A 139,600-nucleotide genomic window follows, 5' to 3' on the forward strand; every position below is an offset into this window, starting at 1 on the left:
CGTCAAGCCCCCCCCCGCCGCCGCAGAAATAACCCGCCGGCGACTGGACGCTCCCCGGGAAGGTCGCCCTTGACTCGCTGGTGCTCGTCTCCGTCGAGCAGGTCGGCGAGCAGGAGGCCTCCGACTTAACGGACGGCCGCCTGGGGCCGGAGTCGTCGGACAGGTTCAGCCTGGCGCAGTCGCCGTAGAGGCTGCGAGCGGCGTTGTCATAGGCCTGCGCAGCCTCCAGGGAGGAGCTGAAGGTGCCGAGCCAGAGGCGGGCGCCCCGGTTGGGCTCGCGGATCTCCGCCACCCATTTGCCCCACGTCCGCTGCCGCACTCCGCGGTAGGTGCACGCCTGGTTCTCCGGCCCGCCTTTGCCCTTCATGCAGCCCTTCCTTGACCTCCTCAGAGGGCAGCATTTCTTCTGCTTCTTCTCTTCAGGCCCCATGCCGTCCCGTCGTCTCGCTGCAGCTAGGGAGAAGGTGGCGACGCAGCAAACCTCTGTCCTGTAAAAGGCACCGACAGGTGGCAAGCAGCACCAACAACTTACTCTGTAGAGGGAAAGCGAGCGGCGCCCATTATGACGAGGGAGGGGAGGAGGGAGAGCCAGCGACACGCGGCGGCTGCTGCCGGCGCCGGGTGGGATTCCGATGCTAAGTGTCGGCTAACGGGAAACGGGCTCTTCCCGGCTTTCGTGGGGAAGCCTTGGAGGTTGCTGATGCATGCGATGACTTCAGGTGGGTTTGGGAGCTGGCGGCCGCGGGGTGGACGGCCGTGGCGGAGAAGGGATCTGCTGCAGGAACGGTCGCAACGTCGGAAGGACCGCCTCACTCTTTAATAAAATATTAGTACATATTATCTTAAACCATACTTTTTTTAAACAAAAAAAAAAAGAATTTGTAACTCGATTCACCCAAAATGAATGGTTTAGATATGGAATCTACGCCATCCCAAAAAATTGAGATCCATGCTCTACGTGAAATAGTTTAAAAAAAAGAAAAAGAAATTTGATTGACTAAGGAATAAAAATTACAGACATTACTAGCCGATATCTGTTCTGATCAAAATTCTACTAAAATTTGAAGCCTCGGACAGAGTCTTACAAATACCCAAATGAAAACGATTAACTCCACCCAACATTAAGGACTCTTCATGTTCTAACATAGGACTTCACCTCTTCCTCAGGTATAAAAAGGAGGAGAAGAGCCTTATCTAAAGTCTCACAAAGCGATTCAAAGTCGTGCGCCCTCTTAAGAAGCTAGTTGACCTTAAGCTAAGAAGAGAGTGTTGGAAAACTAGTAGCGCCAATCACACGTGCCATCACTCACGTGATTAGCTTGTAGGGCATCTATGAGCACACCTATGACTAGCAATCTCTCACTTGACCTAAACTCAATCGCCTAAGTGTCTGATCCTCATCAAACCCTTGTGATGTTTAAAGACAATCTAAGACAATAGCTTGAACAATTGCTCCGTAGTTGTTACAATATAAGGGAATCAGTTTATCGCTGTCTGGCATCACTATGTCAAGAACGTACGTAATTTTTTTTGCTACGAGAACGATTCTCATGTTGCGGAGCCAATCTGTATAGTTTGGAATAGTGGGGTGGTTGACATTAACTATGCCACATAAATGATTTAAAAGTGATATTTTCTAAAAATAAAGATATAACAAAATAAATAACATGTAGATTTTGTTGAAAAGTAAACAATCAAGATATGAATTTCTATCTTAATCTGCTCCCACTATTTTCTCGTGAAACACATAACTCCCTCCGATATATGAATTGAAGACCCCCAACGGATCTCTAGTGGGGATCCGGATCCATTCGACGTCTTAGTGTAACATCGAGGGACTTGACTAATCACACTAATCCCGAAAAGGTATGCAACACTTGCCGATCACAACTCCTTGTGATTCCTATCCTATTCGACCTCTGAACCATCATAGCTTCGAGGGACTCGACTAATCATGATGTTATATTAAGTCATCGCCATCAATACAAGATGAGTCTAATTCGACGATATGCTCTTGAGGCACTCGACCAAGTATACAATGCCCTTAGGTTACCGATGACATATTTACGTCGTAGGCAAGATTTAGAATCGCAATATAGGTGAGCCTCGAGGGACTCGACCAACTCAACCTATGTCAGGAATCGATTTCTCCTATAACTACGGAAGGCCACGTGGGTCAATCTAATCGCCTCACGCTTACCGACGTAATATTATCATGAGAGAAAATTTTGGTTCAGTCTCCTAATATGACGTGTCACACACACACACACACACACACACACATATATATATATATATATATATATATATATATATATATATATATATATATATATATATATATATACACACGTAGCTATATAATCAATCACACATCGCATGAGCAAACACACTAGATGATCATGACCATAGCATAATATGATCAAGCCCGAAGCCCGAGCTAGTGGGCTCAATCACTTACATCACGATCTATGTGTGCATCAGCGCATTTCCATGCCCTATGATCGTCCATCTCGTCTTCGTCGGTTTCGCTGGAATCTTGTCGCATCACTATGCACCGTGATCATCCGTCTCGACCTTGTGGGTCTCGCTGTCACCTCCATGCTCCCATCGCACCTCTCGTGCAATTACAACATAATCACATGCATAGCCCAATAATAAACAAGAAATAAAATGGAGACTCATAAGCCCTAATAATAATGATAATCATAATACACACATGCATCACATTGTTGGGATCGTAAAGGCACTAAAAGGAAAGGGGGGGAGGTGAATTAGTACTTTCGAAAAATTTCGATAAAAATGTGATTACCAAGAAGTGCAAATAAGAATTGCTTAGTAAGTAGGTCAATATGCAATAGTAAATCAAGGTAAAAGAAAAAATATAAACTGATTTATAATAGTTCGATTATCTCAACCTATATCCACTTCCGATTCCTCTTCCTGTGAAGCCATCGGTTTTCATTAACGATCTTCTTTCAATGGGCGAAGATCAACTACCCTTGTTATAATTCTTTCCCACCGAAACGAGTGGGAAGGTGGAGGTGAAGCTGCTGGGTCAGGAGGCGATGATAAGGGTGCAATGCGACAGGAGGGCACACCTGGCGGCGAGGCTGATGGTGGCGCTGAGGGAGCTGGAGCTGGAGGTGTACTACGCCAACGCGATGGTGGTGAAGGGGATGATGATACAGTAGGCCACCGTGAAGATGGGGAGCCGGATCTATAACCAGGAGCAGCTCACTACCGCTATTTTGCCCGAGTCGCATAGCCTTCTCCACATCTTTACTTTCCGTAACTACTCGTCTACATTTTGGTGCAGCGTCTGCTCGGGTTGTACTCGAGAGTTTCCTAAGGTGTGTACATTGTGAACCGAATCAAGAAAAAACTTTTCATAAAATACATTAATACATTCTTAAATTACCTCTAGAGATGCTAAGAAATTTTTGTTGTTGATTCTCGAAGTGAACTGAATAAAAAAAGAACTTTTGAGTCTCTATCTTACCTTTCAAAATGAAAAAAAAAAAAGTGAAAGGCACATTTTGATTCTCCCTGTGTTTAATAACTTTAAATATCTTCTCCAATTAATAGATCTAAGATTGAGCTCCATCATATTCCTCCTCTTAGGCTCAAAGTAACCTCTAATAACATTAAGGATTCCATGTGTACCATATGAAGCATTGGCAAATGCTTTAGATCTAAATCATATTCTACTTCAGACAACCAAAACTTAAAACCGTCAAAATACACCTGAAAAACATCACCTTTTTATATAATAATGCAAAACAGAACAAAAATTGTTAGTCCATTAAATCCAACACAAACAAGAGTTGAAGATCTTAGTTTTACTAACAAGATATTTCACAGGAAATACATTCATCTGATACCGCAACTCGATAAATGTCAGAACAGATACTTGCACAACATACAGGCAGTGGCAGGTCTAACGAGGAAGACAACATCTTATTTGGCCAACAACACATAGTCCTCTCAGCAATTTAAATATGCTCACCAGCTCACCTACCTATCAATAACCAAACCCCATAATTTCACTAATGCAGTGTCTCGTTGTTACATAAGATCCATTATAACATTCATTAATCTTCAACCTCGCCTCACAATAAGAGTTTGGATCATCTATATTCAGGATGATCGGCTGATGAGTCGCAGGTTAAAGAAAAAAAAGGCCTAAACTCATAGTAACAGACATCAAAGCATTGCAGCATATAAATGAAACCCAATATAATAAAAAACATACATCTATTCTCGGTAATAAACTTGACAAGAAAATGACACAGCTGTATAATGCTTGAACGGCTTGAAAACTTCATCACATTTGACATGTAAGCCAAAAGCTTATGTACTAATAATGGTAGGGGGGAAATATCACCATCTTGCCTTACGTGACTTCTGAGTTCTGAAATAGACATCCATTTCGGTCAAACGGGCTTCTTTGACGACCCATACATTCACCGGGATTAGCAAATGATGATGCTACACCAGAAGTAACTCTGCAATGGCGATGCTGACATATTGTCACAGTTAATCAGACATATCTTCCTCCCCACTGAACTGATCTATATCTTCTGTTCTCTGAAATTTATGCTGCCTTTCAAGGTCATCATCCATTGAGGAACGTCCTCGCTTTATGTTCCTGACATCCAGTTTTTCCTATAGTACATTTTCAGAATTATTAGGATGATTTCAAAATATAATGTAACTGCACTAAGATAAAGATTTCTGAAATAACAAATGCACCATTAGTATCATGCAAGCATTAGTCCATAACAAACACATGTTACCTATATCGTCCCGTGCAGAACTGCAAAGATTTGAAACAACGAATTTCTACCAATAAGAGAATATCTCTATACAAGAAACAAAAGATGACAGTTTCAAGGTTTCTTAACAATATGTAATTGTTACTCTGCATAGAGAGAACATATGTTAGATTCAACAGACTTGAGTAAGAGCTATATTTAACATTCAAGAGGATTTAAATCTATATCCACCCATACACTTAATCATCTTGGGTTTAGTATGCACTCAGAATTCCTAAGAGGTTCAAAGAACTAAATCATTAAGTAAATATTCTAACATACAGACAATATTTAAACATCATATCTATATAATCATGAAATCGCATGCCCAAATATCAATTAAGACATTAAGTTCAATGAACTTACAGAAACAATAAATGTATCAAGTATCCAAAATCAAGAGGGTCGGTTTCCAAAATTTCAAAGAAGACTATATTTTAATGTATTCAGATTTCAGAATCACTTGGTAACAATCAAAGAACTAATAGAAAGAAAAGACCTTTGTGTACTCAGATCAGTAAAATGAAAACTTGATTTGCCTATCAGTAGGAACCTCATGTCTGCCTAGATATTTAAACTGTGATTGCTATAGATAATAGTATCCTATATAAAGTTAGATTTTCTCAATATTACCAAGAAAATTTCAGTGTTATTTTCCTTGCCAATATATAAAAGTTGTGTTCTCAAGTAAATCCGCCCATTTGGCCCAGGAATAGATGTTCTTTTATCTTTTTCTGGTCAGTGTGAAGATCAGTAAGAGCAGGAAGATGGGTAACTTGATAGTGAAAATGTTTTGGGATGCTCTTAATTTCCATTCAGGAGAGCTTGAAGAAGGCCAGGAATAAGAAGAATAGCCCACACTGGATACTAGGACAACAAAGGCCACTGCAATGCCTTTCTCCAATAGAGAGGCAGTGTGCAGGGTGCCTACAACAATATATTAGATTCAACTAAGCAGAATTATTCCAAAATGTAAAACAATTTATATATGTAGACCTTATCTATGAATACAAGAATGCAAATAGAGATGAAGCTATGCTTGTCAAGAAAACATAGATGGACATTTGCAAGTATATGCATAGGCACCTGGTTGCACATACTATTCTTAGCCACTAGTAAGGCATCGTAAGATAAATAACTGCTCTCAATATACATACATACATACATATGTATATATATATATATATATATATATATATATATATATATATATATATATATAAAATCTCAATATACATACATAAATAAACACATACTTCCACACACACACACACACACACATATGTTGCATGAACAGAATTTAAACACAACTGTAAAAGTAACACAGTTGATACCAAAGTATGCTTGTGGCTTATGAGAACATCTCATGCATCTTATATTACATTATGAACATGAGAAACCATAACAACATGTGTGAGCATGCGAACATCTATACACTTCATCTAATATGTGATGTATGAACGGATAAATCATATCCACTTCTTATTTTAACAGTAAATAAATATGTACTCTTAATACTAAACACATGGTGATATTATCTGAATGTTCCTATAATGCACCATGTTATGTTTATATGCTCCCTGAAGTTAAAGCCTTAAAGGTAACAACACTTGGATCACAACATACTCAAACAATATGCAGCAACAGGACTATTTAATGTTACCAACAAAAGCAAGGTGAACACCAGCTAACAAACAATCAAACAGTTTGATGGCTAGATATTTCATCTGTGTAAATTTATTACTAGAAAGCACAGCCATAACTTATGAAGCTATTGAATCTAGGAAATTGCAGTGTAGAACATAATTAAAAAACATGATCTATGGTGCATTGTAGCAGGAATTCAGAAGTGAAATTTTCTATACATTATTTCTAGATGCTTCCCCATATTCGTTTGGTTCTCCATATGTAGTAGTTGATTTCTTCCTCACAGTCACCCTTGATGGCACTGGAAACTGCTCGATGTCATCACCAGACCTTCCCTCTTTTGCCTTCTTCTTTTGTAAAACAAGCTTTGTAGGCAAGGGCTGCATAGTATGAAGTATTACACATCAAACGATTGTTACATCCTCTAACTCAAAATTGACTAAGATAACTATACCAAGTAGCGAGCATCTTTTTCTCCAAAAGTTACGAAGTATGTTGTTGGATCATCAGCATCATCACCTCTTACCTGCAACATACAGAAGGAATTTGTTTAGGAAAATATGATTTTATTTTTGCCCTTAAATGGTCATGAAACAAATTTTTCTATAATACAATCTTGGATCTGTAGCCTGTACAACAAATGAAGAGTATTAATCATAGGAGAGGAGCAAATTTGAAACATACATCCCAGTGATATTCTCTAACCCAGGAGTATGATGTATCTTCGTTTTCAGATTTTAAGTCCTTGTACAACTGCCAATGGTAATGAACAATGTCAGAGTGATGCTACAACTTATAAACAGTTTATTGAAGGAATATTTAATGTAATTCAACAATTTCTAGAAAACAAGTAAAACTAAATTATTGCAACATAACTGGTAAGCTATTCACCCTAACAATGCAGAGCGTCACATATGAACTGGCAAGGTAACAAACAATATTATATACCTCATCCGGTTGAGGAACCATGTACGCAAGAAACTTCTCAGGATTCATTGGATCTGAGCCATTGGCTATGAAGCTCTTCATTATAGCCTACAAAATAAAAAAAGACCAAAAATGTAGGCTAATGTAAAATTAAGATTGAAAAAAATTATATGCTGTAAGCCAGTTTAACAAATACGTTGTAATAATTGTCACCCACAAGTTAATACCAACGATTAATGATATTCATAGACGCTGATGTATAGAATAATCTGACACAAGATCACTTCACACGATTATTACTCTAGGACCACAGCATACAAAAAACAATAACAATTTTGTTTCAGATTGAGGTTAAAACATTTTATATTAGAGAACTTATAATGACTAAAGTTCAAGATGAAATAGAAGTTAAAAGGAGAAATTTGTTCTACAAAAGGGTTTCTTTCACATATTTGACATGATAAAATTATGAAGAATAGAATCCAGCATCCAAAACTAGCCAGCAATAGCACATACAATGTTACGATATCACCACTTGAAAAAGAAAGTTTCTAGACCAGGATCATATCAATAGTTGCATGTTCTAATTGTCAAAAGCTGAGGTTCATGGGTGGCACATTTGATCATGCCTGCTCATCCTGACTACAACATACTATGTCGTGTGAAGCAGGCACCACACAAGGAATCTTACCTGCTTATGCTGTCACAGCCCAGAAGAACCACAAGCGTCCCACCCAACTCTCAGCAAAGAAACAAAAAGAAAAAGAAAAAATTCTCAAGCCTTGTTCTTTGAAGTTAGGTATGGTCTTGACATATGTACAAGACAGCCCACACCAGAAGTTGGATAACTTGGGTGTATGACAAACACATGCCCATAAATTAACTTGGGTGTATAACAAATACTTTTTTACATACAAAACTGGTCAAACAATTGACAATCAGAAAATTCCCTTTTCAATACGGCCAAAATTTAAACTTCAAAAATCAACCAGAATATCACAAATAACTCAAGCTGCCAAATATTTTAATACGGCCATCAGCCAAAAACAAAGGCAGACTGAAATTCAATCAATCCAGCTGATTAACTAAAACATTTACTATACAACCATTCAACTTTCTAAATGCTCCATATATGGCCTTGGATCTTATTTCAGTCTTTGTGTGGTTCTTCAGTTGGTAGCCTAGCAGCTCTCATTCAACAGAGGGGAGATTTCAGCGTAAAACTGAAGACCAACTGATACAACCTACCAGGTTGTTTTTAATCAATAACCATGATTCTGTCAGTCTAAAACAAAATTTATAAGCTAAAAATAGATTCTCCAATTAATAAAAAGACTAATTTACTTTAAAAAAATATTGAGCTCACTCATACATCTAAAAACAACAAACAACCAGAGAATAGAAAGCATATTGATAGCATCTGAACTTGCATGCAAGTTCATACTAGAGAACATATGAAAAAAAATCACCTGAGACTCGAGTTCATCACGGATAGACCTGTCTAGCTTGTTATATTGTTCTGAATCAGCAGTTGGATCTCCATCAAAATTTACCATAACAAATTGGTCTTCGCACCTGGCATGGTGAGCGAGTCCACTCAGTTACGACTAATATTAATTTTTTTTGCAGACATCAATTAGATAAATAGAAATGATAACAAAATAGTCCAAAATTAGATTGATCAAAATGTCTAATCTAACATATTCTTCAAGAGAAGTTAAATTATAGATTACATGTGAATCGAATAAAAAAGCAAAACTAATTCCCAAGGTGAAAAAGGATTTTGATGATAGAAAAACAATCAACGCTATCCATTTGTCAAAAGAGTATAATAAATCTAATTTTGCATCAGTTAAGCAGACACCGTGCAACCCACATATTGTCCTGTGAAAAATCATGCTTCAGTTGCTCAAGTTTTAATTTGTAATCACTAATGAAGACCTTCAACATACTGGTGGAAGTCCAATATAAATTTTGGATTTTCTTCTTCCAAGAATATAACAAGGAACCCAATAACAGTTATCACTACTGAATATTCATGCATCTCATGCATGATCATGCTAATGAAAAAAAGTGTATAATACAATTAGCAGCTTAGATGAAGAGAGATTCATAAATATCTGTGGCCATTATGACTGGTAGTGAGACTGAAATAAGTAGCTGGCATAAATGAAAAGTACACACCGGTCAAAATCTGGTAACAAAGGCAAAATATCCACAGCTTCTAATTCAGGCTTCGTTTGATGGACAGGGGGCAGTTTGGCTGCCCTGAAAGATTCTTCGATGGTTTGTATTTGTCTATCCCTGACATAATAAAGAAGGGATCAAACAGAAACATAAGGCAGTGCTCCTGATCCCAGTAAAGGGCATCATAAAAAATATGTAAATTGACTTAACATTTAACATGTCAATATACCTATTGTTAAGATTCTCCAAGAAAAGATTTCGACCTTCTTTTGATTCTCGTATTTCTTTTGCTTGTTTCTCAGTAAGAGACTGCAATTCCAGATCAATTAGCATGTTTGTGTACTAAGCTACTGGCAGTAAAAATAAACCCTAAAATATCACACTGTAGTATGATCTGTACCATTTTTGCAGCTTCCATGCTGATGGGAGAAATGTATTGAGTCTTAACCAACCATGAAACACCTTTATCTGTAGGTCGCTCTTTCCTTCTTATACCTCCTTGCTTGATAGGAGTTACTACCTCGTCGTCAAGCAATAACTCTTCATCTTCAGGAGAAAGGGCAGTACGAACAGCGGAAGGACTAGAGAAGCATATAAACACGTTATCTGAGACACTAAAGACATTCATTATGGTATAGAAAAATCAAGTGCAAAGCTCTAAAATCTCACTTGTATACACTCATATCAAGTAGGTCAAGAGGTACCCCAAGATCTTGTTCAACATAGAGTTTAGGCTTGTGCATTTTCTCTAAGGATGTGATTGTATATTTGGTATATCTGCCAACAGAGAGACATAATTCTCATGTATTAAAATTTGAATAAAGTAAAAATCTCCACCAGCAAATTCCAAGGAGAAAAAACAGATAAAAATGATGGATAATGTTAGCAGTACAAATTTGGGTCATAAAACATCACATAAATAAATTGTTCAACAGTTGCAAAAAAAACAATTCTCCAACAATGAACTCAACATAACAATATTCACATAGCATATTCCATTTTTTAACCACCTGCTACTGTCGGTGACCACTGTTCATATTTCCACAAGAAAAGGGTACTCATGCATAATGCAACCAACAACTTAAGTTTCAAATTTAAGTACAAAACTAATCCCTGAATTTGAATATGCTTGATTAAAAGAAAAAAATTATGAGAGTCAAGCAAAAGCCATGAACTTCTTTTAAATTGTTAATCTTTTTTTATATCTATGTCTATATTAAGCCAAAATGAGAAATTTGAAAGAGAAAAATATGATACATACCGGTCTTTGTCCTTATGCATAGCTAATAACTTTGGTTGTGCGGTTGGATCTGGCAAGTCATTTCTAAACCTGGATTTAAAAAATGAATGAGTGACAAATAATGCAAGACATGACAAGGAAAGGAGGCCTATTTGCAATTGTTAAAGTCAAATTAGAAATTGACATCAAAGAAAAGATGGAGCATCTGCAGGCACGACACGGAAGTATACATCTGTCAAGGCTTCTTCCCAAATAATGAATAAATAATTTATAGAGCAAAGTCAACAGATGTTACTTAGTTTTAACTAGAATTGATGCTGAGGATGAATATATCACCTTATCAATAAGTATAGTTAATCCTGACCAAGGTTCTACATATAATGCCAATACCGATGGCAGATATTGGTGGTCAAACAGACTGGAAAATACCTATTGGCACATATTGGCTCGACCAGCATTTGAAACCTTAATCCGAACACAAATCAACTTCTGACTGAACTAAATCAGGCCCTTACATAGTATTATTAAGCATGTCATTAACAAAATGATTCACCACAGGCAAAAGAAGATCCAAAAGATACAAGATAACATAAAGTTGTGTGTCATAGTTGAGTGCCAAGTTTCAGTTGATGTCATCAAAGATGTCCAAACCAAACTTGGTATATACTCAAATGACCTAGTTCAAATGAAATTGATCCCAACTACCATGTAGGATATAAAATTGAGGCATAACTTGCAGTTATCATGGCTCAGCTTTTACTTTAAATAAAATTTATATAGACAAAAGGACATCTAAAATATCCCCAGGGGTTATTCCAGAATATACATGTCTGAACACGACTGTCTGCAATTCCAGCACCATGGCTGATTCAAGAAAACAGATCCAAAATTGTGTTGAGGGGTCAATCATCTGTTACAGCGCAAACTGAGAGGTAATGCATGTAACAGATAACTTGTGCTGATCCTAGCTATCATATTTTTCAGTATGCAATCAACATTCTCTAAACAAGCAAATGGATAAACCAGAAGAACAATGTTCCAGTTATTAGAAAGATAATCTGAAAGAATTAGATCAAAATCAAATTATACAAAGGAGCAACCACAGCAAGAGTACTATAGTTTGCAAATGGAAAATAATAGATTCTTGCTTGACAAATCTTTATCCATAATAGTACTTTCCATAACAAGTATGTGAGGAAAGAAAATCCTACTCACTTCATCTTGCAGATGAAAGTTGTAGGCTTCTTCAATCGGTTTTCGATCCTTTCCCCACTCAGGAATGGGGTTGTCCGGCGCTCTGCTATGCGTGACCCAGTGATGGAGCCATGTGGCCTTGCGCTGCCTGACACCATCATCTGGGTCTTTTGCAGCACAGTGGCTTGTGATTGCTTCAGCAAAAGCTGCCTCTTCTCCTCCTGCTTCTGCTTCTCATACTCTCTCCTTTTCCTCAACCTCCTCTCCTCCTCAGTCTCCACCCTCATCGAGGTCCCATTGGGGCCTCCAGGTTGGGCCGAAGCCCTTCCAGCGGGAGGTGCAGAAGGAGGCTTCTGCTGCTTGGGCGGGAGAGATAGCTTCTGCTGCCTCCCAGGGGGCAGGGCCTCTCTAGAGCCCTGATGACGTTGACCCACGTCTGGTGGCACCAACGGGGACTGGTTGGACGAAGGAGGGGGAGGGGGCGGGACTGACGGAGGGGGGATGGGGGGCGGCGGTGGGGGAGGGACGGAAGGGTTTGGCGGCGGGGAGGAAGGCGGAGGGGGCGGTGGGGGCGGCTGGGCCGGAAGGTTATAGTGAGGAGGGTACTGGGAAGAAGGATAAGACATCGACGGCTGCGGCTGCGGCTGCGGTGGGAGGTGGGGTGGAGGCGGGGGCGGTGGATAGGAGGCCGAAGGTGGCGGCGGTGGCGGTGCCTGATGAAGATGAGGGGCGTACGGATACTGCTGATGCGGCCCGGGCGGCAGCGGCTGCTGCTGGCCGGCGGGGGGGTTAAAGGGGCCAGCAAAACCGTGGCGGGAGGCCGAGCCGGGCGGAATCCGGCCATAACCAGACACGGCGGAGGCGGCGGCGGGGCCGGAGCCAGGGTAGTTACGGTGCTGGGGGTAGGGCTGGAACTGCGGGTTCATAGGCGGCGGGAGGGTAGGGGGAGGCGGAAGAGCGCTCTGGTTCGGCGGGGGAGGCTGCGCTGCAGCAGGCGGCGGGGGAGGGTGGAAGGGCCTGAAGGAGGCCATTCCCGGCGACCTAGATACTTCGATCGACGCAGACGATGGTTTCTTGAAGCCGAGAATTAGGTTAAAGATGAAGAGATGGGGGAAGGGAAGGGAAGGGAAGGAACGAAGAGGAGGAACGAACTACTAAAAAGGAGGTAGAGACGGCGGCGGCGGTGGTGATGGAGAAGATGGGGCGGAGGGTGACGATGGCTGGTAGCAGAAGCGGGTGGAAGTCCGCAAAGTCTGTGATGTAGGAATCGCCGGAGGTGAAGGAAGGAGGAAGATGTGACCTCGAAAGGAAATCGATGCGGTGTCGTCGGATGGAATTGGATCGGGTGGGTTGTATCGGGTCGGGCGCTCGAGTTTAACTTCCAATTTGTTGATTCGATAATTAATTAATTTATTATTATTATTCTTTCTGCTGGTGTTATTATTTGGTGAAAATATTAAGTCTGTTTTTGTTTTTGTTTTTGTTTTTGTTTTCATAGGAAGTGGGGCTGACTTTATTTTCAGAATTCTTTACAAGCAAATTATTTTTGTTTGTTTTTCAAATACTAGGAATGCCTACTTATCTATTTATTTTTCATTCTTTTTTTTTTTACCATTATTATAGTGTTTTTGAATAATACGAGAAAATAAATACTGGGTATAAAAAACATTACCATATTTTCCTGGTACTATGTTACAATGATGTTATCCTAATATTGTATAAAAACATTATAGCATAGTATAAAAATTTCTATACTGCATTGTAGTGTTTTCTTGACATTAGCATAGCGTAAATGGATCGATCCCTAAGAACGAAAATAAGATGGATGATTGACTAAAAATTTTCTTCTTTCTCGTCGATTAGACCAAAATGTTCTATTAGAATCACATTTGACTGGCTCATACCAATCCAACGTGAGCTTAGAAAGATTCGAAATATTATTATCCCTAATTTGAAATCGATTGGATTCAACGGCTTATCCGTGAGATTCCTTTCAGAATCTAAAATTTAAATCATACCCTAATTATATATTATCGTATGTAGTTAGCTACCTTTAGTATTTCGGTCCAAATTGTATTGACGTTCTTATAATTACGAAAGTAAAATATCTATGTTCATTTATCCTAGCGTTGTCGATTTTACCAACAAAAACATAAAGATAAAAGGTAAAAAGATAATTTTAATATTCTAATTGGTGGTGACTTATGATGACGCTACTAAGTATTACAAGTAGTTATTGTGGATGAGGAGAGCGACTGCGAGAGGTGAGAGTCACTCGATAACTATGTCGACGTCGATACAGATGTAGAGTGACACTACTCGACATCTGTATCGATGGCCCCTTCATCGCTCGGTAGCTACATCCACTCTGATACAAATGCAAAGAGGCAAAAGAGCCACTTGACAATTGTGTCAATGTCGATGCAAATACAAAGCAGCCCTCACCTCTCCCTACCGCTCTCCTCATCCACAAAGTCATCCGCGTCCCCTAGTGGTATCATTTTCTGCCACCACTAATTGAAACATTAAAATTATTTTTTTATCCTTTAATTTTATATTTCCGTTGATAGAATCGATGACGTTAGGATAAATAGACCTAGATGTTTCACTTTCATACCTACGAGATCCTAATATAACGTTTTAAAATGTATGGATTGGGATGCTAACGTAACTAACTATGTGTTAGTGTAAACAACTTTTTAGCCGTGACCTCGGGGCCGACGTGGCTTGGTTCGGGTCCGGATGACGGGTCGCCGATTCCTTCGGGAGGGGGTTTCTTGCCAACGCGCCCGGAGAGAAACGCCTCGCCTTCGTCCCTGCACACAGGTCGGGACGGGAGAGCTCGACCCGACCCCTCCGACGATCAAGTCAGGTGAATAATCATAGTGGGGTTGTTATCTATGTTGCTCCCTCCCCCTTTCGTTTAGAATGCAAGGGTATTTATATGGGAGTTTGGTGTTACCTGATGTGCCTGCCCGCAGGGGGTAGGATCGTACCTTCTGATGACGTTTGACATCGCTATCGGCGTAGCGTGCGGAGTCGAACCTGAGCGGTAGTTAATGGGCCTCAGTTGGCGTTACGACCCGTGTCAGTCATGCGGTGTCAAACTAACAGGGGAGCGGGGCGTCAGCGGGTGTCACGCAAGTCTTATCGTAATGATTACCCTCATCATTCTCCCCCCCCAAAGGAAGCTATGCGTTAGTTGCCGTAATGGGGGGGGGGGGGTCTGAGGCATGGCTTCAGCTTTAAAGAACTTTCTTCGTCGGCCGAAGGCCGGTACGTCGCCCTGGGCGTGAAACTCGTAGTGCTTGGCAATCGAGGAAGGTCGGGTGAGCCGTCACGGCGCTGGGTAGTGAATGGCCGAGGAACCTCAAAGAACGACTCGCAGGTCGGATTGGGTTCGGCCGTAGGGGCGGTAGCCCCCACGGGCGAGTAGGTTGTGTGGGCACGGTTTCGTACGTCATGAGGCCGAAGAGCACGACATAGGCGGCTGCTGTCGAGGAGCTGAACTCGGGCGAACGGGCCGCACAAGCGTGGTTTCAGACGTCATGAGGCCGAAGAGCACGACACAGGCGGCTCCTGCCGAGGAGCTAAACTCGGGTGAACAGGCCACGCAGGCGTGGTTTCGGGCATCATGAGGCCGAAGAGCACGACATAGATGGCTGCTGCCGAGGAGCTGCTTCGATTAGATCTGTTATGCTGTGTTGCGGGAGGTGCTGGTGGCCGAGTACCCTTCGGTCTGTTCGGAAGTCCAGGGGTTGAACCTTTTCGTGAATCGCCAGTTTTCGAGAAGACCGACGACTCAAGCTCGTTGGTGCCACGTGTAACGCGCCTGTCGGTCGCTCTATCAATCTGTATTTATGACGGAATGACGTTTGCGTCATCCCGATGCGATGTGCCTGAGAAGAGAAAGGGTCGCTGTTTTTGGCGAGATTTTGTCTATAAATAGTGCGCGGCTAGCCCCTCGAATGTATGCTTACTTGTTTCTATTCTACCGCTCCGTACTCCACCATTTTCGTTTGTGCCGATCGCTCTTCTTCTTTTCCCAAAGGTCGGTAAGGATGGTGTCTTCTTCCCCTACCTCTTCACCCTCTTCCCTGGCAAAAGACGAGCAAACGACAGTTGTGTCGAACCCCAACTCGTCTTCTGACGAGAAGGCGACCTGGGCCCTTGAGGCCCTGATGTGGCCGCACGACCTCGACTCCACTGTGAGCGAGTCGTCGCTCAGTCGTCTCCGGGACCTCTATGGCATCCCGGAGGAGTTCGCCCTCCATGCCCCCGAGCCCGGTCAACGGGCGTACGATCCGATTCCCAGGGGTTTCACCCTTACCCTTGATGCTTTTGAGGCCGGGTTACGCCTCCCCTTGCACCCCATCATAACTTCATGTATCTCATGGTGGCGTATCTCCCTGTCTCAGATGGCGCCCAACTCTTGGCGCTATCTGGTGGCGTTCCTGGGGGAGTGTTACTATGCTAACATCACCCCGACCCGATCCCTCTTCCTTTCTTGTTTCCAGCTTTCCAAAGGGTCGGGGGGCTACTATCTGTCCACCTGGGCGGGCTTCCGAGTGAGTGGGGCTCCTTCCAGCAATAAGGGATAGACAACACCTCCCCGGGTCTGGATGATGGGGAGCACCGAGAGCTCCGGAGGCTTAAAAAATCCTCCCAGCCTCAAGAGCCATCCGGAATATGTCCGAGCAATGGTTGGTCGAGGCGGGTCTTAGCTCGATGCCTCGAGGTATGCCCTGAGGGGTAGCTTTAGGGTTTACTTTAGGGATCGATTTGCTAGCTAACCAATGTTGGTGTTTTCGCATAGAGATGGTGGTTCTCCGAGACCTTCATGGGGGAAAGACCTCGACGGCCTCGTCCACGCGTTCGCCGACCGAGACGAGGGCTGGCTCGAGGGAAGCCCCAGTGGAAGTTGAGGTTGGTCGCCCTTGGAAGAAGGCAAAGACCTCCTCGGCAAAAGCCTCTGAGGGGTCATCGGCCCAGCCGGCGGGGGCTGTCGTTATACCGACCGGATGCGCCAGGAAAAGCCTCGGGCGGGGCGAAGCCGACACAAGTAGGGATGTGGCGGGGAAGGCCCCTCGAGAGCCCTCCGTCCACGAGCTTTGCCGCCTCCAAGCCCCGGGGGTGGACGAGCCCTACCAGGCGTGCGCGATGGGTGATCTTTCTCCGGGCGAGCCCTCCGACCCGCTGACGGCCCATTGGGAAGGCCTTTCCCGGGGCAGCCGGGTGTGGGCCGACGGGGATTCCGCGGTCGGGTTTGTCCGCGGAGGGCTTCATCCCGACATAGCTCAGGATCTGTATACTTTGCCCTCGGAGGTTCTTCTTGTCAGGTCAGCTAAGTCGCTGCTATGGGTGAGTGTCGTTCTGCTGGTTTAGTTGCATGTGTTTGGATAGCTCTTGTTCTGACCCGTTTGTCTGTAGGGCACTCACTATGCCGCGGCGCTGATGGACCGCGTTCGCGATGCGGGGCGAGTCGTCGACCTCTTGAGTGACCGAAATGCCGACCTCCGAAAGCAGGTGGAGGAGGTCCGAGCCATTGCGGCTCCTGAGGTGGTCGCGGCTGCCGAGTAGCACGCCTCGGATTTGGACGCAGAGGCGATGCGCCTCCGGTCCGAGCTCAAGGCGTCCGAGAAGAAGAATAAGGAGCTTCAGATGCATCTGAAGGTGTCGGTGGCCGAGGCTCGTTCAACAAGGGGGGAGTCGGTCGAGCTGATCCGTTGGCTGGAGGAGTTGCGTGCTGAAGCGCGGGGGGCTGCCAAGGCCCTATCCGTCGAGATTCGCCAGAGGCTGGAGAAGGACAAGAAATTGATCGAGGACTACAAAGCATCCTCGGGCTTTCAGCTTGGCCTTGTTCAGACCGGGCGGGTTTCATACGAGTATGGGTACCGGATTGCCGGACGAAGTCCCTTTTGACGACAGCCCCGATGCTCCAGAGGAATAAATGTAGACTCGTCTGTACATATTTTTCCCTGTTGTTGTTTGGGTGTGAAATGTAATGCGCTTCCTGAAAATGATATGACTGTTTTCATTCTCATCGTGCTCGTTTGTCTTGTGGTTTGCCTAACACGTTGTGTTTGTACTAACTTTTATTAACGTAACTCTCACTTTTGTTACGTCCCAACTCATCATATTACGGAAAAAACCTTTTGAGGTTTTGTGAGTTCCAAGTCTTCGGCAAAGCATGGCCTCGCATCGTCGCGAGTCGGTACGCTCCGACCCTAATGACTTTGATCACTCGATAAGGGCCTTCCCAATTGGGAGCTAACTTCCCACATGCTCAGGTCGGATCGCTAACCTCGGCCCCGCGTAAGACCAGGTCATCCAACTTAATTGGCCGAGGCCGCACCTTGCGGTTATAAATTCTAGCGACAACCCTTTTATAGGAGAGATCTTTCAGGTGCGCATTAGCGCGCCGCTCCTCAAGCAAATCGAGATTGGTTCGTAGTCCCTGGGTCGAAACTCGTTCGTCATAGCTTGCCGTCCTCAGGGTGGGGAAAACTATCTCGGGAGGTAAGACAACCTCGGTCCCAAATGAGAGGTTGTAGGGGGATTCTCTAGTCGTGGCCTTGGGGGTGGTCCGCAAGGACCACAGAATACTGGGGAGCTCATCCACCCAAGCTGACTGGGCCGCTGACACTCTCCTCTTGAGTCCATTTAGAATAGATTGGTTAGTGACTTCGGCTAACCCGTTTGTCTGGGGATGGGCCACAGAGCTGAACCTCAGCTGAATCCCGTAGCTCGCGCAGAACTCTTGGAACCGAGCACTGGTGAACTGGGATCCATTATCCGTGATGATGGCCTCTGCCAAGCCAAATCGAGTCACGATGTTTTTCCAACGAATTTCTCCACTTGCCGTTCCATGATCGTCGCTAGTGGCTAAGCTTCGGTCCATTTGGTGAAGTAATCCACGCCCACGACGATGTATCGTCGTTGCCCCGAGGCCGGTGGAAAAGGGCCGAGGAGATCCAATCCCCACTGAGCGAATGACCATGCGCAGTCGATGGGGGACAGGGGGACCATCGGCTGCCTGGGCATTTGGGTGTACCATTGGCAGGGCCTGCACCGCTGCACGTAGGTTCTAGCGTCTTGGGACATGGTGGGCTAGTAGTATCCTTGACGAAGGATTTTGTAGGCGAAGGTTCGAGCAGCAATATGCTCCCCGCAAATCCCCTCGTGGACCTCGACGAGGACTGCCTTCGCTTCGCCAGGCTCAAGGCATCGCAGTAGGGGCTGTGAGAAGGACCGTTTGTAGAGCCATCCATTCACCTCGGAATACCATGCTTGCGTCAGCGAATGCGGCGCGCCGCGGCTTCGTCGTCGGGAAGGACCCCGTTGCATTTGAAGAGCAGCATCTCCTGTACCCACGTGGTGCGCGCTTCGGCCGAAGCTACAGACGAAATTGAGATGGTGCGGAATGGGAGATCTTCGACCCCGGAGCGGTTTTCGTGGTCCAGTCCCGAAGCCATCTTCGCCAATTCCTTGGCTCATTCATTTTGGTTCCTCGACACCTTGGATAACGTGAAGTGGGAGAAGTTGGAGGCTAGGCTTTTTACCTCTACCAGGTACCTTGCCATGGTTGGTTCTCTGGCTTCGTACCCACCGCCAAGTTGCTCGGCGACGAGCTGCGAGTCAGTGAAGACGTGGATGACGTCCACCTGCATTTCAAGGGCCAGCTTGAGTCCTGCCAGGAGCGCCTCGTATTCGGCTTCATTGTTGGTGGCTCGGAACCCGAAGCGGAGGGAGCGTTCGAACGAGCGTCCGTCGGGAGCTGAGAGTACCAACCCCGCGCCGACGCTGTTGGAGGTAGCCGAGCCGTCCACGTGCAAGTCCCACGCCTCCTCTGTCTGCTTGGGGCTTCCATTCCCGCCATCGGCCAGTTCCGCGATGAAGTCGGCTACGGACTGGGTCTTGATGGCAGTCCTTGGAACGTAATATATGTCGAACTCTCCGAGTTCTACCGACCACTTGAGGAGTCGACCTGCGACATCAAACTTAGACAAAACCTGCCGGAGCGGCTGGTCAGTGATTACCTCAATCGTGTGAGCCTGGAAGTAAGGGCGTAATTTCCGGGATGCCAGCACGAGCGCCAAAGCGAGCTTTTCGAGTGGCGGATACCGCTCCTCGAGTCCGTTTAGGATGTGGCTGACGTAGTAGACTGGTAGTTGCTCCCCGGAAACTTCTTTGGTTAGGACGGAGCTGACCGCTTGCTGGGAGGCGGCCAAGTAAACGCTGAGCTTTTCCCCGAGAATGACCGAAGCAAGGCGGGGAAGGTTGGTCAGGTGCCACTTGACTTGTCCAAAAGCCTCTTCACACTGCACCGTCCACCGGAAGTCCTTGGGGTTTTTTAACGCCCGGAAGAAGGGGAGGCAACGATCACCGGACCGAGATAGAAATCGGGATAAGGCAGTAAGCCGTCCATTTAGTCGTTGTAGGTCCTTGATTGTTCGAGGGGCCTACATATTGATGATCGCCTGAACCTTTTCCGGATTCACGTCGATTCCTCTTTCATGCACGATGAATCCGAGGAACCTTCCCGAATTGACGCCGAACGCGCACTTTGCTGGGTTTAGCCGCAAGCCATACTTTCGGAGTGTAGAGAATGTTTTGGCCAAGTCGGTCAAGTGGTCTGCCGCCATGCAACTTTTGACGATCATGTCGTCGACATAGACTTCGACGTTCCGCCCGATTTGAGCGGCGAACATTTTGTTCACGGCCCTCTGGTAGGTGCGCCTGCGTTCTTGAGCCCAAACGGCATGACTTTGTAGAAATACACCCCAGATCGGTGATGAAAGTCGTGTGTTCTTGGTCTTCAGGCGCCATTCTGATCTAGTTGTAGCCGGAGAAGGCGTCCATGAACGACAGGCGGGCGTGCTCGGCTGTCGCATTGACCAGCTGATCGATTCTTGGGAGGGGATAGTAGTCTTTCGGGCATGCCCGATTGAGACTCATATAGTCAACGCACATCCTCCAGTTCCCATTAGATTTTTTTACCAGCACTACATTAGATAGGCATCGCGGGTACTTGATTTCCTCGATGAAGCCAATCGTTAACAGACGCTCCACCTCTTCACGGACGACAAGCTGCCTATCGGGGGCTTGTCGTCGTGGTTTTTGTTTTACCGGCCGGGCGTCAGGTGATATATTCAGGTGATGCTGGGCGGTCTCAAGGTCAACGCCGGTCATGTCGGATGGCGACCAGGCGAAGACATCGGCGTTCTCCTGTAAGAAACTGACGAGTTGCTCTTGCTCTTGCCCGGGGAGTTCCGACCCGACCCGGACCGTCCAATCCGGGCGATCCTCCATCAATGGCTCGTCGCAAGTGGGCGCCATCGGCTCCGGGTGTGGCGTCGATCACTTCTCTTCTCTCGGGTCTTCAAGAGGCTGGTCAGTCCTCGCCTTTTTGTGCAGCGAGACCGCCATCAAGTAGCATCGTCTGGACTCTCGGGGGCTTCCCCAAACTTCGCCTGTCCCGGCGGGGATAGGAAACTTCACCGTTTGATGATAGGTGGAGACTACATCTCTGATTTTGTTGAGGGTGGGGCGGCCGAGGATGGCGTTGTAGGCAGCAGGAAGATCTACCTCCAAGAAGGTGGACATCATCGTCTTTGTTCGGGGCGGTGCTCCCAAGGTGAGGGGCAAGGTGACAGTCCCCAATGGCGAGACAGAGTCACCGGTGAACCCCGTGAGCGCCGAGCAGATAGGCTTTAGGGATTCTTTTGTTAACCCCAACTTCTGGAAGGCATCCAGATAGAGCACGTCGGCCGAGCTCCCGGTGTCGATCATGATTCTCCTCACCTGGGCATTAGCGATTCGAGCCATTATCACAAGCGTATCGTCGTGCTCCGTTGGCTTGACGTCCTCGGGAGGGAATGCGACCTTGGGGTCGGGACCACGTTGGGGAGCGTCGATCCTGGCGGAACGGGTGTATGCCTTTCTCCCCGACATACTGGTTCCCCCAGCCGCCGGTCCTCCGGTGATGACATCGTTGTGGCGCTCCACGGGGCCCTTCGAGAGAGGCAAGGACTCCCCGTTACGTCGGATGTCACGATTGAGGTGTCCCCCGCGGACGAGCTCCTTGATCTGCCGCTTCAGTTCGCGGCAGTCTTCGGTGTTGTGCCCATTTTGCCTGTGAAAGCGGCAATGCTTGGACTAGTCGGCGAGCCCTTGCGGGTTTTTCATCAGAACGGGAGCCCTGAGTAACCCTCTCTCCTTTATCCTGAGAAATATCTCCGTTCGAGATGCACCTAAGGGGGGCAGAGGAGGCCTCGGAGCGGGTAGGTCGGATTGGTCCAGCCTGCGCCTAGTCGCGGCAGGCTGTTGCCCACGAGCCGATTCTGGTCTAACCCTCGTGTGCTTTTCCTGCTTTCCGGCCATCCAAGCCTCAACCGCGATGAACTAGTTTGCCCGCTAAAGCATCTTCGGTACCGCGGAGGGGGGTCTCTCAACGAGGGACCAGAAGAATCGGGAAGGTCGTAGTCCTGTCATAAACGCCTGCATCAATAGAGAGGGGTGAGCATCGGATAATCCCTGGATCTGCGTGGCAAAACGATTCACAAAGTGGGAGAGGGACTCGTCCTCCCTCTGGTGTAGTCCGAGAAGCAAGGCAACGGACGGTTTCGGTCGTGCGCTGGCTAGGAAGTTGAGCTCGAAGTCACTAGCGAGCTGGTTGAATGAGGCGACGGTCCCAGTCCTCAAGCCGTCGTACCACGTGCGGGCTGTTCCCCTTAGTGTTGTAGGGAACGCCCTGCACATCAGAGCGTCAGAAGTTCCATACAGTGCCATTTGGGTGTAGAAGGCGGCTACGTGGTCCGCTGGGTCGGTGGAGCCGTCGTACGTGTCGAGAGAGGGGAGACGAAAGTTTTGTGGGACCGTCTGATCCCGTATTTCGGGGACGAATGGGGATCCATGATGTATGTCCTCCCCGAGCTCCCCTCTCGACCTGCGGACCTCTTTCTGTACCTCGTCAAGTCGTTGACTGACGAGGAGCAACTGGGCTCGCAGGGAGTCTGTCGAGGCCGAAGGAAAGGCCTCGGGTTGGGTGTGGCCCCTCCGGTCCGTCGTGACTCGATTCGTGAGCGGGGACGACGGGACCCGAGGCGAAGTGGGAAGCTCCAGGGGCTGCGCCTGAGCCTGAGCAGGCGGCTCCTGCTGTCGCACAAGTTCGACGGCCGGGGGGTGCAGTGTTCCTGAGACAAGTGGAATAATGGACTGTATCATACCGATTAGAACTTGGACCTGATGGGTGAGGTCGAGAAAGGCTTCGGACGAGACGGGCGATGGTTCGGTGGAGGGGGCGTCGGGCGGTAACAAGCCCTGATCGTTGAAGATTCGCCAATAGCGCTCTGAAGTTGCGACGGGGTGTTCGCTACGGAGACCTGTCCGCGGGGGATGTTCCCCTGGGACCCCGACCGGATGCGCCCCCTTGACTGCGGTTTCGGCCGAGTCGGCCTGGCGATCCCTTGACATCGACCCTCCTTCTAGCGCCATGATGTTAGTATAAACAACTTTTTAGCCGTGACCTCGGGGTCGACGCGGCTTGGTTTGGGTCCGGATGACGGGTCGCCGATTCCTTCGAGAGGGGGTTCCTTGCCAACGCGCCCGGAGAGAAACGTCTCGCCTTCGTCCCTTCACAAAGGTCGGGACGGGAGAGCTCGACCCGACCCCTCAGACGATCAAGTCAGGCGAATAATCGTAGTGGGGTTGTTATTTATGTTGCTCCCTCCCCCTGTCGTTTAGAATCCAAGGGTATTTATAGGGGAGTTCGGTGTTACCTGATGTGCCTGCCCGTAGGGGGTAGGATCGTACCTTCCGATGACGTCTGACATCGCTATCGGCGTAGCGTGTGGAGTCGAACCTGAGCGGTAGTTAATGGGCCTCGGTTGACGTTACGACCCGTGTCAGTCACGCGGTATCAAACTAACAGGGGAGCAGGGCATCAGCGGATGTCACGCAAGTCTTATCGTAATTATTACCCTCGTCACTATGAAAAGTAAACTGTCCGCTGGGTTAGAGCAGTAGGAAATTCTTATTCTGAAGGTGGATTTAGAGCAGACGATGCTTTGTGTGCAGTCAGTCCTTGAGCTCAGGCTTTGTTCGGTCAAAGTCAAAAATCGAACTGGTATGAAGGATGCTGGATCTTTCCATACAAAACACCCGTCGGCACAGCTCATTCTCGAGATGATAACGATGATGATGATGATATATGATGGATGGACTATTGGCTTTTAATCGGGTGCCTGCTCGGAGGAGGCCGAAGCACTTTGCTGCTAAGCTACAAATTAACCATTCCGTTGCTTCTTAGCTTTAAAATTGAGGAATCCAAAAAGTAAAAGTGTGATTTGTATGCTTGCCGCGATACAAATAAGTAAAAGTGTGGATGAAGAAAGGAGAAGCAATTAGTACTAGTGTTTACGGGATAACAAGAATTACTAAATAAGAAACATGAGGAAGCAATCATTGGGAATTTAGTATTCTAGCTAGCTAGCTGGCTGGCTGGCTGGCTGGCTGGCTTCCAAAAGGCAACAAACACTGTCTCAGCCACCGGGTTGTTTTCCTTCTCAGTCCTTCAATTATTTACGATTTGCTTTTTAGTCTTGATTTGTATTAGCGATTATTTCATGCTTAATAGTTTGATTCCATTCTAGTCTTTTGAATTTTCGAAGCTTTTTTTCTATTATCTTATCCCTTTAGATAAAATAAGAACATCACCTATATTAAAAATATATATAGTTACCTAGGTCAAATATAGTCAAACCAAGATCGGGAGTGTACCACCGACTCACAGGTGTTAGATTATATGATTATATCTAATTATATTACATATATTATTAATATAATTAAATTTCAATTATGATTATCAATCAAAAAAATATCTAATTATAATACCTTAAGACTTTGTGTTGATACATGGATACACAAATAAAAAGATAAACAGATATATGATATTATTACTAGACAATGAGAGATTACAAACAATCTCTCATCTCTCTTTCATCCCTAATCTATGGCTTATAGCAATCTTATGAATGATAGGAAGAGATGAGAAAATGAGTCTAGTTTTCGTTACAGATCAACATCACTATAACTTTCAAATCCAATGACGATGTACATAAAATTTTTTTGAATGACATTAAAAAGTATACATTATAAATTTAAATATACCATTATTTGATTTTAAATTTTAATATTAAAATTATATATAATAGTAACATAAAGATGATTTTTATGCTCATAATTAGTATCAAAGATATGTTTGTAAAATCAAGTAATTTAGATCTATTTGTTAACACATTTTACTCAGCAAAAAAAATTATTTGATTTTTATTTACGATCATCATGCATGCATAATTAAAAAAATAAATAAAAAAATATTCATTGTATATATACAATTGAAAATATATTATATGCTCAAATTTATATCAGATCAAATATTAATTTTATAAGTAAAATAATAAATAAATATTAAAGTTACCCCGAAATTAAAATACTAAAAATTATTTAAAAATAATAAAATGTCTAAAAAAATAAATATAATATACTTATATATATATGAAATTAGGTCAACTTAAAATGATAATATTTTTCAAATGTTAATTTTATAAATTACCTAAATAACAAAAAAATCCACTTTACGATTAATATCTATATCATTATTGATTCATCCATCAAATATATAGTCTAAAATGTTTGAAAAAACATGTTCTTATGATTAAATTTATGAACAACCCATAAAAGATATGATAATATATATTTGAATAGATATTATAATTAATATATTAAAAAAAAAAGATTGATGCAAACATTTGTTTGAGAGTATCCCATCATCACATGGGTGATGTCTTCTCTTCAAACACTTCAAACTTGGAGGAGCATAGACCAATATTGAATGATTTGTTGGCTCTGTGCTCCAAAATTTTCTTACCATATTCTGAGATGTGTTATCGATTAATGGGCATCAGCACTCGGTAACTCCTCAAGCTGCCATGCCAAGTAGACAGCGAGTTTGAGATCAACTTCCTGCTGGGTAGGGACTCTTGAACTGCATGCAACTGATATCATGATCAATGGGCATAAGGACGTCACTAGAATTCAAGTCCAAGTCTGGTGTCTTGATCTGATCCGAGTGCTAAAAGGAAATAGAAATAGTCTCTCTAAGTTTGTGCTGTGTCTTCTTGTTTGCTCAAGCTGAACTATTCTATCTCTCGCATCTGTTGAAACCTTGTAACCAGTATCTACTAGAGAAGGTTGGCAATACCAACCTAGCAATCAGATTCTGCTGGGTAAATCCTAAGCTTCATCTTGTTGTTCAAAACCCTGCACATCAGCTTGTTTTTGCTACTGGCACTGATGAAGAGATGACTTCAAATGTCATGAGCTTACATATATTTCGAGTACTAGAAGAAAAGATCTTATGACACTATCATAAGATCACACACAAAGGCTCAATCTTGTACATACAGATGAACAGGCAGGACAATAATTTGCATGCACAAACAAAAATAATATACATCAGAAAAACTAAACTCCAAGGAATACTTTCTTGATATACCAAGGAAGAAATGTATAGAGCTACCTGACATTTACACAGCTGGATAGTTCATGCTCCTCCATATCCTGAGACACAGCAGCAAGATGACCACCAAGAAAACCAAAAAAATCATGTAAGCGACAACCGACTGGTTCCTTGGTGCCTTTCGATTTGAAGGGTATGTCGGTATATTGTCACTGTCATTTGTCGACGTTCTTCTCGACCTGAGCACAGATTTGGATTTTTGGTACTTACTCGATGTCTCATCTGCATTTGAAACAAAAAGAAGGCAAAGCCTGTGAATTGAACCAGAACACTACAAGAGGAGAGGATCAGTGTTGATCTTGTTTACCATGAATAGATAAGTCCTCAAGCTTGTCAAGAAAAGCAGGCAATCTACTCTCCTCACTTTCAGATATGCCATCATCCGCATGGTCTCCTGCCTGCAGACAGAAGTGTTTCGTTTATTTGTTATTATGGTATAAATAAGCGAACCTAGTCGTATAGATAATGACAAAAGAATCCTCACCTCTGTTCTTCCAACTTTATCCTCAAAATTGCTTCTGATACTTGATTCGCCATCAGAAATGGATCCAAATAGAAGCTCATTATGTCGAGTGAATTCACTTAATGTTTGAACCTCCTGCGTAGATAATTTATTTGCAGAATGCTGCACTTGCCGAGCCCTAATCTTAATTCCAGAATCCATAAGATCATCCGTATTTGTCACATTCTTCTCGGATATAGCTTCCTCCATGCTATAAAACAATTCCCGTTTTGCTTCTGCAGTTGATTCTTTGTCTCGATCATCATTTGTACTGCTCAATTCATCACTAGCACTACCAAATTGTACCTTCCTAATTGAACTTTGCAAACGAAGCCTTCTTCCTGCAGTACCCTGCTTCAATAATAAATTGTCTGAATTTGGTTGATACTGCTGTGCCTGACGACTCCTAATCTGGATTCCAGTCCCCTCAAGATCATCCCTACAATCAGATATAGGATTTTGGCTACCCAGTTCCTCCAAGCTGTTAAACAAATCTTGCAAGGATTCTGCACCATAGTCCACCGAATACACATCTGGCCCACTAATGTCATAAGGAAGCAGACTTGCATTTTCGTATAGAGTACTCAACTGCATCGTTGCGCCAGGAGAAACAACAGAACCATCTATCTGCAAGGAATCAGTCGGCAGAAGAGATGACCCACAGCACCATTCACAAGTTTCCAAATCTGCAGCATGCTGGATTAAAAAAAGAAATTGCAATTAGAAACTTTACTCATAATTTTTTTCTAGTCACTGCTCAATTTACAACGCAGGCATCCTTACCTGCAGTAAACTCGGTTCAGTCTCAATATCACTGCTTGATTCACCATCCATGTGTGATGCTGAGTCCCAGGGACTGTGTTCAGGTAAACTCTCAGCAAATGGTTCTTTTGGAATGATTGATGCACCAGAAGAACAATCATCTACACTGAGTATTGAATTTAAGATTGCATCCAGATCATCACCAACAGTACTATCAACCGGATATAATCCTATATGTAATTCCTCATTGATATCGCTAAGTAAAGGATAACTTGAGTGAGGCAGAATTTGGGAACTGATATTAGGGACACCATGACCTATCTGTGCAAACTCCTGGTCGCAAAATTTGGCGAAAGCAACTTGCGGCGGATCAGCCTGCAGTTTGTGTAGTAGACCTGAGTGTGGAGAAGGTAAGATCAACAAAAGTGAACATTACAAATTCTCATTTTAACCGCACCTTTTCTCTTGCTTTCGCCTCTTCATCAGGTGAATCCAAATTGAAACAATTCATCTCTGGTTTCACAGAGACTCTAGTTGAACCGTCAGTTTTACCAGTCAACCACATCTCAATATCGGCAGGTTGCTTTTGAACAGAATCAGGCATAGATTGTGGCTCTTCTTGCAAGTCCGACTCTGGAGAGTCATGATTCATCTGGGTTTCAGTTTCTTCCGTCATATCTGCATCATGCTGGGTATCGCCAGGGGAGAACCCATTTACCTCCATCTCTTCGCCATTGGTGCTTGAAATCCTCTCTTCTGGCTTTTTAAATAAGCGATAAAGAACATAACCACCCTAAAATAAACAGTAAAATATACACACAAAAAAAAACACACCATCAGTATAGCAAGATCAACAACAACCAAAATATTAAGAAAGCTTCACGCAAACAGACTATTAAAGTCCAAAGTAAAGCATAGGTCATGATGAAGAAGCGAAGAAAACACAATCATTTTTTTTTCACCAAACAATCAATTCTACTCCATTGCATGGCTACGAACCTATCATGGAAACTTAAGTAACAGTAGCACCTAGACTAAAAGATTGGGAGAATCCGAGAAGAAAGAATGACTGCAAAAGCAGAGCTGCAGACCTGATCGCCAGACTCGAACTCAAGCTCGGTAGTGCGGTACTCATGCATAATCCAGTTAGTCCGGACGCCCTTGGGAGCTCGCCCCCGATGAAAGACCAGCGTCTTCTTCATGCCGATGATTGTACTCTTCGCCGCGGAAGACTTGGAACGTATGACCCGGTCCTTCCCCGTGGCCTTCCAGTAGCCGGCCTCAGTCGCCCGGTTGGACCTGTGACCATTGGGATACTTTCGATCCTTGGGCGCAAAGAAGAACCACTCGGGATCGTCCGACCTAATTAGGGATTTTTCTGCGACCAAGATTAACTTTTTACGACAAAAGAAATTCCCATCAGAACCGAACAAAAACTAAGTGAAACGAGAAGCACCTGGAAGATCCCACGGCTCGCACTTGCAGACATCGATCTCGGGAATCACCTGCATCTCGGACTTGATCCGGCCAGTGATTTTGCGCTTGAGGTAGTGGTTGACGAGCTCCTCGTCCGTGGGGTGGAATCGGAACCCTAGGGGGAGCGAAGCCAGAGCAATTGCCGCCATCGCCCGCGATCTCCTCCAACTCCTGCTCCTCCGATGCTCTTAGCTAAAGATTACCACAGTTCCAAATGGAATTGAGAGCTTTATCGCGTCGAACGCAGCAACCTGGAAACAATACTATCCTTCAGCTGTGTAACCGACCGCTTAGGGTTTGGGGGAAAAGAAACGTGAACTTTACCGACCATTCACCGTGGGGTAAGCGAAGAGCGTAGCACTTTGGCCATGGCATTAGAGAACTCTGTAGGATGTACCTACGCATAAAATACCCCTGTACTGAGGCTGAAACCACCGGATGTGCCATCATGAGCTTTCGTGTAACTCTTCGTTCTTTGAAGATGATGCTGGGTATCCAGGTAAATTTGGTCAAACAGGAGGAGGACACTTTGGTCATACGACTATCCAGCCTAGGATCGACACGTGGTGACCAAAATGGTAGAAAACCACAAGGGCCGTCCCATATCGATCCAACGATAGACTTGCCGCGGTCGCACCACCACGTTACCGCGTCGTGGAGCAGTGGCCTTCGGCCAACGCGACTCGGGCGTTCCCCACGTCGGGCCTCGGACAACGTGTCCTCCCGTGGGTGGGTCAACACGTGCGTACGGTATCCCAGGCCGAGACGTCATGTGACAGGGAGAGCGACCGACGAGAGGAAGATAAAGGAGATAAAGGGAGAGACGCGTGGCTACGTGGGTGGAAAAATCACGTGAAATAAAGCAGTCACGTGAGACAAAGAAAACGTTTCGCAGGTCTCGAGGGTGGCTTTTAGACCAGTAGCCGCCCGGAATATTCCTTTAAGGACATTTAATAAGAATTATGAAAGATAATAAGGTATTTTAAAGCATTTTACATTAAAAAAAATAGTATTGGACTTTTTTTTTTCATCATCAATTTAACGAAAATATCCTTCATTGGTCGCTCGATCGTCTCCGCCCCTGCTCTCACCGTGACTAGCGTCACCCCATCCTCCGTCGTCGCCCCACCCTAACCCATTTTAGAGTTTACACGAAATGATAAAATCGTGCGAGTACGTCCATCGTCCAAAACGGATAATTCCTCATGAGTCTACGGGCCACACCAATGACCGATCGACCAAATGATCTCTTATCACCTAGTTATCAATTAATTTAATCATTAAAAAAATCTTATTATATATACTTTTAATACGAGTACTAGATGATTAATTAATTTAACCATACCTTATTATATATGTTTCTAATAAGAGTCTCTTGTCGGACAAATATTCAAATCAAAATTTTGATCTTCATCATCTAACATTTGTTGTAACTATATCAATTCTCACCAATTTGAACTTCATATTCCATTCTAAGTATATGTAAGAATTTACAAAAATACTATTAATCTCTTACACGTATATTATTTAAACTTCACAATCTTAAAAATAGGAATATGGCAGTTCAATGGGTATAAAACATAACCCTGGTGTTAGTCATTGATATAAACTATGATATAACTGACTCATCAAATATCGAGGGCTCGAATTACCATCATATATATATATTTTTAATCTAAGTATTAGTCTTTGTGATAATACAATAGATCCACTCATCAAGGGTTAATAGGTTCAAAATATCATGTGATAATTTTTTAAAAGTTTCAATTAACGAAGACTTTAACTACTAATAGAATGATTATGTGAATGAATTATGTTTTCACCCTTTATGTTTATATAAAAATAAAAAAAATAATACGTAGATTAATACATTTGAATGGAATTCTACTTTATATGAGAGATAAAAATAATAACTAATTTGTGTTAGATTATGTGATCTTATTTAATTAGGTATGATATATTATATATTTGATTTGATTCTGATTATAATTAAATAGAAGTTCAATTATGATAATATTTAGATAATCGAGAGGGACTCTCCTAATTTTTTAGTTTAAACTCTATGCTTTCACCTATAAATAGATCACCTTGTAGGTACTATAAATTGATCTAAATATTCTTATAGTCTCTGGTCTCTATTAAAAGCACTTACTTTTTATCTTGTAGGTTTATGTTATTACTATATGTTGTTTGGATTGGATTACAGAGCATATTCTTAGATCTGATAAAATTTTTCAAAATGACATCGAATGATACGTAATATATTATTATTATTTGATTTTGATTTTGGTATTAAAGTATTTTTATATAATAATAATAATAATAATAATAATAATAATAATAATATAATTATAGTTGGTATACCTATAATTTAAACATAAAAATAAGAAAATAAAAAAGAAGATAAGAAAAGGAGGAAACTAATTTAAAGTTTATTCTGATCAGAGAAAAAAGAAAAGTTGGTTACTCTTTCATACAATTTGATCGAGAAAACTGAAGTTGTATGTACTCTTTTGAATAGTTGAAATGTGATGAATAATTAGCTTATTAATTTTTATTAAGCCAAAGCCACTGGTCTTAATTTTGTTATAATCAAACAAGTAGATAGTTAGTTTAGACGTGAGACTTGACACTAAAATCTATTAACTTATTCTATTATAATCAACCAAGGTGTTATTCAAATAGGACGAGCTGCACATACATTCAAACCTGGTTAGATTGCATGATTAACAACGATCTTATTAGTTTAGAAGATGATTTAATTTCCTGTGTCGTGTTGTTATAGCAAATTCTTATTAGATTTGTCGAGTCATAGAGTCATGGTTTTTGTCTAATCCTATTGCAAGGTTGTTGGTGTGATTGAATTCCGTAAGAAATAATTATAACACATTAGATAAATAATTCAAGTTAATGTGAGGAAACAATAAGCTGGTAATAATACGAGATTCCAAGGGTCGAACAGGAGAAACCCAATTTAACAGATATATCAAGTGGACATGTTTTGGGCCCTCCAAACCACAACAAGACCGACTCGGCCCGTTTCGCTTCGCATATAGCCACAAATAGCGGCCGAGCGCCGCAGGCCCGTCGCCTCGCCTTAGCGATGGACGACCTCGGTTGGGGCTCCCGTTTCCCTTCCTACCCCGACGCGCGCGACCGCCGTCCCGACGCCGTCAAGCGCGAGATTCCGGACGATGCCGGCCCCCGCCTCTTCTGCGACGCGTGCGGCGGCGTCCAGTTTGACAGCGGCGACGACGGGTTCTACTACTGCCGCCTTTGCGGCTCCCAGAGCCAGGACGTCCTCGACACCGGCTACGCGGAGGAGGACGTCTTCGGCGACGCCCAAGGCTCAGGCGCGCTCTACCACATCCACCGCCACCGCGCCCAAAAGCACTCGCAGGACCCCGCCGCCCCCGCGATTTCCAAGGACGCCGTCCTTCGGTCCCTCTCCAAGTCCCTTGCCGCCGGCTCCGGCGGAGCCGTGAAGAAGGAACAGGAGAAGGCGCTGCCGTACGGATTCGATGATGAGCCGTCGGAGCCGAGGGATTTCGGGGCGGGCCCCTGCCTCGACGCCGAGACACTCGCGAGGGGGATCCGGCTTCGGTACGTGCAGGGGTTGCAGGTGATCCTGCAGCTCCAGTGTGAAGCTCTGGTAGAGAAGTTTGGCGTGAACCCCCTGATCTGCGGCCTCGCGGGCACCATCTGGTTGCGGTTTGTAGCGTCTTCCATGGTGTTTGATGAGGGTTGGGGACAGAAGGTGATTGCCGAGTCCGAGGCTACTGTCTCACAATCAAGGGATGACAATCTTGGTAAAGATCTCGTTCCATCTTTACGCTTCTATCTCCCTTGAATAGTTCTTATCCTATTTTTGTTTGGTTGGACACAACATATCCAACCATAAAGATCATATTTTGAACCACGGAAAGGCTATAACTTGGTATGTTGGTACCTTTAGAATTTTAGCAGCTTCCTTCTAGCCGGAAAGCATCTTGAAAATTTTGAAGTGGCATGAGATTGTCTGAATTAAAATCCTGAAAAAGCAACACCAGAATCCTACAGCTTGTGATCATGCATTTGGACCCTCACGCAAAGATTCACTGCTTATTCAGTGGCTATTATCTTACCTGAAAAAGTTGGGGTTCACTGTATTTTCTTTATGTGCAACAAAATATACATGATGTCTTCTTCGCAGCATGTCTAATGTTGGAAAATGTCCTTATGTCGTATACCTGAACAATTTTAATGATAGAGTTTGCATTAGCTGTTTGTCTGTTCTCTTTGAATAGGATGGTTATTTTCCTCTGTTTTTGTGACATCAATGTGAGAGGTCAAGGTCAAGGTCAATACCTATCTGTTGCCATCATCTATAAGCTAGAAACTAAACCTTCATCACAGCAAACAAATCCTGTGATCAGTTGGGTAGTCATGCTTTTGGGCCAATTATCAACAAGTTGCTTCCCCTCCTTTTCCATGTTCCAAGATCTTTAAGCTTTGCCAAAGCAGTTGTGATAGATTACCTTGCAGTGTGGATCTGCACCATTGTAACTGAGAATGCAGATAGATGAAGAACATGCATTGCCAACTTGTAGCATATTTAAACTCAACAGAACTTTCTGTTTTGTATGAATATACATCTTTGTGTAAAGCTTTTATGGACTGCTGCTTGTGAAAAATGTGGAAGGTGCATGTTGTGAGAGTAAACAGATCCATTCGGTGATTAAACATCCTTCCTATATAATTCCTCATTTGTGATTTTTTTTCCTTTGCTACACTGAACCATGTTGCAAAATTGTCCATATTACATCTAAAATATAGCTTCTTTCTGCTTTGGCCTATGAGAAAACTATGCCTGATGGTAGATATTTCACAATTTCCTCGTTGTGCTTTCTGAAAACACTTAAGCCATTCATGTAAGAACTATTCCTTTAGTGTTGCTTGATGCATTATGTCTTGGCTATTTATCAACTGTTCACATTCTCTACATCTTTGTCTCAACTTATTTGCAAATGTGTAGCTTTTTAACGTTTTTATAAATAAATTTCTCTTATGTTTAGTTGCAGAAGTGCAAACACCTGCTAAGCATATCAAAGCTAAATACATGACAGAGCCACGCAATGCAGTTGGACGGAGAGCTATTTATATATGGCTTCGTGCATTGAGAAAGACAATTCCTGTGTATTCCTCGCTTGCTATTTCCTTTTTGGCTTGCCATATTGCACGAGAAGCAATTCTGCCAACCGATATAGTTAAATGGGCATCAGAGGCAAAACTTCCTTACCTCACAGCATTTTTGGTACTTGATAAGTATCTTGGAAGTTCGTCAAGTTCTTGCCCATTAAGTTCGAGGCTTTTGTTTAGGCCTGTCCGAGTTATTGGATCTTGGCAATTAGAAGCAGTAGCTGGTTCTATCGCACAAAAAATTGGACTGAACCTTCCTTCTGTGAATTTTTATGCTATCGCATCTCGGTACCTGAAAGATCTCTCTCTTCCAACAGAAAAGATTCTTCCACAAGCATGCCGCCTTTATGAGTGGTCAATCCCTGCAGATCTATGGTTGTCTTGTAACACATCTAGGCTTCCAACTCGTGTTTGTGTTATGGCAATTCTGATTGTAACAGTAAGAATCCTGTACAACATACATGGCCAAGGGTTCTGGGAAATGACTTTGTTGGATGCAAGTGACACCCCAAGATGTCAAACTCGAAATCCTGATGTCTTCAGTTTGAGTCCTGCAGGGAAGCTTGGAGATGCAGCTGGTGGTGCTAAAGGATCTTGCTTCACTACAAATTCCTCAGCAGTGAAGAACATGTCAAGCATCAAGAGTGCTGATTTCAACACTAAGGAGCTGTTGGACATTCTTCAAGCTGCACATGATAAGATCAGCACCGCGCATGGTAAACTAAATTATAAACTATTTTAGTCTTGTCAATAGTCAATGATTATGCACATGATTGATATTTACGGAAAGGCTTCACAGGACTTCCTACAGTCTCTTTTTGGTTGAATTTCTTTTGAATTTCACGTGTCTAGATTTGATGATATGAACATTAAAATGTTTCATGATTTCTGTTTTTGAAACTAGGCAACCTAGACAATAGGACTGGCAGTTGGTCTGACTGGGGCAGGTTTTGGTCTTATAGCAAGGTTAATCTAAACCCATAAGATGTTGGACTTTTTGTGTCAGGTAAATTTAGGCTAATTGAGTGAGAATGTGCACCTTTTTGGAAATAAATGTGTTGGATGTTGTTGAGACTCTATAGGAAGGGAAACTATGCTGGACCAAACTCTGACCCTGCAAGCTGGTTATTCTTGTTAAGTGGATGAGGCCAGCATGCTTAGGTCAGGATTTACATGCTTATTTGGTTATCTGTATATCCCACAGGTTGTGTTACTCCTGATTGCTACTTTCTACACATACTTATGCCGTAGCATTTCATATTTGGAGGTAGATCCCATTATGCAGAGCCTAACCATGGAAAGTTTTGATAGGTTAGTTGTTAGTGTATGCATTGACTTTTTTGTTTCCTATTACAACAAATCTTTTGTTTATAGAAATAAATGAACAACTGGAGCAATAAAAAGTTCTTGAGGCTATTTATCACCCTTAAATTTTTTTCCTTGGAAATTTATGTAATTAGCTATACATTGATCTTTCTTATGTACATATCATCATTTAATTTATATATTTCATTTCCTTTACGCTGATCTTAGAGAAACTACTTGTGGGTGTTTTATTAATTAACAAATACTCATTTATTGGCAGATTATTCAAGAGACTTGAGGTCTTACCTCAAATACTGCCAGGATGTAGTTTTTGGTGGAATGACCACCTCATACGATGAGCAGACACTAATAGAAAGATTCTGGGAAACATACGACAAACAAGAGGTAATATATTGCTTCAGCTGCCCTTTTATTGCTCTGATCTCACACATCAGGCAACCTTATTATTTGAGTTTTGGCTTCAGATTGGTAATTGGTGATCCAGTTTTCAGCCTTCAAGATGCTTTTATAAAACTTAACAACCACAAGGACAACATCCCAACTAATTTTTTAACTAGAACGTTAGACATGAAACTGTTGAACGAGGATATTGGAACTTTCATTTTCATGTGTCATTAATGTTCCAATATAATTTGAAGCGGTTTTGGAGAAAACAAAAGTCCGATCACAACTTTTGTTTACGTTGGGTTTGAAACTAGAAAATGATATTATAGCTTAATGCTTGTACAAGCACTTTTTCTTTCTTGTTGAAGAGTACTATCATCTAGAAATTTGTTGCTAAGTATCCTAAGAGCTTGTTTAGATTCTTATAAGAAACTTCAATAAATGTATATTAATATGATTTGTCAATATCACTTGAAGACTTTGTTTATCTGCTTTAAGAAGCATTCTCAAAAACATATTGATTAGATTATAGGGTAGAGTCTCACCCAGGGTTTGTCATGGTATATCGCTTGGTATGAGTGGTAAATACTGGCCTGATAGGGGACTGATTCATGAACCACCCTATACCGAGTGATCCAGTTAAATTAATAAAATATTCAAAGAAGTGATGGGGCCCATGTCCAAATAACGTAAAAAAGGAAAAAGAAGAGATTAGGGCTCATGAATGTGAGCCCTCTTCTCGTATAAGGTGCCATCGCCTCGCCATTGTCGCTTCGCCTTTGCTGTCACCGCTACTTCGCCGTCGTGCAAGGTGCCACCACCTCATCGTCGTTGCTTCCCTATTGCTATCGCTTCACCATTGTGTAAGATGTCGTCGCCTCGCTGTTGTCGTTGCTTCCCAAGTACATTGTTGTTGCTCTTTTCTCCTCTTCTTTCTTCTTCTTTTTCCTCCACTTCTTCCTCTTCTTCCCTCTTCCTTCCTCCTTCCTATGTTCCTCTATTGCTCCTTCCACTTAATCTTTCTTTTTCTTCATCGTCGAGCCACCTGTACGCACCGGTGTACCATGTGTCAGTACATCGGTATAGACCGATATGTACCGTTCCAGTAGTTTGTCAAAACAAGTTCGGTACCCAAAAAGGCAAACCTTGGTCTCACCTAACTCTTGTGTTTTGGACTTATTTTTGAATGGTTGCAAGATCATCTCTAGAAGTTCCTCACTTTGTTGGAACTTTGTTGCTTTTTTGAAGATTAAACTCTGTCTATATAGGCTTAAAATTTTATTCAAATACGATATTATTTAGATTCAACAGACATTATAAAGCTATGCAAATGAATCTATTAAAATTGTATGCAAACATGATACTATTTAGATTCAATAGAAGTTATAAAACAAAAAAAAAGATTTGCATATTGTCTTTCTTGATTTATAGTAGGTCATAAAGTTCCTAGAGATTTATTATGATGAGCTTAGAAAAACAAGTTGTATCCATTAATCTCATGAAGGATATGTAAGATAATATAGTCACTAGTATTTGAGAGTATGTCTAGTGAATTTTCTATTAGTATAGGACTACATCAAGGATCCACATTAAGTTTTTACCTTTTCAAATTGATAGTGGACGAATTTACTAATTTATATGATAGAATTTTTTAGCATATATTATATGCTAAAATATTGTCTTAGTTATTAAGAGTTTAAATGGAATCATTTGTAAACTCGAATTATGAAGACAATTTTTAGAAATTAAGATTAAGATTGAATAGATGCAATTAGTGTTATCAAAGGCACTAGGCGCCAAAGGTTCGAAATGCCTATAATTCTAGGTGCTTGCTTGAGTGAAGTGAGGTGTTCACCAATATAAAAATTATAAAATAATATAATTAAGGGGAAAGACAATCATTAAGGTAAAAATAAGATAATCCATGAGTATCATATAATTTTATATTTAAAATATCACCACTAAAACATTGAATGACATTCATTTCATCATCTAAGAAGCATTAAAGTGCTAAATCATCCAAATCTAATAACAAAAATAATAAAACAAAAGAAGAATGAACACAGTTCAAAATTCAGAGTCCTAAAACTAGAGTGACAATTAATATTCTAATTAATACAATTTCTAAACTATTATTAACAAGAATTAACATTATTCTGCAAAGGAGGAGTAGGGTCTGAGAACAAGAGGAGGTTGGTGGAAAGTAGAAGGCAGGGGAGGGGGTTGTTGGCAATCAAATGCAGGGATAAGGGCTCTCAGCAGGGGAGGCATGGAGGTTGACAGTAGCAAGTGGTAGGGGCTAACAGCGATAGGGAGCGGATGGAGGAGGGGGTTGCCAAGAAAAAGAGAGAGGTAGTGACTGTCGAAAGAAAGAGAGAGGTGGAGATGACTGGCTAGAGAAAGAGAGAAGCAAAGGAGAGGAGTGGGAGGGAGCTGTAGAGAGGCATGGTAGAGAAGAGAGAGAAAGGGTGGGGGGCTGAATTGTAGGGAAGAGGGGGAGAGGGGTCGTTGCACCACCGGAGAGGAAGGAGAGAGAGCATAATGTGGAAGGGAAAGAGCTAAGAGGGAGAGGAGGTTTCGTAGTTGTGGTTCGTTGAGAAGGAAGGCACCACCATGCCTTTGATCATTCGGTCGCTAACCTCCTTGTATGCATGAGGATCATTTTGTCGTCGGTCACCTCCCATGCATCGGGGTCGGATGCCTAGGGTTTTCCAATGAGAGAAGGCTTAGAGGGTTGGGGGGTGGTTGGGTTAGGGCAAACTATTAGTTGGTTTGGTTTAACCCACTGAATCCAATCAATTGAAGTCAATCGAGTCTGATCCGAACTTGCTCGGTTTGATTCAACTTAGGTGCACACCCAAATCGCGCCACTTAATGACGCTCACATAAACCTTCTTTGAGGCACTCATGCCTCGCCTCGCCTTACTCGGGTGCCTAGGTGAGCGACATACAAGAGGTTGTAATTTTGGTAATAATAGGTATATACAAGAAGATATAGTTAAGGTAGATAAGCAAGAAGTTCTATTAAGTAAAAGTATTTGGTATACTAGATCAATTATTCAGTAAGATGAAAGCAGGATGGTTAAAATAGTGAAGAATGTCAGAAATCTTGTGTAATTGGTACTTTTGATATTAATAAAATATATAAGGTAGTTGTTAGATCATCAATGCTTTATGGCTTTGAGTGGGTCCAAGTATTAGTTAAGAAACAACATATATAAAAAGTTTATGTTGTTGAGATGAGAATGTTGATATGAATGTATTGAGTTCCTAGGAAAGATAGGTAAAAAAATGTTTTCATTTGTGAATAATCATGTGTTGCATCAATAGAGGATAAAATGATAAAAAATTACTTAAGATTGTATGAATAAGTGCCCAGGAGATATAATGATAGTTAGAAAATGTGAAATGATTATTATTAGTTGTATGATGAGAAGTAGAATAAGATTTAAAATTTTTTTAATAGAAACTATAAATAAAGATTTAAATACTCTTATTTTAAGATATGACTTTACAGATCTCAATGGCAACAAAAGCTCAATGCAGTTGGCCCCAAATAGTTAGGACTTTATGACTTTGTAGTTGTTGTATCATAGAAATTGGTGGTTGGTCTTGTGCCCTTGGATTATATCAGCAACTAATGACTTAAGTGCAACTTTTTCAAATCTTTTGTAACAAGTACTTGGTATTCTTAGGCCTTTCATCCCCTCTATCATTAGACCATCTTGAGTATGTTTTTGTGAATTCTACCCTTCTTTCTACTTTTAGTTTCAAACATATGAAAATATGTAACCTTATTTTGTTTAGGGATTTTCCATTTAAATTCTGAAAATCTAGTATTCCGCTTCTGCATTTTTATGTTTAGGTACCACAACAAACAGTTTGCCAGTGTTTTTATATTCATTTCCTGCTACTGATGAACTGGTAATGCAACATATGTTGCTTGAGCTCATCCGAGTAGTCATGCCTATACTGAACAAAATTTACTGCTATGTCTTCTGGTATATGTTGCTTAGAGTGCCAATGGGTGAACTGAATTCCTGGATAATCAGCAAGTGGGATTAAACCTGAGAAAGAACTGCTCAATATCATGAAAACACTGGATCTGACCGTTCCTTGATAATAGGGTTGTTTTAGAGTAACATGATGGCTTTCATTTATTAATCTGTCTATTTGTGGAAGGTGATCTCTGCCCATTTCATCGGGCTTCCATGTGTAGATTGATGATTGGACTTTCTTGTTTGGTACTTGTAAATTCTAAGCATTTTCATTTGCACTACATGCAGTATCTATTCAATGTAGAGGCCTAAATAGGAATTTTAATGTGATTTGATAAATCAGCCGTGCTGTCACGGACTTAGCTGGAATTGCCTAAGCCGTGAGGCACCTTTGCTGCAAAGACGCGAACTTAGTTTGAGTTGCCTAAGTCGCAAAGCGCCATTGCGCCAACTTCTCGGACTTAGCTGGGATTGCCTAAGTCATGACGTGCCCTTACGATATGCATCCACAAAGGGTCAGCCAATTTGCAATCTCACTCAGGTCCCGAAGGACCTGTAAAAGATAAAGTTGATTAGTTCGAAAACGAGCAGCGGACAAGTCCCGACGTCTCGCAGAAAGGGAAGCTTTACAAGCAATTTAGCGAGCACCTTGTGTGCATAAGAGATAAGAGGGAAGGAGGAAAACAAGGACTTTAGAAGGTAGAACGAATAGTTGCAAGTCCACAAACAACTACTCATCGGGTGCCGGGCGCGAAGGCAAGTTCCCATCAAGTTAACATGTGAACTTGTGAAGATTGTTCAACGCCCGATAATATACCGAAGCCCCATCCAGCCTTGTGCCACCCGGGGGTTCCAGGGTGCTAAGATGGCTGACGTTTCGCGTGCAGTTGCGGCTTGTAGAAAACAAGCCGTGGCACACGAAAACGGAGCCATTTTGGGGCAGTTCGGCCAGGCGTGACGAGCGATCGCACTGCAGCGCTGTAACCTATTCGAACATACATTTTTACAAGCAAAAACATACAAAACCAAGGCAAAACAGGCTATTATGTCTCTGTACAAGCATGCAAAAGCGACGAACGGTTCATTGAACGAAGTTGTTGCGGGTGCGCGACGACCGTTCGTGACAGTACACTTGCAAATTATTGTGTAGAAGGATACTCCTGATAGTAATAAAATTCTCTTTCGATCTATGCTACAAGGTTTAGATGTTCAGGTTTAAAGTTAGTCACATTCTTTTACTTCTAAAGTTATGAAAAGATATGAAAAATAAAAATTAAATTGTGCCACTCTTCCTCATTTCTATGAAATTTAACATGGAACACTTTCTCCTGGCATGAATAATTTGGAATTAAATTGAAACTTCATGCAGTCACAAACTAAAACAATTTGAGATTGTTTGCTTTGATCGCTTTGCATGATTGTTTTGTTTTCTTTAATTTCTGATTTTTTTATTATGACTAGTACAAGCAAAGGCAATCTTGTGAGTTTAGTCTACCTTTGTGTCAGGACGATATTCAACAAGAGGGTCTAAAAGATGAGCTTCTTGATTCAAAGGGTAAGAGACAGAGAGAAGTACCTGCTACCTCTTTCTTTGATTTCAAAAGAAGGGAACAGAGCAAAAGTAGCCAACACATAAACAGAGAGAGATCACCTGATGATTATGGTGGTACAACCAGCAGAGATGGTTTTGCAAACTCTGCTGATCCAAATGAGAAAGATCCTCTTTGTAATTCTTCTTTGACGCCTTCCAGAAATGCTGCAGTGGAAAGAATGAAATTGAGCATGGAGGAGAGTGGGTTTTATTACCTACCTCCTAGAGTTCAGAAGAGAACAGATGGTTATCTTCACTATAAGAGAAAGAGATTAGATGGAAAACTAATTTGTGTTGCACATGCTGATTATTACATAGTATTACGGGCTTGCGCAAAGGTTGCTCAGGTTGATATGCGGATGATGCATCTTGGGGTCCTGAAATTTGAGAGAAGACTTGCTTGGATTGAACAACGGATTGATAGCAGCTTGAACACGTTACCTCAGCTTTTGCATCAGATGCAAGACAACTAATAACTTCATCACAAGTTAAAGGAGTTTTCTACCGTGGTCTCTCTTTCATGATGGCGACAAGAAAGAGTAAAGTTCACACTTTGTTTTTGAAGTACTATTTTGTGCATATTATTTTTCTGGTATGCATATATTTTGTTAATTCATCTTGTCATTAGATTGGCATTATTTTTTGTAGTAGTATAGAGTTATCTGAAATGTTTTGTTTCTCAACGTTCCATGTAGATGAAGTTTGTTGCCTATTTGATGCCTGATGTTGTATTGACTGGATCCCTGTGTTACCATTACCACTTAAAAACAAACTCTTCGTATTCCTGCCTACAAACTTTCATTTTAATTGTGACTATCCTTTCTGAAGTTTCTTTAGTTTTAATTTGATGAATTAGAGAATACTCTAGGCGGACAATACCAGAAAGCAGCCTTCATCTGAGATGGTAGGTCACTCGTTTGGTTTCATTGCTTCATAATTCTTAGTGATCTGGGTACAAACTTCTTGAGTTATCTTGTCATTTCTGTTGCTTTTAATGGACAGTTTCCTGTCTGCAGCTTTGGAACACAGTAATTTCAAGTGCTCATGAGAGGTCATGAAACTGCGAGTTAGTCAACCGTGAAATGATGAGAGATTTACACAATTATTAAAGCGCACATTGTTTCAAGGTAAGAATTGAGTTGTTTCATGGTTTGTCATCTGGATTTATGTTGGTTGTTAACTTTAACTGCATCCTGACAAGTGTATGTCTTGATGTTCCAAAGGACAACGTCAATTGCTTTCATGCTCTCCAATTTTGTTTCCTCCACGGACTCTGGTTACTGTTTCCAGCACCATGGTAGATTTTCAACATATGCAGCAATGTTCCTCACATTATATATTCTTCATCCGCTGGCCTAGTTGTCCTTGCCCATAGCGCCAGGTTTCAGGTAAACGACACCAGCATCCAGGTGCCAGTTCAGACTTTATCTGCATTCAAAAGGAAGTAGCGGCCTTTTCTTGTTCAAGGTGAGACATTTTTAGCTGTGGATCAAAACTATAGAGGCAGGAACGTTTTATAATATTTCAATGCTAGCTTAATTTTGATATTTGATTTTCTATTTGAAGGGCTGCACAATCTGCAAATTCGAGTACAGTATAAGCATGAGATCATCTAAAACAACAGTACCATGGCTGTTCTTGCAGACCGTCAAATGATCATTCCGCCGCACGCCTGGTTGGAAACACTTTGTTATGGGCTTGAAAGCAAGATGCAAATCTCCTGTTGCTTAGCATCAGTTTGGAAGATACCTAGATTCGCTGGATGGACGCTGCTTAATTGAAATTGATTGATCAAGTATGTATAGCTTAGGTTTTCTCTCTTTCCAAATTGAAATTTTCTTCTTCTTCTAACACACTAGTTAACAAGGGAAAGGAGCAAATGGGAGCTTTAATTTTTAGCTAGACGCCACACAACAAACCACCACCATGGAAGGCAATGTAAGAGTTTCCTCTTCTTCTTCCGACGTCAATTCTCTCATTTTCTTTTTCTTCTAAGCATCCTTCCGATTTGTCACAACCTTAGCTGGTTTTGCCTAAGGCGTGCGGCACCCTCGCGCGTTCGTTCGCAAAGGTCAGCCTCCCCGAAGCCTCCCATTGTCTCTTAGGACCAACAAAAGAGAGAACGGGTTAAAGAGAACGCCTCAATCGGGATCCACAAGCAAACATGTTCGAAAAACACTTCATAGACAATGCAAATTACAAACAGACTTTACAAGCTCTGAATAGTTGCACAACAAAGGGTAAAATGGTCCATTACAGATCGAAAAGCTCTCACACGTGTCTACATGACACAACCTTTATTTACAAGCCTAAAGAGGCCACCAACCCAACTAACATGAGATTATTTTGCCTTCGGTCGCCCCTCTACCTACTGTACAAGGTATAAACGTACTAAAAGACAACAGACAGACATAAGCATTACATCCAACATCTTGTTTAGAAGTTTGTCCGTTACATTCTCCCCCACTTATCCCTTCGACGTCCTCGTCGAAGCCTTTGTGAACACTGCAACTCTTCGCCTTTGTTGAGTCTTCAATCTTCTGCTCCAGCTGCAATGCGCCTCCTGGCTCCCAACTGCTCTCCGCTGCTGTTTCTGAGTAGTCGAACATTTGATCCGTCATGCTGCTTCAACTCGCCAATGACTCTGACTCTGGTGTGGGGTTGGCTGAGTTGTATTGATCCTCGTTGATTCCTACGGATCCACCAAATGAAGGAAAAGATCATCCTTACTGCGCCAGTCTCTCAAAATTTCCACATGCTGCTTGAACTGGGTGGATGCTTGTTGGAGCTTTAACGAGCATCGCTTCGCAAACTTCTGAAGTTTTGGGTTCTTCCTCCACAAAATCTGCTCATCGACTCTTCTTTCAGTTAGTTGTCACATCCAAGTAGGTTCGCATCACTTCCGCTTTCGATTGGCATTTCATTGAGAAATGAGGCGGACAATCTACTCTCAGTAGCACTGATCACCGTTGGTGAGGATTTGACAACTATTGTCTTCCATTTTCTTCGAAGGGTCTTTGAACTTGTGCAGAGCTCCTCTACTGGATAGATAAGAGAACTAGGGTACTCGGTTTCGCCCATTCTCTTAAGAGTTGAGAAGGCAAAGGTTACTTGACTTCGCCCGCCTCCTCGAGGTTGTACTTCATGCATCGAGCTGGTTACTGGCCTTCGCCTGCTCTTTGCTCACACTTCTGAAGCACTTGAAGTGTTTGCACTCCTTGCGTTGAGTTAGCTACTGTGATTCACCTTCTCAATGCCATTGAACTTCTTGAATGCAGGGAGTTTTCACCCCAACTTGGAGTAATTCTCTGATAGATGAGGTCGCCTCTGGGATTGTACCGTCTTCTCCATCAACCCTGCCGCCTACTCCACTGAGTAGCAAAGGTACAACACCGCGTACTGCCTGCTTCGTTCCTTGGTCGTGCACTCTTGCATGACCCGAAGTCCTTCACTTACGGCTATCTTGATGAGAAACTTGTTGACACCGGTCTTACGAAGTTTCTTGGCCTCTGCCCTTCAGCCTTGTCTCGGTACTTGGAGAGTGCCTCTGCATGCTCCACCTCCTCGGCCCCTTTCACGACCAAGCGCTCTCCCTCCATGAGAGCAAGGGATCAATGACTTGCACGGAAGTCCCGCCTCTGCGGTACCATGGCGCTGCCATGCCCATGGCCCTACTATCCGTCGCCTCGCCTCTGTATCCCTTTTCTTCACAATCAGTAGAGATGTCTCCGTGGCACTCCTCTGAGTCCACCTCCATTCTAACTGATGCTTGATTTTGGGTAGCTAAGTCCCTCTGGACTCATCGTCGCTTCCTCGCCCCTTTCGACCCCCTGCTTCAACACCTCTGTGTTCTCCAAGCAGTCCGTTTGGTCGATGGAAAGACAGACTGCAACTCCCATGCATGGCCTCTGCCATCATGTTGTAGAGTTTGCACCGATTCTGTTCTCCTTAGCTTCCCTGGTAGCAACGTTCGCTTACTCGACCTTGTCCTCTGACTTGTCGGGCTCCCTTAAGCGAATATGAGCTCTGGAGAAGTCCAACTCTCCAGCTGCTTCGATCATACCTTTGCATGATCAAGTCCCTCCCATGGAACTCACTGGTACTTGCATTCGAACTTTTCCCTTGGTGGAACCCAGCCCCCATATGCTGATGACCAAGGTTTTCATCCGATGCAAAATTTGGTGCACGCCCGGAAGACCCGCCTCTGCGGTACCATGGCCTTCACTCCTTGAATCCATAGCCCTTTCTGTCGTCGTGTTGTTCACCAAAGCGGAGCTCCCAATAGCTCCCGATCATACCTCCATATGATCTCATCCCTCACGGGACCGATTGTGTGTATCGCATTGCCACGAACTGTTCCACCACGATTCGCTGCACCATGTCGCCTCCTGGTGACATCTCCATTACATTCTGATCCTTGTGGAATAAACTCGAATTGTGAACCCTCCATGTGTGGCCTCTGCCAATACATCGCAGGGTTTCCTCCACCTTCGAATTTGTTCGCTCCTTTGGCAATCGACCTTCATCCACCCACTCTTGGGTCACACCTAGATGAAGCACCGCTCTAGGACAGTCCGTCGCCTAGTAACTCTCGAAGTCCACCGACTTCACTGTAATCTGTGTACCATTGTCTGGATCCTGGGCCTCTGCCCCTACCAGCAAACTCTCCGCTGCGCACTGCTTTCTTCATGGCAACTTGAATGGCAACACTGTGGCATATTCTTCAAGAGCACCTGCCTCTGCGTCCTCTTGCCCCGTGCTAAGGCCTTCTGAACCCAACTTCGCCTCCGCAAATTGAGTCGCCTTAGTTCCTCCATCAAATGCTCCTCCGAGATAAGGTGCATGTGCCCAGAAGCTCCCTTCGTCTTTGGCACCATGCAAGATGAGTCCGCTCCGTCAGAATGAAGGACCCATGGAACAACATGATCCTACCCTTGCCTCTGCAAGAGTTCATGTCTTTGACCTCGGTCTAAGGAGAGCACTGTGCTTCTGCTCCATGTTCCAACTTCTCTGCTGGCTCCCTTCATGCGGCTTGGGTACAAGTTGCTCCGCTCCTCGTTTTTGCATTGAGTCGATGGTGGCCCTCATGCCCTCCATTCCACGGGTCGGCCCTCCCTTGAGTCCGATCTCCATATCGACTCTAAGTGTGCCTTCATTTAAGTTGCTTCAGGTTGCTCCCCCACTTGATCTCGCAATGCATCCACCAATGCATTCTCTCGAGCGAGATCATGCGACAACTCCTCGCCGCTTGCTCAGTCCATCGAGCTTCGTGAAGTTGTTGTTTGTGAGGTACTCCTCCTCAACATGTGAAGTCCGTCTCACATGATTCTCCCTCTGGAGTGCCGAGACTTATCCCTCCTAGATAACTGTCCCGTTGGAGCAACATCTCTCTTCGTTTCGGAGACCCCTATCCCCTTGGACTACTCCGATCTGCTGAACAAACTGTGCATTGTTCTGCCTCTTGCAAACGCACTTGCTAGATTGCGCCTCCACGTCAATACAGCCACCGCCGCACCCCTCAAGGCCTAGCAACATGCTAAACTCGTTGCACACTTCAGCCTCCTCCGGACGTATCCTTCACATGACGAAGAGAAAGTTTCAATGCTCCATGGCACCGTGTCTCGGTCGCCTTGGGATAGCCACGAACATTCCATCGTCCGCATACAAGCCCATGCATGAGTACCAAATTCATCGAGTTAGCAATTCCCTTCACCTCTGTGAGCTTTGCATAACTCTTTTGGTCGTTGAACAACTCATTCCACCTTGGATGGTCTCATTCTTGCCAAGCGCCTCGCTTGCCTAGAGCACCATCAAGTATAGTTGTCAACGTTGAGCCGTAGCTCAAACTCGGCCATCCCAACCTTTGTGCGCTCCGAATTCTTCCAAGCTTGCCTGTTCTCGTGGTGCCTCTTGCGCGAAGGGTTAGCCATTCCACTGAATGCCAATGTTAGATGCCCGCTCCTCTGAGCGACTCTTTTCCCTACATCTCCATGCCCGTTTTCCCTCAAACGGTCGCGCGTTGCTTACTGCCCTCAACACAGCCCCGCTAGGTCCCCCACGTTTGCATGTCAAGTGTTTCTATGAGTGCTTGTCCCGCTCTGATACCATAATGTCACGACCTTAGCTGGTTTTGCCTAAGGCGTGCGGCACCCTCGCGCGTCCGTCCGCAAAGGTCAGCCTCCCCGAAGCCTCCCATTGTCCCTTAGGACCAACAAAAGAGAGAACGGGTTAAAGAGAACGCCTCAATCGGGATCCACAAGCAAACATGTCCGAAAAACACTTCATAGACAATGCAAATTACAAACAGACTTTACAAGCTCTGAATAGTTGCACAACAAAGGGTAAAATGGTTCATTACAGACCGAAAAGCTCTCACACGTGTCTACATGACACAACCTTTATTTACAAGCCTAAAGAGACCACCAATCCAACTAACATGGGACTATTTTGCTTTCGGCCGCCCCTCTACCTACTGTACAAGGTATAAACGTGCCAAAAGACAACGGACAGACATAAGCATTACATCCAACATCTTGTTTAGAAGTTTGTCCGTTACAGATCGGTATCAGCGACGTTGCGAGTGGGAATGGCTGCTTGCAGCAGTGTGACTGCCACATCTAGGGCATTACGGGTGGTGCTTTTCCTGCTTTTGTTGCGTGGTGATGGTTTACTTCTACAATTATTTGTTCTAGAATCAGCTGTCACTACCATCGTACCCAAAAAAATTCAGTAGATGTTCCTGGTGTTGGCTAGAACTGAAAGGACTCCATTTGATGTGAAGGCAAGTTTGGTAGATTGAATTGTTGTGATTGTGGTCAACAAATGTTTTAGGTTGAGGACCGGAAAACTCATTTGACAAATTTTACACAAAATATTAATTTGATGTTGGACATGCCGACCAACAACTCTGTTGTGTAAAATATCATTGTTGATAACACAATACAAATTCCATTGATGATTTATAACTTGTTACTTGTAGTATTTCTTCTGATTCCTTGTATTTCCTTATTAAAGAAATGTTTTCTGGGAGTACTTGGTTATTCAATAAATACTCAAAAATTAATAAGCATAAAAGAAAACAGCAGAACTCTTTCTTTTCCGAGATGTAAAGATAGCTTAGTGCTCACCATGGAATCCTGAAACGGATTTCTTCTTTGATGCGACAATTATTTGAGAATCTTTCCATCTAGATCTTGTCGGAGAGGGTAAGCGTTCAAGATTCACGTGCTCTTTTTCAGGATTGCCCATGTGCAATTAGTGATGCTAAAAACGTTGTTTTATTATATTTTTATCAAATAAATATATATTCTAGTATTTTTATTTGATGTGCTTAATATTATTTTTTAGTTTTATTATTATAAAGATTATATTTTATTAACTTATAAAATATAAATATTACTTTCCTTTGAATTGACGATATTGAATTGATTTGTTAGTTCCGAAGTTAAGACAAAACAGGTAGAAAATCACATTATAATGTTGCGTCCAAAAGAAAGATTAATTTTTTTTAATCTCATCTCATTGTTGATGAAGAAGAAGAATTTATGTATTAAAAATTATGACTATTTTATCACTAAAAAATTATCTTCTCCTATTACCAAATTGATGGGCCAATCACCACATCTCTCATCCAAAATATGAGGTAGAGGAGCAACCATTACTTATGGTGAGGTGAGAAATTAGAGCCTGATGGGGGAATCACAAGGAGACATAGCTTGGCTGGTGGCCTTAGCATGATTGTTGCCAATCATGCTACAAAATTTCCACTCTCACATTTTATCACATACATGGCTCCAATCTAGCATTTTAATCATGTTAAGTTGAGGGCATCACATCACATCACATCACATCATGATGATGGACCACCAAACAGAGGAGATATAACTAATAAAAATTTCTTTTTCGATAAATACCTCATTTAATTTATTTTTTTAATCCAACCTATAAAAATTAATTAAAAAGATAAAATCTCTTATGAGATATCATATTCGATTTGGCTATTGACAGAGTGAATTAGATATTTAATTTCACAAAATATATTTTTTATTCACATCGTAGAATTGTTTAATATTATAACTAATGCGGAAGTCATTTTGTTTGTTTGTTTTTTTTTTTTTGCATGTTTTATCAGCTCCTCATTAGAAATCAATTTATCTATTACTTTTGTAAAAAAATATTTTAATTTTTTTCTATAGGCATTTATAGTTAGTGGTGAGAAATCAAAACATTGGAGGGGGAATGAATCATCCATACACATAGATTGATTGGTCTGTGGCTGTCCTTTTCTTGTCCCTATGCTACGAATCAGCATGCTACAATTCCCACTCTCACATTTTAATCATGGCCCAACTTCACATGTCCTATTCCTCGAGAAGCTATATAAAATAATGAGAAACAAAAAAGAAATGGGAGACACATTTCATCCTTTACTAGTCTTCCCAATCTCGCTTGCTTTATCTCTTTCATATATATATATATATATATATATCTCGATCCGGACGTTGATCCGACCCGGATCCGAAGGTAGTCCGGGCAGAGAAAATGAACCCGTTTAGCTTTCTATATACCAAAAGTTACTCGAGGAGATAAACAAAGCTCTCCCTGACTCCTTCGACTGCAAGCTGCACCAGCGGTGACCGCACTCTGAGACGCCCTGTTGGTACAGAGGTCGGATCACCGCCGTGGTCTCATTAACCTTTGGATCGACGACAGTGCCTCCGTTATGGAGTCCTTCCTCTCCCCCTTCCCCGCCCCCCGCTGGCCGCCGCCGCCGCTAGCCCACTCCGCTTCCTCTTCCTTCTCCTCCTCCTCCTCCTCCTCCCGGTCCACTGTCACTTCCTTTGCCCCGCCGTCCCTCAACCCTGAGACGCTCCAGCAGCGTCTTAATGCCCTCATCGAGGGCGGCCCCGAGAATTGGACCTACGCTATCTTCTGGCAGTCCTCCCCTGCCGGTGGAGCCGCTGCCCTCAGCTGGGGCGACGGCTACTACAGGGGCTGCGAGGAGGACAAGCGGAAGCCGGCCGGCGTCGGCGCGTCGTCGACGGCGGAGCAGGAGCACCGCAAGCGCGTGCTCCGAGAGCTCAACGCCCTCATCTCCGGCGCCGGCGGCGAGGACGCGGCTGACGAGGAAGTCAGCGATACCGAGTGGTTCTTCCTCGTGTCGATGACCCAGACCTTCGCCCCCGGCGCCGGACTCCCGGGCCAGGTCCTCCTCTCCGGCGAGACGGTGTGGGTCGCCGGGGAGGACCGGCTGGCGGCGACGCCGTGCGAGCGGGCGCACCAGGCTTGGGCGTTCGGCCTGCGGACGATGGCCTGCGTCCCCATGGGGAGCGGCGTCGTCGAGCTCGGCTCCACGCAGGACATCTTCCAGAACTCGGAGATCTTAAGCAAGGTCAGGCTGCTCTTCGGCCGCGGCGGCGGCGGCGGCGGCCCCGCCACCGGATCCTTGCCTCCGCCACCGGAGCAGGGGTTGGTGGATCCCTGCATGTTTTGGATATCGGAACCTTCCGCGCCGACGCCCCCTTCCCATCCCGACAAACGCAGCTCCAGTTGCCTCACCGAAGACCCGAGCTCGATTCGTGTGCATTACAGCCTCAATTTGACCGGTGAGGGCGATGCCGGCGACGCCCTCTATGTGGAGACGAACAAGTCCACGTCGAGGGGGAGCGATGACGGGGGCTTCCTGCCCTCGTCCACGGCTGTGGCGGCCACAGCACCGAAGCCCGAGGGCGGGGGGCTCGATTCGGATCACTCGGACTTGGAGGCCTCGGCCCGGGAGGCGACGAGCAGCGCCACGTTGGAGCGGGAGAAGAGGCCCAAGAAACGCGGCCGGAAGCCGGCCAACGGCCGCGAGGAGCCGATCGACCACGTGGAGGCGGAGCGACAGCGCCGGGAGAAGCTGAACCAACGCTTCTACGCGCTCCGCTCCGTCGTGCCCAACGTGTCGAAGATGGACAAGGCCTCCCTCCTCGCCGACGCCATCGCCTACATCAACGAGCTCCACACCAAGGTGGGAACCATGGAGTCGGAAAAACGAAGGCTTCGTTCCGAGCTCAGCGCCCTCAAGGAGGCGAAGGCGAAGGCGAAGGCGACGGCGAACGAGTGGACGACATCAGAGACCGGCACGAGCGGGGAGGGGGAGGTGGAGGTGGAGGTGAAGCTGCTGGGTCGGGAGGCGATGATAAGGGTGCAATGCGAGAGGAGGGTACACCCGGCGGCGAGGCTGATGGTGGCGCTGAGGGAGCTGGAGCTGGAGGTGTACTACGCCAACGTGACGGTGGTGAAGGAGCTGATGATACAGCAGGCAACGGTGAAGATGGGGAGCCGGATCTACAACCAGGAGCAGCTGACCGCCGCGCTGTTTGCCCGAGTCGCATAGCCTTTTTCTCCACATCCTGACTATCCGTAACTAGTCGTCGTCGTCGTCGTCGTCTACAATTTGGTGCAGCGTCTGCTCTCGAGTTTCCTAAGGTGGTGGGTGTACAACAAACATATGGATCGATCGTGTTTCCATGAATCAGCTACAAAAATGTCACTCTAGTTTTAGCCATTAGTAGTAGTTCAGCTGTAACTCTGCACTCTATGATTCATTCATCTCATCTCAAACTCACTCTAGTTTTAGCCATTAGTAGTAGTTCAGCTGGAACTCTCCACTCTATGATACCTTTAAAGTGGATCTCATAAAAAACTCAGCTACCTCACCAAATGACCGTCACATCTACTCAGAGAGCTTTCAAAAGTTGCATCTTCACTGAAGACGATTGGGTTATGGGCGACGCAGCACTGTGTTTGGTTGCAAATGGAAGAGAGCAGTAAGGACACCAAGCAAGCTTGTCGGCAACAGTTGGATCCAGCCAAACAGAGCAGAGCAGAGCAGAGCAGAGCAGAGCAGAGCAGTATGGTATCGCAGTGGAATCGACGTTTGTGTTGTTTGTTCCAATCCCAAAGAACTGGAAGAACTGGAATTGGAACATCTCCGACTTACTTAGAAAATGAGAGAAGAACGAACATAAAATGATTGTGAGAGAGTTTTCTTCTCACAAACTCTTCAAATCTTACTTCACAACTACTACTGTAGATAGTATTTGCTTTCCAACTTCCCTACTGTTGATAGTATCAAGCTCCTCCTCCTCCTCCGTCGTGCTCCCAAACCAAAACTCTCTCTTCTTCCTCCTCAAGCGGGTCATGAATGAATGGCCTTTTAGATGAGATTCAGTATCATGTCATTTTCAACATCCTCCTCCACTTATTATACACTCCTCCAAGTGTTTGTTGTACATCACAGTGAGTTGCATTTGGGTATAGGGCCTGACCTCATAATAATAGTTTGCTAAAAAATAAAATTGGTTAATATAATTGCTAAGAGCTATTTCTAAAAATAAAAAGCAACTCAATCACTAAGCTATTTTAACACTAAAAAAAAAAAGTTTGCAAAAGATGATCCCCTTCAGCAGAAAACATCATCAAGTCCATATATTTGCTCTTTAATCTCTTCTTAGAAATATTAAATTTGAAGACAAACACGCCCATTTTCTATAACACTCAGTAATTCAAATATCGGGGAGGATTTTGAAGATACCTATGACTGACTTCGATGGTATGCTTCGCATGAATTATCATTCTTGCCTCAAGTCACTAATATGCACTTCCTACTAAAATAAAATAGGCTTGGATCATCAGGAGATGGTCCATAAGTTCAGATTTGCGATGAAACACATTGCACAACGAAGAACCGAAAGAACACAAACAATAATGAATACTTCAAATATGATTTATTTTGATAGCTAGTTTCTGAAATTGAAGTTCACAACGAAACGATCTCAAAAAGTATGGTAGACAGCAACAAAGAAATAGAGAGACAGAAAAGAATTTTCTGTCATGTCAACAAGATTTTGGAGCTACTCATCGGTGAGAATGCTTCCATCCAACAATTGAAGTTTCAATCACTATTGTCAAAATCTTTTGAACAGCCATACCTAAGACATGGAATACATAGACCTTCTTTTAATTGCCAAACCCAATGTAGCGGAAGGTGCTGGGTGCTAAAAGGCACCAAGATGTCAAAACGTCGGACAGACAGACGGATACTCGAGCGAAGCGAGACACACCCCAATATTAAAATTATAAAAAAAATATAATTACAAAAAATATATGATCAAGAAAATAAAAATGAGATAATACATTAGCCTCATACAATTTCATATTTCAAATGTCTCCAACAAAACACCAAATTACATTTAAAGCACCAAAATGTTAGAAGTGACTAGACCAATTTTTTTTAACATTTCATAGGCTATATTGCTAAAAACCTAACTATTATTAACAACGATTAACATTTATGACAGAGGAACGAACGACTTCAGTTGGTTCAGTTAAACCAACTTAAATCAATTGAACCAAGTGAGCTAAACCCAAACTTCAATTGGCTTAGGCGCATGCTGCATGCGCCTAAGCTCAAGCGCGAGCTCGATTTACATCCGCTCAAATCACTAAGCTCAAGCACGGGCTCGATTTGCGTCCGTTCAAATCACCTCACCTGAACCATCTTCGATACATGTGCCTAAGCTCAAGCACGGGCTCGATTTGCGTCCGTTCAAATCACCTCACCTGAATCATCTTCGAGCGCTCTTTTTCAAATCGATTGAACCAGGTGAGCTGAACCCCAACTTCAATTGGCTTAGGCGCACGCCTAGGCTCAAGCACAGGCTCGATTTGCGTCCATTCAAATCACCTCACCTGAATCATCTTCGAGCGCTCTTTTTCAAATCGATTGAACCAGGTGAGCTGAATCCCAACTTCAATTGGCTTAGGCGCACGCCTAGGCTCAAGCACGGGCTCGATTCGCGTCCATTCAAATCACCTCACTTGAACCATCTTCGAGCGCTCTTTTTCAAATCGATTGAACCAGGTGAGCTGAACCCCAACTTCAATTGGCTTAGGCGCACGCCTAGGCTCAAGCACGGGCTCGATTCGCGTCCATTCAAATCACCTCACCTGGACCATCTTCGAGCGCTCTTTTTCAAAACGCTTGAGCGCCTTTTCAGAACACTGAGTGAACCACAAAACAACTATCAAGATATCAAAGCAGAGTCATCGATCAAATAATATCTTTCAAAACCTAAACCAAGGTTTATGGCCAAAGGGTTTCGTAACATCTCCATTAGCTCGATGCGGCAGTACCATAGAGCTATCAAGGATGCAGGGGAGGTTATCAAAGCGAATCTATACAATCGTTATCATATTCTCTTATTCTTATTGAATCATGCCATGTCAATGCAACGTACCATGCCAACTACCAGCGATGTTACATTTGGCATTACGTAAATGAACTTTCATTGAATTAGATATTCTCAAAAAAAAAAAAAAATCTGATCTTCAAAGAAATCTATGCAACATGAATCTACAACTGTTGAATGTAATGTGGCACAATGGTGCCAAATAAGTGGACTCGAGCTGATAGCAGAAACTGTAAGCAGTAACATGTGTGTGAAAACTAGGTCGTCACGCTGAAACATAATCTGTTTCCACAAATTAGCCCATTTGCACCCGGTCGAAGCTTAGGTGACAAATTAAGGATATGCCGTAGGAGAAGGAAAGGATGCGAGTTCCTCCTTGCTAACCTATGAAGCTCACCCCAAACTTGGAACCTTGCACGGCTTTCCAAATCCGAGGTCACCAAAGACTCTTGATTTTTCGACTTGAAAGATCAATGCGGTGAGCGATTCCTACCAGAAAATGGTTCCTTTACACCTATGTAGAAGTTTCGACTAGATTAGCAACTCTTAGGCTGTTGAATTCAAACTACTTCATTATCCCCAAGACATCGCCAAGAAGGCAGATGGATGCAAGAAATCCATCATCCAAAAGCAAACTTTAAGGAGTAAGGCCCGGAGTCGAGTCGACGATTACTCTGGTAACCGAGAAGGGGGAAAAGAAATCAAAGCAAAAGGAGGCGGAGCTAAAAGAGGCTTACGCAGGGAGAAATTGTTGTGTTGTCGCCGTTGCTCGCCAGGCCCCATGAGACGGGTGGGGTTAGTCGATGGGTCGTCGTCGACCATCTCGTACGTCTTGCTGACGAACGGCTCGAGTGAGCGGTGGCCGCGGAAGCCGTCGTTCGCCGCATCGATTCTTCCGCCGAGATCAGAGGAGCTCCGATCGAAGCGAAGGAGGGTGGAGACGGGGATTAGGGACGGTCGGATAGCGCCGCGCCGAACAGGAAGTAATATTTTATATTTTAAATATAAATATTAAAAAAGGTCTTTTAAGCTTTTTTTTTTTTAATTTTTATAAAAATCTCACGAATTAGATATATATATATATATATAAACCAACTTAGTTGATAAAAGCTTTAGTCCTCCTCTCTTCATTATTTATTTATTTATTTATTTATTTTATTTATTTTATTTATTAAAAAATATTGACTTGGTAGTGATGTGATAGTGGAGCTGTTGGGTGATTTGGTTTGATGAAGTAGTATGTTCTTTACGTCTCATGGATGGATGGATGGATGGGTTTATTTCCCACTTGGGATCGAGGAAAAGTAAAAGAAGAGAGACAAACCGCATTAATTCAATGCTTATCCACTTCACATCACAGCTACGATGGGGCCACCCAATTATTAATGGGGTGCTGCTTTCCTTAATTCTTTTCTTCTTCCGAGATGCAACTACTACTTCTTCAATTCACATGAACCTTAATCATTCTTTAAAAGGGTAAGTATATGTAACATTAAATATAAATTTCCAAAAAATGTCAACTAATCCCTATAATAAATAGATAAGAATTCCGTAGAAAGATAATACCATTCTTCAAAATCAATTCATCAAAATCACACCATTCTTCTTCTTCTTTCTTTTCCTTTTTATTATTGTATCAAAATAGAAATGACACACCTTCTCATCAACAACAACAACAACAACAACGACAGACACTACCAAAAACAAAAGAGAAGCTTAGGAGCACACATTTGTTGTTGCGTCTACTCTTCTCAAACTCAACAAGGCATTTCCATATCCTACCATCGAGTGACAGCCACCCACCGATCGATGAGGCTTTAGTAACGAGATGGATGTTAACACAGGTTGGAGAACTCGTCAATCGGCATTGATAAGGTACACAAGTAGGAAGCATTGGCATGGCATGGCATGGATAGCTAAGTTTTGAGGAAAACCCTCGTTTTCCACCTTCCGCTTGTTGACCGACCCCCCTTAATTATTTGACGCTTTTATGTCATATCCAATCCGATGATCCTCATCTCCCCCTCCCCCCCCCCCCCACAACTATTTGACGCTGATTGATCGCACTCCCAAACACACATACCATACCACAATGGTCACAAGGACAAGACATCACCTCCAAATCTTCCTATCCAACTGTTCATACCTTGCACACATGAATTAGATATCATCGGTTGAATCAGTGAGGCAACTATTCGAGTAGCAGCAAGATTGATAATTATAAGCCCATCGATTCTATGAAACATATAAAAAAGTATGCCTGCTTTGTGAGAAAGATTTATGTGCTGAGCTATTTGCTTGCAGGGTCCTTCGTCTCCCTTGTGGTTCCTGACCTCATGTTTGGATACATCATGCATTATTGGAATCTAGGGATACGCTGACGAGGGAAGAGGAGAGTAGACTTTGGCTAACCCAATCTTTTACTGTGTAAAGATGCTCCTTAAGTGACCACATTCATGGAATACAACTATCTTACCTTCCAATCTAAAGAGCTTGTTTCCGAGTGTAATAAAAGGTTTAAACATAGCTTGCTGTCGTCGGTACATTGTCACCTCCAAGGCTAGGAGGCTATGGTGTTTGAGGTAAAGAGACACCCAATAAATAGTGCAACCAAGGGACACCCAATGCATAACAAGGTATTTTATCTAAATATAGAGATATTATTTGTGTAATTCAAACCTTGGATCTTCCGGATAGCAAAACACAAGTACCAAAATCTGTGTTTGCTCACTGCATAATAGTCCACCATCAAGAACAAAGACTTCCGTGCGTTGACGCACAAAATGCGACACATGATTCATGTTCGATGTGCCCATGCATGGGGAACAACATAAATTTCTTCGATATGATGCACCATCTAATATGGATGACCGACCGGCCCTGCTCGCATTAGGTATGAGCTGCAGGTTTCACCACATCCTTCTCATGGAGCTTGGGACCTCCAAAAGTGTCCTCAGATTGTGCTACAGCACACTGATGGCACAATGTGATGGCAATTCTGCAGCTACAAATCATGTGTTGTGCTCAAACATCTCATGGCATTTTTGGCCTCCAGCAGTTTCCTCGAAGCGAAGAACCTTAATGACAGAAAGCAACCGGTGCATGTTGGAATGGTTAGGGTGTCATTTTCCTGAGCTGAAGGTGTTAATTCATGTAGGTTTACCCAGATCTATCCGGATTCTGCAAAGTACATCTGGGTTACAATATTGTCTTCAGATACCTGACTGATTTCTCAGCTTCATCGACCGTAAGTTGTGTTTCGAACAGGAGAAATTTACTCGAATATCTTTCTTTCTTTCTTTCTTTCGGTACTATGAGAATCATCTCAGCAGCATTCAGACAGATCAAACCTTACCTATCTGGCATTAATTCTTTAGCATGAGAACATACCACAGATGAGAGACCAAGTTAGAGCCTACAAAACAGAGTGATTAGATTAGGTTGCCAGATTCATCCAAGGACCAGTTAAAAACTCTGGAATTTGATATAAATGTCACCCGGCGTAAAAGATAGCTGAGGGTACATAAAGGGCAGCAGATGCTGGAAAAGCTTCGAGGAGACTTGCAAAGTTGTCGAATAATTTTGAAAGCTATTTTTTTTTTCTCTAAATTTTTTACATCGTCTTTAATGTGTTGATAATTTATTTGAAAGAATAATTCACTATCAGAGTCTCCTTGTTCTTTGCTGAATTTTTTTGCATTAAGTTGGTCCAATACTTGTTGGAATAGTTCCTTCCAATGCTTGTTGGACCATTTCGTTATCCCAAATTAACAGATCATTCTCTATCAAAGAAAATGTTCCTTTTTCCTTTCTTTGTTTGTTTGCATATTTGTTTCTCTCATATATTATGAAATGATAATAATAAGAAGAAGAAGAAGAAGAAGAAGAAGAAGAAGAAGAAGAAGAAGAAGAAGAAAAGAGATTGTAGATAGATAAAAGGGATTATTGCCTTTTGTTATGTGGGAGGGATATGACAACCTTTAACTTTGTGTTCTCTCCATGAATGCTTATGGCAGGAAGGAAATGATGTGAAGCAAAGCCATGGGATTATTTTGTAGACTTGAAAGGGTCAAACCCACAACTGAGTGGGAGAAACAGTACAGATGCCACCAAGCCTACTCTTCAACTTCCATAAGAACCTTGTACAAAATATTCCTTCTCAACTCAGAGATTGCCTAACCCAACAGGTTTCAGGGAATCAAAACTTTTTCCAGTTTTTCCTCTCTCTCTCTCTCTCTCTCTCTCTCTCTCTCTCTCTCTCTCATGTTCATGTAGCTTTTCAAGTGTCATTTTCTTCCACAGCATTCCAAAACAGCCTGAGAAATCGACCTGTGTCACCCCACACAATGTTTACCCTCCATGTTCACTTTATATGCACTTCTTGTACAGACACCATGTTGCCACTACATCCACTCACTACCACATATACATATACACATACCCTACAGTCCCATCATTTCACACAGATTTAGCTTGTAGTACATCTCTCTCTCTCTCTCTCTCTCTCTCTCTCTCTCTCTCTCTCGCATAACATTAATCACGGAAAGAGGTAGGGCTCCGACGGGAGAGAGACTAGAAGAAACTTAAGGAGAAGAAGAAGAAGAATCAGGAAGGGGAGAAGAGCTCAGACAGGAAAGAGATTTGTAGTAACTTGAAAAAGAGGAGCAGGAGGAGGAGGAGAAGAAGAAGAAATCTGGATGATCAAATGGAGCTGTTTTCAGCACATCTAGACTTATCACTTCAGATCAGCCCCCCAAACACCACACCATCAGGCTGGAGAAAGCCAGATGAGAAGATGGAATTAGGGTTCTGGAGGAGAACCTTGGACTCCACCACCACAACCAACAACAACGTCACCGCATCCGCAGCCAGCTCTGCCGCCGCCTTCAAGCTCTCGTCGGTGAACCCGGGTGTCACGGACTCCACGACCACAAGCGATGACATCTTACACCACCCCCAACCCCACCACCACCTCCCCCTACTTCCCGAGGGGTATCACCAAGATCACATCTCGCTGAAGCCCATACGAGGCATCCCAATCTACCAACACCCACCTTCCTTTCCTCTACTCTCCCCCCACCAGCTACAGCCCAGCCAAGACTTGCCGAGACCAAGGTATCTGCCGTCGAGGTTCGCCGCCAGAAGGACGACGAGAGCGCCGAGGATGCGGTGGACTACCACACTCCATGCCCGCTTCGTCCATGCCGTAGAGCTGTTGGGAGGCCATGAGAGTATGCTCACTTCCCCTCATTCACACCTTTCAGCTGTAGAGATTATTCAGATGGATGGCGAGATCGATCTTACCTTTTCTGTTCTGACTTGTTGGAGTTCAGGGGCTACGCCCAAGTCTGTTCTAGAGCTCATGGATGTCAAAGATCTTACCTTGGCGCATGTCAAATCTCACTTGCAGGTTAGAGGAAACCCTATAAATATGGGCATCTAAAGTAAGATTAATGATGATCTTTCACTTGCATCTCCTTTTCCTTGCAAATATTTCCTTCCTTTTTGTTTCTTCTGCAACAACAACAACCCAAGGAAATTTCTCCATCTTTTTAGCCTTTATTCCATTAATTACTGGTGTACTCTCTCTCTCTCTCTCTCTCTCTCTCTCCGGCAGCTTTTGCACCGTAATAAAAAGGGACGAGAGCAGTCCAGGAAAATACTCTAATAAGTTGCAACCATGCTTTAGCGAAAGCAAAGATGAAGGACAGTGTTGTGCATGTTATTTCAGATCTTTCCCACCCTGCAGCTACAAAAAATCTTTAAATGGATAGGGGAGTTCATCTATGTCTATGTACAAGTAGATGCTGCTTAAAACAAAATGATATATGTTTTTTGGATATGATAACTGTGTCGTATGATTGTAGATGTATCGGACTGTGAAGAACACCGATAGACCGGCAGCTTCATCAGGTTGAGAGAAGAATTCGTTTCCCACATTTCTTGCCTGTAAGGCTTGCGAGTTAGTCTCCTTTTACAGTGGATTTGACTGCTTGTTCCAGGCCAATCAGATGGGTTTGCAAATGGTTCTGCCGAGGAGAATTCCGAAGAAAACCTGGTAGGCGTTCACAATCACCATGGATCAGAATCATCAGCCGCGCATCATGGATCCAATCATGGTGCTCTATGGAGCAGCAATTCCTCAAGGTAACAATCATCCACTTTTGCTAAGTACAATGGATGCATTTAGGTTATGCACTGTCAAAATCTTGTTGTTCTAAATGATCATCAGATGATCATATTTGCCATATATGGCTCAGCCTAATCAGTGCTGAGCTGAAGAAGCATGAAACGGAAGGACGTATATGTTCCAGAAAGATTTGATAATGCACAAACATCAATGTTTTAACCCATCTGAAGTGGCTTGCTGTGGATCTGTATACCTACATAAAACTATACCCTAAAGAAGTTTATTTATTTTTCTTCTTTGAAACAAAAATTTTAATGAGCCAAACAAAAAAAGAAAGCATGTGAAGAATGAAAAACCTACTTAACAACAAGAGATCAAACAATATGATGTGATGTCCTGACCTACTGAAATATGTTCTAGGCTTATTATATCTAAAGTATTGCCACACTGAAGCAGCTACAATTTGATGTCAGACTCGCAAGAAACCAGTGCTTTCTTTTGAAAGACATAAGTTTGGTAAAAGACATAAGTTTAGATGTAGCATGTCAGAAACATAAAATACTTTTGTGGGATCTTCCTTGTACATTTTCTTTTGGTTTCAATGAGAACAAGAGAATGTAGGTGCATGGTCTTTGGGATGAAAATGATTACTTGTTATGTAATTGTTAACCTTCATCTGAACCCCATGGTTTTTTTTGTCTTTCTTACAAATCACTTGAACATATGTTGCTGATCACAGACAGAGAGTAGTAGATACTAATTGTTAACCTTTCCTCTCTTCCCACTACCATCCTGTCAAGGATTTAGACATCCATGATCAATCATTCTATGATCCCTCAAAAGAATAGTAAAGAGGCTTATTCTCTCCCCTTGTTGTTGTAGACCCAATTTCTTCTGAAAAATCTGTTCTAAAAGGACATTTCTGGGATCTCCGAGGCTCCCAAAGTGAGACACGTATTCATTGTGTCTGAGATTTTGTGTGCAAAAGCTAGCTTTTTGAAACTTCTTTGCAGCTTCTTTTTCGGACTAATGACTCATACAATCATGTTAACTTTATCCAAAATAAACCGGTCTTAAAACTCAGGCATACGCTTGTAGTAAGTAGTCCATGGTTTCATTTGCTGACAGATTGAGCTTTTTTTGCATCAGGGGAAGCTTGTATAATAATCGCAAACTAAGTGATTCCACTACAGCTTGCATGCGGTCCTGGAAGGTATCCAAAACAATCCCTTCACTCGATCTTCTATTGGAATACTTTTTACCACATCTGTCATCGTTAAAGTGTCCTAAAACTGTTTATTTTCGTGTGAGGAAAAATATATACATCTCGATACTTGTATCTCCATTTTTATGAACACAAGACAGATGCTTGTCTTTCTTTTTGCAGCAGGAGACGCAACCGATAAGCTCTGAAATGTTTACGGAAATTAACTCATCATGCCCAAATGATCCAAATCTCGAGATCTCATTGGGCAGATATCATTGACACCACTTCTTTCGTAAGATGACTTTGTTCAGCCACAGCAAGTATCAGTTAAAGAGAAAGAAAAAGGTAAAGGAGACAATTGATTAGAGGGCAAGACAAAATAATGTGTGTATGAATTCATATATCTGTAAGCAAAACTAAGATGGTGTTCCATAAAGATATATATATATATATATATATATATATATATATATATATATAGTGTTATGTTGACGTGTATGAATTCATATATTTGTAAGCAAAACTAAGATTGTGTTGTTGAAAAATATATACAGCGTTCTGTTGGATGGAAGCCTAAGCAAAGATGATATGAACAGCCATGGAATTGATCATTATATATATATATATGTTAAACCTAGGATGTGCTTGAGTACCTCGAGCAAATCTCGCAATGTACCTGCAGAGACTCATGAAACAAACCATTGTCATCACAAGAAAATCCTCATAGAATCATGTCAATACAAGTGTGTTTTTGATGTTCAACTTTATGTAAAATCAACAATGTTTTGTCATATAGCTGACTCCTTTATCATTCTATAATGTGTGTGAACAGTAACTTAGAAAAGGTGTTGCCTAGTCCTGTGTGATCGGAATGTATCGATGTTTTGTTATTTGAGGGTGAATTTTTCTTGACTCTTGTAACTTACTTTTAGTCTCGGTAAGCACATCAACCAACACATGAAGAGATTAATGAAGGTGTAACACTTACTTGTACATGCAGCAGCATTTATAAAGCCTGTCACAGGCAGACTCGAACAACATGGGGTCGGAACTCCAAGTGTCAGAAAATTTAGATCGTAAAGCACAAAAGTGAAATAGATCATTAGCATGACCGCAGGATGAGAATCGCTATACCTTTGACATCAAGCTGAGTTGCATCTCTGACGAGGCAAAGCAAGTTTAACACCTTAGTTATCCGTAGCACCGAGCCAAAGGGCATTAAACGTGAAATGAAGGGAATCATTGGAAGAATGGTGAAGGCTTTTCTTGATGTGCTTTTGATCTTACTTACTTGTTGTGCTTCCCTGAGAATGCGATACATGTCCCGTGTAAGAACAATCCGGAACTATTGTTAAGCTCCTCTTCTTGTTCCCTTTTAGCAGATGGATCATGGATGGTAAAAGAGCTCTTTTCAGATGTAATAATACCAGAGCCAGCATCTTTCTTCCCCACCCATCTCTATCTCTACTTTTCTGCAACACACACACTCACTCACTCTCTCTCTCTCTCAATACTTTTGAACTCTCTTTACTATCTTTCACTTTTTGCTTTCTGAAACTGACTTTAACGGGATCAGAAGAGACCTTTTTCTCTTGTCCCAAAACCACAGCCAGCCCACCGATGGAAGCAGCTCACGAGATAATAAAGGAATGATTACCCTATCATGATCCCATCATCTCGTCCACAGTCCAACTCCCGACCTCTTTCTCTTCGTTCCTTCTCCCCCTCTTTCTTCGCTGGCAAAAGAAGAGAGAGAGAGAGAGAGAGAGAGAGAGAGAGAGACAGAGAGAGAGACTCTTGGAGTTGATGCTTTGGGGAAGCGTCACCGGTCCTGTCCTGGAAAGGGACTGGCGGGACTGGCCCCTCTTGAAGTGACTCCTCCTGCATGCATTGTTTTCCCCGCTGCTCCTGACGACTTCACCTATTCCCCATGACTGCAATCACCCACTGTGCTCATTTACCGCGCCTGAACGTTTCTCCATCGCAGAAGCTGCTCACATCTCTCTCTCTCTCTCTGTGAGTGGTGGGCCAGCGAAGGTCAGCAGCAGATGGTCACTTGGCCAACAGTGTTTCAGCATGGCAGCCTATCGTGGTGTAAGCCTGTCATCGCTGTCTTGGTCATAGCCTTGGCGAGTCACAGAGGTCAATGGTTGATTCCTCATGTGCGTGAAATAAATAAATATATATATATATATATTGCAATTTATAAATCAGTGGATTTCATATTTATTCTTTTAAATTTGAGCTTTAGATTATATAATCCTTTCAAAAGTTAAAACTGTAACCATTATTAACAACCTTTATTTCCATTTTTAATACTATTTATTTTTAATATTTCAAATCAGTGACTTTGCAATATTATTAAGATGGGACAAATTTTTTGTCCCGAATGGAATTGTTGGTGATTGTTGCAAACTTGGAAATTTCTTCCTACTTCAAATTTCTCCACTTAATTTATTTTAATTATTATTAATTTATTGATGAGATTTTGTTAATTTACATTTACATTTACATTCTAAAAAAATATTTCTTTTATTTATTTTTAATTAAATCTGTCAAGAATAAATATATAGGAGGAAGAAAAGAAAAGGTCAACAACCTCGAGTTCATCCATCTCATCGTCATCTTCATCCCCTCTCTCTCTCTCTCTCTCTCTCTCTTCTTATGCCATGTTATAATGGCGACCACGTACTCCATCACCCTGCACTTCGTAGCCCAATCTCCTCCCCTCTTCTCTCTCTCTCTCTCTCTCTTCCATTATTATTGTCTCGTTCCTCGAGTCCAAAAGCTAGGCATTATGTTTCTCTTGCGCTGAGATAGTGTCACTACCAAGTACTGTGACCCGTAGTCTGATGATAAATGATATCGGATGGATCATCGGAACCTTCGCGCTTCTCCCGCTTGAGATCCCACCCATCGTGCATGAGTGATGAGCTCCACTTTCGATCCAAAGTGGTGTTTCTTTGTTAGCCTGCATGTATTTGCAAATGAAAGAAGATTATATTACTCTGCCATTGAAATGTAACCTTTGCCACGTAGATTCGAACATATTAAAATATTTAATTATGAGGATTAATGTAATATTTTAGAAATAATCAGAGGAGGAGAGATGAGATAAAGCTAAAAAGAAGTTTACTTGATTCAGGACTTACATTTTTTTAATATTTTTTTTTAAAAATAAAATTTCTCGATTCTTTTCCTCTATCCTTTTGCTCGAGAATCTATTATTTATTTATTGATGCTGATCATCTTTTCAAAAAAATTTCCAATGGTATTGTATAAATATCCTATATTCCACGGAGAAGACTTCAAACATCTAATTACGATTATATTTCAAAAATATCATAAAGAATTATTTTTGTTGCAAACAAGATGCACCAAATTAGACTTTGGGTATCTAAAATGAATCTAATGTATCTCGACTTTCCTTGTTGCTATCGAGCTTTTCTTGACTATAACATAGGCATATTTATCATCGAACACTTGATTCTAAGTTATCAAAATTACTTATCGTGGGGCTTATACTTGTTGGGTATAGATTCAATGCATTTGAGAGAGGTTTGAGACTTCCCGAGATGATATATAAACATTTAGATTGAGTTACCCTTGAAGGTCGATTATAGATTAACTTATATATATATATATATATATATATATATATATATATATATATATATATATATATATATATGTGAAGATGGAATGAAATTGAAGTAATTTTATTTGTTTTTTTACACAAAATGAAATAAAATTAATTTTTAATATAATTTTACTTTTTTTTACATTACATTAAACAGGATAAAAAAACTCTTATGATTAATTTTATATTATTATTATTATTATTATTATTATTATTATTATTATTATTATTATTATTATTCTTATTATTATTCTTATTGTCATTACAGAACTGCTTGTGGTCACCATACCATACTGCTCTTGTCGCCGACAAGCGGTCACGGTTCTTCCACACCACACCTGTGGCCAATCTATCCTCGTGCAGGTCTCTTCCATCCACTGAACCCACTATCCCTTACGATTTATCCCAGCTTGTGGCCATGTCTCGGCTGCACCCCCGGCAAACATGTCAGCAGCTTCTGCCTCAGCTGTTGCTGCTGCTACCTCCCCAATCAACCACACTCTCAGAGTCACATCGGTTCCACCTCCCTCCGCCACTCCACACCTCTTCGCTGCGCAGGTGAGCTGCATGCTCTTCCGAGCTTTCCTGGCGATAAACTACAGATTGCACATGGAATTGTGAGCCCAAGTGACCCTTCTTCCTGTCGGTGCAGAAATCTGCTTTCCATGGCTCCTCGTTGTTGGAGCATAAGCGCAACTGCTCCTCGGCCGGGATGAAGAGTAACGGGGCTGTTGGAGGCAGACGAGGGCTTGTGGTTAGGGCAAAAACAGCGGGGGCATCCAAGAACATAGAGGTAGACGTCGACAAGCCCTTGGGGCTCACCTTGGGCCAGAAACCAGGCGGTGGAGTCGTCATTACTGTGAGATATCAATTCCTGACTCTGCCTACCTAGCTAGACAAGTACTTCTTCTTTTCTTCAACCTTGTTGAGAATAGTTGATAGTGCAGAGTTGTGTGAGATTGGGGACTTCGTTGATGCGATGCGGTATGATCGTCTGTTCTAGAACATCGTTACGTTCTCGTAATCTTTAATTTCGATAGGAAAGCGAATCCAGGACTAGAAAACTGATAAAATGAGAGAACGCAAGAATGAAATCGTAAAGGTAAAAGAGAAAAGCACATTCCAATTGGTATCACATGAAGTCTATTTATACACGGTGAAAGAGAAGATTTCTTTAACTGAGCAGATAGATTTTCTCATGCAGAGCAGTTGAGGAAATCTCTCTGTTATAAAAAAAACTACACTTGTAAGGCTTATTTATGGTATTGATGGTGCAGAGCTGTGTGAGATTGGGTATTTTATTAATGTGATGTGCTCATCTGATACCATATTGTTTTCATAATCTTTAATTTTGGTAGAAAGGCAAATCCAGCAGTGGAGAAAGTACTGTAAAAATGCACCGTATAAAGCTTATTTATGGTTCTTAGAATCTTGTCATGAAAAGTTGTGTGGATTCTTCATATTCTCTTTCAACCAAATGTGTTCATTTGGAATTTAAGAAGGAAAACCCTTACCACAAGAAAAGGATTGATATAAAATTAATCAAAGTGGTTGTTTAAGCTTTCCCCTTCCTTTTTTCTTTTGTAATTTTATGAATCGGATTTGTGGTGCTATGGGAAAAAAAATAAAATTGAAGTCTTCACATTGAGTATCCGTGTGAATTCTGTGTCGTGGAATCGATGATACACTCTCTATCTTCATCAACAGTGATGAATTTGTTCGCGCAAAAACCGTAACAAGAATGTTGCAACCTATTATAGATAAAAACCATTATATTAATCTCATTAATTGCTGATGCCTATTGCAAACAACATATAAGTCCTATTGTTTACTAGTTATTCAAGAATTGGATTCTTCGAGTAATTATCCAACACACAACTCTGAGAAATATCCTACAGAAATTCGAATGACCCATTCTTTATTTTGCAAAAACGGTAAGCTCTTCTTGAAGTGTGAAGTTTTCACATTTAAGCAACACATAAGTCAGAACAAGTCTCATCTTGTTTAGGATTTACACGTCTTTGGCTATGACAGGATTTGCCGCTGTTATGTTTCTTTTGGTCAGATTAAAAGAATAATTTCACTACCATATGCTTAAGGAAGTCAGGTAAACTGATCGTGCTTTCATTTTTTCTATAATGAAATTTACAATAGAAGAGAAGAGGATAAGTCAGCAACTTTATAAACCAAACCTAACTAAGCATTTTCTCGACTTGGCTGATTGTATCTAACATGATCCTGTTTTTAGGCGGTGGATTCTAGTGGAAATGCAGCAAAAGCAGGACTAAAAGCCGGCGATCAAGTCTTGTACACAAGCAGCTTTTTCGGCGATGAACTGTGGCCTGCTGACAAACTGGGATTTACTAAAACCGCTATCCAAGCAAAGCCAGACTCTGTTTACTTTGTAGTAAGCAGGTTATCATCTTCTGAATTCTTATGTTACAAGCCTTACAAAATTAGGAAGCAAGGAGAACACTAATTAGAGCCTTTTGTCCAATATTTTCTGTTTGGATGGAGGAGAAGAAGTCAACTTGTATTTTGATGTTTTAAGCAGTTGGCTCATGTGATTAAAATTGTTTTTGCTTCCCCTAATTGCTTTCATATAAGCAGAGATGAGAAGTACATGATCTATATGTTTAATTGGCATGAAAGACTCAGGGACAGATACATCTAGAGTGAACACAAGTATGCTAAGAATTAGTAATTTGCAAGTTATCTTAGTTACTAATTAGGTTCATCAGAAAATAATCATTCTGCTACCTCATGCATTTCTTTTTCATTCTCACAGGGGAGCAGACGTAGACGTAAAACGATTAACTAAGAGGCCAGCTCCTCCTCGGTTTGGTCGAACCTTGACAGAATCACAAAAGGCAAGCTAATTGTTTCATCTCAGGCTATTGTCTTGTATTGAATGTTCAGATCTATTTATACCAAACTGCATCTTGCTATTCGTGTTCATCGAACTGCAGCTTTTCCTCTTTATAATCGTTGTATGCACCTTGTGCAGGCTAGAGCGACTCACATATGCCTTGATTGTGGCTTTATATACTTTCTACCGAAGCCTTTCGACGAGCAGGCAAGGATAATTGATTCTGACCTTCTCTCATTGTTGCAACATTGTAGTTGTCTATCAATCACTGTCATTAGCAAAGTGTCGAGAGCTTAATTCTCTAAGAACAATTTTCAGAAAATTAGTAGAACTCACTACGGTCTAAGGAATGAAGCATCAGTGTTTGATAAATAACCAATAAGTCCCCATGTCATTTGAATGTAATTATAGACCAATCTACAATTAATTACAGGGGAAGGTTCTTTTCTATTTGTGATTGTATCATTAAGAGTCCTTCACCTAACATCAAGTGTTTACTGCTTATGTAACTCACACTGAATTGAATATCAAATAAGAAAGAAGTTAGCCATGAAATCTATTGGTTAATATGACCAAAGACTGATGCTTAGCAGGTTTTTCGTAGATATAAGAATCTGATAAATGATGAATAAATGCAAGCTGTCGTATCAGAACTTTATTATGCCTTTGGAGGGTCAAAACCTTAGTAGCAGGAATCTTGCTAATTTCTTAATCTTGATAGGAGTTGCAATTTGCAATTCTCTTCCAATAATATCTTGAATAACAATGTCATCTATCCTAATGCACAATCCATATATTGAGAATCACACCACAGAAATCGAGTCAAATAGCTTATGACCCAAAATGTTTGTTGAATACAAGTGAGGGGGAAAATAATGTCTTCATACAAGATTGTTTATCATTAGACAGTACAGGTGTTTTGTGTTTGATGAAGAATTTTATATAACAAGTTAAACATGCTTCCCGGTAACAAAACCAGCTTGTTTTGCAGCCTGATACCTACATTTGCCCGCAATGCAATGCACCGAAGAAGCGGTTCGTGCGGTACGATGTGGAGACCGGAAAACCTATCGGCGGCGGACTGCCACCCATTGGGGTGCTTGTTGGCCTAGCCGTTGGGGTCGCTGCAGTTGGCGCGCTGCTGGTCTATGGTCTTCAGTGATTGGTGAGTGTGTGTGTGTGTGTGTGTGATTCTTTATCTTGTGAAGCATCGTCCCCGTTCCTCCTCACTCACTGTACTTATTCCATGCTCATCATGGAGTACTTGAAGAGGTTGTTCTCTTGGACATCTGCAATAGTATCATTGATTGTTAAGGGACATAAATGGCTTCCAGTCTAACACCTGCTCTCTTGTTGGAACCAGGAGCGAAGGAAGCATCATGGATTTACAGTCAAGAAGAAGAGCTACTTTTCGATAAATATGACGACACCTACAAGATGAGGATTTGGGAACAAGAGAAATAAGAAGTCAACATCATGCACAGGCACTGGACTGGGGCTTCCATCTTCTGTAAAAGGCTGTTTGAAATAAACTAGTATGACAATGGACCAAATCATAAGGATCAAGTCTCTCCACTCGTATTTCATTAGTTTTATGATATATATATATATATACATACATTCCTGGATTAGATTAGAAAATAGAGAAGCACGCAATCTGAGTCTCGATAAACATAATTGAATGCCAAGTTTGATTCCTTCCATACCTCATTTCGAGTTCCAAACAGAAGAAGACTACCACACCACCTTGTGTTAAATCCAAAGATCTGCGCTGGAAAATAACTAAATTTTTACCTTTTTGTGCGATGTCACGTTGGGAAGATTCACCCCCCCCCTTCCCATAGTTAATAACCGACCCTGTTGCATGTGATACGAAGCAACATCTCATCATCTTCCAGCAACCAAGAATATGCTTACAATGTAAAAATAAAAATAAAATAATAATGATGATGATGATGAAGAAACAGGAATTAAAAAAAACTATAAACTCAACCACGAGATTTCCCGTTTCTCAACAGCAGCACCAGGCTGTCACCTTCACAAAACCAAAAACTTCCACTTCATCTATCATATTATAATCAAATGTAATTACAAAAAAAAAAAAAAAAACAACCTGATTCCATTAAGGAATCTTTTGTAGTGCTTTGACTATACTAGTGTTTTTATTGAAAGTCAAAAATCAAAAAAAGTCCAGTAGGGGTCCTACGAGAAGAAAGGTTTTGCAAAGGAATAACCCTATCATAATATCAAAATTCACCCATCAGATATGGGAAACATACAATGTTGGCGAGGATTAAATAAAATATCCCATATAAAAATTAAAGCGGGCTCATAAAATCTAAAGCAAGTGGATTTCAGCAGAAGTAATTCCAAAGCTGTGTGATAGGTTATCTTGATGCTCCCGCAGCTGCTTCTTCCTTTTCAGAGTTGCCTTGTTCCTCTTTTGCAAACTCCTCGATCAGCATGCGTTGTCTCCGTGTCAAGTTCCTGCACGATAGACAGAATATAGAACAACAGATAACTAGCTAGTGAACTCAGAAGATTATTAAGATTAGACATGCAAAAAATAAATAGACTTACACTGGAATCACGACACTAAAGTGAACATATTGGTCTCCATAGTATGAACTGCTCCTCGTCTTTATTCCTGCAGACCATAAGCTCTATTTTAATATCTACCTCATTCTTTTTCCTTTCCGGATAAAATTGACCTATCAGTAAATAGCACTAATTCTCGGCAAAGTAAAGAAAATTTAGTGGCATATCCTGGCTATGTTACCTTTTCCCTTCAAAACAACTTTCTGACCAGGTTGAGTACCAGGCTTAACCTGTAAACAAGCACACTCAGCACATTAAGTGCTTCGAAGCATTCAGATGATCCTACATGAAATCTCAAAGCTGAGTCCGACAAACCTTAAGAACTACATCTCCTGTGAGAGTTGGCACTTGAACAGTCCCTCCTAACATTGCCTGCAAGTTTAACATATTGTTGAAGTAACATTATTCTCAATCAAGGAAAAGGTCTCTCAAAAGGCTGGTTTGCCAAATGAACAAAGGATAAAAAGCTATTGTGTTAAGATATCAAAAAATAAAGCAGCATCCGGATCTGCTGCATTACATCTGAAGGAAAATCCTTGGGACCTACCAGAGAATGCATGCCTATGAGCAATGCCATTGAGTTGTCTAGGCAGGTGAAAAACAGAAAGTACATAGATAAGGCTACATAGCTCTCTAATATTCGGCTGGTTTGTCAAACGGATTTATAAGAAACTGCAAGTCAGTCAACAGGTGCTTGTTACAGCTGTCAAGTCAGTGTGCTGCGAAGAGGAGTGGATTGTGTTCAAAACCTCCAGACATAGGATCTATGTTTAACTAATTTCTAACCGATAATAACTAATAGAATGTGTTTCATAATGTGCACCACTATCAGTATACATTTCCATGACTCCCATATCATATGCTGTATTTTTTCTCCTGTTTCTCCTATCAGTACTGTTTTCGCTAGCAGGATATTTATTTTCAAAGCTGACACATTAAATTGGAGAGCAACCAACACACATGCATTATAATATTATAATGATAAGACACATGATAACTATGAAGATATAGTACATAATGTTACTGTCCCTGATCAAACAAAAAAAAAATAAATTTCAGACAAATTGGATTCATTTTCCAGTAGTCTTACCAATTAGTGCAGAGAAGGGCAAAGGCAGGAAAAAACTTCAAACCTAAGAATTCAGTGTACCATATTTTTGGTAGAAAGGCATGTAACACATTGGTTCCTTCCTATAACTCGATGGAAGCAATGGAACCCAGACAAAACCCCTTTAAGTTCAAGAAGCATGATTGATGATGAAGGTTACAGAACAAAAGCTCTATATACCTGAGTGACACTTAGAACAGTATCAACAAGAATATTGGCTTTGTCCCTGCGGAATACAGGATCCTCCCGAACCTAAAACAGGATTTGAGAGGATTAGCATGTTCACCTTTTAGTTCAGTGATGTACAGCATTATAAACAAGTCGCCAACCTTAATAGTAACATAGAGATCACCGGGTTGATTGCTCTCAGGATCAGCACCACCACTTCTGTATATTTTAATAGTTTCATTGTCATCCACCCCTGAATATACAAATGTGATCAAATAAGCTATGTACCACATATATTGTTATGCAAACTAAACTAAGATAACACGAACAAGCATAGACACATTGTACTCAGTCTTCTATGTTCAGTAAGGAACCAATGCTTCCATGACAAGTGGTTACATTTTCAGTTATTAAATCAACAAGTTGGTTGTAACAAAAAAAGACAATTCACATATTCTATAGATTACAATAATTGTTCTTGGATTGATACAAACACTAAAAATTGAAAAATAAGAAGCGAGCAAAGAGTAGTTTTTATTGAAACTTCCATCGGAACCACTTATGTGCTCTTTCACCCAGCTAGATGTCAACTGCACAAGCAAGTTTGAGAACAGAAGCAGCAAAAGCTAGCATGTGCCATAAAAACAGATGTTTCATAGAGGCAAGCAGATTCAAATTTGGCATCCACCATAAAATTTCTTCTTATATCAATTGCTCATAAATTTCTTCATATTGGTTTGCTTTAGAGATAGAGAAGAAAAATTTATGGAATAAATCCAACATACCAGCCATCACATCCACTTTAACTGACTTTGTTCCTCCAACAACTCTCTGTCCTTTGCATGATTTGCAGAAGCTCTACAACATAATAGAAAATGGAGTTTCATCATCAAGCATATTTTTGCTATACAGAAGAAATTTGTGATGTCATCAAATGGACCTACAACATGTGGACATGTTTACTATTAAATGCATATTCATCATGAGTGAAACCTGACAATAAGGAATGACTTCACTACACTAATTTTTTTCTGACTAGACCCCTTCATTATGTCAAGTTCCACATTAAGCCCTTGGATGCCTGGTACCAATTTGAGAGCTAACCACCTAGTGGAGCATCCAGGACTTGAATACAAACAGTCAAATCACAAGATAATTATATACTTATGCATGCAGATGTTTCATATAAAAATATGCATACATCTATGTATTGACAAAGAATAAGATTATTTTAATGAAAATAAAACTCATGATGCATTTGTTAATAGACACTCTGATTAAAACCTAACAAAATACAACTAAACAGATAAAGCTTAACAGCCAGCGCCCTTTCATCTTCAAAGTTCCTCTTCTAACACAATATTTACTTATCATGACATCTAATTTTCAAGAATTATCTCACAGTGAACCTTCAAACAGCTGTTTTAAACATTTTTCTCAAGATGCTTGTTCAGCTAAAATCTCAGTTCTTAAGTATGCTCCTCTTGTTTTATGCAAACCATGCCAACTTTGCATGGAAGAATATTTTGAGACTTGATATAAGGACAAGATTTCATGATAACCATGAATTCACTCAAGAATGCAAGCATGCAGAAGGAATGTGGTTTGCCATGTTCCGAGTCGAGACATACACAAGATTTCATCTTAAAACAAATTGATACATCAAACATATTTACCTTTACATGTTTCCCAGATCCCCCACAGTGTGAACATGTAGTCTGCAACCTCAAGGGACCATTTTGCATGAAAATCTGTGGACATACGAGAACACCACAGTTAACTGTAGGAAACGTCACTCAATAGAAAAGATAAACGGAGCATGATATTTTATTGTCTAACCATTCCTGAGCCTCTACAAGGCCTACATGTTTCAGGTCTGGTTCCAGGAGGAACACCAGTCCCACCTGCCATGAAGGAAAAAGTGTGTCCATGGTGTCACTGTGTGTTGGTTAAAGGTCTCAATATTTATTTAATTGGAAATGGTAGCTTTCTTGATAAAAGAATGTCATACCACAGGCAGTACAATTTACAGGAGCCTGAAATGTGACTGTTTTTGTGCACCCTTGAACTGCTTCCATAAATGATATTTCAAGAGAAACCTACCAAAGAAAATGCCAAAAATATTTGGCAACTGGTCAATTATGAGAGAAAGTGCATATAACAATGCATCAGAGACAGCAGATATAACAAGAATGAATAGTAGAAGAGAGAGAACCTTGACATCTTGTCCTCCATAATCTGTATCTCTGAACACGTTTTTGAAAAACTGGGTACAGAAACAGAAGAAACAATAAGAATGCATATTTGCATCCATACCTTTGTTATGCATGACTCGTACAAATAACTGAATAAGTTCACTGACTTTTGAGAACTTCAACTGTATAGACTTGTGCATCAAATCAGATCCTCAGGATTGTATAAGGATACAAAAGCAAGTACATACAAACGACGCTTTTGTTAAAAAATTGCAGCTGAGACTGCTAATATAGCTATCTCGGGTCAACGAAAACTATCTCATTGTATCATCCCAAATATATATTAGATATACATACACTAAACAAGGACATGTGATGCAGATAGACCATAAAGAAAAGTCTACATACATCATTCATGCCGAAGATGTCTTCAAATGGATTGCCAAATCCAGAACCAAATGGTCCACCTGGCCCGCCAGGCCCACCACCCGAAGCAGCTTGTTCAAACGCATTGGGACCAACCTGTCAGGTATCATGTTCATAAATACTAAACCAGAAAGAAGAGCCCACAGCTACACAGGAACCTACACCTGCTCAATGAAGGGTTCAACTGAAATACTAAGCATGCAGGATAGGTAGAATTGGTAATCGAACTATAGCTGACTTTGAATCCTAACTTAATCCACAAGCACGCTCCTGTTTGGGCTAGCCACAAGCCACATACTAGATTATAACTATAAGGTCTATTATTCTATTGCAGCAAATTAAATACTTAAAACCATGCAAAGGATACAATGGAATCCCTGTAGAAAAAGTATATGGCACTATGGCAGAATTCTGATAATAGATTTAACAAATAAAGGGGTTTCTTATGTTAATAACATTAAATACAATATAATGAATGATAGAATAGTCACTGGTACTATGACAACAAGAGGAGAGACCAACAAGTTCAACAAAATTAACATCATCTTCAAAAATGGTTCAAGTGTCCTGTTTGGAGAAAGATTAGCTTTTGTTTAACCTATCCAAGGTGCTTTTTAGATACTTCAAGGTACTCCATGGAACATGGTACTACAGATTTTGCTACTATAGAGCATATTGATTTTTCACTTTCACTAGGAAGACATAATAACTGTTCAACTGAACACTTATTATGAAAGATGCAAGAAGAATCCTTCTCTAATCTAAGTTAGCACAGCTTTGTATCCAAATGTCCACATGAGATGGAATCAGTACAGAATAATTTGCCAATGAACAATTTATTTGTGATTTGAAGATAATATCTGCATCAGCAATGGATTTTGTATGTGTTTTCTGTTCTTATGAATTCTTTTGCTTCCCCCCTTTTCCATTTCACACTCGCATTCTCTTTTCTTCTATCTCATTCTGTTCACTCTAAACAACACAGTGGTAATAACAATCATTAATTGAATCAAAGAAAAGTGTGCAGACATAATAAACAATCCAACAATAACTACTTGCAGTAAATATCCATCAAATAGTATAACAAACAGAACATGCAAAGAGGAGGGGCACGACACCTGATCATATAGTCTTCGTTTGTCCTCATCTTTCAAGACCTGGGAAAGGCATACTTCATGTTTTAATGCTTTTGGCATTTTAATTAGACAACTAAATTTCCTACCAAATCAGATCAGTTTTTTTATCACGTGTGCTTAAGACATATCTAAGGTTATTTAACCTCATAAGCATGCTGAACTTCTTGGAACTTCTTCTCTGCATCAGCATCATCCTTGTTGGTGTCTGGATGGAGTTTCTTGGCTAGCTGCATAGACAATATACCTATTGATTTTACAGAATCTAAAAACTGGACATGCTTCATGCTGTAAGGACAAAGAGAAATAATGACTTGAACATGTGCACTGTGTTTGTGTACTCATCATTCTTCCTACAAATACTCAAGAATACTGCCAGGCAAAGCATCAATTTTCATGACAGACAACCATCTGTTTTATCATTGACAGAGAAATTTGCAGATGGATCAACATCTATATACTTAACTCATTATTACAGAACAGATATCAAACGATTCTAACCAAAACCTTTATTTCCACACTAGCAAACATTCTTCATTAGATCTTGCCAAAGGACATTGAGTTCGCATCACATCAACTTTGGATTGACATTCTATTGGAAAATAAAGTAGACAATCTTCTCTCTACAAAACCAATCACCATTGGTGAGGAATTGACAACTTTTGTCTGTCGCTAAGTCTCTTCGAAGGGTTTTCAAACATGTGCAGAACTCCTTTGTTGGGTAACTAAGAGAACTGGAGTGTACTATATTTCGCCCAACTCTCAAGAGTTAAAAAAGCTAAGAGTACTTGATTTAGCCTGCCTCCTCGAGAGTTATACTTCGTGCATTAAATCGGTTACTAGCCTTCACCTGCTCTTTATTCACACTTGAAGCACCTGAAATGTTTGCACTCCTTGCGTTGAGTTAACTACTGTAATTTGCCTTCTCATTATCACTTAACTTTTAGAGTGCAAGAAGTTTTGCTCGAAAAAAACAAAATTTTATCGACTGAAGCGAGTCTCTGTTGGTTTTGGTTGCCTCTGGGGCTGTACCGCCTTCTCCATCATTTTTGTAACCTATCCTCTGAGCAGAAAGTGTACAGCACCGTGTACATTCTTTGGCTGAGCACTCTTGCATTGACCCAAACCCGAAATCCCCCAATTTTGGCTATCTTGATGAGAAGCACGTCGACATCAGTATTACGAAGTTCCTTGACCTCTATCTTTCTGCCTTGTCTAAGTACTTGGAGTTTACCTCTGTCTAGCTCCTCGACTCCTTCCACGACCATGCGCTCTCCCACCATGAGAGTAAGGGACCGATGACTTCACAAAAGTCCCGCCTCTGTAATACGATAGTGCTACCATGGCGATGATTACTATTCATCTCCTTGCATCTACGTCCCTTTCTTCACGATTGATAAATCTGCCTTTGCAACACTGTAGCACTCCTCCGAGTCCAACTTTAACTTAATCGATGCTTAGTGTTAGGTAGCTAAATCCCTTTAGACTCATCATCACTTCCTCGCCACTTTCCACCACCTGCTTCAACACCTCTATGCTCTTCGAGCAATTCCCCTTAGTCGATCAAAAGATAAACTGCAACTTCTATGCATGGCTCCGCTATCATATTGCAAGGGTCACATCGATAACGTTCTCCTTTGTGTCCTCGGTAGTAACATTCACTTACTCGGCCTTGTCCTCCGACTTGTCGAGCTCCCTCGAGTGATTCTAGCTCTGAAGCAGTTCAACTCTCCAACTGCTCCGAGCATACCTCTATATGATCATGTCCCCCCAATGTGACTCACTAGTGATTGCTCTCAAAATCCATCTCGGTGGTACGCAACCCTCATATGCTGATGACTAAGGTTTTTATCCGATATAATATCCGATGCATGCGTAGAAAACCCGCCTTTGCAATGTCATGGCATTCACTCCTTCAATCCAAAACCCTTCTTGTCGTTGTATTGTTCATCGAAGTGATACTCCTAATAGCTCCCAATTATATCTTCGTATAATCAAGTCCCACATGGGACTTCTCCTGTGTGTGTGATATTGCCTCACTGTTCCACCATGATCCACTGCACCATGTCGCTTCCTAGTGACATCTTCATTGCATTCTAATCTTTGTATGATGAACTCAGACTGTGATCTCTCCATGTGTGGCCTCCGCCACATTTGATTATTTTCGTCCCTTTGGCAATCAACCTTCGTCCACCCGCTCTCGTGTGACACATGGACGAAGTACAACTCTTGGACAATCCATCGCCTAGTAGCTCTCGAAGTCCATCAACTTTGTTGAAAATTAGGGTGCCATTGTCTGGATCTTGGGCCCCTACCTCTAACATAATCTCTATTACGCACAGGTTCCTTCGCGACAACTCAATGGAAACACTACAATATATTCTTCAAGAGTACCCACCTCCGTGTCCTCTTGACCCGCGTTAAGACCTTTTGACTCTAACTTCGCCTCTGCAAGTTCAGTCACTTTAGTCCATCAATTGCTTCTGAGATAAGGTGCAAGTGCCTCAAAGTTTCCTTCATCTTTGGCACCATGCAAGATGAGTCCACTCCATCAAAACTTTAGTTCATGTGCTTGACCTCTGTCTAAGGAAAGCTTCACGCATCCACTTTATTATCTATATACTATTTCGACTCTCTTCATGCAACTTAAGCACTTCACCAAGTTCCACCCAAGTTGTTTCGCTCCTTGATTTGCATTGAGTTGATGGTGGCTCTTGCGCCCACCAATCCACAAGTCAACCTTCCATTGAGTATGATCTCCACATTGGTTCTAAGTGTACCTTTACTTGGTGTTGTCTTGGGTTACTCCCCCACTTGATCTCACAAGGCATCTACCAATGCATTACCCTCATGCGAGATCATATGACGACTCCTCACCGCTTGCTCGATCCATTGAGCTTTATAGAGATATTGTTTTGAGGCACCCCCTCAATATGCGCAATCTGTTGCACATGGTTCTCCCTTTGGAGAACCAAGGCTTATACCTTATGGATATTTGTCCCATTTGAGCAACTTTTCTTTTCGCGTCCTTTTCTCTGAAAGTTTTGGAGACCGCCATCCCCTTGGACTACTCCGCCTCGCTGAACAAACCGTGTATTGTTTCATCATTACAAATGCACTTGTTAGATTATGACTCTTCACCAATACAAGCCCCACTGCACCCCTCAAGGCCTAGTAACATGTTGAACCTGTTGCATACTTCAGCCTCCTACGAACGTATCATTCACATCCCGTAGAGAGTTTTCATGCTCCATGACACTGAGTTTCGATTGCCTTGGGATGGCCACAGGCAATCTATTGTCCACATATAAGCCATTGCATGAGTACCGAATTCTTCGAGTTAACAATTCTCATCACCTCTATGAGCTTTGTACAACTCTTTCAGTAGCCAAGCAACTCATCCCTCCTTACACGATCTCATCCTTTGCCAAGCACCCCCGCTTATCTTGAGTACCATCAAGTTTACCAATGTTGAGTTTTACTCAAACTCAGTCATCCCAACCTTTGTGCGCTATGTGTTCTTCCTAGCTCTCCTGTCCTCGTGGTGTCACTCACACAAAGAGGTGGTCAATCCTTTGAATACCAATCTTGAATGTCCGCTCCTCTAAGAAACTCTTTTCCCTACATCTCTACGCCCCCTTCTCTCAAACAGTCGCGTGCTGACCGCCCTCAATGCAACCCCGTAAGGTCTCCATGTTTGCATGCCAAGTGTTTCTAAGTGTGTCCATCCTACTCTAATTCTATATGTCACGAACTTAGCTAGTTTTGCTTAAGTCGTGCGACACTCTTACATGTCCATCTGAAAATAGTCAAACTCCCTGAAATCTCTTATGGTCCCTTAGGGACCTACAAAAGAGAAAACAGATTAGAGTAAGCGCTTAACTCGAGATCCCACAAGCAAACACTTAATGGGTCATGCAAATTACAAACATAAATTTCGTAAGCTCTAAACGATTGGACAACAAAAGGTCTAAGGTGATTCGCCATTGCCAAAAACTCCCACAAGTACCCACATGACACTGTTGCGGAACAAGACAGTGAACCAACCCTAGACACTACCCCAAAAGCCCATTCGATTATGCCACTCAATTAGCTCCAGGGTGTTATGTTAGTTGACACTCTGCACCGCTCTGTAAAGCTAGAAAACTCCCAAAATGATTGTTTGGATAGTTTGTTTTTGAGCAATTTTGCCTCTGTGCGACGATTACATACAACTTGTGTTTATAGGAATAAAACGACCACAAAGGCCAACCAAAGTTATTAGGTAAAGCATAGAAAATAGAATCTATACAAAGTGACAATTCCAACAACATCAACTTCAAATGTGATCGCCATCTAGCATCCTCAAACTCTCACAGAACCTTTCCGGTGACTAATTACAGGTTATCACTAAATGAATCAACTCCTATTCCCTAAAAGTTCACGAAAGGTCAATAAGTAAAATTCAAATGTCAACATATGATATATCAACAGTCAATTTATAATGCCACTCTTCATGGCTCCTAATGTAATTTTGGTGTGCGATCATGGTCGACCAGTTCAAAATAGACGTGCATTATTGTTTTTAGTTCATGCTTATTGTGAAATTTTTATATCATTATGAAAAATGCAAGAAATGTGGCACTATGCTTATTGTAACACGCACTGAAGGTATCAAAAACCACCTCATTAAAGAACTATGTAAACAACAAACCATAATCAAACTCCAGTTAGAACTGTAAGACTAAATACGAAAAGCACCAACACAAGAAGCGCACAACTATTATAAAATGATCAAAAATCAGAAGCAGCAGTTTACAACTTGGAAACCTACCGCATAGTAAGCTTTCTTGATATCTGAAGCACTTGCGTCCTTGCTCACACCAAGGACATCGTAAAAATCCCTCAAAAGCAGTGATCGTGTTCCTATTCATCACAAAATGCAAAATCGCAAGCGAAAACAAAACGTCTTCGTTAATCACATTGTAAAAGAAAATAATCTATTCCCTGATTCAAAGAGAAGCATAGTATGCCATACCATGAAGTGACCTGCTCGGGGAAAAAAGGCTGCGGAAAGCACCATCCAATGTTCCTCGTTTCGACCTCGCTACACAAATTACGACTTGATCGCATTCAAGTCGAAAAAAATATAGACTTTACAGTATTCCTAGGAAGAAATTATAGGTTATTCCATCATCCCCAATCCCACAAAAGCCCGGCTCACCTGCCTCGGATCTTCCATTCGTAAAACTCCTACAGGAACTGCACTTGCCCGACGCTAACCGGCATGAGGAGTCCTCCAACTGCAAAGAAGCAACAAAACATGAGATCTCCGGAACCGAGACACGTAAGAAGAAGACGACGAAACAAAGGGGGAAGTCGATCTCACGGAAGGAATCGGCGAATCCTCGATGAGCTTCGATCGGAGGGACCTCCGGGCGAACCAGAAGACAAGCCGCGCGCCTCCGGTCCTCATCGTGGGTGAAAGTGACGTCGCCGGAGCTCAGCCGTGGAAATCTAGAGTTCCACCGCCTAGGGTTTAGCGGCGGGGCGCGTCCGAGACCGACGCCGATATGTTGGCACAGCGGGTGTCGTTCGTGGGGAAGTAGCGTCGTCGTAATAAAAGTGTCAATTAGGGTACTCGACGCTATATTCACCAGTACGGTGAGTCATCCTCCTCGATGGCAGGGCTGTCCACTACTGAGTCCACGAGGGACCCTATGGTATATCGGTGGGTGTGAGGGAACTCTGTGAGCGTGATTTTAAGCTGGACCCGGAAAGTTCTGGAGAATCCGCACGTGGGTCTACAAGGCCTCAGCAACCAAGTTGATGGACCGAGTGGGATCCATTATGCCAGCCCATCAGCCCAATTATGAGCGATTCATAAATAAATAAATAAATAAATAAATATGCTTATTTGTGGTACCAAATTGAATAGAGAGGTTTTTTTTATTTTTATATAAAGCAAAAAAGTAACACTATATAACATTAACCAATAAAAAAAAATGGAAGAGCAAAAAGCCTCCGTAGAAAGCCAAAAACAAAACATAGGGAGCGACTTGCCCTACAAAAATTAGCATGACTGTGAGCAATAAGATTAAGTGATCTGCAAAAATGATTGAAGAATGCTGCTACATTCAACCTAACAGTTTAGCTGATAGAAACTTTGACTATTGATATCAAGGTTTGAGGATCAAATCACATCTTCATCACCTACCGTTTGCAAATGCAAAAGAAGGAAAACATCACAAGTCTTTCTTCTCTTTCCACAACAAAAAACACTGGTTTTCCTTTACATCAACAAGATATCATCATCATTTACTTTGCATAAACAGTTCTGTATAATATACATGTTTTTTGGAAAGAAGAATCTTCAGTAATCAAAAGTAGCTGAAGATAATTAGAGAGTTATCTGACAAAAAACTGTTCAATTCAGCTCCCCAACAACGACCAAAATTAGCGGAAATCTTGTTGTTTATATTGACTAAACTCCACCATTTAACCTCTTGAGCGAGCTTCAAAATATCAGCTCTGTAATGTGCCATTTCAACCAGAGCACAGGAAGACGCACTTGTGCAAGAGGTGGTGGTGTGAGGACCAAGTTCTTCCCAGTACCATTGCTGCAGTTTCATGCAGATACCCACCTGCAGAGGAAGTCATTTCTGGAGCAAATATCAAAAGGAGAGAGCGATGAACGCAAATATTCAGATTCAAGTAGCATATTCAGGTGGAAGGCTATAGATGCATTCTCAATCTACAGAAAGATAGGTGACTCACCTAGATTCACTGGAAGGCATCTCCTTCAAACGCTTCGAGGCGTAACAAGCCACAGGCTGATTACGATTTGCAAGTTGCACCTGAAAGAAACCACATATCAACAAATGGAACATATTGTGAGAAGAACCAAGTACACATAAGAAACTGATGTATGTGCTGATGGTGCTCAAAGTATCGTTCTCATTGAACATGATGGCTGCTGTGTCTCAGCCTTTTGACTTGCATGGCAACATGGACACAAGGATTACACTTTACCTTCAGTAGCTAACTGTAGAAGACAGCATAACAAGAGCTAAAAAGATCTTTACTCGAAAGATAATGAAGCATATACGCTTAGTTAACTATACAACCGTTTTAGTAAGATATGCAAGCATATAAGGTTAATTAACCAGGTGAACACTGGAAGTTTACTAGCATTTCAATCCTATCAAAGGCATGCATTATGTTAAGGATAAAATTTTCACTACTACATGGTACAAGATAATAAATAAGAAGGTTCGGAGTACAAGGCTCACATCACTGCAGGATAACATTATATAACATAGTACAAGCCAAATTTACAGTGAATTCATTTCAGAAATTCCAAAAATTGCGATTTTAGCATATTCTGCAAGAGCCCTAGAATATAAATGTTACATTCCAAAGAATGTATTGTACACAATTTTTTTATGTTTTATGGAGTTGATATCAATTTGATCCAAACATAACACTCCCCTGATGCTATTCTACCGGCACAAATTATTCCATAAACATGCTGGTCTGATTTGTAAGATCAAACATCCAAGTGAGTCTTTGCTCAATCACAAGTAGACCAAGAACCAAATCACCCTCAACATTCCTGACTTAGATTTCACTCTCAGGTGATACGTACCAATCGTGTTGTTGTAAGATCAAAGCATATGTTACAAGGTCATGAAAGAGCTAGACTAATCAGGCAAAGCAGTTCCTCTTTCCAAGTTGTTCTTGATCTCCAGAGTGTATTTTCCAAAGGCTCTCTCGATCTTCTTATTGAAGTGCTCGTTTCTATCATTGATTGAATCAATGTCCTTCTCTTCGTGGAACTTCCGCCTCCTGCTAAATGACTTGCGCTTTGCTTCCCTGTCCTGAAGTTCCTTTACCATTCGGTCAATGTTTTCCTCAGGGATTTTGGTTGCCTGCGCAAGAAAAACAGATGGAACCACATTACTTGCTATATAATTTTTACCAATGTCAGCAGGGTCCGGTTAGTATCTGTGATGAGGTACCTTGCCATACTGAAGACTAGAAGCCTCACGATAGAACTCTGGATCAGCTTCCTTTGCTTCGTTGTATGCCTCCATATCACACTCAATGTTCTTAACCCGCTTTTTGTGAGCATTGTAGAGTGTTTTCTGGTTAAAAACTGTTTTAAAAAAATATTGAGTTGGTCAGCAGATATTAGATTGAAGCTCCAAGAAAAACTGGGATGTATTCAGAACAAAGAACAAGCACATAAAAATCATACATATATATACATACATACATATACATATATACATACATATACATATATACATACATATACATATATATACATATATATATATATATATATATATATATATATATATATAATTCTGGTAAGAGACCTCAAAATTACTGTTGCCTCCATGTAAAACTTGACAGGACTACATATTCTAGATTTCCTTTGCTATATATATCTTACTGCTAACTAATATATCTTGATTTAAATCAGGAAATCAAACAAATATGTCATGCAATGATTAATCATTAAAACCTAATAAAATTTCAATGTGGTCCGACTGGCATATGAACAACAGAAGAAATTAGAAGTTTAGAACAAACTTAGAAACTCTGGTCTACGTTGGAACCTAGAGTACAGAAAAGAAAATAGACAAAATATATTTTGCCAACATAACTTAAGAATGTTAGCCAGCAACAAAGCATCAAACTGGAAATCGACAAAGTATAATAATTTAGATCTTACCATCCCAACCATATGGTGAAGGATCCTTTTCCCACTTCTTATACTTAGCTTCAGCCATCTCTTGTGTATCAAGCATGTAGGCCTTAGACATATCCAAGCCATTTGAATCAAGCAGCTTTCCAATCTTTTTCTTCCTTTCCTCGAGCCATTTTTGCTTCGAAATGCCCCTTGCCTCTGATGGAGCTTCCATTTTCTTTTTCTCAGCTACCATTGCCATCTGATTGGCCTTCCTTGCTTCATTCTGCAAATGTAAACATCATAAGGGGAAAAAGGAAATATAGGAAGCAATAGTTCAGATACATCAAACATCATAAAGTATATGAAGGGTTGCATTACCATCTTAAGCCTCAACTCAAACAGTTTTTTCTGCTTCTCAGTGAGATTAGGATTTCCAGATTCAGGATCATTCTGGACATGATGAGCATCACCACTATCATTCTGGTTAGCACCATTGAAGGATGAAGTAATGTCATCCTCTTGTATGTCTATAATAAAATTGACTTTCATCATGTCAGAAAAATACATCCAAAACAACCATAAGACATTAATAATGATAACAATAGACTGCGATTAAATTCCTTAGGTGTTTGATTAAATATGACTCGACATGAACCATGTCTTGAAAAACCTTCGATAAAAACAATGTATGACACTGATACTGAGAGGTGCTGTTAGAACCCTTGCAGATTCTAAACTTGGGATTGATCTCTTTAGGGGATCAGCCTCCTTGGAACTCTATAGGGGTTCCTCCCTCCAAGTTGCTGCTCAAAGGCTGCAGAAAAGATTCATCTATTGCTTGAGAAAAGAGGAGGAATACATGGCTATTTATAGGGCTTCTAAACCCTAACTCCTAATAGGACTCCTAATTAAGACTTTTATTTCTAACCAACTCCTAATAGGACTCCTACTCAAGACTCCTATTCCCTTACAACTCCCAATTCTTCTCTAAGAAAAAACCACCTACATGAATGTCCCTCTCAATTAGGACTCTCCTAACTAGAGTCCTAACAGAATGTCCCTCTCAATTAGGACTCTCCTAGCTAGAGTCCTAACAGAATGTCCCTCTCAATTAGGACTCTCCTAGCTAAAGTCCTAACAGTTTTACATGAATGTCCCTCTCAATTAGGACTCTCCTAGCTAGAGTCCTAATAAACCCGCCCTCTTCAAATCAGCCTTGTCCTCGAGGCTGACAATTCATGAATTTTGGGAATTTGATCTTCAAGTCATCATAGTTCTCCAAAGTGGCATCTTCTATTAGTAGGTTTGCCCACTGTATTAGCAATTCAGTAGTGGATCGTCGTCGTCGAGTCATAATCCGTCGATCAATAATGGCACTTGATTGAGTCTGAAGTCCTCCTTGGGTAGTCATATTTGGTGGGTGGCTTTGGGCTATCTCCAAGCACCTATTTACAACTTCTGTCTGGCCGTCGGTTTGTGAGTGATATGTCATACTCATTTTCAATTTAGTACTCTTATAGTGTAATTCTTTTGAGTCCCAATTGTAATGAGCTACGGAGCTTGGTGCTTCCTCCAGTTTTTTTTTATAATCTTACTAGTCTCTGAATCTTCCTGTCATTCCATCTTAATATCCTCAAGGAAGTCGCTGGTCGGAAGTGAAATGGCCAAAACTTCAGCTTGCTCGGGTAGCTGCGAAAGCGCATCTGCAAGAACATTCTATTTCCACTTTTTGTAAGTTATTTCATAATCAAATCCAAGAAATTTTATTACCCTTTTTTGCTGCTCAGGGGATGATATTTTTCGCTCCAAAAAGTAATTGAGGCTTTTATGGTTAGTTTTAATTTGAAATCGTCGGCCAATCAAGTAGGGTCTCCACCTCGTTGCTGCACGCACAATGGCGAGCATCTCCTTATCATATGTTGACTTATTTTGATGGGAGGGAGATAATGCCTTGCTAGTGTATATGAGTGGTCGACCATCATGCATGAGAATGGCTCCAATTCTGACTCCAGATGCGTCGGCCTCAATAATGAAGGCTCGGTTGAAATCTGGTAGTGTTAGCACTGGCGTCGTCGTCATGGCTGCCTTAAGTTTGTCGAAGGCAGCGGAGGCTCTGTTCGACCATTGGAAGACATCTTTTTTCAGTAAGAAAGTAAGTGGTGCACTGATCTCTCCATAGTTTTTCATGAACTTGCAGTAGTAGCCTGTTAAACCCAGAAAGCCATGTAGCAATTTTATGTTCCACGGGGTCAACCAGTTTTGCATTGCTCCAATTTTGAAGGGGTCTACTGCCACACCTTCCTCTGATATAATATGCCCAAGATATTCCACCTTCTTATGAAGAAAGCAAAAATTCATAGTGGTTGTTGTGTGTTCAAAAGGTGGTTTTCGGTATGTCTTCTTCGGATACTCGTATTTGATGATACCTGGATCGAAGGTCCAGCTTTGTAAAGATTTGTGCTCCCTTAGCAACTCATATACTACTGGAATAGGGTATTTATCCTTGATGGTTATGCCATTGAGAGCTCGGTAATCAACACATAATCGCCATATTTCATCCTTCTTTCGTATGAGGAGCACCGGTGAAGAGTAGGGGCTGTAACTTGGCCGAATAACTCCTGTTTTGAGCATCTCTTTTACAATCCCTTCTATTTCATCCTTCTGGAGATGTGGATATTGATATGGTTGAGCATTTGCTGGAGATTTGCCTGGAAGAATCATTATACAATGATCATGCCGACGGGTAAGAGGTAGGTTGCGCGGTTCGTCAAATATATCTGAAAATTCAGCAAGCAAAGGAAGTAGATTTGGATCTTCAAATTTTGTTGGCTCTCCCTTAGTTTGTTGCTCAAGTTGTACCAAAAAGCCGCTGCATGCTTTATGCAAAACCTTCTCCATTTGTTGTGTGCAAATCGTCGTTACGTCACCCCCACGTTTCCCGTTCAGTATCACCTGTTTCTCCTTACTGTAAAATTTCATAATTAGTTGCATAAAATTCCAAGAAATATCACATAATGTCGTCAACCATTTAATTATGAACATGGCCTTATGATCATCAGGAGGGAGAAGGAAGAAATCTGCAATTATCTCTTGGTCCTGCAGCAATAGTTTCTCCTGCGGGCGCCTACGATCACAATTCAAAATCCATCCGTCGACGACCTTAACGTCAAACCTGCTGCAATTCTCAATAGGTAAGACCATCTGAATAGTAACCTTACTGTTTATAAAGTTATTAGAACTGCCCGTGTCGATGAGAACAGTGATCGGTTGTTGTTTGAGAAGGCCTCCAACTTTCATCGTTTCCGGGTTTGAGTAGCCGGCTAGTGCATGTACTGTAACTTCAGTCGGTTGTGGCTCTTCTTCTGTATCTTCTTCTTCATGTTCAAGGCTCTCTTCTAGATGTTCAATGACCTCTTCTTCTATTGGTTCAATCATAAGAAGTCTCCCTTTACTACAGCGATGCTCACGGCTCCACGGCTCGTCACAATGCCAACATAACCCCTTCGCATATCGCTCCCGAAGCTCTTCTCTTGTTAACCTCTTTGGTGTAGGGACTTGGTCAATAGTAGGGGGGGCTAAGGGCTTCAATATTACTGGTTGAGGAGCAACCCTAGTCCTCCGAGCTTCATGGTTCAATTGCTCCTCTTGATGTCGTGCGAAAGAGATGGCTGCCATAAGCGTATACGGTTGTCGCGCTTTAACTTCTCTTCGGATCTCCGGCTTCAAGCCCTCAATGAAGGTCCTCAATAGCTGTTTTTGAGACCAATCATGAGTTTGATTAGATAACCTTTCAAACCTGGTTTGGTACTCCTGAATGGTGGAAGTTTATCGGATCTTTGCTAGTTGTCCATCAATATTCTCGTAATCGGTTGGTCTGAAGCGGATCAGCAGTCCTTGTTTGAATTGTTGCCATGAAAGGACTTCATAAGTATGTTCAAACCAGTCAAACCACTGTATAGCATCCCCTTCAAGATGTATAGCTGCAATTTTCACCATAGATGCATCCGCGGTTTTGTGGTACTGAAAATATCGCTCCGCATGCGAGATCCAACCAATTGGGTCTCCTTCCTCCCATCTAGGGAAGTCCACTCTCATGCATGGATAGTTGGGTTCAGTCATAGAGCCTCCCCTCCCTTGGAACTCATCTCTTCGAGCCTGGTGCGATTGGGCAAAGCTCTCTCCATGATATGATTTTTTCGGGCTTAGTGGTCGGCCCAATCAGAGTTCGGTAAAGAGTGTCCGAATCTTATCCTCCATTCGCGCCTCCAAGGCTTCGAATTTAGCATTGATTGCCTCCTTAGATGCCATAGTATATGCCTCCAAATCTATGATATTAAGATCTCTCTTTTGTTGTCAGGTTAAAGGCATGTATAGTTGAGAGAAGTGATAGTCCAAAGGATTGGTGGATCGATGGATGTAGGCTACGATTTAGGCTTGTTTTGTAGCTGTTTTGGGTCCAGTTTGAGGGTGTGGTTTGGTAGAGTTTTAGGGTTATGGATGAAAGTTTTGGATCTGTGGTAGATGATAACAAAGGTTTGACAGAAATCCGTAGAATTTGCAGCAAATATGTGCTGTCTTGTAAGAGTAGAATTGTCGTCGAAGAAACAACGGTTTCTCAACGTAATTTTCACCAAAAACTTAAGAGAATTGAGGAGAAAATTGATAGCAAAATCACAGTTTATATGACAGCAAGGATATCTAATTTAGTCAAGAAAATTTCGGCAGTATAATAGCAAGGAAATTGGTGCAAGTAGCAATTGCAGAATTGTCGTCGAAAAATTTCAGCGGGTTACGATGAAAATTTGCAGCAACATAAAATCGTTTTTAGAGATGAATTTCTTAATAGATCAATCTTAGATGGAAGCCAAGATGATCTATGAAGTGTATAAGAAATTTCATTCAAAAAAGATTGCAAATAGATGGGTTAAGGCAACGATATGCAGCTAAAATTTTCTGCAGCATAGATTTTCAAGTGCAGCAGATTGGACATAAAAGATCAGTAGTTTATATTGAGAATTTTTCGATGAAACCAAAGGGAAATCCACTGTTAGGAAGTGTCAAAGATGTCATAAAAATTTCATAGAAATTTGGATAGAAAAAGCACAGTAGCAAGATCAAACAGATGGTGCTATGCGGCTGGAATTCTGCAATGTATCTTTCGTCGTAGAGATGAAAACTTTGTGACGAAAAGTTTATGCAGCAATATAGGAACGATTTTTTTTTTTTTTTTGGATTTTCGAATAAGGATAACTAAATTGCAGCAGCAGTAAAGTAGGAAACCAGAACCTGTTGCAATTCACGGGGAGATCAAAGGATGATCCGTGGTGGTGGAGATGATGACGGAATTCGGTGACGATCTTTTAAGCAATTGTGGGAATTGCTTTGGATGGTTGTAGAGGGTTGATGGATGGCTGTGGAAGGGCAGCGAGACGCCAAGAACGCTGCTCTGATACCAGGTGTTAGAACCCTTGCAGATTCTAAACTTGGGGTTGATCTCTTTAGGGGATCAGCCTCCTTGGAACTCTATAGGGGTTCCTCCCTCCAAGTTGCTGCTCAAAGGCTGCAGAAAAGATTCATCTATTGCTTGAGAAAAAAGGAGGAATACAAGGCTATTTATAGGGCTTCTAAACCCTAACTCCTAATAGGACTCCTAATTAAGACTTTTATTTCTAACCAACTCCTAATAGGACTCCTACTCAAGACTCCTATTCCCTTACAACTCCTAATTCTTCTCTAAGAAAAAATCATCTACATGAATGTCCCTCTCAATTAGGACTCTCCTAGCTAGAGTCCTAACAGAATGTCCCTCTCAATTAGGACTCTCCTAGCTAAAGTCCTAACAGTTTTACATGAATGTCCCTCTCAATTAGGACTCTCCTAGCTAGAGTCCTAACAGGTGCCCACTCATTTATGTCACTAGCATTTATCTGGAACACCTCGCAATGTACGGAGGTAAAACAATAAACTTGCACATAAAAGCAAAGGCTGCTCGCTGGTTTCCATTTATGTATCTTCTTTTTGTCAAGCTGTATTTCTTGTTATCAATCTTTCAGTTTCATCTGGAGAGGTAAATTTTCAGAGCCCATCACAGGAATAATCCCAGTTCATTGTATATGTATATGGACATGTACATTAATATTAATATATATTCAAGCAAAAGTTAAGATGTTTTCTTTTGTGTGGATTCAGTTTCTAATCTGATCTACCAACTCCCCTCCAACCCTGCACACCTCCCGGCAATAGATCTCAGCATGTTAGAGAAGTTTATGTTACTTTCTTTTACTTGTTTATCTAATCATCTTAGACAGTGATTACAGATTAGGCTGCTCTAATCATGTTTGTTACCAGTGAAAATTATTTTGCTTTCAGATAACTAACTAATTTTAGGGGCCTAGCAGTTGGAAACTCCAGCGGTAAAAAAACCTTTAATCTAGTTTTTCAAATCCATATATCATGACCGTGAGACTTATTATATACTGGCATCAATTTGATGGCGATCACAACATGAGACACAATGTGATACAGGAGCAAAACTCATTGTACAATAGGCTAAAATCTGCCCATTTTATAATGGAGAGTGCTGAATTCGATATGTGTTGATGGAACTTTGCTTACACAGCAAAATTGTATTCTCTCGCAAACTGATGCTACCAACATTTCTTACCAAAATGTTGAATTATTGAACAATAAAGTTTGAGACTTTGAGTAAATAATAGAATGAAAATATCAAATGAACAGGAAGAATTATGCTGCAAAATGCTAACATGATCTCAACTATTTAAAATACATAACCAAATGAAGTGAAATCAACCTCAATCAACTCGTTGAGTGATTTATAAAGCTAAAAATGGGGAAGCGGATGACAGAATGAATCCATGACAAAAATAGTGTTGTCATTTCTTAAAATATTTATAATGATAAGTGTTATCATGGAACCCTCCTCGACTATTTGAAGTGTAGGAACATTAATAAAAGAAACCGAGGTTGTCATATGATATGTATAACCCGGCATGTCAGCATCCGTGTTAGCACAAGTCCACATGTGGTCATCCATGTCAACAACCAGGCATGTCTCAACTCAACATCCACATTAAAGTCCAACCCACCTCTTAATCGGCAACAACTACATCGGGTCATGTCACCACAACCCCAAACCAACATGATTGTGGTTTGTTCTCAAAACCCTAATTCTTTCCTATGAGTAAGAACCCTTGAGATATGTGACACTCTCTAGACCCCAAATCAGCCACACAAAACCAACTTGAGTGTCAAAGGGTTTGTGGGGAACAACCCGATATGACTTTTGCAGGTCGAGCACCCGCAGTCATTTTTGCTTTAACTCTTTCCCTGAAGTGCTATCTTCTCCATGTGACTGTCCCTGAAGCAGGTCGAACCCACTTCGACGAATAATACCTCTCAAACTTTCTTTTGACAAGTTCTGGTTACAGGAAGCATCAAGAAAAGATCTATGCCTGCCACAGCATCTCACGATTCAGGAAATAAGCCATAACTAAACTATCGACCCTTCATATCTACTAAAAAAGCTGCAACCTTTTAACATTGAAATGAATATTTAATTGTAAAAGAGGGGACAAAAGGAACCTGATTCATTCCTCTCAATTTGATCCTTCGCCTCAGAAATCCTTTTAAAGCAGTACTCGCTGCACTCATGGTAGGGATTGGACGCGTTAACGCAATCCGGATGAACAGTTCTCTCTTCCGGCTCCTTCGAGCTATCCTCATTCTCCTCTATAATTAATAAAAAAAAAGAAAAAGAATTCATATTCGCCACACAAATAATTCTGAAGCAAAATTAGGAGCAGGAGAAGGAAGAAAGAAACTTTACCCTCATCGGCGTGAGATTTGGCTTCGGCTATTCGCTTGAAGCAGTACTCGACACACTCGTGGTAGGGATTAGAGGCGTTGATGCAATCCGGATGAGCTTTTCCTGCCCCCTCCATCCCCTTTAGTTCTGCTCCCTCTCCTTTGCCTTCCCCTTTCGGTCTGGGAGAAGAGATGCAAGATAGGAAGAAAACCTAATACTAAGGGCTATTTAAAAATTTTCTAGAACCCTTTAATATTATTATTATTTTATTATAAATTAATTAAAAATATTACAAATGTGCATTAATCGTTTACGATATTTTCTCTCACTTAATCTATCAATCAGTCAATACTTATTTTTCGACTCTTTTAAGTAGTTTTTGTTCGAGAAAATTTTTATCGCTTCACTAGGTACTCGATGTATTATATGATTTGTTAGAATGATTTTAACTTACTTTTTATAAGGTGCTCAAATAAGATAGTCGAGTTGAAATATTTCTAGATGTATCTCATGGATCTGAATAATAGCTTTTTAAGTTGCTTGAAATATATTATAGATTTTAAGCCATACTAAAAGTTATAATTTGTAGAAAACATTACTTGTCGATGATTTGTGAAGAGCCCTTTATATTAGTGTATATGCATGTTATCTCTAAAGAATTAGAGAGGTATCGATTAGAATATATAATATTGAAAGTAGACGTTAGAGCTTGCACTTATTGGTTAATAAGTCTTTAATGCATCTGTGTCGAGAAAAAAAAAAAACTTTGGAATCACCTTAGTACCTAAGAAATAATGAGAATGAGATTTATAAGAAGTATATTATTGTTAGTGAGAATGAGATTCATAATATATGCATGAAAAAATATATGATATGATTCTCACGATCATAAATAAATAAAAATGTGACATTATCGTTAGTAACAATGAGTTGCTATAATCGATGAATACAAAAAAACTCATTGAATTTATTATGTTGCCAATAAAATGCAAGTGATTGTTGCATAAAAAATTCTTTGATGTGTAATGGAGAAAAATACTATTCACATCAACCATGATTAATAGATAGAGAAATAATCACCTACATTGTCAGTTAACAACTAGCCCAAAAGTGATATGGTGGTATTCACTTCCTCATAGCTAACGAGTCTTGTGCCGTTCTAAGCTCCCGTCCTCCCATCAACATTTCGTTTGATATAGAAATCCTACTTAGTCCAAGTGTCATCTCTCTCTCTCTCTCTCTCTTTTTCTTTTTTTGGAGAAATGTATTAATCTATCATTGCTTGATGCCAGTGCGGATGTTTAAGAGAGCCAAAGGAGATATACGTTGGTTTGATAGATTTTTCGTTAGATAGAATATTAATTTCTTTATTATCTCTTCTTAGTTATACAAAAGTTGTGTATCTCACTGCTCCGCTCGCGTGCATCTCACGCGCCGCATGCTTTTTTATTATATATATATATATATACATATATATATATATGTATATACATATATATATATATATATACATACATATATGTATATATATATACATATATATGTATATATATATATATGTATATACATATATATGTATATATATATGTATATGCATATATATGTATATACATACATATATATATGTATATATACATACATATATATGTATATATATATATATATATATATGTATCTATATATATATATATATATGTATATATATATATATATATATAAATGGGGTTAAAATCCGCAAAACCAAAGGCTCCCCGCCACCTTCGCGGCTCCGTTGCGCTCCTCGAATGGCGCCCGCGTCCTCCAACTGTTCAGCCTCCTCCCTTTCTGACCCTCGCTGCCAAGCCCTAATTGCAGTGGAACAAGGGGAGGGGTCGCGGAGGAGCACGGGAGGGTTCGCCCCGCGCAGCGTCGGCACCCTCCTTTCCTGCGCTTCTTCCTCCCATGGAAGGATCACCCAAGCCCTAGATCTTCTCGTCCCAAGATGGCTCTCCATCTTCCTCCGCTGCTACTCTTGCTGTTTCTGCGGCTCTCTGGTCTGGTCCACGGCACAACCGACCCGCCTGATGGTAAGCGATCTGCGTAATTCTCCGTCTTCAATGGCTCATCTTGTTTATTGTTATTCCTCCTTGTGCTCCTTACGAGTCCGGTGAGATTTTTTTATTTTTATTTTATTTTCCATAAACGGTCTCTTGACGTTGTATAATTACGAAACAATTGATGGACTGTCCATGTGAACTTGAAAGACCAGAAAAACGAAGCCTTTTGTTTTATGGATTATAGTCTTTCCTGAGTTTGATTGAGGACTGTCGGGATGATTGCTTCTTGCGTCTCTCTTTTCACCATCTTCCAATGGATTGAAGAGAGATATCTCATTGTGTCCAATTGATTGACATCTTAATACGATGGAATCTCTAACTCTTGTTTTGCACGGTTCTATTCCAACGCTGCAGTCACTTCTCTAGATTCCAGGCTTTTTATCTGTTTCATTTTACATTATTGGTTTTATTTTACTTTTTGCAGTTTCTGCCTTGAATGACCTGTATAGAAGCTTAAATTCTCCCTCCCAGTTGACGGGATGGAGTTCCAGTGGTGGTGATCCCTGTGGGAACGATTGGCAAGGCATCAAGTGCTCTGGCTCCTCCGTGACAGAAATGTGAGGAACTTAATTTTTCTTGGATTCTTATGATGGCTAGCTTTCTTCAGTTGCTGTAAACTAGTCATCATGAAGTTTTCATCCAGGACGTTCTTCTGGATTGTGTTTTATGTGATCATATATGAAGATACACTCATTAAGTCATGTGGTATAGCTGCATATGCAGAATATGCGACCTATGCAAATTACATTGCTGAAAATGCAGATTATATTACCACATACAGAATTCTTTCTTGGTGATTTGTGCTGCAATACATATTCCATGTAAAATGATACTTTTGTCTCTTAAACCCCATTCACTTCTTATTACTTTTCACTTAAGCTGCATATGGAGAATATGCAACATATGCAAAATTCCTTTCTGAAATGCAGATTATATTACCACATAGGATGATTCTTTCTTGGTGATTTGTCCTGCAATACAAATTCCATGAAAAATGATACATTTGTCTCTTAAACCTCATTCATTTCTGATTAATTTTCTCTTTAAGTATGCTATCAAATGATTATATGCATTTAGTAAATATCTAATTTGACTATACTGCCAGCTTGGATTAGCTAAAGTTCATGGTGGTAGAGGAACATGATGTAGTTATTGTTCAAAGCTTTGTTGTACTTGTAACCATATGTCACTTTATAAATAGGGCAAGCCAGTATATGAGGCTTCAGCCGGTGCAGGGTTTTAGGAGGAGTATGTAGCCTTGCCCACCCATATAAGTACAGAAGCTGTTCTAATGACTCGTACGTTGGTCACCCAGGTTGCAAAGGAGCAATTTTAATATTGTGCCAAGGCTCAAACTGACATATGTTGCATAAAGATTTGTTCTTTGTTGACAGCACATATAGTGTTGCAGTTTTAAGAACATTTCTCAAAAATGTAAACATCATTGATGTTGGGCATATCCGGCTGTTTCATTAAGAGTTAAAGATCAATAACTTATACTATGAATAAAAGAAAGCTGCTGGATTATTCTTTTACTAATATAGCTTTTGATTAAAGGACAAGCATCACTCTGACATTTTTTTAGGAGGAAGGTAAGTTTTATAAAAAAAGTCCACTGTTTATTTATACAAAGGCATAGAGGTTTTAATGCCATAGTATATCAAATGTTGAGGCTCATTTCATAAGAGTGCTTATGCTGATCACCCTTTTGCCTAACAGTACTTGGTAGGCAATTTGTGAAAGTTGCTATATATTTTTTGTCATTACTTTACTGAAGGCACTTAATTGCTTAAATTCTCTTTGTTTTAACCAGAATACTCTCAGGTCTTGGATTGACTGGTACAATTGGTTACCAACTGTCGAGCTTGACTTCAGTAACTTATTTGTAAGGACTAACTTGGTTCTCTTTGAAAAATATTAATGTTGCAAGTTGCAAATTAGCATGTCTTTTCTTTGTCTTAGTACAGTGATTTGAGCAAGAACAATCTTCATGGTGATATACCATACCAACTTCCACCTAATGCCATTCATATGTAAGTTGCACATTAAAATAATGAATATTTGCCAACTCTGATTTCATGCTTGCTATCGCTTTACCTTTATGTCCATTTTAAAGAATATGAAAAGTCAAAGGAAACCTACAGTCATCTGTAGCAAATCAGTTTGGCAGATCCTTGTGGTTGAAATCATTTCAAAACTATATAGTCACAAGGCTATCGTATAAATGAGATTTCAATCCTTTGTTTGGTCACATGGCCAGCATATCAACAGGATATCAATGTTCGTTTGAGTTTAGTTTGACATCTTTTTATGAATGCAGAGATCTTTCTGGAAATGTATTTACTGGAGGGATTTCTTATTCAATTTCTCAGATGACTGATCTTAACTATTTGTAAGGAGATTTTGATTTTCATTGCATCTGCTCCCATTTTCATCGGTGCTTCTTAGTGATCAGTCATTTGATGATGGAACACAGAAATCTCGCCAATAACCAGCTCAGTGGACAGTTAACTGATATGTTCAGAAAACTTCCCAGTCTCTCATTGCTGTAAGATAGCTTCCACTTGATTACACAATCTCTCTATGTCTTCAAAATAAAGAAATTAATTTTGCTATTGTTGCCAATGATTTGTGACTGTGAAAATGGTTTCCTTTTTCCAGAAACTATGCATATTGGCATTAGTAATATTTATTAGTCTATCTCATTAGAATTAAAAAAATGTAGTCATTTAAATCTCTTTTTCCTACTGACTTCAAGTTCAACTTATGTACATGATACATACTTAAAAAACCATGTATCTAGATTCTACAGCACTTACCATCGGATATTGTAAACCAATGACAGGAACCCTGCATTTCCCCAGCACTTTACTTTTGAGAAACCTACAAACAGAGAAGATATTAAGTATGACTTACAATGGGTGACTTAAGTTTCATGACTTGCAGGTGTAATGAAGCTAAATATATTGATGGATTCATCATTGCAATATGAGAGTATTGTTGGTATTGGTTGAATCCTATGAGAGATCATTATAGAACACTTTAGACCATTTCTCCTCTTTCATTAGTTGTTTGCATATATCAGAGCGATATCTTATGAGGATGGCATTAGGAGAGGCTATAAGTGGCTAGAAAGGAAGGCAATAGGAGAATTTGGGTGTGTCTAGTTGTGAATAACATACATGATTCCTAAGGTGAGACGTGTGCAATGCAAAAGGTTCAGACCACCATTCGAAAGGTTCTTAATTTGCCAATTAGTTAATTCTAGTGAACTTATCATTTCATTGAGGGTAATGTTCGTGCCAGCTAGTTAGAGACCGATCTATGTTATATGTTGCATATTGGCAAATGTATATGTTTTATGACATATATATAAGACATGCATTGATATGACAGTTTATGACATCTATTTTATACGTTGCATATTGGCAAATATATATGTTTTATGACATATATAAGACATTCATTAATATGGCAGTTTATATGTGTATATACACATGCATATATACACACATACACCTACCCTTTTTTTTGGCAAAGGGTAGGTGTATGTGTGTATATATGTTGATTTGGGTGCTAGTGATCATATGACCAGTCTTTCCCACATGTTATCCTTCTATACTCCATGTTCTGATAACCTTAAAGTTCGTATCGCTGATGCATCTTTGTCCCTGATTGCAGCAAGAAAAGGTTCTATTGTTCTTTCAAAGAACCTAATTTTGAAATCTGTTCTACGTGTTCCTAACCTATCCTGTAATCTCTTATCCATAAGAAAACTCACTTGAGATTCAAATTGTCTGACTAAATCTTTCCATCTCATTGTGAGTTTCAAGATATAAGCTCAGGGAGGATGATTGGCAGTACTAGAGAGGTTGATCAACTCTATTAATTTGAAGGGTAATGCTTCCTTCGATGGACAAACTCCAGCTGTAGGCAGTTTCTCTTCCTTTTCTGATATGGATGAATTAATTTTATGACACTATAGATTAGGCCATCCTAGATTCAAGTACTTGGATAAGTTGTTTCCTTTTCTTTTCAAGAATAAGAATATATCTCAATTTCAGTGTGAAATCTGTCAATTTGTCAAACATCATCGTGTCATGTTCCCTTCACAGCCATACAAATCTTCCCAACCTTTTTACTTAATCCACTGTGACATTTGGGCAAAAACATTACTGGATATAGGTGGTTTATTGCCTTCATTGATGATTATACTAGAGTTTGTTGGATTGTATCACTCTTAACTTTGAGGCCTTAAGTAGGAGAGATTGTATCACTCTCAACTTAGTTTTATATTGAAAATGAGTAAAGAAATGAGTTAGAGACAGAACGGCATACTATCGCTTGAGCATTTTTTGCCATATAGTTCTTTGGTAAACTAGTTAATGTGTCACTTATTCCATTGGGCAGGAGAAAGAAACTCATTCATTTATTAAATAACTGATGTCCCAATTACTATCCCTTCTCTCTTTTTATAAGCCCTAAATAGAAGAAGAAAATATAGGTACAATAATAAGGAAAAAAAACATGAAGGCTAATCAACCTTTTTTTTTTCATTTTGAGAAGATAAATTTTCGGATTTGTTTGGCAAGTAGTTTTTTGATTGATAATCTTTTGTCTTTCTTGTTAGGTGAAATTTTCTTGTAGAGATGGAATCTTAATTTAACCAGGTTTTGAGTTCTTCTATCTTTTCTTCATTGGCTTTATTTTTTCTTCTTTCTAAACAATTTAGGAAAGAAAGGCAGAAACGTAGGTGATGTAGGCTTGTGGCAACGTATAAGTTTTACAAGTTTTTCCTTCTTAACTTCTGAAACATATAATTGGAATTACAATTTTTTCTCTTTGGAGTTTGGATTTCCCATATATATATATATATATTAAATTATATTATTACTATACATGTGTTATTCTCTTTTTTGGGTAACTGGAAGGATCTTTCACTGAAACAACTATGTATTTTCACAAAATTGCATTTAACGCCAAATTTAGTCATTTGCAAGAATTAGTATAGCTTGGGCTCTTCTCTATTTAACACAATTTCCTTTTTAGATTCACTTGACACAAATAATGATCTTGTTTGTAATTAGCACTTAAACAACAATTTACCTCTTTACATAAGATTCTTGATCTGATGCATGTACTTTGTGCGTATGATCATATTCTATTATTACTAAGCCCAAGTCATGATATCAGGGATCTCTCATTCAACCACTTCTCAGGTACCCTGCCTCAGAGCTTTGGATCTCTTTCAAGTCTCAAAACTTTGTAAGGAATGAAAGTTTTCTCTCTTTCTTCTTGAGCTTCTGTTGAACTAATATTGTGTGTGTTGACTTGCAGACGTCTGCAGAACAATCAATTTAGTGGTTCACTTGGTGTTCTTGCCACTCTTTCTCTCGATGATTTGTAAGTGTTGCTTAATAATCAGGTTATGAGTTAGATGTCCTTTCCATTTAGTTGGAGTAGTGGATGGTGTATAATTTCAGGTGTAATTACGTACAATTTGTAATTCAGTTACACTGAAAGAAAGTTTTTCGAAGTTGATGGTGCTTTACTTTTTTTTCTTTAATATGAAAAGTAATTATCAATTTTAAATATTTATGCTAATTTTTGTCAATTTTAATTTGTCCCTGTCTTCTTACTTTTAGCTGTAATTATCAAGTTAAAATGGTTATTTGATTAGAAAAATCTTTCAGATGCTTATTGGTTGTTAATAAATGAAGCTTAAGAATGTATTCAAGGCAATGAAAAGACAAATATAACACACTGCCAACTATACAAGAATTATTAGGAGTTCAAAATTTACAGTATACATACTATGTGAAACTTGTAGAAAGCTTATGCACTAATCTGAGCAGGGTTTGAGGTACATAAAAATGTAGGTTACATACTTAGACAAGATGTACCAGCTCTTTACAGCTTGAACTAGGAGGTCTCGTTCAGTAATTTTTAAGATTGTTGTGCTTTTGCAGTTTTGCTAACACATCATGTTCTTTCAGTATGTATTTTATCGTCTTTTATTTCTGTTAATTATTCTTGAACAGTTTAAACGACTGAAAAATTGCTTGCTTGTTGTAAATAGTTAACCAGCCAATTATCTGAGTAATCTTTAACCAGTTTTTTTTTTTGTTATGCTGCCAGGAATGTTCAGAACAACCAGTTTACCGGTTGGATTCCCAACAAATTGAAAAGTATAGATGATTTTAAGTGAGCAGTCTTAAACATTTTTTTTCCCTTTCCTCTTCTTTTACTGAAAAGTTTTTTTGGTTAATGTGGATTTTCTGCTTTATGAAATCTTTTCTGATGGTTGCTGTTTTCTTTTATAAGAATCGATGGAAATTCTTGGTCCTCTGGACCAGCACCTCCAGGCATGACTACAGCTGCAGACAGTAATGGTGGAAGCTCATCTATGTACAACAAACAAACTGCAGGTCTGAAAGGTGCAGCCATTGCTGTGATAGTGATCGCTGTCTTGGTTGTGATTCTCATCTTAATGGCTTTTGCTAAGCGAAGATCTTCAGTTTCATCTTATTATATGGAGGAACAATTTAGCCAGAACAGATCATTTACACCTCTAGTAGACAATGAATTTGCAGGTATTTTCTTTGATCATGTTAATTGCCAGAGAATCTGTGTATAGTATTTTTTGGACAAATTCTTGTATATAGTATTGTTTGATAGCTGTTCATATACAATATCTAATTGTATTATCGTTTGCACTTCTAGTAGGTGAAGAGTTTTCTGGTGGTTCCTTTCATCATGTTAATTATCCAGAATACCTATTAACAGTGTCATATAGCTGCTCTTGTATAAGTTCTGATTGTAGTAATAGCAATTGTTAACTTATGCATATTTGATTCTTAGATGCATTCCACGAAATTCAAATCGAGAGGAGTCTCATATGATTTCACTATCTATTTTGGGTTTGACAGCTGACAATATTTACTTGCTGCAAAACCTTATTCATATTATTACACTGTAGTAATTCTTTTGGCTAGATAATGGTGTTAAAGTTGTTTTCATTAGGTTGTACATTGTCAATATTTGCATGCATCTCATTGCTGGCACTCCAAAGTCCAAAGTTCCATTATTAGTAGCAATTATATGAATCGTAATATTCCAATCAGAAGATACCTGTTCTTTAGCCCCAACAAGAACCAAGATGGTTACGGGACTATTCATTGGGTGCACCAGATTTATTAATAAATGTATTTAGGACACAATCTTTTACTTTGAGAACTATGATGTAGTCCATTAATGTTTAAAAGTGAAAATTGCAGTTCAGTTTAGATGATCCATGATAACTTTAATGTGAGCAGTTTGAAGGTTAACTGTAGTATACACAGAAGGTCCACATAGTTGGAAGCTAATCAGGTTCTTGTTGGACATAGGCATGTGATAGTGTAGAAGTAGACTGCTTAAAATGTAGAGGGGGCCTTTGGGTTGGTCTGCTTATTTTGCATTTCGTAAGATAATTGTAAATCTGCTCTGCTCTGCTTTATGGGTCGAATTGTTGGGTGCCTAGAAAACAACATGTGCAAAGAGTTAGTGTTGCTGAGATGACAGTATCAGGGTAGATGCCTGAAATTATCAAAAAAATAAAATTATTTATATTCTCAATAATTAGTGTTAAGAGGTAAAATAATTAATATTGATAGTATGAGGAGAGGTAGAAAAAGACCTAAAAAGATTTTAATAGAAACTATAAGTAAAGATTTATGTATTCCGAACTTAATTAATCATATGACTTTTTTACAGATCTCAATGACGACAAAAGATTCACGTAGCCGATCGTAAATAGTTGGACTCACGGCTTTGTTGCTATTGTATTCTTAATAATTAAGGAAGTAAAACCATTTCTAGACATTGGTTTACTGTTGAAGTCAAAAGCAAGTTGAATTCTATGTAGAGTAGGAATGTTGGTTTATCGGACATCTAAAGGTCATTGCTTATTTCTTAATTTATTGCAAAGAGTTCAAAGAATTCGTATTATCATTTATGTTAATTAGTGTTCATGTCTAATGGTGAGAGATCAAACCAAGGCAACTTATTTCAACATTATTCTTTTGTTAGTTTATCAGGAAGGTTATATTTACCACAGAATTATAGCTCTATTCAAGTTCCGAGTTGTTATTGTTCAAGTTGCTCGAATCCCAATAAGAAGCTCATTAAAGCTTTTGGTTCATTTACAATATCTTCATTTTCTCTTCCACTTTTTCCTTTGAAGAATGAATTAGTACTATGTAGTTGTAACTTGTAAGATCAAATTTAAAAGTGGTGCTAACTCTAGTTGTAATATTTTTTTATTTGTAAGGAAATTCATTCCAGACAAGCAATTTATAGACTAATCTGATTATTATAAGTAAACCCATTCCAGACAAGCAACGTATAGACTTATCTGATGATCAACAAGAGATTGATTACTGATCACAACTTGGTCGACATTTTATATCACCATTTGATATGTACTTGGTAGCTAATGTCTTCACTTTCTCTTCCCATTTATTTAAAAGTGAATTAGAGCTAAGTGATTGTAAGATCTGAACTTAAATGAGCCCTATCTATAGTTGATGTGAATTCAATAGTTCTTTTTATTTGTAAGGATCCCAAGGAAATCCATTCCAGACAAGCAATGTATAGATTTATTTGATGATTGATAAGAGATTGAATATTGATCGCAGTCTATCATAACTTGGTCAACATTTCATAATACCATTTGATATGTATTTAGTAACTAGTATAATTGATCTTCTTGCCAAAGTTATCTGACTTTGGTATAGTAACTTTAGTTCCTCCAAGACTTGGTACTCTTATTCCACTCCTTTGCTTGTTGAAAAGAAGTCAATGTACACCAGTTTAATTTAGTCTTGATCTTGATGATTGATAATTTCTGGAACTCGTGCCTGATGAGTCAAATGTTTTTTGTTAATTTAGGTGATTGTATGCCTTTCTTAAAGATTTTCTTTTTCTGTCACTTTAATTATCGATCTTTTATGGAATCTACTTATAGGAGTTAAGGATACTTCTTCAGTTGGCTTAAAGGCTACGGAAACAGCTGCCACGGGACTAAAAGAACCATTTGCTGATACTCAAAAGTCATTCACTGATAATGACTTCGCAAATACATTTAATTCGAGAAGAAACACAGATCTGATTTCTTTCCCAACTTACTCATTAGCAGATCTGCAAGCTGCCACTCTAAACTTTAGCTCAAGCAGCCTTCTTGGGCAAGGAAATATCGGACAAGTGTACAAAGCAAAATTTGCTGATGGAAAGGTACAGTGAGGTTTGGAAAATTTGCATCTACCATGTGTATGTCCATAAGATACCTGTCTCCATCTCCCTTGTCATATATGTATAGTCTATAATGGGCATATATCATATATATACAAAATTTCATGTGTACATGTTAATGCCATGACTTTGGGTATTGTGCTGTGTTTTGGCAATATGATCTTTTGCTGTTGATGAAATAAGCCTGTCCTTATTGGCTTTTTATTTCATATAATCATAAGAATATGAATTGTAACAATTGCTTTTTTGTTTTGCTACTTTAGGTTGGCTCTATAAATTATTTGTTTGTGGGTCATGCACATGGATCATTATCCTTTATTCAATTATAATTAAGGCCGTCATGTTCATCTGAATGTTGTTTGTGTTTTGGATGCTTATTGTTGCTTTAGGTATAAAAAACAAATTTCCTAGTTGATGGATTATGTAATCTTATTTGTTGAAGTCATATTCTTGAATTTGGTTTTATTGTTCTGAATTTTGATCCTAAATATAGCTAACCTTATATATAAATACAAGCAAGGTTCGCTGTATCGAGGTGTACCGCTCAGTATGTGCGGTATGTATCATTCCGACAGGGGATTGATATGTGAATCACCCTATACCGAGCGATACACGTTACATGACCCCGTATTGCCTGATACGAGGTTTGTACTAGTCGATAACGGTTGAAATTCGATCGTTATTGACCGGTATGACCGTTACTGACTTGTACTGGTCTGTAACGATCGAATTTCAACCGTTACTGATCAAGGGCTGAGATTGCCCAGTTTCAAATGGTTATTTTGACTATTTGGACCATAGGTCAGGGTTTTTAAACCCTTTCCTCCTAGCTCTTTCAACTCATTTCACTTAAACTCTTCAACTCCTTCAAATTCTCTCACTCACATATCTCTTATTCTCACATTTTCACTCTCTTAGACTCAACAACGTTGCGATTTGTGGATTGGATCAAATTTGGGAGGATTAAGAGGAATAATACTCTAATCAAGAGGAACTATAGACACTCAACCATCACTGTTGTCCGTCCAGTGTGCAAAGGCAAAGGTAAAGGGGAAGGCAGTAGCATCAACCGCGTCGTTGGAAATAATCGAGTCAAGTAATGAGACACCTTCTCAATCGTATTCAACAACCCACTTAGTCTAGAGACATGGTAGCGATATGGATAGCAGTGTCTCGATCGATGATGGCGGCGATGCCAGGGAGTCGATGGTCCGGTCTACACAATTTGAGGGTGGTGCATGGACCAAGGAGCAGTATTTTATACATGCCACCCATGATTCAGACCATGAAACTCGATGAGGTACTAGTCAAGTTTATACACAGAAGGGGAAGAGGAAGGCAGTGGATGATTTTGAGCAAATGCGACAGAACCTACATGACGTAGACACAGAGCGAAGCTCATCATATTCACAAACGTCGTATTATGGAGAATCTTACGACCAACAATAATATGGTGATAATTGGTCAAACTTCTTCGAGCAGCAATATAGTGATTAATCTTATGATACTGAGCAGATCAGTGGCGAAAGTAGAAGTTTCGACATTATTCTTCATTCTTCACACTAATATATGCCACAATCGTCCTTGCCTCAGGAGGCGCTTCGAACACATGTGGTTCACGACAATTAGAATATGGCTATCATCACATTGATGCACCAATGATATACGGTGTATTAGTATACTATGTCGTGGGATCAATTTCAGGATTGAGTCCCACAAACATATCAAATTGATATACAGATATATAGGATCGAGGACCTCGATCCATTGCTCGTGGAGTCGCATCGTTCTTTTTATGGTAGAACAAGGTATATCCTTTGATTCATTACTTGATTCATTTGAATCTTAAAGTTTAAGTTGTTTAAAAAATAATCTAACAATTCAAATAATTTCTTAGTAGATAATTCAATATTAACGGAAGGACGATCCGGAACGTACCACAAAGGTACTCCTTAAAGCCCGAAAATGATGTGTCACTATTCTTTACCAATTTAGATTATTTTTTCTTAAATTTTACTAAATTTATATCTATTTCCAACTTAAAAACCCTAATCTAACTTTTTTTTTCTAGGATTTTTTGGAGCTATTTTCGGTAATTTTATTGTATCATCGATATCCCCTGGCGTATCGACATACGATACATCGATATGCCTCAGTATGTACCGTACCGATGACTGGTCAGTATACTAGTACGAATCGGTAAGGTGAACCTTGATTACAAGTTCTTTTTCTGGGCTTGGCCCAGTTGCCCAACTTTAGTCTAGCTTGAATAATTAAATTTTAGCTGAGTTCAAACTGTAGATGATCATGACCGCCATGGGCAATGATTATTGAGGTTATTATCATTTTGTTGATATACTGAAGTCAAACAGTTGGCACAAAGGCAAAGAGTCTTAACTCTTAAGTGGCTTGTGCATCAGGAAATATATTTTCTACAGATGTGAATTTGTGAATCATTCTATTTATATATTCATACATACATCTGTATATGTATACATGTAATGAATATGTTTTAACATGTGTTTATTCATCATAGATAGAGTTGGACAGAATACATGTATGTAAACTTTTTTGTGCATAATCTAAACAAATGGATGTTTTAGGATTCAGGAATTTGGGGATTATACACTTTTCATAAAGCACATTTTAACTGTCCAGATTCATATCCACAATCCACATCTCAAAAAGGCAAAAGAAAAAGATTCCTTCCTACAGGAGCATAATCTATCAATATCTTGACTTATCGAATTGATCGAACAACCTTCTGACATATGTAGATTTCCAGGAACTATTTGGTCCCTGAATTCAGGAATCACACAAATGCTATCTTACATCAGGATGCAAGAGCCATTTTCTTGTATTCTTTGTAATATTTTTTTGAAGTTTGGTGGATGCAATATGTTGTCATATGGCATGTCTTTTGGCTACCTGCAAAGCTTGTTGAAGAAAAAGAAAAGGAAGTTAATGGGTTTTTTAAAGGTCGTATCCAAAGAAGAAAGTCATTCCCAATCAATAATTACTAAATAAGGAAGATTACCTATCGGCATTTGCAAGTAGATCTTCTTTGAAAAAAAGGAAAATGGGTCATCAACTAACCTTGACTCAAAGATTAAGATATGCTTAAAGAAAATTATCTTATTTATTCTTTTTATTTGGAGGGTTTATTCAAAAGGATAATGGCTATAAGCAATGAAATGACAATGTAATTGAAATTTAGATTAATAATAAAAACTTTTCTTTCTCGTGATTTGTGATTCCATTATCCACTTGTCAGACAAGGGAGATATGAGGGCTTCATCCCTAGGAGTGATTCCTAGAGAGAGAAATCTTGATATATTTACCTTTCATTTATAGATTATTTGATGTCTTCTTCCTTCAACCTAGTCTTTCTGAAACATACATTTCATAAAATTAAATATAATTAAGATATTTTACAGCCTTGTTCTTGATTCTTAAATAATGAAATGCTTTGATCTCTTTTGGCATCCCTTCCACATGTCATATCAATATGATATTAAACCTTAAATAGTTTTACCTATGTTATTTCATCCACTCACATCTTTGTTATGCTGTCATATCAGATCACTTCAGTCAGGAACATTTTATGACAAACTGACTTAAAGAGACAAAGTAAAATCATGATCCATCAATAAATTTATGTTTGTTCTATTGCAACTGACTTGAAGAGGATCTTCTAATGGAAAATTAATTATTTACTTCTGATGATGTCTGAATCTGATTGCTGTAACCTCATTTTATAACAATTAATGGAGTCTTAAAACTTGTTACAATATTCAATTAAATTCATTTGTAGAATTTATGATCATTTGTGCTTAATCCTTTGCCTTTCTACTCTACGTGGCATCATTATTGTGATCACATAACTAACTGGACATATTCCTCCATTTAATTATGAGTGTTAAGAATGTCTAGGTTTGTTTGTAAAGATTAGTGATTTAAAAAGCGCTAGGCGCCAAAAGACGTTAAGGTCCAAAAACGTCTGAGGCGTTAGGCGCTCGCCCGAGCGAAGCGAGGTGCTAAAATATAAAAATATATAATATAATTAATAAATATAATTATTTAAAATTTTAAATAAAAATATGCTATTAAATTAAGAAAATTAATAATATTAAAATCAAAATAATATATTATTAATCTAATAAATACAAATACTATTATTAGTATACTGTTAACAATATACAGAAGGAGAAGAAGGAAGAGGAGTGTAAGGGGGTGCTGACTGAGAAAAGAGGAAGCGGTAGCGGGAGTGTAAGGAGGTATCGGCAGCGGGAGTGTAAGGAGGTATCGGCAGCGGGAGCGGGAGTGTAAGGAGGCAGCGACAGCGGGAGTGGGAATGTAAGGAGGCAGCGGCAGCGGGAGTGTAAGGAGGCAACGACAGCGGGAGCGGGAATGTAAGGAGGCAACGAGAACGGGAGTGTAAGGAGGCAGCGGGAGTGGGAGTGTAAGGAGGCAACGGGAGCGGGAGCGGGAGCGGCGACAGCGGCAGCAGCGAGTAGTGACAGCGGAAGCAGGAGCGGCGAGCAACGACAGCGGTTGCGAGCAGCGACAGCAGCGAGTAGCGGGCGCGGGAGCGGCAGCGGCAACGAGTAGGGTTAGCCAGTTAGGGTTGAGCAGCGACAGCTGATATTGATTTTAGTTGGTTCGATTGAACCAACTAACCACCGGAGACCGAACCAGACCTAAAATCCTAGTTCGGTCACTTGGTTTAACCCAAGCGCTCGCCCGAAGCGCCCAGCGCCTGGGCTCGGCCGAGCGCCTAGGCGGCAGCTCCTCTTTGAAGTGCGCAGCCTGGAAGTTTAGCGAGTCGCTCGGGCCTCGCCTTGCCTCGCCCGAGCGCTTAGGCGAGCGCCCGAGCGCCTTTTTAAATCACCGGTAAAGATGTTGTCTATTATGCATTACTGGAGAGCTGGCAGTATAATTAGGAATAACCAAACTTTGAGCAATCAATATATTCTACCTTATATCACAACAGTGTGGGAAACTTTGATCATTACGATACAAGATTTTTATTTTCCCCTCTCATACTAGGATTATTATTGACATGATAATTGTTAGATATATGTCCTGCAAAACAAGGACTAAATAAGAAGCATATGAGTTGGATTACTATAGATATGGGTGGAATGCACCAAGATTACACATTTTAAAAGGATATTCTTGCATTGTCAAGAGTTTTCAACAATAGAGAATGAAATAACAGAGAGTGCAAAAGAAAAACAGACCGCTTGGGCATCTCTCAGTTTCTGATTGCCACATTTTTGTTGTTTTGAGTGGTCAAGTTCAGGTCTGGTATCTTGTGTCAATGGAGATGGTTCATAGGATTTCTATGACAATGTAGTTTGATGTCACATGCTGGGGCTGTTAATTAAATTATCCTATTGCATGTACCTTTTACATTTTAATTGATTTATGACGATAATGGTTGGGTGTTCAAACTTCTGCTTTTATAATATCATAAATGCTAGTCAAATGTGGTTGAAATATATTTTGCTTATGATGCTTTCTCAGGTTTTGGCTGTCAAGAAGATAGAGGCATTAAATTTATCTGGGCGTTGTTCTCATGACTTCATGGAAATAGTGTCTGACATTTTCAAGCTGCACCATCCAAACATCACTGAACTTTTGGGCTATTGCTCAGAGCCCGATTACCAATTTTTAATCTATGAATTCCAACAGAATGGTTCTCTACATGGATTTTTACATTTATCGGATGATTATAGCAGACCATTGACTTGGGAAACTCGAGTAAGGATTGCTCTTGGGACAGCACGTGCTGTAGAGTAAGTAGATAGCAATTACAAGCCATGTAAAGAACCATTCAGTTACAAATTATTTAATTGAAATGCCTGATGGTCATAGTGAGCATGTTTTTCTCCCTGTATATCTAATTTACATTTGTCTTCTCTTAATTTTGATCAAATATATTCATTGTCAATTCAGGCTTCAGGACTTCTTGGATGGTACATGCAAGATCAACAATTTTAGTCGATCATTTTTAATATTTCCAGAAGTGGTGGAACAAAAACTGCTAATTTTTTCTTTGCAGCATAAATTTTCATGAAAATTGTTTACATGACAATATTTGGACAATTTTTTTAGGACTTGTGGTATTTATAGCTATACTGGTATTATGCTACTGCATTATATTCTCATTGTTCATTTTTGCAAACTATCTAATATATCTAAGCAAGGTCAAACTTGGGATGCTAGGAGTCAGATAGTTGTCAATAAAATTGTACAGGTCTGCAATTGGAAACATACTTAGAAGAATTGAGAGTGTGCTTCTCTGCAAATGCTGGTCTAATTGAAAGTTATATATGATTATTAGGACTGAGCATTCCCACAATATTAAAGTTCTACTGTATTCTATAACAAACAAAAAAGAGGACGTAAATGGAATAGCGATGATTTGCTTCCAATTAGCATTCTCAGTCACACCCTGTGTTAAAACCATCAATCTAGGAAGCCCTGTAATTTATTTACAGAATAGGACTCTCACGGAATGTCCTACTTTTGTAGTTTTGTGATCTTTGTCTTCAAATGATTTAATCATCCAGTTGCATGTTATGGTTATCCTGTGCATTCTAAGTTTTGTATAGACATCTGCAGGTCTTTTATATGATAATTCATGATAACCTTTCCAAAGACAGGAAATACCTATCGTGGTTAGTTGTTAAATAAAGTATATTCAGCTATAACAATTGAATTAAGTGCCAAAATTACAACCTGATCAATTTTCATCTTTCTTAATCTCCTAATGATTTTATCAGATGTCTATTACTAGTTAATATATCTGTTGCCATGTTGTAAATATCTTCCTAATTTCATCTGACAATCACTTTATATTTATCCAGGTACTTGCATGAGGTCCACTCCCCATCAGTGATCCACAAAAACATAAAGTCTTCAAACATATTGCTTGATGCGGAGCTAAACCCACACTTGGCTGACTGTGGTCTAGCACCCTTCTTTGAGGTTTCAACGAAAGTTCATTTGCACCTTGTTATGGAATCATTTATGACATTGAAAACCATAAATCTGAGTCACTGAGTTCTAGTTCTGTCTTTTTGCAACAGGATACAAATGAGAACTTGGGTCCTGGATACAATGCTCCTGAATGCACAAAACCTTCTGCCTATACAAGGAAGAGTGATGTCTATAGCTTTGGAGTGATCATGCTAGAGTTGTTGACTGGCCGTAAGCCCTTTGATAGGTAATTGAAGATGCTGGCACTCTAAGACTAGTCATTAAGATCTTGCCCTTTTCCCTCGGTGTTTACCAGAGACAATTCAGTTAAGATAGTTCAGCATTCTTTCCGGTGCATGTAGTGTGTTATCTAAATAGAGGCAATACAGCCAATGCATCCTGGTCTTGATATTTATGGAAGCATATAGTAATATGGTGACATCGGCCATTTTCTCAGGTCCAGATACCTAACCTTATTAAATTCCTGGGCACACATAAATGGCCATCTAATGGGCCATGATGTTTATTAAATAAGATCCATTGGTTTTCTACTAGTGTGCAAACTTCCCAAAATGATCTGTTGTGACCCAACACTTTTGTGGATACTGTTATCTCGAGGACCTACTGCTTGCAGTTTTACCTTTGTTTCATTGTCTAATTTTTTTTCTTCTATTTTTAATAATTTACAGTTCTAAGCCAAGAATAGAGCAGTCATTAGTTCGCTGGGTAGCACCACAACTTCATGACATTGACACATTGGAACGGATGGCAGACCCTGCCCTCCATGGACTCTACCCGCCAAAGTCATTATCTCGATTTGCTGACATTGTCGCCCTATGTATCCAGGTAACATGCTTTATGAACTTCTTCTCGTACGCCTTTCTATGTGACTGCTCTGTTTGAGAGTCTTGACAAGTGTGAGAATGTTTCACTATACATTTTAAGCACCATATGCATCATATGGTGCAGTTGACTGAACCTTTCTCTTAGTGAGAGGTCGTCATATAACAATTTATCAAAGGTGTGATATTTAGAGCAAGGTTCACCATGCCGTGGCATACCACTCGGTATGAATGGTACATACTAGTCCGATATGGAACTGGTACGGGTGGTACATCGGTATGCCTCATGTATCGTGTGTTGGTATGCTCAGTACGGCTCGGTACATACCGTACCGACAATTGACTGGTATACCGGTACGGATTGATAAGGCAAACCATGATTTAGAGTATTGTGTGCTTGTAAATTATAATTTTATCCACGGTAACTTATTTCTATGTTTCTTTTGATTAATTCAGCTAGAGCCTGAGTTCCGGCCCGCCATGTCAGAAGTGGTCCAGGCACTGGTTCATTGCGTTCATTGCACTAGCATCAACAAAAGGATTGGTGGGGATCTAGGCGCCTCTCGTAGAAGTGATGATTCTGACTCTGGATATTATTGAGCAAAACTTCGAACTCTATCGAATGCCTGTGTATCTAACTAAAGGCATCACAGTCACCTTGTCATGCTGCTGATTGATATAACAGGTCCTCTGAGTAAATATCAATGAACATTATTTCGGTTTTCGTAAGGAATAACTTCTGTAATCGTTGTGGATTTTTGAGCCATGAGCTGTATGTGATATATCCATCTAAAATCTTGTGACAACTCTTGTTTCTATTGAGAATCGTGTTTCTTGTGAGTGACACTGGAATTCAGCTTTGAAATGCAATCTCTATTTCTTTAATAAGAGAAAAATGTTACCGAAGGGGAGACATAATGGTGAAATTTTGACGTTTTTAAGTCATCGGTTACCATATGCATTGAATTTATGTCTATCTAAAGATTAAAATCAGTAAAAGTATATATTATTAAAAAAACATATTTAGGCCTTTCTAAGTTTTCTTGAAATTTTGAAAGGAAAAAAAAGTGAGTTGAGTTATATTGTTTTCTAACAATGTTTTTGAATAAAGAAGTGTAACAAAAAAAATCTTCTTTGATAATACAAAAAAAAAACAAAAAAATGGTTTTTGGCTCAAAAAAAAAATGTTGAGTTAAAACAAAAAAGGTGTAACACAAATCTTTAAAAACAAAACCTTCTTTGATAATATTTAAATGGTTTTTGGTTCAAAGTGATCCTAAATTCATCCTAAATTATGTACAATTAAAAAATCTACACAAATTCAACCCTTTAAGTGATGAAATTTATAAAAAGTCCTCATTTTAAATTGGGTTATACTATTTTTAAACTATATAACTCCTCCATTCAAAAACTCAAATCTCCAAGAAAAAAATTGCTTTTAAACTTTAATAATATCCCAAAGGGGTTAAACATCAAATGTCACTCACAAGAAACACTTTATTCTTGATAGAAACAAGAAGAGTTGTCACAAGATTTTAGATGGATATATTATTAAAGAATTGCATTCCAATCAATCATATCTCATCAACAACAGTTTTTCGTCTACTGGAATATGTAAATAAAACAACTTTAGGTGCATAAAGATTGTATAAAATATTACAAAAAGACATATAAATATCTCTAAATTAATATTTATATTATCCTTTAATATATATAGTCTTCAATTTTATTCAATATATCGACTATATTCCAACTACTGATTGATGCTTACACCAACTTATCTCCAAAGTTGGGGGGTGGTTAGGACTTGGGAGTGAGAAGATCCTAAGTTGCAATTCGCTGTCATGTCATGTCATGCCACATTAGTTGCAATTCGCTGTGCCCGTTGTATTATGTATGCACCCAATCCATGATGTCGCTAAGCGCCACATTACTCGGTCATCTCTCTGTTCCAGCGGCGGCCTCCTAAACGCCGATCCGCTCCCTGTGGCGGCCGAGAACGGCCGGTGATGGTGGCCAACGGCGGGGAGTGTTGATGACGTCTGCCTGCTGCTCGATTCCAGGTAAGAAACCAGCCAGGCCACCCTCCTCCCCCCTTGTTCTACCGCCGACCAAGATCATCGATCCACTTCTCTCGCTTGCCTCCTCTTCTTCTTAAACCCCGTCCTCAATCTGAGGAAGAACACCGATTTCCACAAGTAGCTCGTGCTTTTGTACGCATCTTTTTCCATTTTCGTTTCTTCCTCCTGATGATGCTGGGATTTCTCTTCTTCTGTGATGTTGTGAAGTGATGGGTAGAGGTCTGTTGCCAAATTCTATCCACGTGTGCTGGATAACATGGCTCGGAGAATCTTAATTCATAACATAGCTTCATAAGATTTAACCTTGTGCTGAACCCTAAAGTTCAGCCCTTTCGATGTAACCTTCGGATCGTTTTGTTGACTTGAGGCACTCGATGCTTTCCCACAAGATGTAATGCCACATTCGTGTGTGTTACTTGGGAGATGAAACTTTCAACTCAAGTATCCTCTTCTATGGCTGATCAAGCTTGATGTTAATCTGTTGTTTCATGTCCAAATGCTATCGATGCTAATTCTCATGAAGGTGATCATCAGAATGGTAGATGCCGAATCTTGGCTTTAGTTTTTCTCTTTTTTCTCCCGGTACAATGCACATATGTTTCTGTGTTGACGGTGATGCTTTACGCTGAGAAATCACCTCATAAGTAGAAATTGTTTGCCCTGAAGTTTCTATAGTTTATTCTTATTATATGGTCGAGTCTTTCTGCTTATGTTTTGCTGCATCTTTGATGTTCGTCAGGTCATGCAAGGCAATCGTAGCTCACACAGGTGCGTAGCAAAAAGGGGCAAAGCATGGCATTGCAATGTATCCATAGGTAAGATGGCATTTTGGTGCATCATTATCTATTTAGTTGATGCAATGTAACTTGTGTTTGGCAATTTCTACGCTATCTAAATGTATGTATTTCTGGATGGAACCCGTAACAAAGTCGTGTGATTTCTTGTGCAACAATCTAACCACATGAGAAAATGCAGGTACACCACTGCATGTTGGGCAATGAGTGCATTTACCTTTTGTATGATCGTTCCATTCATCTCAAGATTCGCAAAAACAATTGCCGTCCTGCATTAGCAAATGCACACATTAGCTAATGCAATTTACAATCAACAAATGCAGGTTGTCAGACACCCTCATGTTCTCTTCTCCTGGTGAGTTGTCAAAATTTATGGAAAATATACTTTTAGTTTACTTCCCTTTTGTATTTGTGTTCTTGCTATTTACTTTAATAATTTGACATATATTAAAATCCCATTATTAATTGAGTATCATATTTGGAGACCTCAATAGTTGCCACTTGGTTGCATTAGTTGTATCTCCTCATGGTTTCATGCAAATTAGTGAAGCATAAGTCTTGAATATGAAACTAATTATATTTATTAGAAAAAAATGTTTCTCCAATTAATTTGGACACCATGGGCTTCAGAAGATCTTGAAGACATTTTTATTACACCAAGATGTTTTGTTTTTGTTGTCATTATGATAAAAAGATATGGTTATTTAGATGTGGCCGTTGAATTTGATTATGACAGGTATTAGGTGCATCAAACTCTTTCGGTGAACTTGCTCCTTTGATTACTACTGTTTTGTTGATTGCTTCTTTGTAAATCAATAATTTGGCCTCGTAGAGACAATAGCTAAGTTAGCTTCAGCAGATAGGGTTCTATCTTTCTGAGAACGTAGTTTTTATTTTTCCTGAGGATTTCTATTTCTAGAACTAGCATTATTAGAATATATATATATATATATATATATATATATATATATATATATATATATATATATAGGAAGTATATTTGCTCCAAAAAGAAAAGTAGGAATTAAGGAAGTGTGTCTCCAGCAAGAAATTTCTGTGGATGGCTTCCATCATGACAGATCCAACCTAGGAAAAAAATCTGTTGTAAAAGAGGGAAGGGACAAGAATGGTTGCTGAACAATGAAATGCCTGGAGAAATCTGGCATGGTTTTCCTCCTGACACAAGTGCACACTTTGCTCGATCAGACTAGGAAGAAAGGTTCCCCTTCTAACGTGGCTGGTCATATTGATGCTAACGTTGTAGAGTTGAGTATTTTTTGATGTGGTAGAATAACAATTAAACCTTTATTACTTTTACATATTAAGATGTTATGATGCACACTCTTGCTACAAACGTTATATTAGGATGGTTTGATGAGATTTGTTAAATAACACCACTGTTAAACTATATTATAAATGAAATAAAAAACAAGGGGGAATTATGTTATATATATATATATATATATATATATATATATATATATATATATATAACCCTGTAAACTGTTATTCGTCATTCTGAACGTCTTGGATTGTTCAGTAATGTCTTTCTTCTGGTTTGTTAACTACATTATATAGATAATAACATTTCTTCATATGCACATTAGTTCTATATCTGCACAACCTCACATGCAAAACATAATTTGGGTATGCACATGCATGTGCATGTTAAAATTCTTGCCTATGTCTTTGTGGTGACTGTGCTGATCTTGGATCAATCATTCTTGGAATATGACGATTGCTAGTTTCATTGCTTCACTTGCATATGAATTCAAGCAGAGAAAATGGCCTTACATCATAGAAGGATATGCTTTTTTTTTCCTCTTTTTACAAAGAATAAATGGTGAAGACTGGATCTGATCCCAAGACTTTATTATCAATAGTCCAGGCTTTATCAGCTAGGCTAGGTGATATCTTGGAAGTTCATCAGATGATGTTTTGAACCCTCAATCTTTTAATAAGTGGTCTAGTGTAAAGCTAGGGTAACTGACATCTTTGAAATTGGCTTGATGATGTTTTGAATATTGAATCTTTTGGTAAGTGATCTGGTATTCCATGACCGGACCAATATTTTAGATGGTGCAAGGGATATAGTTGCTCACGTATAAGCTTCCTCAGTGCCCATGACAACTTCTGCACGCCGGGCTGTCATTTTGCACAGCGTGCTACATTGAATTTGTGAAAGAACAAAGTCACATTCAAGCAGTGAAAGTAATTATCCCTAATATCGAGTTGATTACTCAGTAATGATTCTTCCCATGAATTTGAATATTAGCTTTTGTCATAGAGCACACATAAAGCTACATGGAATTGCTTGTTTAGTAAAACAAATACATGTGAGTATGATATCATAGATTACATTGTGTTTGAATCAGTATTTGGTTTTAACTTTCTATATTTTTGGTCCCATGTTCTATTACCGATACATTTAAAGCATTCTTTTCTCTTAGTCTCATGAAGGAGCAGTCCCCTGTGCCAAACAAGTGACCTATGAAAATTGGCGGTCTCAGACCAAGTTGGTGTCTCACAAAAAAAAGGGAGCTGCAGATGGCAGCTGGGGATGTTGGTGGCCCTTTGTAGATTTAGCATTGGCAGGTAACCAATAACTACCAGACTTTATGAATTACAACTTGTGCAATGCCTAAGATGCTATAGACCATAACTATACATCAAACACATTGTTTTTTGTTCAAACAATGGGATGTTATTCCTAGTCCTCCAAGTATCAGAATTAATACTGGACTGACAAGTCAGCAACTGTGTCTTCTTCTAGTGACAGATTCTCTCTTCCATAATTAGTTGCAAGTAATTACTAAAGACATTCCTAGTTATTATTTGACAATCCATAGCTTCTCCAAATTGCTAGGCTGCTCAGACCTAATCTCTTTCCAGCTTTACTAAAGTTGGACTGTGTGTTAATCATTGATATGATAATGAAATAGTCATCTGATGTAAATGAAAACGTTATTAATTTTGTGCAAAGAGTTGGCATGGATTTTTCCAATCATGATAATCTTCTCTTCTTGCAACTTTAATGTGTGTGATGGCAGATATAAGAGATTAGCTACGCTGAAGACCTGTGTGTGTGTGTGTCTTGGCAGCTACGTTGGTGGGTTCCACAGGATGAGTGGCGCAAGGAGACGCCAGTTCAGATTCGTCGAGAAATGGCGTCCAGTTTTGCTCCCTCCGTCACGTGAGCCGTCGATTTAGTATTGGACGTCTGTCCGGTGGTTCCGTTGGAAGTTTGCCTTTCTTGCCGTCGACGCCGTCACCGAGGCGGTCGCATTACCTCCGCCCGGCGTTCCGCAAGTTGCCGCATTCTGCCACGCGTCGTCGTCCCTAGCATTCGGTAACCTCACCTCGCCATTAAACGTTGCGTCGCCTAGCTGGCCTACCGGTGGTGGCTTTTCCTTTCTCTCTGCTGATACCGTCACCGGCATAGTGACGTTACCTCCGGGTGACGTTATGGAATGCGACGCCTTTTGCCACGCGTCGCCTTCGCGTCCTCCGGTACGCTCACTTCAGAACTAACGTTGCATCGCCCCGCTGGCGGAGCGGAGGTTTTGGCGGGAGGGGGTTTCTGTCGCCCTTTATTTGAGCCATGTCTCCCGTCCCCGTCGCCGTACCCAGGAAGTAACCCGCCAAACTTCCTATCGTGGGTCCCAGCGAATGTCCATTGGCGGGTCGATTCCCGGGTGCGCGGGAGCCCGTGCCCCTTCGACCGCCTCGAAAGATATTTTTCGCGCCCTCACGTGCCAGCTGTCACTTTTCACGTTACCCCCTGCCCTTTGCTCTTCTTCTGTATCCCTCTCCCTTCCCCTCCTGTGGGTCCCGTCGTTTTGCCCCCTGGAAAAAGTAAAATCGGCAAAAAGACTGATAAATAACTTTTCCTTTCTTCGGGAATGGAATAAATGAAGGCGTTGTAAGCTGCAGAACCCTCAAACGCGCGGGTCATGCGGCCCAAACTCACGCCAAATCCCAACCAAATGAAACCTCCTCCAACTCCCTACTAAGCGGATAAAAATATAATAAAAGCGCCGCTCGCCGATGGTTGGCGCGTGCCCCCGCAGCCGCCATCTCTACCGTCCGTGACAGGCGAGCCGGTCACAGCGCTGGTCAGTCCGATGGGACCCGTCTCGGCCGCTCGATCGCCCTCTTGGGGAACCGACGGCCGATATGCTGCCCTGTTCGCCCCCGGGCAGATCTCCTCGCCTTTAAGAGGCGGTGCACCCCTGCCCCTTCCTCCTCGCCAAGCCGAAGGGTCGTCTGTTGCCCTCACCGCGACCTTCGCCCCATCTCCCTTTTTCCTCCCTCCTCTCCCTGCCCCCTCCGCGGCTGCCTCCGGCCGGCCTCCCTCCGCCCCTTGGCCGCCTCCCCACCCCTCCCAGTCTCCACCTCCGATGGTCCACATCGGCCGGGAAGCACCGGAACGGAGAGAGCTCGCTGGATCGCGGCCGATCTGAGGCCGTTACCCGCCGTTGATGGCGTCGGCGCTCCTCGCCAGTAGTAATGAGCCGTGCTGGGGAGAACCAAAGGTTTATATGAGGAAGAACCCCATTTCTAACCCTAACCCTAGGCCCTGCCCTAACCTGTGCACCGTCGACTATGCCGGCGATCGCACCGCGCGATTCCGAACCATGGAGCAGGAGGAGGCGCCGCCGGCAGCCACCGCCGTTGTGTCTGACGATTCCTCTTCCTTCAACCGGAGACCCGCTGACCTCAACCACCGGAGGGATCCTGCTGCTGGTGGCAGCGGGAGCTACGTGACCTTCAACATCTCGGCCTACTCCAAGACGGAGCTGAGAGAGCTGAAGCGGCGGCTTGTCTCGGAGCTTGACCAGGTGCGGAGTCTCATGATCCGGATCCAGTCGAGGGAGATCCAGTCCTCCACTCGATCCGCCGGATTTGGTGCGTCGGGGATCTACCCCGGTGGTGGCCGAGAGGTCACGTCCTCCGCCGGCCTACCACCCCTTGATCCCTGGGCTTCGAGGCCCTCTGGTACCTTCTCCGCCAAGACAAACAAAGAGTCGGAGTCCGATAAGCTCCTCGCGGCCATGATGAAGAAGTGCGGCCAGATTCTTTCCAAATTGATGAAGCACAAGAAGAGCATTTGGTTTAACACCCCCGTGGACGTCATCGGCATGGGTCTCCACGACTACTTCCAGATCATCAAGACGCCGATGGACCTGGGCACGGTGAAGAAGAATCTCCACAACGGCCTCTACCCGTCGCCGGCAGAATTTGCTTCAGACGTACGATTGACCTTCAACAACGCCTTGCTCTACAACCCTAAGGGCCACGAGGTGCACAAGCTTGCTGAACAGTTCCTCCGTCATTTCGAAGGGCTGTTCGGGCCAGCCTTCCATAAGTATGAGAAGCAGGAGGAGCAGTGCAGGGTTTCTACGGAGGCGGCACCGAGTCCTGGTCCGCTGCTGCCAATCCCAGCTTCACCTCCAGTTCAAAGCCCGGTTCCGTTTTCGGTGGCACCCCAGGAGCAGCCAAGGCAGCAGTATCCACATGTTGCGAGGACGACATTGGTGAAGCAACCGAAGCCCAAGGCTAAAGATCCGAACAAGCGGCCGATGAGCATGGAGGAGAAGCAGAAGCTTAGCGAGGGGCTGCAGAACCTTCCGCCGGAGAAGATGTCTCACGTCTTGCACATCGTTCGGAAGGGGAACGTGAGCACAACGCAGAACGGGGACGAGATCGAGCTGGACATCGACACCATGGACACGGAGACGCTTTGGGCGCTCGATCGGTTCCTGTGCAACTGCAAGAAGATGATGAGCAAGATGAAGAGGCAGGAGGCGATCGCCAACGGGCTGCTGCTACATGCTGGCCATTCCGCCGCAGTTGCCGACGCCCAACTTCCAGCTGAAGGCGGTGGCGAGATGGTAATGGCTAGGATCCTCTCTCTCTTGGTCTCTGCTCGATGGATGAAGCCTCGGAGTACTAACCTGGTCATGCTATTGGGCAGTCTCCGGTGCTGGTCGATGCGTCAGAAGTAGTTGCAGCGAAAAAGAGCAAGAAAGGAGACACCGCCGAGGAGGATGTCGACATTGGTGACGAATTACCGATCACGAACTACCCACCGGTGGAAATCCAGAAGGACACCGGTTACGCCACCTCCTCCAGTAGCTCCGACAGCGATTCCTCTTCGTCGAGTGGTATGCCGCAGCCCCGCTTCTCCTTGGTTTGCTGCAGCTGCTGCTGCTGCTGATTTCCTTGTGAGTAATCACATCTGTTCGGTGTAGGTTCCGATTCAGGGAGCTCATCAGAGGGCGATTCGGATGAGGAGGAAAATGAGGCGCGCTCACCTGCCGCCGGAGTAAGATCTCAGAGAGACTAACGACATGTCTGCATAAGCTTTTTATTTGTTGTTCTTCCTTAATTCCTCTTCAGGTGTGACCTTGGTAGGAGTTGATGATATTAGATTAGATTGGTAGCACAGGTGTAGCATATGTAAAAAGAGAAACAGGAAGTGTTTTAAAAGTGTAGGTGATGCCTTGAATTGAAGGGTGAGGGGTGGGGACTCCCTCAGCCAAGTTGTCTTCTTAACCTTTTGTCTTGTAAATTTTGGCTGCATTGGGTCGGAGAGTCTTCGGAGAAGTCAACATGTTGCAATTCTTTGGACCATTAAATTCCTAAGGAATTAGATGATGCAGCAGCAGCAGCAACACTGGTTGGGCTTCTCCTAAGCATCTGGCCATATCTCAATCGTCAGAATAATCATCATTCATAGTATCATTCTCAGTTGTTACACGCGTTGGTCTTTGTCGACTGCAGCTCCAATTCAATAACCTCTGTACCATCGGACACTAAGCTGGATTTATATATTAATACCCAGCGTTACACCACTGTTTCGTGTAAATCAAGGGGATGTATACCACAGGCATCATCATCATCATGCTGTATCATTTGTATCACGTTACTCTGACATAAATCTGGTTGGTTCGTTGGTTTAATTAAAGTCGAAATCTATGATTCGTGTGATGCCCCAAAGGATCTGCATAAAAAGTATAAAACTCCAGTAACTTTTGAGTGATCAAGTCTAAACCCATAGCAATTTGATGAAACAAACTTACACGATGAGTTTCGAAGACAGATCCAATAATGATCATCAAGCACTCAATCGCAGGGGCTAACGCATCTTGGCTGCTTCATGTTGCAATCATTCACAGGAGATACTGTGTTCATCCAGAACACAACTATGTCATCTGGTTAACATCATCGCCAATAACCAAGTCGGAAATGTTCTAACTATTTTGGATACCAATTTAGTGAAAAAAACAGAAGCATTTAATGGCAGCTAAATCTTCAGTATTAAAACTACTAGGTTGGCCTGAGCAATATTATTAGCTACACAAACATAAATTAAAGAGTGAGAAGGGGTTGAGGCCCCTCGGGGCTGGGTGTGCCAGGATTATAACAGGTGGTCAGTGCCATACAGGTAAAAGAAATCTAAAATTTTATATAAAAGACAGTTCACTATTTCCTAGTTTTACCGAAAGAGATTCAGATCAAACCTCTGAATCATTTTGAAATTATTTGGGGCAAAGGAAAATGAAATCATTTTGAGCACAAGGATAAAGTAAGGAAAATTTCAATGGCGATTAGTAAAGCAGATCAACACAAGTATTTAGGAATTATAACTCTCTTTTTATCATCATCATTGTATTGTCCTCGGTGCTGTCATTATGTTAATATGAGGTATATACTTGTCAATCGATGGATCAAGTCATTTGTTTATATCATAGGATATAAGTAATCGAACAGAATGCAAGTCCCACTCCAAACTGATGTTACTGAAGGAAGCCAGGCTTATGCTAATTCTTATAGAATGCAGAGTATGAATGATAAATTTGAGAAAAATGCATAATGAAGCTGATAACATGCAGTGATACATCATAATTTTAAGAAAACTGTAAAAAAACACCAGCTAGCGTTGGCATTGGCTTGAACCAAAACAAGGGCACCGTACTGAGCAGTTTTAATCATCTTCAAATTGCTTGCGACATATATGACAATTATAAAACTCTTTTAAGTTCAAATTTGCATGTAGTATATATCTTTTATTAAAGGAACTTTCTCAAAATTAACGACTAGAGCTTGAAGCCACATACCTTCACCACATGACCGCTCTGCCCAAGCAACCATATGTTTCTTGTAGGCAACTTTCTCCAAAGCCTGCAGATCAACTTTTATGTGATCGAGCAAGATTGCACAATGTTCATCAGTGCATGTTTCAAGAATCTTCTGAACCACAGAGATGGAAATGAATCCTTCATCATTACCCAGAAAGAACACATGTCAATGATAATAAACATCAACACCATGACAAAGACAAACATCAGTGAACAAACAAATTCCCAATGTGCTCTATTCTCAAGCTGCATTCAATTATGTAAAGCATCATTTCCACAAGAACCAAGAAATTCTAGGAGTGAGAATTGTTCAACTAATTTAATTACTGGAAATGAATTACAAACTCAATCAGTATTACTAGGGTTCGTTAACGGTTTTCGCTCAGTAATAAAAAAACCGAGTAAAGACCAGGATAGCAACATATAACTGAGCATTTTCTATGGTTTACTATAAGCATTTTCTACCTGACATATGGAGAACATATAACTGAATCTTTTTTCATAGACACTATTGACTGTAGTGTTCATGGATTGTTAAAACCAAGTAAAGACCAGGATAGCAACATATCAGCTAGCAGTTCCATCATGTGTCGGCCAAAAGAAGACAAAGCCATCTGGTACAAGGCACACCAAGGATTGCACTAAATAGTACATATTTACCTATATAATGAACACAGTGCAGATATATGACATCATATACATTCACATTGGATTAGCTAATGTTTTCTGAAGTAAGAAGAACAAAGGTGCAGGTGTCGTTACAAGCACGGAAGCCACATTTTTTTGAACCTTCAATAAGAAAATGCTTGGGTTCAAAGCAAGATATTTTTTTTTAAGAAACAATGGAATTACCTACAGCACCATGGAAACAAGCTTCCTGCTACTAGGGACGAGCATTACTATGTTATACTGCTACTCCATTTAGAACTCTAACATGCATCAAGTAGAATGAAAAAGAATAGGCCAAACTAGGAGATTTTCAAGTTTTGGCACAGTACTAGTTCTTTATCCGCAATTCTGAAGAATTTATAAACAGAAACAGCTCTCGACCTTCAGGAAAAAATTCATATTCAATCCCTAAAAAATGTCCAGATATGGAGAATAAATCATTATCCTACTGCCATCTTGTTTAATATTTCAGATATGAGCAAGCAACAGATTAGTAAACGCCAAGACCATATATTAGTCAAAACTTACAACAAATAAATATCTACTTGAACTTTTGAATCTTTTATATGAGCAATACTTGCTTTCAAAAGACACGAACATTATATCTTTCTTAATACTTCTACAAAAGGATCATAACATAAGTTTATTTCCATTTCAACTCATAAACTTGTTAATATAGAATGCTTAGGATAATTTTTCAAAGCAACTCATATTTGAATGTCTTTTCATAAATAAAAGCATAAGTACCATTAAGGTGACATATCAGAGTACAAGTCATATTTGCACCTTTATATGAATACTACCATTAACTATCCATAAATATATATAATTATAGCTATAAGGATGCATATTCAGATTAGAAAAACATCAATATAACCAAAGGTCCATGTAAGAACAGAAAGCCATAATCACAAGCCCCAAAATCAAATAGCATAATCAAATATCACACTAAACTTGTAAGATCAAAATTAATCTCTAATCCTATACACTTTTCTGATTAGCAGGAAAACTTGATAATCCAAAAACATGTGAATTTCTTGGTGCCAAAACGAACCTTCAGTAAACCTTTTTTTTTTCCTTCTCTATTTCTTTCCTCTCTTATTTCTTTTTCATTTCTTCTTTCTTCTGCAGCCTCTTGCAACTATTTCCTTGATGAAGTGATCCCTTTCTTTTGTATTACCATACTGCAGTCACTTCTCAGTAACATTTGAAGCAAATTCGTGCTGGCTCATCTGTAAAGATTGCCTAAATAATTTGCTAATGATTTGGCTTCTTTTTGTAGGTTTCCCTTCTTTAAATTATGCTGAAGGCAATGTTATTATGCTAATGTGACTGTAGGTAGAAAACAACACCAACTTGGAAAAATTTGCAAAGTAGTATACATTAATCAAATTATAGATACGAGTCACAACAAAAATAAGTTATCTTTGTATATACTACATAGTACTCTACTTCCTCGAGAGAAAGCTACACAAACCCAAGATAAAACTATATATTAGCATTCAAATCAAAAGTATGTTTTTGATATCACTTTAGTTGGATGTGCAGTTATTATGCATAAAAATGAGGAAATAAGAAAACCTGGAAAAAAATGTCGAAACGAGATCGTCAACCAAACAGGTGAATTTGAGGAGTGAGCCCATTTCACCACAAAAAGGTTCCAAGATAAAAAGATATCCTCTCCCACTATTGGATATGCAAAACAATGCATAACATATAAATCTTAATATCAGGTGGTACCATCCCAGAAGCATGAGGATAGTGAGTGTTCCTGTACCACTTTACAAAGACTTAGTTGAACCCCAAACTCTAAGTCGTGTAGCACCCAAATAATACCGACTTGCAAGAATTAGCCCTAATTGCAATCTCTTGCTAGGTTGCATCGCATGGAACTTCAAGCAAATTGCGATTGATGACGCACAGAGGTTCTTGGTAATACTCGTCAAGAGGCATGGAAGCTCGCAAAAAGCTAAACCGGTCTCCAGTTCATGGACAACCTAAGACTAGCTCTTTAAGAGATTGGAACTTAAAAGACATCGAGATAATAAAATATAAATAACTAAGAATTTTTTTGCACTGAAATATAATCTGATTGTTTCTACACTGAATTTTTTTGCACTGAATTTTTTTGTCCATAGGCCAGAAGCTGATTGTTTCTACACGATAAATTTAGAACATAAAGATATCTTGAAGATTCATGATAGTAAGAATGTTTCTGTCTATCAGAATGAAATCCAGCTGATATCTGCCACCTCCTCTTCTCCCTACTTTTGTCACCGCCACCACTCCTACCAGAACACGTCACCTCCTACTAGTACCAATACACAACCCCTTCACCCTCCTGCCAGTGTGCATCATCCTCCTAATGAGTGTTGGGTTACCACTCTGTTTTGGTCTGACCATCAGTTGCTATCGATACCAGACCAAAATTTCATGCATATAACTTTTGTAACCAACTGAATTCAAGTTATAAAAACGTAAACAATCAACTTCCTAGTGAAAAAGAAAAATAATAATCTACTCGAACAAAGTCAAACAGTGAACCAGCTGATTAATAAGATATATGTAGGTTAAGAACAAATAAAGTATTATTAGAATCTGCTTCAACTAAAAATCCACTGAACTGATGTTAAAACAAAACATAACTTCTGCAAATATATGTAGGATGAAGTACTAGGCAACTGCTAATAGATAAAAGGTAAAAGCTACTAAAAGCAATAAAAGGTCCTTCCTTAGGCATATGACTAGTTACAGTGTCAAATTTCTTCAGAACAAAGACAACTATCAGACATAATAAGTACATTAACTGGCATTTTAAATCTTTCCGACAAATACAGTAGCAAGCAACCAACATCTTTTATAACTTGAAGCATTTTGACTGAATCAATCAAGTTTTATAACTTCTTTTTGCCCAGACAGGTCTGTAGCAACTGGTATTTGCTGGTTGTGAACCGATACATGGCCTGACCCATTTCGAGCTGACTGGTCCATACAAAAAAAATTTCATGAGGCCCGCGACACAAACTCTAACTGCAAGATGCACAAAGCCCATTGCCTTCCACCGCTGCCCACCACACACTGCCAATGGGTATGTTTCCTCTTCTCCTCCACCTCCTCCTCCTCCTCTTCTTCCTTCCTTTTCATCCTCATCTTCCCCATTGCTTCCTATTCTACCTTCCTCTTCCTCTTTCTTCCTCCTCTTCTGCCTTTCTCCTCTTCCTTTTTCTTCCCCCTTCCTCCTCTCCTTCTTCTTCCTCTTTGGTACATACCGGTGTACCATATGTCAGTACACTGGTACTAGTCGACATGTATTAGTCCAGTTAAATACTGGTATAGTATCCCAATACAAAATTGCAATCTTTGATTATAGCATCACCAAAAATTGAACTATTATAATTGTAAACCATCAGTGGCCAAAGACTTTATCCAAGCAAACAACCAAAAAAAAAGTTGATTCAAACACTTCTAATTGAAATGTGAAGTCCCATTCAAAGGATCGCAATTACTTCCTGTTTAACAAAACAAACTTCCCTAAAGTCCCGATCTTGCTTTCAAGAAAGTGTGCTTTCTTTACTCATCATACTGACCATTAGCACTTTAACAAACGTTTTATGAAGCTCCTTGTATATCAATTTGTAGGAGGAAATGAAGTGGCAAAATAAAGGTAATTTCGCCAGCTTCGATCTGTATGCCGTAAGGGTAAAGTTTTGTCATGACTAAGACAAGAATGAAATAATAATAGTGTGAACAATCTTCTTATCAATACGACAAACTGAAGTAAATCCTTTTTTCTCATTCTTTAGCTGGAAAATGTGGAACATATAAAATGTCCACGGATTCCAAGCGTTAGAAGATCAATTATATGATCCATAAAAAATAAATCAGCAATTAGCATCTACGGCACAACATGATAAAGAAGCAACCACACTTACTAACAAAGCAAGGATGACAAAAGCAGCTTGTCCAAGAAAAAATGTACCTGCACTAGTAGGGCCTGCAGACAAAGAAAATAAGTTCCAACTCTCAGAATCCACTTAAGCTGTTGTGAATATAATGCTAAGCTGGTCTCAGCATCAAATTATGTGATGGCAAAAAAAAAAAAAAAAAAAAATTTTGATAGGGAAAAGGGTTCTTTTAAGTACATTCCTACTGACAAAAAACACTAATTTCAGATAGGGTCTCACATGATAGATCTGCTCTCCAATATACCAGTAACATAGAAGTCTTAATCTAATGAGTTTAAAATTACAGCTTGCACTAAAAACACACACAACAAACAAAACAATTCTGAGAAGAGAAGAGGTATACACCAGTTGCAACTTATGTTACTTATCAAGGAATCAAACAAACCAAAGTACAATTGCATGAATAGTGAAATTTGCGCATCTAAAAAAGATGGAAGTGAATAGGAAGACATTTGGTACAACCAGTTCAACATAAACTACAAAGCTTGAAAGAATGATCAGAAAGATTTGGAAAGCTTAATTACAATTATGAGGTTCCAGGAAGCCTTTAGGCATAGTATAATGGTTCACATAAGGCTTGGTTGCTTCATCATAGCAAGAACAAGTGGTTTTGAAGCATTATAAGTCCATTTATATCACTTTTATAGATAGTGTAGTGCACTTTTTAGCAGTTCTGCAAGATAGTGGACCTTTCCCGCTTTCTCTAAAGCGTTATGGTCATGCCATGTCGTTACTTAACTACTTGAGCATTTTTCTAGTGGAGAATCTTCATCATAAACGGGGAAGGTCAAGGGAATATATGTCATCCGAAATAACACTATCAGAACACACCCACAATTCGTATTGCACTGGCTCTGCAAGCCACGTGCTAATACTCACTTTCGTGGATACTCAATATGGAAAAGCAATCCTTCAAAAGTTGGGAGTCCAACTTCATAATATTGTCTTCATTCAGACATTCAATAACTCAATCCCCATGCTCAACATACGGTATGTGATCTACAAAGCAAGAAATATGAGAAATGACATTTTATGTTGAGAATAGTCTACCGCAAATACAACAACAATCACAACAAAAACCTCTAATGACCCAAGTGTCTGTGGATCTTTTCCCACCATTTAGCTCCCGGATATGACGACCTAGGCCTGTACAGAATGTGATTAAGATCCATGTGTATGAGATCTGCATAACTTTATATGGCTGTGCCTAATTCGAACCTCTCCTTTTTTAATCCAGGTTTCGGACCGGCATTGACGGTGTATTTCTTGAGAACAGTCCACAGCAATTAACGAGAAGTATTTGGCCAACAAAATTTGTATAACTTGATCTGGATAAAAGGAAGAATCGATGTGCTCACCATCAAGTTCATAAACTATCGGCATACTTCAAGAGTGTGCGCCATCGCCAGTACTAAGGGCTAATGCGATGTCGCAGAAAGGTGGCTGGATGAAGCAACAGGAAGCATCCGCAAACGATGGAGAGAAGCCAACCCGCGACGCCAATCGCAAGCCAAAACAAACAGGGAACCACATCGACCAGAAGAGAAACTAAACATCAAAGCAGGGACCATCGAAAGGGCGCAAGAGAAAAAGAGGAGAAGGACGTGCCGGAATCGGGATTGGCGCCGTAGAACTGGAGCGTGAAGCTGAAGCCGCCGTTCCAGGAGACCACGGGCGACCACCGGCTTCTTCGCGTCGCCGACCCTCTCAATCTCCAATCTCGAGGGAGGAGGAGGAGGAGGAGGAGGGAGATGTGGCGATGGTTGGGGTTTCGTCTCCTTGAGAGGGTTTGCTCCGACTCAGACAACCTAATCACTCTTACTATTTCCCCGTTCCGATCGGCTCCGTTTGGGCGGTGTCGTGTTATTTTATTTCTGTTTTTTGTTATGTCTGGAAACCAAAGAAAAAAATATTGATTTTTTTATTTGTTCGGCTCCAGTATCGAGTTGTAAAGCTCCACAGTCTCTTTGGGAACTTGATGTAAGATTAGGATCATCACGCCGCATGATCTTTCGGATTGGAAACGAAGAAGAGGAAACAGCAATGGAGGATAAGACTTCAAACCCTCAAAATTTTCATATCCAACACTTTTCGCATCTATCTATCTGTATACATATAAATGTAAACATCAAGTAAGAACTTGTTCTTTCTCATGAAAGATAGCTGCTACTATATAGTCTCAAACCGCACCATTAGAACAAGAGCTAAAAGTGTATAAATCATTTATCTAATTAAATATCTAAAATAATCTTTTGGGCTAAATTGAAGTCGGGCAAATTGATCATTAAAAGATTAAATCGGTTGTCTAAACAAGACTTGGACGATGATACCACTAGGCCTAAGAATAAGAAGTAGTACCACCTAAGTTAGTCGATAAATAATATTTATGCTTTATCAACTTTTTTTAATGGTGGTACACGATAGCAGTATCACCAAATATTCAAAAATTATGATGATAGTATTATTAGAGTTTAGCTCGTGTCAAAAGTTATAATGATAGTAACCGTCTAATGTCGTCAATGATAGTATCACCTATATATTGAAATTTTATGGATTTAAATTTTTAATTCCATTCTTGAAGTTTTTTGAAACTTATAAATATATTCCTACTCAATTGATAAAACATGTATTTCTGAGCTAACAAAATATTATAATATGAGCATAATTTAAGTCTCATTCTTGTAAAAGGATGATATGAATATTATCTCATAAACCTATAAAAAAATAAGAATGTTATAATAAGGATAAAAAAAAATTGATAGTGAAAATAAATGACCCCAAGAAATTGAGAAGGGATATAGGACTTAAATTAATTTTTTCTTTTACTTATCCCTTTACTTGTAACTCAGTTTTATTATCTTTACTTACAATTTTAACTTGATTAATTAAAATTTTAAAATATATTAATTTATTGATCGAAATTTTAAAATTGATTAAAATGTTATTACACTAATTTAAGCCCCTCTTAATGTTATTAAGATCCCAACACATATCTTAAAATAGTTAATTTTTTTTATTTGTTTGTTTGTGTTTTTAGAGAGTAAAATTTATATTCAATGATCAAAGAGTATTTGAATGATTTTGTATACATTCTATTTCCGTCATGAGTTATCGAACACGTGGAGGCGACCCCAATTGATGATGGGGCGAGTCAAACAACGATTCGTAAGTCAACCGGAGGGCAGCGTCCTCACCAGCTCCTCGTACCCTTCCGCGGAGTTCGCGGCTAAGTCGGCCAACGCTCCCACAGACACCGCCAGCCCCGCGCACACCACCTTCGGCCCCAGCACCGCCGCCCGCCTAGGATCCTCAACCTCCTCCTCCTCCCGCTTATGCCCGGCCACCATCGACGCCACCCCCGCCACGAACATCTCCAGCCCCTCGATCGCCGCCGCCTCGCTCACCGAATCCATTAGCCGCGACCACCGCACGCAGGCGGTGTAGACCGGTGGAGCCGGTCCGCCGCCGGAGCGACTGGGGGTCGGGGCCGTGGCGTCAAGGGTCGGCGGGGCGCACCGGCGGATCCAACCGGCGAGGGCGCGGGCGTAGCACCGCTGGGCCTGGACCCAGGCCGCGAGGCGAGAGGTCCAGTTCCGGAGCTCCACCTCGAGCGCAGCGGCGACGCGAGAGGCCCTCGGCAGCGGTACGCCGACGGGTACGGCGGCGGTGGAGGGCGAGAACAGCAGGAGCTTGGCCTCGTCTACCGTGCGCTTTTGACACCGATGGCACTCTGCCATGGTCCTCCACATCCTTGCTAACCTGCGGGAGGAAGGGTGACTGAGGAGCTCGTACTGCTTGTTCTGCAGTAAGACTAATCTTAAAATGATTACTGATCTTAAAATGATTACTGCTTCAATTTCTTCATGTTTTACAGATGCAGATTAACTCTTTCAAATAGAGAAATCATCAATTATAGAGGAGGAAAGAGTTAAAATGATGTTTGGAATAGATAACATAATCCTCAAAAAATTGAAGTGAATACAGAAGAATTCACAGACATTAATCCCCCCAATTTTGCTAAATCCATTTGCAACCTAAAAGATTATTAACATCCCTTGGTATGATGGCAAAGACAACCCTTCCTTTATAACTCTTAATGTAGAAAATTAAACTTGTGATAGTCACTCTTGCCTCTGTCACAGATTTTTTCGATCAAGTGCTATCTACTAACACCTATCAGGAAGTATTATTCACACAAGGCTTTCACATTGAGAATATGTTTCTGAAATATATCCACTGCACAGATGAGTATTTTTCCTTTTTATTTCATCATTCTACACTCTGGTCACTTGATGTGATTGGTATGTCTAACTCCCCTGCATCACCATCCCTGGTGCTCAATCTCTCTCTAAAGTCAACCCATATATGCAAGTCTACTAGTTTGTCCTTGAAATCTTGGATGTTACATAGTATTTCTAGCATTGAGCATAAGCTTCTCTAATGTGTGGCTTCAGGATAATAAAACAAGCAATTGTAGAATAGGAAAAGGTCGCATACAATAGGGAAAGGCCATCCTAAAGCAGAGAAGTGCCTCAACAAGCAAGTATCCTGAAGTAGACCAAATCGTACTAGCTCAACTCCATCTCCCTTCTTAAAAAAGATATCTTAGCATGTAAGATCATCTAAGAGTAGTAATAAGGTTTTTTGTTTAGCTTTCTCATGTTCATCATTACAAATGGTAACAACATTTTATTTTCTTTTTTCTTTTTTGGTATTTTGGTTCTAATTAAGTTAATTAGGCTTCATAATCTGCTTGTAGTAAAACCAAAATCAAGAAAAATAAAACACTCAACGTGCAAGTATTCTACATGAGACCAAATCACATAACAAGTGATGAACTACTCTGAAGCTAATGAACTCTAAAATAGCTCAACTCCATCTCCTACATGGTAAAAACCTCTTAGCAGATAGATTGTGAGTTTAGCTTTCTCATGATCATCATTACAAACGATAAAAGACGTGTATTTTCTTTTTCTTTTTGGAATTTTGATTGTAATTAAACTAAAGTGGAGTCTAAGTGTACCTCATATATTATGATTATTTTGCTCTAAATCATTAACATTTGAAGAGTAGATGAAAAAGTTGAAGATTAAGTATGCAGTTTTGTGACAGCTTGAACAAACTATAAATTGCTGTTCTTCTGAATGAAAGAGCACTCTAGAAAATAAATCTTCTGGGGCTGGTCTTTCGGTGATTATGTATCTACATTTGTTCTCTAGTTATTAGTATATGTTCTCAGTGCATTCAAATTCATTAGCACAAGCATTTTCATTCATATAGATACTAATCTAAGACATTGCCTTTACATGAGAGTGTGACTATCTAGAAATTTGAGCAAACACGATGTTCTCATTCACAATGAAATAAGCTGTGTGCCTTTTGTATTTAACAGTCAAACTATTACTTGAACGAGAAGGCTTAACAAGTAGCAAATATACTGTAACTTACCCTTGGATCAACTCCATAACCTGCGGGTGCAATTCCTGGTCCCGTAATGCCTCAATTCTTTTTGATATGTACTCGACAGAACTTATGGAAACCCTGAGCCGAGTTTGGAGATCTCTTATAGCTACTCTAGTCTTATCGACAACAAAAGGCTCTTCCCCATTGATATCATGAAACCTCAGCTGCATGCATTTCTTTTCATAATCTATTCGTGCACGTTCCCCACACTGCCCAACAAACATATGGATGTGAGAAAGTAAACAAATTTGATTTTGTATTAGAAATTTGGTGTCTGCCTAATAATTGAAGTACCTTTATTTCCTCATATAGCTTCTTCTCCCATGCATATAATCTCTCTAATGTTGACTTGTGGCTTCGAGATACCGTACAAGATTCCTCTATGTCATTGTTGCTGCTTTCATAGGCATCATTAGTACGACCAGATGAAACTTGAAGAAACCTAGATGATGATGAGCGTGATGATGATGCTGAACGAAGCAAAGCAGCTGGATTCAACATCCTAAAAGCTGTTTACCACAAAGCAAAAAATTTATCAGGGTCAACATATTGCATACTTGAGAAGTTGCAGAATGGAATCTAGAGAGAGCAGACATGATGTTCTTACATTCTAGCGGGGAAGAAGAGGGCTGAACCCTGCTGGCTTCCAGAATTAAAGAGAGCTCATTAGCAAAATCACAAAGTATGACAAATTGGGCCTCAACATTCTCCATGACCTCTCCCATGCTCGTCGGTCTTCTGTTTACATATGCAGTGAAACCAGGAGTTTCATGTGTTCCATAATTTCCATTTCCATTCCCAACAATTTCCGGACCATTGTTAACCTCATGTTCTACTGCATTTCGAGTTTCTGATACTTCAGTACTCTGCCCACCTTGTGATCGGTACTCCTTTATTTCATTCACTTTGTCATTCTTCCTACTGACATCAGCTGTTTGTTCACTAGCAATTAGCTTTGCAGTTGGCTTTGGATGAATCCTGGAACCTTCTTCCTTCATCTGTACATTCTGAATTCCCTCATCATCATCATCATCATCTTCTTCTTCTTCCAGGTCAGGTATCCCTTCTTCCTGTCTGACCTTCCTTAGCCTATCGGCATCTTCATCGAGCAGAACATCTTCAGAACTGTTTCCATAGGCATACAAATCGGTGTTCAAAGATGAGAAAGGGTTCCAGAAGATGTCCGATTGTGAAGCCTGGGGCGATGCTGGTGGATATTTTGGTCTTGCATATGAAGAGGAGAAGAATGATGAGTCCGTGGTTGGAGCCTCTGCGGGAGTATAGCCTTCAACACCATAATGACCTGTAGGGTAATAGTATTCTGTTCTCACAGTTTCCGGTGTCTCAGGCCATTGCTCCACTGAAATCGATGGATTCCATCCTGCCTTCATGTAGTTTACTGCAAAAAAGGAGGTGCTTCTCTCGGACTGCTTTTGCTGTGGTGGGAAGGATTGCTTAGGAACCATGACGATCTCCGGGCTTAATCTTCTAGCAGGCTGTGATGGAATACTTCTGCAAGCAGTCAAGAAGAAATGATGCTCATCATCCGCAGCATAATCGCGGAGAGCCTGGGAGACTCTCATCAGCGATTCTATGTATGCAATGTGGCCATAGCCAAACTGGTTCCTATGCTCGATAGCTTGCTTGATGAAGTTTTTCCTGTCACGGCAGAGACGGACGGCGTCTTCATCTTCCAGCTTCGAAGTAGAACATCCCATCTCTTCTAATCTTCCTAAGAGTTCTTCAGACTTGAATCGAAGCCAGACTCAATGTAGAAAAGAAGCCATTGATGCTTCACTACAGCTATACAATATAGAACCACGGTCTGATACATCTGAACAACGTCAAAACTTTAAGCCAACCAGTGTAAGAAAAGCATATTTACAAACAGGAACATCTTCCATGAAAGCCATCAGCTTTGCAGACTTCAGAAGGAAAACACAAAGAACCGATCAGATTCGGTGCTTCATCATCAAGTCATTCAAACAAAACTCACAAGGAGCTAATGTTTTCTACACTGACAATGCAGTTGATCCTTTCAGAACTCTACTTGAAAGAATTTTATGGGCCCTAGAAAGTTAGGAATTGGAGAGAGAGAGAGAGAGTTGATGGAGTAGGGGAGCAGATATTTAGCACGTACCTTAAAATGGCTTGGGATCAAACAAAAGCACTGTTTTCTGCACAAATTTAGATATTAGAATCAGCAACCATTTACACTGTGCAATCCTATGAATGAAACATGAGGAAATTTCAAGATGATTATGAACGGTGCATAAACAAAATTGACATCTGTGTGAAACTAAAGAGTATATCTTGATTGCAAACGAAAGAAAAGAAGATGGTTGTGCTCAAGAGGATCCCGTTTATCCAACAAAGGTTCTGGTGATGTTAATTAAACTGAATCAGATGCTATTCTTATCAAAGGGAAAACTAAAATACCTACTGTATCCATATCGAGAAGTACACTTTGTACCATGCAGAAGAGAGATTGATAGAGAAATCAATGCGGAAAACAAAACTCACACTGGAGGAGTTTGGCTATGGTAAAGGATTCCGAAGAAGGAAATTAATTTTCATGCCAGTGAATTTTTCATGGAAATTTTCTGTAGGAATTCAAGAAACAAGTTCATAGAGTGTTCTCAACAAGCTCTGTTTAACAAAATGCACAAAACAAATTATTGAACTATGGCAAGAAGTATATCCCTAAACTCTGCGCTCTAACATCGGAAGAGAAGTATTCGAGTAGCCAAATCAAAAGACCAGTGAGCCTCTGAGTAAAATTCCAGTCCTGACAGTCTTATTCCCAGTTGGTTTAATTCTTGAAAAGCAAAAAGAACATGAAATAGAACCAAAACTTTGCTGCATCTGCATCACTCAATCTTCTTGATAATATTGGTGGCCATTACGACTTGGATTTCGTATATTATAAAAAAAAAATTGTTGAGTCATTTATGTTGATACAGATTAAAAAAAAAAAAAAAAAAAAAGCAAACCTGGAGATGGGTCCTCGAGGAGATGGGAGGTCAGTGGATTCGAGGAACTCCAACGCCAAGAGATGAAGCCTTTCATAGAAGAGGAACCTGCAGAATGAGGAGAAGAACCATGCTTGTTTCTGAGAACAGAATGAAGTAGCTTGACATGTAAAAGCTTCCAAAACATCAAACTTTTCATGTTCTGATCCGACGGTGTGGAACCATCTACTTGTATTAAAAGCAACACAGTGTGCATCAAATCTGTGAAGCCGAACATTTCGGTGACAAGAAGGATCAGAAAACAGTTCAACGTTGCGAAAGCAGTGCCCATCCTAATCCAGTGCAACAACAAAAGGGAAAAAAAAAGGAGGACAACTGTTAAAATAGGATTTGATTATGATCTGAGAGATTACTGCCACTACTTTGAAGTTTTTATAAGATGCTTATCGCCTTTAAACTTTAGCTAAAGGGCAACATGCTAAGGGAATTTTGGAAAGTGAGATTTTGGTCATGCACATAAAGCAAAAGAGGGAAAAGATTCGGCACTTCTTCCTTGGTGCCTCCAAATGTCCGATTCCCTCGAAAATGCCCTAGGAACAAGCACGACTTGCGATTTGACCCGTCATCTTCCTTCCTCGTTAGTCAAAACGTCCACTCTTTTCTAAGTCAAGAGTGGTGATTAATCTATCTTACCATGAGAACAACGAGTCTATCGTGTTTATGCCTTTGGAGAGAACAAATTATGGAATTTTGTATATTGAAAAAAATCGAACAGAAGAATGACTTCAAAAAATAGTAACGACGACATGTTACCTGTGTACATTCTCATGCTATCCGGTTTAACGTGATATCATCAAATCCCACATTGGTTTAACCAGAACTCCAGATGACTCATAGGCTTAAGTGGGTGCGGTGGCGGAGCTGAAAAATGTATGCAGAGGATGTAGTAAGAAACGAGGTCACATATTTTACTACATAATTCTACAAATTGGAAATTATATGAAGGTAAACAAACACTATAAAAATAGTTTAGAGCAGAAGGAAAAGGTAAAATTTTGGCTAATTCAGAAGTAAATTGTGATGCTTAATAGTTGACATCAAGTAGCCCCAACCAAATTATACTGCATAAAGGCCTGAATCAAAAGAACTTAGGGGCCAAATGGACTAACTAGTAAGCCCAAATAAGGCACAATCAGCTGATGGAACCATAGCATATCAGAATACATTTTGCTGCTTAAATTGAGCTATATATATATATATATATATGCTTAATTTGTGTATTATTCTTTTATAGACATCTTAAGCTAAGATGTTGGTTTCCTCATGAAGACTTGCTAGGTTGGGAAGCCAATGATCCATTACGTACTCAGCAGTGCAAGTAATCTTGATCTAAAAATCAATATAAATTGAGCAACTTAACTGAAACAAAGGAAGCAGCCCAGCCCAGCATCGCACTTCAACACGAACGATTGACTCGAACACCGGAAAGCCTAATAATATATCCAATCAGATCCTTCGCACTTCCATGCTATGACTTCGATGACACACCCCTTTATTTTTTTTTTATGGTGCAATAAAGAAACAATAACAGTGTAATAAAGAGAGTTTGGGGAGCACTTGGTAAGAGAACATAGTAATAAACTAATAACATATGCTGTCATGTAAAGGGTGTGACTACGTCAGTGATCCAAAGCAATTCAATCGACAAGACTCAATTACTGTGGACCTGAACCGATTTACGGATTTATCTGATGAAGTTAATTAACAGTGTTTCAGAAACCAACAAGAGTTCAACTGTTGCATGGAATGTCAGATGCACATATATCCATCTTCAGGTTTTGTGCAAAATAGAAGCATAAATCCAGACTTAGAATATAACTGACCATCAAAATCATCTTAACAAACAACAATGATTTAATCTAAGAGTGGCCCCTTTTTATACATGAAAAAACTATTTAATTTGCGTAAGAAAAGAAGATATACAACATAGGGACATTGCTGTACCAGTGGCCCTCGTCACACTTTACAGTAAGGGGTTTGCTTGAAAAGTGATGGGATTATAAACAAGGATAAGATTGGTGGAGGTTAAAGAGACGCATCTCAGAGACTGAGATTTTTGGTCCCAGCCTTTATTTCATGGAATCTGATTCCCCGAGTTAAAAAAACAGAGGGGGGGGGGGGGGTGGTGGTGGTGAGGTGGGTCCAACTATTTCATACTGAATGAACCTGAAAAGCCTGCGAGGAAGAATTGTGTCCCACAAGATCAAACAAAAAAGATCTGTCCAGACTTAGTGGACATAAAGCATGTATTTCGAGGACCCTCTTAAATGTCAAAAAGATGTTCGGAACACATGAGCTAGAAACCAAAAGACCCCCCCACTCGTTCCAAGTTGACCAGCGGATTACATCCCTTGATCACAAGCTGACAGGAAAAACGTTCATCCAAAAGGAAAACTAGCTTTAGATGAGTGATGACAGACGCCTAAGTTATACATTGATTTAGAATTCTCCAAGATATCTTCGGTCAGGAACTTAACCAGGGAAGAACCCAAAGATTAACAGGAAACAGTAGTAGAATTTGACGTTCTGAGCATGAACTGAAACACGAGCAATGATGACTAATGATCTAAGATCATAATTACCTTCGGACTTGTTGTCGAGAATATAGTATAATTGACCTGAAATAACAAGCAACATAGTCTTCTATAATCACTGAATGAGTGAAATTTTGGATTACTGGAGAATAAAAGAGTAGAAACTCGCTTATGCTAAATGGTGATAGTGAGCAACTAACTTTGAGCGGTCAAGTTTTGGCATCGGTGCGTGTGACATGCTTGAACTATGGGAATCCATCCGAAATTTGACAGCTAAAACCAATACAAGCATAACACCTGGAGAGAAGAAAAATGAAGAGGGGCGTATCAGGCAGCTTAGATCAGTAGGAAAAAGAAAGCTGAAGAAAAGGGCATCAAGCTTTTGAAATCATACCAAAGGATCTTGTGGCTCATCCATAAAGCCATGAGCCCTCTCCACATCTCACTTTGGCCTCCATTGATGATTCTATTCCCATGACAGCCTACCATATACTGTGGATAGGGAAGTGCCCCACACAAGTGGAAGACCCACCCACCTCTCCCATCTCCACAGCCTTCTTTCGAGACCTAAAATCCCTTTAATAATAAAAATGGACCACTTCCGTTTTGAGACCTTAGCACAAGACCAAAATTGGCGATTTTCCAATTGACAGCGCATATCACATCTACTTCCTCCGA

At 40.6% G+C, this 139,600-nt stretch overlaps 13 protein-coding genes and 1 long non-coding RNA gene across 38 annotated transcripts; 7 read left to right on the top strand and 7 right to left on the bottom strand.

The window, feature by feature from the left end:
• Window positions 1–7: 7 nt before the first annotated feature.
• On the bottom strand, window positions 8–1,001 carry LOC103977416 (dehydration-responsive element-binding protein 2C-like; the record flags this gene model as incomplete). The annotated part of the gene is made up of 1 exon (XM_009392909.3): window positions 8–1,001. A coding segment is annotated over exon 1 (423 nt), but the record flags the coding sequence as incomplete, so codon positions are not given.
• Window positions 1,002–4,214: 3,213 nt separating this feature from the next.
• LOC135666133 (protein PAF1 homolog) lies at window positions 4,215–13,195 on the bottom strand. Its single transcript, XM_065177692.1, has 12 exons — window positions 12,034–13,195; window positions 10,840–10,908; window positions 10,248–10,355; window positions 9,979–10,159; window positions 9,808–9,887; window positions 9,576–9,695; window positions 8,861–8,966; window positions 7,413–7,499; window positions 7,149–7,217; window positions 6,919–6,990; window positions 6,683–6,844; window positions 4,215–4,668 (listed from the first exon to the last, which is right to left on the bottom strand). The coding sequence occupies exons 1-12, from the start codon at window positions 13,041–13,043 to the stop codon at window positions 4,540–4,542; spliced, it is 2,193 nt and encodes a 730-aa protein (XP_065033764.1). The 5' UTR covers window positions 13,044–13,195; the 3' UTR covers window positions 4,215–4,539.
• Window positions 13,196–25,771: 12,576 nt separating this feature from the next.
• On the bottom strand, window positions 25,772–29,674 carry LOC135586567 (NAC domain-containing protein 14-like). 3 transcript variants are annotated; one of them, XM_065177695.1, is made up of 8 exons: window positions 29,314–29,674; window positions 28,949–29,235; window positions 28,315–28,650; window positions 27,879–28,232; window positions 27,078–27,791; window positions 26,901–26,991; window positions 26,594–26,815; window positions 25,772–26,364 (listed from the first exon to the last, which is right to left on the bottom strand). In XM_065177695.1, the coding sequence occupies exons 1-7, from the start codon at window positions 29,480–29,482 to the stop codon at window positions 26,601–26,603; spliced, it is 2,166 nt and encodes a 721-aa protein (XP_065033767.1). In that variant the 5' UTR covers window positions 29,483–29,674; the 3' UTR covers window positions 25,772–26,364; window positions 26,594–26,600. The 3 variants fall into 3 exon arrangements, with proteins under 3 accessions (XP_065033767.1, XP_065033766.1, XP_065033765.1); XM_065177694.1 differs by lacking the exon at window positions 25,772–26,364 and adding an exon at window positions 26,366–26,467; XM_065177693.1 differs by lacking the exon at window positions 25,772–26,364 and having other exon boundaries at window positions 26,366–26,815.
• Window positions 29,675–32,376: 2,702 nt separating this feature from the next.
• On the top strand, window positions 32,377–43,712 carry LOC135581532 (TATA box-binding protein-associated factor RNA polymerase I subunit B-like). Of its 12 annotated transcripts, none has more exons than XM_065177685.1 (9): window positions 32,377–33,142; window positions 34,388–35,227; window positions 36,097–36,221; window positions 41,726–42,349; window positions 42,648–42,714; window positions 42,813–42,937; window positions 43,034–43,277; window positions 43,377–43,605; window positions 43,678–43,712. In XM_065177685.1, exons 1-4 carry the CDS (start codon window positions 32,437–32,439, stop codon window positions 42,281–42,283), a joined length of 2,229 nt encoding a protein of 742 aa, XP_065033757.1. In that variant the 5' UTR covers window positions 32,377–32,436; the 3' UTR covers window positions 42,284–42,349; window positions 42,648–42,714; window positions 42,813–42,937; window positions 43,034–43,277; window positions 43,377–43,605; window positions 43,678–43,712. The 12 variants fall into 12 exon arrangements, with proteins under 12 accessions (XP_065033757.1, XP_065033755.1, XP_065033756.1 ...); XM_065177683.1 differs by having other exon boundaries at window positions 42,827–42,937; XM_065177684.1 differs by having other exon boundaries at window positions 42,667–42,714.
• A 6,677-nt stretch (window positions 43,713–50,389) lies between these two features.
• LOC103977295 (transcription factor MYC2-like) lies at window positions 50,390–52,359 on the top strand. Its single transcript, XM_009392773.3, has one exon. The coding sequence runs from the start codon at window positions 50,533–50,535 to the stop codon at window positions 52,186–52,188; it is 1,656 nt and encodes a 551-aa protein (XP_009391048.3). The 5' UTR covers window positions 50,390–50,532; the 3' UTR covers window positions 52,189–52,359.
• Window positions 52,360–59,519: 7,160 nt separating this feature from the next.
• Window positions 59,520–63,000, top strand: LOC135666134 (probable transcription factor KAN2). 3 transcript variants are annotated; one of them, XM_065177698.1, is made up of 6 exons: window positions 59,520–60,276; window positions 60,379–60,455; window positions 60,913–60,958; window positions 61,057–61,192; window positions 62,325–62,388; window positions 62,563–63,000. In XM_065177698.1, the coding sequence occupies exons 1-6, from the start codon at window positions 59,751–59,753 to the stop codon at window positions 62,659–62,661; spliced, it is 948 nt and encodes a 315-aa protein (XP_065033770.1). In that variant the 5' UTR covers window positions 59,520–59,750; the 3' UTR covers window positions 62,662–63,000. The 3 variants fall into 3 exon arrangements, with proteins under 3 accessions (XP_065033770.1, XP_065033769.1, XP_065033768.1); XM_065177697.1 differs by having other exon boundaries at window positions 59,521–60,276; window positions 61,048–61,192; window positions 62,566–63,000; XM_065177696.1 differs by having other exon boundaries at window positions 59,523–60,276; window positions 61,048–61,192.
• A 3,402-nt stretch (window positions 63,001–66,402) lies between these two features.
• Window positions 66,403–70,522, top strand: LOC103977293 (uncharacterized). The gene is made up of 7 exons (XM_009392768.3): window positions 66,403–66,580; window positions 66,675–66,881; window positions 68,271–68,437; window positions 68,811–68,892; window positions 69,030–69,098; window positions 69,883–70,056; window positions 70,255–70,522. Exons 1-6 carry the CDS (start codon window positions 66,467–66,469, stop codon window positions 70,051–70,053), a joined length of 810 nt encoding a protein of 269 aa, XP_009391043.2. The 5' UTR covers window positions 66,403–66,466; the 3' UTR covers window positions 70,054–70,056; window positions 70,255–70,522.
• A 405-nt stretch (window positions 70,523–70,927) lies between these two features.
• On the bottom strand, window positions 70,928–82,124 carry LOC103977292 (chaperone protein dnaJ GFA2, mitochondrial). Of its 2 annotated transcripts, none has more exons than XM_009392766.3 (18): window positions 81,888–82,124; window positions 81,723–81,801; window positions 81,537–81,620; window positions 81,333–81,424; window positions 76,666–76,749; window positions 76,505–76,543; window positions 75,369–75,482; window positions 74,981–75,031; window positions 74,777–74,864; window positions 74,605–74,669; window positions 74,442–74,516; window positions 73,551–73,623; window positions 72,927–73,018; window positions 72,778–72,849; window positions 71,805–71,861; window positions 71,671–71,719; window positions 71,472–71,538; window positions 70,928–71,378 (listed from the first exon to the last, which is right to left on the bottom strand). In XM_009392766.3, exons 1-18 carry the CDS (start codon window positions 81,972–81,974, stop codon window positions 71,279–71,281), a joined length of 1,368 nt encoding a protein of 455 aa, XP_009391041.2. In that variant the 5' UTR covers window positions 81,975–82,124; the 3' UTR covers window positions 70,928–71,278. The 2 variants fall into 2 exon arrangements, with proteins under 2 accessions (XP_009391041.2, XP_009391042.2); XM_009392767.3 differs by having other exon boundaries at window positions 81,537–81,605; window positions 81,888–82,123.
• Window positions 82,125–82,825: 701 nt separating this feature from the next.
• On the bottom strand, window positions 82,826–93,231 carry LOC135666130 (uncharacterized). Of its 4 annotated transcripts, none has more exons than XR_010509705.1 (8): window positions 93,046–93,231; window positions 92,802–92,948; window positions 85,578–85,726; window positions 85,242–85,482; window positions 84,520–84,656; window positions 84,147–84,429; window positions 83,276–83,355; window positions 82,829–83,142 (listed from the first exon to the last, which is right to left on the bottom strand). XR_010509705.1 is itself a non-coding variant. In XM_065177677.1 (6 exons), exons 1-6 carry the CDS (start codon window positions 93,158–93,160, stop codon window positions 84,202–84,204), a joined length of 1,017 nt encoding a protein of 338 aa, XP_065033749.1. In that variant the 5' UTR covers window positions 93,161–93,231; the 3' UTR covers window positions 83,890–84,201. The 4 variants fall into 4 exon arrangements, 1 of the variants encoding a protein (XP_065033749.1); XR_010509706.1 differs by having other exon boundaries at window positions 82,829–83,160; XR_010509704.1 differs by having other exon boundaries at window positions 82,826–83,355.
• A 1,550-nt stretch (window positions 93,232–94,781) lies between these two features.
• Window positions 94,782–112,982, top strand: LOC135666132 (protein STRUBBELIG-RECEPTOR FAMILY 5-like). The gene is made up of 16 exons (XM_065177678.1): window positions 94,782–95,090; window positions 95,545–95,677; window positions 96,934–97,005; window positions 97,088–97,153; window positions 97,441–97,512; window positions 97,597–97,668; window positions 100,314–100,385; window positions 100,458–100,523; window positions 101,259–101,324; window positions 101,445–101,713; window positions 104,128–104,393; window positions 109,941–110,212; window positions 111,287–111,407; window positions 111,509–111,645; window positions 112,088–112,244; window positions 112,697–112,982. Exons 1-16 carry the CDS (start codon window positions 95,006–95,008, stop codon window positions 112,838–112,840), a joined length of 2,070 nt encoding a protein of 689 aa, XP_065033750.1. The 5' UTR covers window positions 94,782–95,005; the 3' UTR covers window positions 112,841–112,982.
• A 1,090-nt stretch (window positions 112,983–114,072) lies between these two features.
• On the top strand, window positions 114,073–118,119 carry LOC135666128 (uncharacterized). The gene is made up of 4 exons (XR_010509703.1): window positions 114,073–114,303; window positions 115,061–115,136; window positions 115,297–115,470; window positions 117,566–118,119. It is a non-coding gene; the product is annotated as an uncharacterized LOC135666128 (long non-coding RNA).
• A 1,023-nt stretch (window positions 118,120–119,142) lies between these two features.
• Window positions 119,143–121,673, top strand: LOC135666126 (transcription factor GTE7-like). Its single transcript, XM_065177669.1, has 3 exons — window positions 119,143–121,009; window positions 121,093–121,282; window positions 121,370–121,673. The coding sequence occupies exons 1-3, from the start codon at window positions 119,597–119,599 to the stop codon at window positions 121,462–121,464; spliced, it is 1,698 nt and encodes a 565-aa protein (XP_065033741.1). The 5' UTR covers window positions 119,143–119,596; the 3' UTR covers window positions 121,465–121,673.
• Window positions 121,674–121,824: 151 nt separating this feature from the next.
• Window positions 121,825–129,769, bottom strand: LOC135666127 (pumilio homolog 4-like). Of its 5 annotated transcripts, none has more exons than XR_010509702.1 (6): window positions 129,502–129,768; window positions 129,252–129,336; window positions 127,861–127,922; window positions 123,239–123,397; window positions 122,201–122,332; window positions 121,825–122,121 (listed from the first exon to the last, which is right to left on the bottom strand). XR_010509702.1 is itself a non-coding variant. In XM_065177674.1 (6 exons), the coding sequence occupies exons 2-5, from the start codon at window positions 129,261–129,263 to the stop codon at window positions 122,244–122,246; spliced, it is 246 nt and encodes an 81-aa protein (XP_065033746.1). In that variant the 5' UTR covers window positions 129,264–129,336; window positions 129,502–129,769; the 3' UTR covers window positions 121,825–122,121; window positions 122,201–122,243. The 5 variants fall into 5 exon arrangements, 4 of the variants coding, with proteins under 4 accessions (XP_065033746.1, XP_065033744.1, XP_065033743.1 ...); XM_065177674.1 differs by having other exon boundaries at window positions 123,239–123,368; window positions 127,908–127,922; window positions 129,502–129,769; XM_065177672.1 differs by having other exon boundaries at window positions 123,239–123,371; window positions 127,908–127,922.
• Window positions 129,770–130,950: 1,181 nt separating this feature from the next.
• On the bottom strand, window positions 130,951–135,074 carry LOC135666129 (protein ROLLING AND ERECT LEAF 2-like). Of its 2 annotated transcripts, none has more exons than XM_065177675.1 (4): window positions 133,964–135,074; window positions 133,651–133,865; window positions 133,342–133,565; window positions 130,951–131,652 (listed from the first exon to the last, which is right to left on the bottom strand). In XM_065177675.1, the coding sequence occupies exons 1-4, from the start codon at window positions 135,072–135,074 to the stop codon at window positions 131,064–131,066; spliced, it is 2,139 nt and encodes a 712-aa protein (XP_065033747.1). In that variant the 3' UTR covers window positions 130,951–131,063. The 2 variants fall into 2 exon arrangements, with proteins under 2 accessions (XP_065033747.1, XP_065033748.1); XM_065177676.1 differs by having other exon boundaries at window positions 131,389–131,704.
• Between the last annotated feature and the right edge of the window lie 4,526 nt (window positions 135,075–139,600).

The sequence above is a fragment of the Musa acuminata genome, unplaced genomic scaffold (assembly GCF_036884655.1).
Source record: "Musa acuminata AAA Group cultivar baxijiao unplaced genomic scaffold, Cavendish_Baxijiao_AAA HiC_scaffold_1073, whole genome shotgun sequence".
Taxonomy (NCBI): Eukaryota; Viridiplantae; Streptophyta; class Magnoliopsida; order Zingiberales; family Musaceae; genus Musa; species Musa acuminata.

What these genes read in the sequence shown, in the direction of transcription:
- LOC135666134 (XM_065177696.1), top strand. Translation starts at nt 59,751, where the DNA reads ATGGAGCTGTTTTCAGCACATCTAGACTTATCACTTCAGATCAGCCCC. An exon ending in ATGTCAAATCTCACTTGCAG is followed by an intron (nt 60,456 to 60,912) that starts GTTAGAGGAAAC and finishes GTATGATTGTAG; the next exon opens with ATGTATCGGACTGTGAAGAA. An exon ending in CTTGCATGCGGTCCTGGAAG is followed by an intron (nt 62,389 to 62,562) that starts GTATCCAAAACA and finishes TTCTTTTTGCAG; the next exon opens with CAGGAGACGCAACCGATAAG.
- LOC135581532 (XM_065177685.1), top strand. Translation starts at nt 32,437, where the DNA reads ATGGACGACCTCGGTTGGGGCTCCCGTTTCCCTTCCTACCCCGACGCG. An exon ending in ATCAAGGGATGACAATCTTG is followed by an intron (nt 33,143 to 34,387) that starts GTAAAGATCTCG and finishes TCTTATGTTTAG; the next exon opens with TTGCAGAAGTGCAAACACCT. An exon ending in TAAGATCAGCACCGCGCATG is followed by an intron (nt 35,228 to 36,096) that starts GTAAACTAAATT and finishes ATTTATTGGCAG; the next exon opens with ATTATTCAAGAGACTTGAGG.
- LOC103977292 (XM_009392766.3), bottom strand. Translation starts at nt 81,974, where the DNA reads ATGAGGACCGGAGGCGCGCGGCTTGTCTTCTGGTTCGCCCGGAGGTCC. An exon ending in AAGTTCAGCATGCTTATGAG is followed by an intron (nt 76,544 to 76,665) that starts GTTAAATAACCT and finishes TGCCTTTCCCAG; the next exon opens with GTCTTGAAAGATGAGGACAA. An exon ending in TTTAGTGTCGTGATTCCAGT is followed by an intron (nt 71,379 to 71,471) that starts GTAAGTCTATTT and finishes TCTATCGTGCAG; the next exon opens with GAACTTGACACGGAGACAAC.
- LOC103977295 (XM_009392773.3), top strand. Translation starts at nt 50,533, where the DNA reads ATGGAGTCCTTCCTCTCCCCCTTCCCCGCCCCCCGCTGGCCGCCGCCG.
- LOC135666129 (XM_065177675.1), bottom strand. Translation starts at nt 135,074, where the DNA reads ATGGGATGTTCTACTTCGAAGCTGGAAGATGAAGACGCCGTCCGTCTC. An exon ending in CTCTTCTTCCCCGCTAGAAT is followed by an intron (nt 133,866 to 133,963) that starts GTAAGAACATCA and finishes TGTGGTAAACAG; the next exon opens with CTTTTAGGATGTTGAATCCA. An exon ending in AGCTATATGAGGAAATAAAG is followed by an intron (nt 133,566 to 133,650) that starts GTACTTCAATTA and finishes TTTGTTGGGCAG; the next exon opens with TGTGGGGAACGTGCACGAAT.
- LOC103977293 (XM_009392768.3), top strand. Translation starts at nt 66,467, where the DNA reads ATGTCAGCAGCTTCTGCCTCAGCTGTTGCTGCTGCTACCTCCCCAATC. An exon ending in CACACCTCTTCGCTGCGCAG is followed by an intron (nt 66,581 to 66,674) that starts GTGAGCTGCATG and finishes CTGTCGGTGCAG; the next exon opens with AAATCTGCTTTCCATGGCTC. An exon ending in GTTTACTTTGTAGTAAGCAG is followed by an intron (nt 68,438 to 68,810) that starts GTTATCATCTTC and finishes TCATTCTCACAG; the next exon opens with GGGAGCAGACGTAGACGTAA.
- LOC135666132 (XM_065177678.1), top strand. Translation starts at nt 95,006, where the DNA reads ATGGCTCTCCATCTTCCTCCGCTGCTACTCTTGCTGTTTCTGCGGCTC. An exon ending in CTTCCCAGTCTCTCATTGCT is followed by an intron (nt 97,669 to 100,313) that starts GTAAGATAGCTT and finishes TCATGATATCAG; the next exon opens with GGATCTCTCATTCAACCACT. An exon ending in CTTTCAAGTCTCAAAACTTT is followed by an intron (nt 100,386 to 100,457) that starts GTAAGGAATGAA and finishes GTTGACTTGCAG; the next exon opens with ACGTCTGCAGAACAATCAAT.
- LOC135666130 (XM_065177677.1), bottom strand. Translation starts at nt 93,160, where the DNA reads ATGGAGGGGGCAGGAAAAGCTCATCCGGATTGCATCAACGCCTCTAAT. An exon ending in AATTGAGAGGAATGAATCAG is followed by an intron (nt 85,727 to 92,801) that starts GTTCCTTTTGTC and finishes ATTTTATTATAG; the next exon opens with ACATACAAGAGGATGACATT. An exon ending in TTCACCATATGGTTGGGATG is followed by an intron (nt 84,657 to 85,241) that starts GTAAGATCTAAA and finishes TTTTTAAAACAG; the next exon opens with TTTTTAACCAGAAAACACTC.
- LOC135666133 (XM_065177692.1), bottom strand. Translation starts at nt 13,043, where the DNA reads ATGGCCTCCTTCAGGCCCTTCCACCCTCCCCCGCCGCCTGCTGCAGCG. An exon ending in GCATGGAAGCTGCAAAAATG is followed by an intron (nt 9,888 to 9,978) that starts GTACAGATCATA and finishes CTGGAATTGCAG; the next exon opens with TCTCTTACTGAGAAACAAGC. An exon ending in TTAGAGAATATCACTGGGAT is followed by an intron (nt 6,991 to 7,148) that starts GTATGTTTCAAA and finishes TGTATGTTGCAG; the next exon opens with GTAAGAGGTGATGATGCTGA.
- LOC135666127 (XM_065177670.1), bottom strand. Translation starts at nt 129,276, where the DNA reads ATGCCGATAGTTTATGAACTTGATG. An exon ending in AGAGCGGTCATGTGGTGAAG is followed by an intron (nt 122,333 to 123,238) that starts GTATGTGGCTTC and finishes GATGTTAACCAG; the next exon opens with ATGACATAGTTGTGTTCTGG.
- LOC135586567 (XM_065177695.1), bottom strand. Translation starts at nt 29,482, where the DNA reads ATGGCGGCAATTGCTCTGGCTTCGCTCCCCCTAGGGTTCCGATTCCAC. An exon ending in CGAGCCGTGGGATCTTCCAG is followed by an intron (nt 29,236 to 29,313) that starts GTGCTTCTCGTT and finishes TCTTGGTCGCAG; the next exon opens with AAAAATCCCTAATTAGGTCG. An exon ending in AGGCGAAAGCAAGAGAAAAG is followed by an intron (nt 28,233 to 28,314) that starts GTGCGGTTAAAA and finishes CACAAACTGCAG; the next exon opens with GCTGATCCGCCGCAAGTTGC.
- LOC135666126 (XM_065177669.1), top strand. Translation starts at nt 119,597, where the DNA reads ATGGCGTCGGCGCTCCTCGCCAGTAGTAATGAGCCGTGCTGGGGAGAA. An exon ending in CTGAAGGCGGTGGCGAGATG is followed by an intron (nt 121,010 to 121,092) that starts GTAATGGCTAGG and finishes GCTATTGGGCAG; the next exon opens with TCTCCGGTGCTGGTCGATGC. An exon ending in CGATTCCTCTTCGTCGAGTG is followed by an intron (nt 121,283 to 121,369) that starts GTATGCCGCAGC and finishes TGTTCGGTGTAG; the next exon opens with GTTCCGATTCAGGGAGCTCA.